Consider the following 114,789-nt stretch of genomic DNA (forward strand, 5'->3'; position numbering starts at 1 on the left):
TACCTTGTTCTCTTCCTGTTGTCTATTTGTATTTCTCCTGTTTTGCTCTTTCCTGACCCCAAACATCCGTGCTACCAATGTCGCTCTGATGATCCAGCTCACAAAGTTCCGCATTGCTGCTTGGTTGTCCCACCAACAGGTGGAATCTGGGAAGGTGCACTAAAGTCATACTTAGTACAAACAGAATAAGGTGTGTTACTCAGGCATCAGAGAATCAAATGAGGAATTAGAGCCCTGGATCATCAATTGGGGATGTGGTACCCAGAGAGTCTGATCAACTATCATCTTCATCAGATGGAGAATGGGATGTAAACCTGGTCCATCAAGCCAAATCCCTGGAGTAAGAAGGTCTAGTTGTGAGATTAGGCCTAGGAATATCTAGGGCATGAAATTAGAGAACCAATGCTTAACATTTTCAGATGACGTTCCGCTGTCTGGCATTTTAATATAGGCATTAACCCGCGAAAATGATGGACCGAGGAATGTCACGTAAACATATGAAGTGTTAGCGTGTTAATATCGATAAGCGTCGTTTCTAATCTCTAGATGATTTTGAAAGGCTAAAATTTCCAGAGGATGAGGGAATGGGAGGAAAAATTAATTTAAAATAAATTCAATTCCATGGAAAAGGAATATTTGTGCTGATTGACAAACCCAGATGAAGCTCCACAGTGCAGGACATGCTGAGGTTGACGGGAGTTGGAAAGAAGATGCGGTGACGGGGTAGTAGTGATCATGCAGTGCTCGGTATGAGTTTCACAGTCTACAGATTGCAGGAGAAAGGGAGAAACCAAGGGGTTAAGGAGTAATATAACACAATGAAAACACTCCTGGCACCCAGTGGTCCACGTAATTCATGTTGAGAAATACTGATTTTTCAGGGCGATTTCACAGTTAACAGATTTGCTACAAATAATCTAAGTGGTCTTTAGACCCTTATCTGTCCCGCTAAACCATTCCAACTGAAAGCAATTCATTAACCTTCATAACCTGTGGTGACATCAGAACAATGTGTGAACCAGCACAAGTTATATACCTCTGTGTTCAGTATTATGCTCACTAGTGGGACTGTCTTACACTGTATGAACCTGCTGTCAAGTCCCAGGTTTTATTCCTGGTCTGTGCTGAGTTAGTTGATCTCAGTCAGGGTAGCAGTAGGGACACTGCAATTAGCCTCAATAACCCTGAGACAGGGAGGGAACATCAGCCATGTTTTGTACTTCTGATGCCTCTCTAGCGACCCCTACTAGACAGTACCAGCGTGTGGATGCTGCGTGAGGACAGGATTGGCCTCTGGCCTCCTACAACCCCATAGTCAAATAGCCTGTTGACTCTCACTGGCTAAGCTCACACATGACGGATTGTCAGTTGGTTGGGGTACTAGGGCAGACAGTGTCTTTGGGGAAGGAAGAGGAGAAAAAAAGTGGCATGAAGAGGATCCGTTCTCCATGTTGTTGGTATCTCCTCCCATCACTGCTACGGTGCTGGATGGTGTTAAGCTCCCTGAGTTTCAGAAGCTAGAGCTGGACTGAGAGGTGGTCAGTAGGTTGAAGTGCTCAGGGCAAATTGTAAGTATCTTTTTCATTCCAGATATCAACGAGTGTCAGTCAAACGCATGCGGCCCTAATGCAAGATGCATCAACATAGCCGGGTCTTTCAACTGCGCCTGTGGCAATGGATTTCTCTCAAACACTGGGAAATCTATATTTAAAGTTAATGATAAAACAAAGACTCAGTGCCAAGTTAAGGACTATTCTGCTACAGGAGCTACATCCAAAACATTCACCTATCTTTCAGTAAATGCACAAAGTGGCACAGGGTGCAGAGCACACACAAAGAATTGAATAGATTGCCCAGGGAACGCTGGACCATGATTGATAATTTTTTTTAAATGCCCTATCAATCAACGGAAAAATGGGGAAAGAGCGGTGTTAGTGGGACTAATTGGAGAGCTCTTTCAAAGAGCTGGCACAGGCACGATGGGCCGAATGGCCTCCTTCTGTGCTGTAACATTCTATGATTCTGTGATCAATTGACCTATGTAGAACAGTACCAATCACACTGGGACAAAACTGAAATGGAACTTGATAGGTTGAAGCATACAGAAGGTCATTAGAAGACATGAACCCAAGGGATAAGAGAACCTGTCAGTCATTGTTAGCAGAAAAAATGGTAAATTATGAATTTTCTGGTACCTCAGAAAGACTTAAGGATTGAATTTTCTTCGCATTCAGAGTTAATGGGTGGACAATCTGGCTTCACACCCACCAGTGATGCCTCCCCCCACAATCTGCTGACTCTCACTGTCCAGCCTCACCCAGGAGGAACGGACACTTGGATGAGAAGTTGGAGAGCCCCCAATGGGAGTCATCGCCTTCAGGAGGGGAGAAACATTGGCCCAGAAAGGACCTACTGCCCATGTTGTTGGTATCTGCTCCCAGCACGTCACTTGCTCTATGGTGCTGAATAGTTTTGATGTTCTCTGAGTTTGACTTCTCCAGAAATTCAGCCATGACACAGGGAGGTAAATGTTGCAGGAACCCCACTTCAGGCAGAAGTTAGAGCCGGACTGAGAGATGATCAGTACATGAAGGCGTTCAGGGAGATTATAAGATTGTTTTTTATTCCAGATATTAACGAGTGTGAGACAGACCCTTGTGGCTCGAATGCAACATGTACCAACAAATTCGGAAGTTTCGACTGCACCTGCGATGAAGGATTTGTCTCAACCACTGGAGCACGTACCTTCTCCGATAAAACACAGACTCTGTGCCAAGGTAAAGAAAGACTTTATTCTCCTTCGTAAGTAAGCACATAAAGAAAGAATTGTATAAAGCGCATTTCGCAACCTCAGCACATCCCAAAGCGTTTTACAGCCAAAGAAGTACTTTTGAAGTGTAGTCGCTATTGTAATGTGGGAAACGCGACAGCCAATTTACGCACAGCAAGCTCCCACAAACAGCAATGTGATAATGATCAGATAATCTGTTTTTAGATGTTGATCGAGGGATAAATATTGTCAGGCCACTGAGGAGAACTCCTTTGCTCTTCTTCAAAATAGTGCCATGGCATCTTCTACCTCCACCTGAGAGAGCAGACAGGGCCTTGGTTTAACGTCTCATCTGAAAGATAGCGAGAGTCATGAAAGTTTAAGAAAGAAAATACTTTAAAATATTGGTTAAATAGCATAATACAGTTAATTTACCTGACTGACCTATTGTATTGAGAAACCCCCTATTTTCTTGTTCCAGTAGTATAGTCTGAGATACCTCCTTTATTCTTGCTACAATGGTACAGTCCTTAAGCTTGTCACATGGTATCCAGCCATTTTACAGTTCAAGCTCCACGAGGCTGGAGAAGGTAAAAGCTTTGATGGCTGGAGCAATACAGTTTTTGACCGTGTTCGTTTAAACGTGTTTTGCTTTGTAATTCTGTTTGTAAGGTGTTACAGTAAACAGTTTAAAGACAGAGTTACATTTTGGAACGTTTTATTTCGACACGCATCTACTCGTTGTTAAAAGCCTCAAAGCTCAATGGCTGCATGTTTGGAAATTACGAAGCGCCACTACATTAGTCAAAAACTTGCTCCCTAAGAAGGAAAGGACGGAATTGTCGGCGAACATATACATGAATGGTCACGGAGCCAGACGACAATATAAGAAAGCGAAGGTACAGTGACTGTTACTTGCCTTGTTCATTCTATTGAGAAGCTAAATAAGAGCTGCGGGTAAAATGGCCGAGGCCTTATGGCGCCGTGAGGAGCTTCCCCCAGCCAGAAGGATTGTTGGCCAAAAGAGGGAAGTAAAGCTCACCCCAAAGGCAATGGAAGAGAAGTTACATTGAAGAATAGGTGCAAGGAGGGCTAAATTAGCTCAGATAACTGGAAAAATGAAGATAATTGACTGTCTCATGGAAGATAATGCTAACATTAAGAAAGTTGAAGACATAATGCATTATGATTTCTCCAAGTTGCATGAAGAATTTAATGTACTCAATGACGATGTATTAGCACTTCTGTCTGCAGAAGAGGGAAACGCTGATCAGCACAACTGGTTTGATCTTAAATCATCCAGCATTAAGGACTATGTCAAGGCCACAGAACAGTGGATGTTAAAGATTCGTCAAGATGCTGATACAGCAGAGAAAGATAAAGATGACGATGAAGTCGGACCAGATGATAGCATTTCAGAGACTTCAGCCAGACTGAGCAAAAATCGAAAAGAAGGTAGCTCTGTTTCTGGACACAGGTCAGTCGCTTCTACCACATGCTCGTCGCGACACATGAGAGAGGAGGTTAAACGGGCAGCGTTGATGGCGCGCGCAACATCTTTAGTGGAGAAGCAAGCTCTTGAACGGGAAGTGGCCCAACTGCAGGCCCAACTGCAGGCCCAAGAGGCCCAACTGCAGGCCCAACTGCAGGCCCAAGAGGCCCAACTGCAGGCCCAACTGCAGGCCCAACAGGCCCAAGAGGCCCAACTGCAGGCCCAACAGGCCCAACTGCAGGCCCAACTGCAGGCCCAACAGGCCCAATTGCAGGCCCAACAAGCCCAAGTGCAGGCAAAGAAAGAACAGCTGGAGAAAAAACAGCTATTGTGGTCTCAGATGCCAAGTTGAGTGTGTATGAAGATTATGAAGGCTCACAGGATGGCATGAACAAATACTGCCAGTCAATGTTGTCACACAGAGTTGGATCCAGGGCACCTTCAAGAGTTAAAAGAGAGTCTGAAGGCCATCTCCTGGCATTACAGCGTGGAAGAGAGGCCTCTCCACTAACAGGAGCACGTGATGCTACCCCAGACGTCAGACGGTCTAGACTAGACCCTGCTGATGACCACCAGAGGCCTGAAGACACAGGGAGAAGCCTATACTGAGTGATGCAACGTCAGAACGAAATTACAGAGATGCTTGTAAAACAACAGAATCTGTTTCGACTCCCTCAAAGAGACATACCAGTGTTCCAAGGCGACCCACTCAAGTATAAGCCCTTCATCAGATCCTTCGAACAAGCCATTGACTCCAAAACAGAGAGCAGCAGTGATAAGTTGTACTACCTGGGACAGTACACCAGTGGTAAACCACAAGACCTGGTCAGAAGCTGTGAACACATGAGACCGGACCGGGGATACATAGAAGCCAGGAAGTTGCTGCAGGAGCACTATGGTAACGAGCTGAAGATAGCCACTGCATATATTGAAAAGGCTATCAAGTGGCCACAGATCAGATCGGAGGATGGGGAGGCATTGAACACATATGTTCTTTTTCTCATAGGATGTCGCAACACCATGGAGGATGTTGAATTCATGGAAGAGATGGACAATCCTATGACTATGAGAATCATCATCTCTAAGCTTCCTTACAGGATGAGAGAACAATGGAGAAGAACAGCCTTTGAGATAATGGAGAGACGGAAAGGTAGAGCCAGGTTTGCAGACTTAGTGAATTTCATAGACAAACAGGCTAAAGTTGCTATGGACCCATTGTTCGGAAACATCCAGAATGTCAGCCCGACTACTGATGGAAGTGTGAAAGCCAAGCCTGCTGAATCAAAGACTCTCAGGAAAGGTGGTTCCAGGGGAAGCAGCTTTGCAACTATCGTCACTCAGGCTGGGGAAGAAAAGTCTCAGAACTCATCTCCCAAAAAGAGCAGCACAGTGACACCTGCTAATGCCTTTCAGAAGCCATGTTTATTCTGCCAGAAGAATCATACATTGGATTTCTGCAGTGACATCAAAGCACAGCCACATAAAGACAGAATCGAATTTCTGAAGTACAATGGCCTATGTTTTGGATGTCTCTCTCAGGGGCACCTGAGTAGAAACTGTAAGCAAAGAACAACATGCAGAGAGTGCACTCGGAAACATCCCAGTCTGCTGCATATCCACAAAGAAGAACAAGTCTCTAAGAAGAGTGAAGAAAACAATGCCGACGAGAAGGTTGTTTCAAGTGCTCTGGTGTCGCTAGAACCAGAGACTTGTGGATTCACTGGGGCCGGTGACAGTGATTGTATTCTTGCCATCGTACCTGTAAAGATCAAGTCTAAGAGGAGTGAGAAGTTTGTGGAGACTTACACCTTCATGGATCCAGGTAGTTCAGCAACGTTCTGCACAGAATCCCTCATGCGACAGCTGAACGTTAGAGGCAGAAGAACAGAAATCCTATTACGCACCATGGGTCATGAGAAGTCAATGCAAAGTTATATCCTGTCAGACTTAGAAGTGTGTGGACTTGGAGAGAAGGACTTCATAGACCTGCCTAATGTTTTCACACAGAGGGAGATTCCTGTTAGAATAGGGAACTTAGCCCTGCAGAAGGATGTGGAGAGATGGCCTTACCTGGAAAAGGTGCGTCTCCCATATATTGAAGCAGAAATTGGCCTATTAATTGGAACCAATGCCTACAAAACTATGGAGCCATGGCAGGTGATAAACAGCAAGGATGACGGACCCTACGCAGTCAGGACAGCCCTTGGATGGGTAGTCAATGGACCGGTAAGGAGAGATGATGGCAACAAGTCGAAAAAGGAGCAACGACAAAATGTAACAGTTAATTGTATCTCTATCGCAAGCATTGAAGAGCTGTTGATACAGCAGTTCAACGCAGACTTTTCAGAACGCAGCTGTGAGGAAAAGACAGAGATGTCACAAGAAGACCATCAGTTCATGGATTTGACGACAAGGTCTACACAGTTCATTGATGGCCACTATCACATTGGTTTGCCACTGAGAAGACAGACCGCGAAGATGCTGAACAATCGCTGCATAGCAGAGCAGCGCGCCATCAGTCTAAAGAGAAAGCTGAACAAGAACCCCGACCTTCACGAAGACTACAAAGGCTTCATGAGAAACATCATAGCGAAAGGCTATGCTGTAAAAGTGCCCGAGGAACAGCTGAACAGAGACGATGGAAGGGTCTGGTACATTCCTCATCACGGTGTGTATCACCCAAAGAAGAAAAAGATCCGTGTAGTGTTTGACTGCGCCACCTCATTCAGAGGAACTTCACTGAATGACCAGCTGCTTCAAGGTCCTGATCTTACTAATACCCTCATTGGCATCTTGACGAGGTTTAGACAAGAGCTCGTTGCCATGATGGCAGACATAGAATCAATGTTCTACCAAGTCAGAATCCCTGATGAAGATGCTGATCTTCTGCGTTTCCTTTGGTGGCCAGATGGCGACGTTAGTCAAGCTATGGTGGAATGTAGAATGGCTGTACACTTGTTCGGAGCCACATCATCTCCCAGCTGTGCAAGCTACGCTCTCAGAAAAACTGCAGAAGATGGCAAAGGCAAAGCACCATCAGAGGCTGTAGAGACAATCTTCAGAAACTTTTATGTCGATGACTGTCTGAAGTCCGTGTCAACAGAAGACGATGCCATTGCACTGTCAAGAGACCTTAGAACTCTGTGTTCGAATGGAGGATTCCATCTGACTAAGTGGATAAGCAACAGCCGAGCAGTTCTAGCTTCTATCCCAGAAAAGGAAAGAGCCACTGAAGTCAAAGATCTGGACCTGAGCCACGATGTCCTTCCTATTGAGAGAGTTCTTGGTGTACAATGGTGCATTGAGTCAGACACGTTCAACTTCAGAATAATGGTGAACGAAAGACCATCCACAAGACGAGGGATTCTCTCCATGGTCAGTTCCATCTACGACCCTCTTGGATTCCTGGCACCACTCATTCTGCCGGTGAAGCTGATCCTACGAGAGCTGTGTAGAGACAAGAGAGGATGGGATGAAGATATCCCAGAAGGTCAAGCTCAGAGATGGCTCAGATGGTTGACAGATTTGCAACAACTTTCTAGCTTCAACGTCAGTAGATGCATCAAGCCTGTGAGTTTTGGAGTTACAAAGACGGCTCAACTACATCATTTCTCGGACGCCAGTGAGGACGGCTATGGCACGGCTACTTACCTCTTGCTGACAAATCAACAGGGCCAGAAACATTGTGCCTTCCTCATGGGGAAATCCAGGGTGGCTCCGCTGAAGCAGGTCACCATCCCGAGACTGGAGTTGACGGCAGCAGTTGTTTCAGTTAAAGTTGACCAGGTGATGCGGAAAGAGTTACAGCTCCCACTAGAAGAATCTGTCTTCTGGACGGATAGCACGACGGTGCTGAAGTATATAGAAAATGAGAAGATACGCTTCAAGACCTTCGTAGCAAACAGAATCTCATCTATTAGAGAAGCTACACAACCATCTCAGTGGAGGTATGTAAACACCTCATTAAACCCAGCAGATCAAGCCTCACGGGGATTGAAGGCTGAAAACTTCATGAGGAGTGAAACTTGGATACAAGGCCCAAGTTATCTGCTGGAAACAGAGAGATCATGGCCAGAAAGACCAGATATGCCAAGTCAGTTTGCTGAAGACGACGTCGAAGTCAAGAGATCAGTCACAGCAAATCTCATAACTACGAAAGAGAACTTTGACACAGTGAAGAAGCTTGTTAACCATTTCTCAGGATGGCACCAGTTGAGGAAAGCAGTTGCATGGTTTCTAAGGTTGAAAGAGTTGCTGCTACACCTGAGCGGTAAGAGAAAAGAGTATCGAGCCACTATCCATCAGTCTGAAAGTAACCCTGATAAGCAGAGAGTGCTTCTACAGCAATATATGCACCAGCACAAGACCACATTGGGTAAGAATTCATTGACCGTGGAGGATTTGGCCAAGGCTGAGATGGAGATAGTTTGCTTCAGTCAAAGACAAAGATATCCAGAAGAAATCAAAGCTTTACAGCGAAATACTCCAATCAAGAAAGGTAGCCATATCTACAAGCTGGACCCTACACTGCGAGATGGAGTACTGAGGGTGGGAGGGCGACTAAACAAATCTGCTATGCCAGAGGAGGCCAAGCATCCTGCTTTCCTTTCTAAGGACCTCCGGGTTGCTACTCTCATTCTTCAGCATATACACCAGAGTATTGGACACAGTGGGAGGAACCACGTGCTTGCGAAGCTAAGACAAAGATACTGGATTCCAGGAGCTAATTCTGTAATAAGAAAAATACTCTCTGAATGCATTGTTTGCAGACGGTTACACGCTAGAGCTGGGGAGCAGAAAATGGCAGACCTACCTGAAGACCGTTTGTTACCAGACAAGCCCCCATTTACAAACGTAGGGGTGGACTATTTCGGGCCTTTCGAGGTAAAGCGAGGACGGAGCCTTGTCAAGAGATATGGTGTGCTTTTCACTTGTTTGACCATCAGAGCAGTTCATATTGAGGTGGCACACATGCTTGACACTGATTCCTGTATTAACGCCCTGCGGCGCTTTGTCTGTAGAAGAGGACAGGTGTCCATTATGCGTTCTGATAATGGCACTAATTTTGTCGGAGCAGAGAGAGAACTACGGGAAGCTATTGAAGGTTGGAATCAGCTTAAAATACAGGAAGCCATGATGCAAACAGGAATTAAGTGGATCTTCAATCCACTGGCTGCATCCCACCATGGAGGTGTCTGGGAAAGACAGATACGCACTGTAAGAAAACTACTCAGTTCTGTACTGAAGCTGCAAGTGCTTGACGACGAGGGACTTCAAACCGTTCTGTGTGAGGTTGAAGCCATCATTAATGACCGACCGATAACTAAGACATCAGATGATCCCAATGACCTCGAAGCCCTGACCCCGAACCACCTGTTGTTGTTGAAAACACAGCCAGTCATGCCCCCGGGAGTCTTCAAAAAAGAAGATCTGTATGCACGTCGGAAGTGGAGGCAAGTTCAGTATATGTCAGACCTTTTCTGGACCAGATGGACAAGAGAATACTTACCTCTGCTACAGGAGCGTCAAAAATGGTCCAAAGTAAAGAGGAACTTCATTGTCAGAGACATTGCCTTAACCGTGGATGATTCAGCCCCTAGAAATTCTTGGTTGATGGGAAAATAATTAAGACCATGCCAGACTCCAGAGGCGTTGTTCATCGCGTTTGTTTGCAAACCAAGACCAGCACCCTGGAAAGATCGATCACAAAGCTCTGCCTGCTACAAGAAGCAGCGTGAAAGGTTCCTGAACGAAAAAAGTGGACATTTATATTGTAAATATGTTGACCTCATTAGTTTATGACTCTTAAGAATGTTTGAGTAATTGATATGCTTCATGTGCCTAGTCAATTAGGGGCCGGAATGTAAGAGTCATGAAAGTTTAAGAAAGAAAATACTTTAAAATACTGGTTAAATAGTATAATACAGTTAATTTACCTGACTGACTTATTGTATTGAGAAACCCCCTATTTTCTTGTTCCAGTAGTATAGTCTGAGATACCCCCTTTATTCTTGCTACAATGGTACAGTCCTTAAGCTTGTCACATGGTATCCAGCCATTTTACAGTTCAAGCTCCACGAGGCTGGAGAAGGTAAAAGCTTTGATGGCTGGAGCAATACAGTTTTTGACCGTGTTCGTTTAAACGTTTTTGCTTTGTAATTCTGTTTGTAAGGTGTTACAGTAAACAGTTTAAAGACAAAGTTACGTTTTGGAACGTTTTGTTTCGACACGCGTCTACTCGTTGTTAAAAGCCTCAAAGCTCAGTGGCTGCATGTTTGGAAATTACGAAGCGCCACTACAGGTATCTGCTCCCAGCACGTCACTTGCTCTATGGTGCTGAATAGTTTTGATGTTCTCTGAGTTTGACTTCTCCAGAAATTGAGCCATGACACAGGGAGGTAAATGTTGCAGGAACCCCACTTCAGGCAGAAGTTAGAGCCGGACTGAGAGATGATCAGTACATGAAGGCGTTCAGGGAGATTATAAGATTGTTTTTTATTCCAGATATTAACGAGTGTGAGACAGACCCTTGTGGCTCGAATGCAACATGTACCAACAAATTCGGAAGTTTCGACTGCACCTGCGATGAAGGATTTGTCTCAACCACTGGAGCACCCACCTTCACCGATAAAACACAGACTCTGTGCCGAGGTAAAGAAAGACTTTATTCTCCTTCGTAAGTAAGCACATAAAGAAAGAATTGTATAAAGCGCATTTCGCAACCTCAGCACATCCCAAAGCATTTTACAGCCAAAGAAGTACTTTTGAAGTGTAGTCGCTATTGTAATGTGGGAAACGCGACAGCCAATTTACGCACAGCAAGCTCCCACAAACAGCAATGTGATAATGATCAGATAATCTGTTTTTAGATGTTGATTGAGGGATAAATATTGTCAGGCCACTGAGGAGAACTCCTTTGCTCTTCTTCAAAATAGTGCCATGGCATCTTCTACCTCCACCTGAGAGAGCAGACGGGGCCTTGGTTTAACGTCTCATCTGAAAGCTAGCACCTCTGACAGTGCAGCACTCCCTCAGTACTGCTCCTCCGACAGTGCAGCACTCCCTCAGTAAAGCCCCTCTGACTGTGCAGTGCTCCCTCAGTACTGGCCCTCCGACAGTGCAGCGCTCACTCAATACTGCCCCTCCGACAGTGCAGCGCTCCTTCAGTACTGCCCCTCCGACAATGCAGTGCTCCCTCAGTACTGCCCCTCCGACAGTGCAGTGCTCCCTCAGTACTGCCCCTCCAACAGTGCAGTGCTCCCTCAGTACTGCCCCTCCGACACTGCAGTGCTCCCTCTGTACTGCCCCTCCAACAGTGCTGCACTCCCTCAGTATTGCCCCTCCGACAGTGCAGCGCTCCTTCAGTACTGGCCCTCCGACAGTGCAGTGCTCTCTCAGTACTGCCCCTCCGACAGTGCAGTGCTCCCTCAGTACTGCCCCTCCGACAGTGCAGCGCGCCCTCAGTACTGCCCCTCTGACGGTGCAGCATTCCCTCAGTACTGCACTGGGAGTGACAGTCTAGATTATGATCAAGTCTGTGGAATAGTGGCGAATGTGCACCTTTAACTATTCCCTCCACTCCAGCCCGAGTCAATTATACATCTGGGCTTCCAAACTTGGGTTGCAGTGAGAGAGAATGTTTTGAGCTCCATAACACAGGGGTGAAATACGAGCCGTTACAGGGCTGTTACATGCTGGTAGCAGCAACTTAAAGTGAGAGATTCAGAGCATCACCCAAGGCGCATATCACATTATCATGAGGAACAGTGGAGCCAAATCCAAGCCAATACATTAAAGACACCTCGAAACAACAATGCTTGAAGGAGGGAAGGAAAGGAAGGAGGCAGGGAAGAAACAGAAAGGAGGAGGGAAGTGAAGGAAAGAGGGAGGGAAGGATAGGAATGGGGGAGGAAATGAAAGAGGGAGGGGAGGAGGAAGGAAAGAAGGCAGGGAAGGAAAGTCATGATTTCAACTTTTGCCTGGCATTAATGGCGCAGTAGCAGCCTCGAAATGATGCCATTCATTCTCACATTCACTGCTGAAGGAAGTGGTGGAAGTGGAGACACTCAAAGTTTTCAAGGGGAGACTGGATAGGCACTTGGGGAAATAAACTTGCAGGGCTACGGGGATAGAGCGGGGGAATGGGACTGACTGGATTGCTCGACAGAGAGCTGGCACGGACTCGATGGGCCGATTGGCCTCCTTCTGTGCCTCTATGACTCTATGACATAATTGTTGGATTTTGCGCCAATGCCAGTAAACGCAGTGAAACACATTGAACACACTCAGAAATAAGCCTTTGCTTCGTATCACTGTGTGCAGGATCGAAATGCTGCAGTTTGTAAGGGTTTCCAGTTTCAAGTCACGTTTGTTTCTTACTTACAGAGATCGGTCAGTGTGAGTCCGACCCGTGCGGCTTTCATGCTACATGTACCAACACACCTGGATCTTTCTACTGTACCTGTGACAGAGGATTTGTCTCCAGTACTGGAGGGAAGAACTTCACTGATACAACAAGGATTGTTTGTCAAGGTAAAGATTTTCTGCTTCACCAAACCAACCACAAGGTTTGATTTCAATCTTCGAAATAGTGCTGTGGGATCTTCTACATCCACCTGAGGGAGCAGACATGGCCTCGGTTTAACATCTCATCTGAAAGACAGCAACTCTGACAGTGCAACACTCCCTCAGTACTGCCCCTCTGACAGTGCAGCACTCCCTCAGTACTGGCCCTCTGACAGTGCAGTGCTCCCTCAGTACTGGCCCTCCGACAGTGCAGTGCTCCCTCAGTACTGGCCCTCCAACAGTGCAGAGCTCCCTCAGTACTGCCCCTCTGACAGTGCAGCGCTCCCTCAGTACTGCCCCTCTGACAGTGCAGCGCTCCCTCAGTACTGCCCCTCTGACAGTGCAGCGCTCCCTCAGTACTGCCACTCTGACAGTGCAGCGCTCCCTCAGTACTGCCCCTCTGACAGTGCAGCCCTCCCTCAGTACTGCCCCTCTGACAGTGCAGCGCTCCCTCAGTACTGCCCCTCTGACAGTGCAGCGCTCCCTCAGTACTGCCCCTCTGACAGTGCAGCGCTCCCTCAGTACTGCCCCTCCGACAGTGCAGCACTCCCTCAGTACTGCCACTCTGACAGTGCAACGCTCCCTCAGTACTGCCCCTCTGACAGTGCAGCGCTCCCTCAGTACTGCCCCTCTGACAGTGCAGTGCTCCCTCAGTACTGCCCCTCTGACAGTGCAGCGCTCCCTCAGTACTGCCCCTCTGACAGTGCAGCGCCCCCCTCAGTACTGCCCCTCTGACAGTGCCGCACTCCCTCAGTACTGTCCCTCCGACAGTGCAGCGCTCCCTCAGTACTGCCCCTCTGACAGTGCAGCACTCCCTCAGTACTGCCCCTCTGACAGTGCAGCACTCCCTCACTACCGCCCCTCTGACAATGCAGCACTCCCTCAGCACTGCACTGGAGTGTCAGGGTAGATTTTTGTGCTCGAGTCCCTGGAGTTAGACTGAAACCCACAACCTTCTGACTGAGAGGCGAGAGTACTAACCACTGAGCCACAGCTGACACCTAGCTTTGCTCAGACATTGCACTGAGTCACCCAGGCTGGGACATGACTCAATGTTGAGATAAATCTCACAACTCCCATGTAGACGTTTGGGCAGAATTCTCATTTGCTTTTCTAACATTTTAATTACATCTTAAATGTCTTCCTGACTTCACAGATTGGAACAGGATCAACACGGGGCAATGCAGCTCGAACAATTTAACAGAGGCGGGGCAGGTATTTACCATGATGCGAAGCTCTGGTTATGGGGCGACGCTTGAGATACCGGGACTATTTCCACCAGCACCCAGCAGGCTAAGAGGAGATTTAATAACCTTCTCCAACCCTCCGCGATCTCTGCGCATCCCCGATAGCCTTTGCTCCAGCATTGCCGGCCGTGCCTTCAGCTGCCTGGGCCCTAAGCTCTGGAATTCCCTCCCTAAAGCTCTCCGCCTCTCGATCTCTCTCTCCTCCTTTAAGTCGCTCCTAAAGCCTACCTCTATGACCAAGCTTTTGGTCACTTGTCCTATTATCTTTTTACATGGCTTGGTGTCAAATGTTGTCTGATAACGCTCCTGTGAATCGCCACGGGATGTGTTACTACCTTAAAGACGCTATATAGATGCAAGCTGTTCGTGGTGTATCAGTGTGTGTTTATGTAATCCGTGCATAAGAACATAAACATAAGAACATAAGAAATAGGAGCAGGAGTAGGCCATTCGGCCCCTCGGGCCTGCTCCGCCATTCAATAGCATCATGGCTGATCCGAAACTAGACGCACGTCCACTTCCCTGCCCGCTCCCCGTAACCCCTAATTCCCTTATCAGCTAGGAAACTGTCTATCTCCGTTTTAAATTTATTTAATGTCACAGCTTCCACAGCTCTCTGAGGTAGCAAATTCCATAGATTTACTACCCTCTGAGTGAAGAAGTTTCTCCTCATCTCAGTTTTGAAAGGGCAGCCCCTTATTCTAAGATTATGCCCCCTAGTTCTAGTCTCACCCATCAGTGGAAACATCCTCCCCGCATCCACCCGATCAAGCCCCCTCACAATCTTATATGTTTCGATAAGATCGCCTCTCATTCTTCTGAATTCCAATGAGTAGAGGCCCAACCTACTCAACCTTTCCTCATAAGTCAACCCCCTCATCTCCGGAATCAACCGAGTGAACCTTCTCTGAACTGCCTCGAGAGCAAGTATATCTTTTCTTAAATATGGAAACCAAAACTGTACGCAGTACTCCAGGTGTGGCCTCACCAGTACCCTGTATAACTGAAGCAAGACTTCCCTGCTTTTATACTCCATCCCCCTTGCAATAAAAGCCAAGATTCCATTGGCCTTCCTGATCACCTGCTGTACCTGCATACTAACCTTATGTGTTTCATGCACCAGGACCCCCAGATCCCTTTGTACTGTAGCACTTTGCAGTTTCTCTCCATTTAAATAATAACTTGCTCTTCGATTTTTTCTGCCAAAGTGCATAACCTCACACTTTCCAACATTATATTCCATCTGCCAAATTTCTGCCCACTCACTTAGCCTGTCTATGTCCTTTTGCAGGTTTTTTATGTCCTCACTCACTGCTTTCCCTCCCATCTTTGTATCATCGGCAAACTTGGATATGTTGCACTCGGTCCCCTCCTCCAAATCATTAATATAGATTGTAAAGAGTTGGGGTCCCAGCACTGACCCCTGCGGAACACCACTAGTTACTGATTGCCAACCCGAGAATGAACCATTTATCCCAACTCTCTGTTTTCTGTTAGACAGACAATCTTCTACCCATGCCAGTATATTACCCCCAATCCCATGATTTTTTATCTTGTGCAGTAATCTTTTGTGTGGCACCTTGTCAAATGCCTTTTGGAAGTCCAAATACACCACATCCACTGGTTCCCCTTTATCCACGCTGTTTGTTACGTCCTCAAAGAATTCGAGCAAATTTGTCAAACATGACTTCTCCTTCATAAAACCATGCTGACTCTGTCCGATTAAATTATGCTTATCCAAATGTCCTGTCACTGCTTCCTTAATAATGGACTCCAACATTTTACCAACCACAGATGTTAGGCTAACTGGTCTATAGTTTCCAGCCTTTTGTCAACCTCCCTTTTTAAATAAGGGCGTTACATTAGCAGTTTTCCAATCTGCTGGGACCTTACCTGAATCCAGGGAGCTTTGGAAAATTACCACCAATGCATCCGCAATCCCTACCGCCACTTCTCTCAAGACCCTAGGATGTAAGCCATCAGGTCCAGGGGATTTATCTGCCTTAAGTCCCATTATCTTACCGAGTACCATCTCCTTAGTGATTTTAATCGTGTTTAGCTCCTCCCCGCCTATAGCCCCCTGTTTGTCCAGTGTTGGGATATTTTTAGTGTCCTCTACTGTAAAGACTGATACAAAATATTTGTTCAGCGTTTCTGCCATCTCCATGTTCCCCACTACTAATTTCCCGGTCTCGTCCTCTAAGGGACCAACATTCACTTTAGCCTCCCTTTTTCTTTTTATATAACTGTAGAAACTCTTGCTATCTGTTTTTATATTTTTTGCTAGTTTACTTTCATAATCTATCTTCCCTTTCTTAATTAATCTTGCAGTTATTCTTTGCTGGCTTTTAAATGCTTCCCAACCTTCTATCCTCCCAATAGATTTGGCTACTTTATATGCCCTTGTTTTCAGTCGGATACTGTCCTTTATTATTTTACTTAGCCACGGATGGCTGTCTTTTCTTTTACAACCCTTTTTCCTCAGTGGAATATATTTTTCTTGAAAGTTGTGAAATATCTCCTTGAATGTACACCACTGCTCATGTACCGTCTTACACATTAACCTATTTTCCCAGTCCACCTTAGTCAACTCTGCTCTCATACCTTCATAGTCTCCTTTATTTAAGCTTAGTATGCTGGTTTGAGATCCAACTCTCTCACCCTCCAACTGAATTTGAAATTCAACCATGTTATGGTCACTCATTCCAAGGGGATCCTTTACTAAGACATTTTTTATTAATCCTGTCTCATTACACAGGACCAGATCTAAGATTGCCTGCCCCCTGGTTGGTTCAGTAACATACTGCTCAAGGAACTCGTCCCTAATGCACTCTATGAACTCTTCCTCAAGGCTGCCCTGCCCAATTTGATTTGTCCAGTCAATATGAAAGTTAAAATCTCCCATGATTATAGCTGATCCCTGATTACAAGCCACAACTATTTCCTGATTTATAGTCCGACCAACAGGGTTGCAACTGTTAGGAGGCCTATAGACTACGCCCACTAGTGACTTTTTCCCCTTATTATTCCTTATCTCCACCCAAACTGTTTCACTATCCTGATCCTTTGACCCAATATCATTTCTCACTATTGCAGTGATTCCATCCTTTATTAACATAGCCACCCCACCTCCCTTTCCTTCCTGTCTGTCCTTCCTAATAGTCAAATAGCCCTGGATGTTTAGTTCCCAGTCATGGTCACCTTGCATCCATGTTTCTGTAATGGCCACCAGATCATACCCATGTGTAGTTATTTGTACCGTCAACTCATCTATTTTGTTACGAATGCTGCACGCATTCAGATAAAGAACTTTTAAATATGTTTTGTGACAATTTATTCCTGCTTTTACCCCCTTTACTACTTTATCTTTATATATTCTGTCCCTTCCTGACACATTCTGGTTTTTAATTCCCCCACTGCTACCTTGCTCTATTGCCTTCTCCGCTGACATTTTTATTTTTTGCTCTCTTGAAACCTTCCCCCCACTAATTAGTTTAAAGCCCTCTCCACAGCCCTAGTTATTCGATTCACCAGGATTCTAGTCCCAGCACTGGCCAAGTGAAGTCCGTCCCAATGGAACAGCTCTCTCCTGTCCCAGTACTGGTGCCAGTGTCCCAAGAAGCAAAACCCATTTCTCCCACACCAGTCTTTGAGCCACGCATTTAACTCTCTGATTTTATTTACCCTAGCCAAATTCACTCGTGGCTCAGGTAGTAATCCAGAGATTATTACCCTTGTGGTTCTGCTTTTTAATTTGGCTCCTAGCTGCTCATACTCCCTCATCAGAACCTCTTTCCTTGTCCTATCTATGTCGTTGGTACCAACATGGACCACGACAACTGGATCCTCCCCCTCCCACTCCAAGTTTCTCTCCAGCCCAGAGCAGATGTCCTTAACCCTGGCACCGGGCAGGCAACACAACCTTCGGGACTCTCGCTCTCGGCTGCAAAGAACCCTATCTATCCCCCTAATGATACTATCCCTTACCACTACAACATTTCCTTTAACTCCCCCCACTTGAATGGCCCCTCGTTCCACGGTGCTGTGGCCAGGTTGCTCATCCTCCCTGCAGTCCCCGTTCCCGTCCCCACAGGGAGTAAGAGCATCGAACCTGTTGGACAAGAGCAAGGGCTGCGGCTCCTCCAACACTACCTCCTGGATCCCCGTACCTGCCTCACTCATAGTCACACCCTCCTGTCCCTGACCACGGACTGCATCTAAATTAGTTAATCTAATTGGTGTGACTACCTCCTGGAACACAGAGTCCAGGTAATTCTCCCCCTCCCTGATATATCGCTGTGTTTGAAGCTCGGACTCCAGCTCATCAACACGGAGCCGAAGTTCCTCGAGCAGCCAGCACTTACTGCAAATGTGATCACTGTGAACATCAATGGTGTCCACCAGCTCCCACATATTGCAGCAGTAACACATCACCTGCTCTCCCATTCTATGTAATTAATTAAATGTATTATTATTATTTTTAAATACCCTCTGCCCTGATTCTAGATGATGAATATCACACCTCTATTTAATTGAACTTACCAACTTATAAAGGTTTAAAAGGGAATGAAAAGTACTCACCAACCAGCCAATCACCTACCAGCTTGGCTGTGATGTCACTTTTGAATTCTGACCTCCCCTTGGAATGTTGCCTGTGGAGCCTGTTTAGGCTGCCTCACCTCGCTGCTCCGACTCGGCTCAACACCCGCTGCTGCTCCCGGCTGCCTTGACTGGGCCTCGCCTCTATGCTCCGCCTCCGCAATGTCTGCTAATCCTTAGGCTGGCAGGAAACACAAGGCCAAAAACAAAACAGAAACAGCACCTAACACCCCACTTACCATCTATATGATCTACATATTTGTGTCATACATGTGGGATATATGTAACACTGTGTGTACGTGTGTGGTATATGCGTGATCTATATGTACATGCATAATTTATGTATCCATATACCGGCCTCTGAAGATTTCATGAGAGGGGTGTTTCCAAGTGAACTGAAGTTAACTCTCTTGCTCTGAAGATTTTGACGCCTTATTTCTCTTCTTCTCACGGTGTGATGAAATAACTCTGTGTTCTGGATTGTCTGTTGTTGTACTTGTTAATGTCTGTAATGTTTTACAGGTGTAACCACTAATGTTCCTCCCTAGCTCCGCCTTTATGGATCCTCCTGATTGGTGTGAGCCTTATTTATAAGAGCTGGGTTTTACTCATAGGGGCTGGGTCGGTGATGAATGATGGTTGCCCTGTGTTAACGTGATGCCATGATTCTTACTTAATAAAAGCCTTTAGTTTTAAGTTTTAACCTTATGGATTCAGGCAGTTATTTGGCACATCAATTTTATTAAGTAACAACTTTGGAAGATGGATCGATTTTTGAAACCAGAGCGTCTGGATATCGATCCCCATTCGGCAGATGCGTCGAAGAAATTTACGCATTGGCTTCGATGTTTTGAACACTTCATCGCATCGATTGATCCGACGGTTAACAAGTTGGGTCTTTTAACCAACTTGGTAAGTCATCAAACTTACTCTATATTTGAAGATATTACTACGTATGAAGAGGCCCTTGCAGCTCTTAAGGCCCAGTACCTTAAGTCGGTTAATGAAGTATACGCCAGGTATCTTTTGTCTACTCGCAGGCAATTACCCGAGGAATCCCTGGATGATTTCCTGCAGGATCTTAAGGCTTTGGCTAAGGATTGTAACTACAAGGCTGTCTCTGCCATATTGTATCAGGAAGAAGCCATCCGCGATTCTTTCATATCTGGCCTTCGATCTAATTATATTAGACAGAGACTCCTCGAGAATGACTCGTTAGTTTTAAAAACAGTCGTTGTTACGGCTCGATCGTTAGATGTAGCCCAGAAGAATTTAGAAGTGTATGCATCAGCCCATGCATCTCTCTCAGCCTCGTGTGTTCCGAGTATGGAGGCATCCATAACGCCAATGGAGCCTCCACTTAATCCTACTGTTGCGGCTGTACCTCATGGGTCTAAGTGTTATTTTTGTGGCCAATCTAAACACTCCAGGCAAAGATGCCCAGCCAGAGAGGCTACTTGTTTTAAATGTAAGAAACGGGGACATTTTAGTAAAGTGTGTAAGGGTAATCCTGTACCCGATGTCTTCTCTGCTGCCACCTATCGTTTTACTCTAGCCTCGGTTACGGTTGACCAGACCATACCATGTTCCTTGTCGAAATCTATGATGGACATTAAGATTAATGGTCGTCCTACTGGGTGTTTGATAGACTGTGGCAGTACTGAAAATTTTATACATCCCAACCTTGTTAACTCCTGTTCATTGAAGGTGTATCCTACTCGAAGTGAAATTGTGATGGCGTCCAAGTCCCTTACTTCGGAGGTAACTGGATATTGCAAAGTCACATTGAGCATTAAGGATACGGAGTATAAGGACTTTAAACTCCTTATATTACCTCAGTTGTGTGTGAACTTAATTTTAGGCTTGGACTTCCAGTGTCAGCATGAAAGCATTACCCTTAAGTATGGTGGGTCTCAGCCTCCGCTCACAGTCTGTGGCCTTTCTACTTTAAAAGTAAGTCCGCCTTCTTTGTTCGTGAACCTTGCTCCTAATTGTAGACCTATAGCGACTAAGAGTCAACGGTATAGTTCAGAAGATAAAACATTTATAAAAGAGGAAGTGGAAAGGCTTCAATGGGAGGGAATCATCGAACACAGTAATAGCCCGTGGCGTGCCCAGGTGGTGGTGGTTAAAACTAATGAAAAGAAAAGACTTGTGGTCGATTATAGCCAGACTATAAACTTGTATACCCAATTGGACGCCTAGCCTTTGCCTCGTATTTCTGAGATGGTGAACCAGATAGCTCAGTATCGCGTGTTCTCCACCATTGATTTAAAGTCTGCCTACCATCAACTCCCTATCAAAATAGAAGACCGACCTTATACGGCCTTCGAAGCTAATGGGCGCCTGTACCAATTTCTTAGGGTGCCCTTTGGAGTGACGATTGGGGTATCCGTCTTCCAACGAGAGATGGATCGTATGGTGGATGAATACGCGTTGGAAGCAACATTCCCGTACCTGGACAATGTTACTATCTGTGGGCGCGACCAACGGGAGCATGATCAAAATCTCGTGAAGTTCCTAGAGATGGCAAAGAGGTTAAACCTGACCTACAACGAAAACAAGTGTACCTTCAATACTACACGTTTGTGTATTCTTGGTTGCGTTGTGGAGAATGGGGTAATCGGGCCGGATCCTGAAAGATTACGCCCACTTAAGGAATTACCTTTACCTCACACTGTAAAAGCTTTAAGAAGGTGTCTGGGATTCTTTTCGTACTATGCCCAGTGGGTGGCTAGCTACTCAGATAAAGTCCGACCTCTTATTAAGTCGACGTCTTTTCCGCTATCGGCGGAAGCTCAGGAGGCTTTCTGTAATATCAAACGGGACATTGAGAAGGCAGTGGTATGTGCCGTGGATGAGAAGATCCCTTTTCAAGTGGAAAGTGATGCATCTGATTTTGCATTGGTAGCAACTCTTAACCAAGCTGGTAGACCAGTAGCTTTCTTCTCTTGTACATTGCAAGGACCAGAAGTTCGACATTCTTCAGTGGAAAAGGAGGCGCAGGCGATTATTGAAGCAGTCAGGTATTGGAGACATTATCTCGCTGGCTGACGTTTTACGCTTATTACTGACCAGCGATCTGTGGCCTTTATGTTCAATACTAAGCAGAGAGGCAAGATCAAAAATGATAAGATTTTAAGATGGCGAATAGAACTGTCAACATATGACTATGATATTCAGTACAGGCCTGGAGTATTTAATGAGCCATCGGATGCTTTGTCACGAGGAGTATGTGCTAGTCTAGGTATAGATAAGCTTCAAAGTCTCCACGATGCACTCTGCCACCCTGGGGTTACCAGAATGAACCACTTCATTAAGTCCCACAATCTACCCTACTCTATTGAGGAGGTCCGGACAATGACCAGAACCTGTCGTGTTTGTGCTGAATGCAAACCCCGCTTCTATAAGCCGTCCGAGCCAGCTCATCTTAATAAAGCAACTCGACCATTTGAGCGTTTGAGTCTCGATTTTAAAGGTCCCCTTCCATCGAGCGACCGTAATGTCTATTTTCCTAATATTATAGACAAGTACTCTCGGTTCCCTTTTGTTATCCCCTGTCCGGATGTGACCAGTGCTGTTGTAATTAAATGCCTCTGCCAACTGTTTTCTTTGTTTGGCATGCCTAACTATATCAAATCAAAATCAAATCAACTTTTATTGTCATTGTTAGTGCACAAGTGCAGTACAACGAAATGTAGGCTTGCGGCTCCTGAGAGTGTACATTTGGATTAAGACATTTAAACATTCAACATACATTTGGCTTGTAGTATATTAACATAACATAACCATAATAAAGTGCATTGGCAGATGTGCAGGCTTTAGAGTTTGTTTGTGGAGTTCAGTAGGATGACAGCCCTGGGAAAGAAGCTGTTCCTAAATCTGGTCGTACGGGTGCGAATGCATCTGTAGTGTCTCCCAGATGGCAGGAGGGCGAACAGACTGTGGCTGGGGTGGGTAGGGTCTTTGATGATGGACCGTGACCTCCGTAGACAGCGTTTCTGGTATATGTGCTCAATGGTCGGTAGCCGGGTGCCGGTAATGCGTTGGGCAGTTTTGACTACCCGCTGCAGGGCTTTCCGGTCATAGTAGCTACAGCTGCCATACCATACTGTGATACAGTTTGTCAGGATGCTCTCTATAGTGCAGCGGTAAAAGTTAGAGAGGATCAGGGGTGACAGGTTACATCCCTTCAGCCTCCTTAGGAAATATAGGCGTTGCATAGTGATAGGGGTTCTTCCTTTATGAGTGAAGAATTGCGACAGTTTTTGCTATCGAAAGGAATTGCAACGAGCAGAACTACCAGCTATAACCCTCATGGTAATGGGCAGGTCGAGAAAGAAAATGCGACAGTGTGGAAGGCTATCGTATTGTCTCTGAAGTCGCGAGGCCTGCCGACCTCTCGCTTGCAGGATGTCCTGCCAGATGTGCTGCATTCCATAAGGTCTCTTTTGTGTACAGTGACGAATGCCGCCCCTCATGAAAGGTGTTGTGTATGTACCTTTAAGAGAGAACTACTTTTACAGCTCCTGTATACTGTAGTACCGGCAGTGACCACACCTGTATATAAGCTTTGCGCATGCCTCTGTACCCCCAGTCTTGAGACTACTCTCCTCCAGTAAACACCTGTTATTTGTTAAGTTACAGCCTCCGTGTAGTTATTGGAAAACATCATACCTTAAAGATCACGGATCTTACAGTGGCGACGAGATCGATTCGAATCCACCTGCAGCTCTGCTTCGACGGCAAGGATTCAAAGATTCAATCCCTTCAAGGATTCGTTCCGGGAGGGCGGTGGAAGCAAGTCGAGGCCAGAAGCACGGGCGTCGACCACGAGCAGCCGCCCAGTCGTCCAGCAGAGAGTGAACATCGCAGGGGAGGCTGTTGAGAGCCGGGCTTGGTTCCCCAGCCACGACGATCCAGCAACAGACTGGCAACAGGTACAGCGCACACCCTTCCCGGACAGCGGCGGCTGGAGCTGACCGACGGCAGAGGAAAAGCCGAGCAGCATCAACGGGGTAAGAGAGAGGGTGAAGCGCACAGCCGGGGGGGGTTGGAAACCAAGCGGCGTCGAAGAAAAACAATCTAGAGGGTAAAACAGCAGCCGGGTTCAGGACCGAGCGGCAGAAATGGGAAAGGCGCACAGGAAAACGCGCAGAGCACAGCCAGGGCTCAAGGACTGAACAGTGTCTGCGCGGAGACGCCATTGAGCCGCAGAGAAGAAGGGAGAGCGCGGGAGACGGCATTTTTTTTTGAAGCCGCAGCGGAGAAGAAGGGCGAGCGCGGGAAGAAGGGAGAGCGCGGGAGACGCCATTTTTTTTTTACATTTGCATCACACCCAGGGATGCCGAAGAGTGGCAGTGTCTCTACGTTCGACGATGAAGTCGAAGATTGGGCGACATATGTGGAACGTATTGAGGTGTACTGCCAGGCGAATGAAGTGCCAGATGCTAGGAAAGCACTGGTTTTGTTAAATTCCATGGGTGCAAAAACTTATGGCTTACTGCGAAACTTAATAACCCCAGAGAAGCCCGTGGATAAGAATTTTGAAAGCTTAGTAGAAATTCTACGGGACCACTTAAACCCCACACCGCTGCTGATAGCAGAAAGATTTAAATTCCATAAAAGGAACCAGCATAAAGATGAAAGTAATGCTGAGTACTTAATGGAACTGCGCAAGCTATCGACACACTGCCAGTTTGGAATGGGACAAGTTTGTGTGTGGGCTTCAAAGCGAAGGAACCCAGAAACAGCTTCTATCAGAAAAAGATCTTACGCTGGACAAGGCTTTCAGCATGGCAGTATCCCACGAAGCATACGCAAGGGGCGCTGCAGAGATACAACGGAGACTGCAAGAATATGGCACTAATGAAATGTCATATGGAGCAGGGAAGTGTTATCGCTGCGGCAGAACAACACACGACCAGAAGGATTGTTGGTTCAAGCACAAGTGTGCAGACGGTGTGGAAATGCAGGACACATAGCAAGAGTCTGCAGGTCAGGGAAGAAAACCAACAGCAAGAAATCTCCACAGGAGACGGACAAAAAGGTACATAAGGTGATGGACAGTAGTTCAGACAAACAGGAAAGTGATACAGACTCCGGAAGCAAGGAGCTGGGTTGTCTGAAACTACATAAGGTAAACAAAATGGAGGATCACCAGACTATCTGGGTCACACTCAAGATAGACGGAGTACAAGTGAAAATGGAATTGGACACAGGATCAGCCCTAACAGTCATAAACCAAAGGGACTACAAGCGGCTATTTTCACATATATCCTTGAAAGCTACAGAGATTGTCTTGAAGACGTACACGGGGCAAAAAGTCTATCCCAAAGGAAAAATAAGGGTGAAAGTGATATACAAAGGCCAGGAAATACCTAAAATGGACCTATACGTATTGCCAGATGGAGGACCACCACTATTAGGACGTGAATGGATCCGGAAGATACAATTAGACTGGCATTCCATACAGGCACTGCAGGTTGAGGCCAAAAAGGATGACGACGTCACATCTGGACGACTGTCAAAAATGCTGACTGACGCACAAGAAGTGTTCCAGGAGGGACTCGGAACACTAAAAGGCATAACAGCCACAATTAAAATAGAGGAAAATGCGAGCCCAAAGTTTCTTAAGGCCAGACCAGTGCCTTATGCGATCCGGCCAGCCGTCGAAGCAGAGCTGGAAGGGTTGGAACGTTCAGGAGTACTGTCCAAAGTAGACTGGAGCGAGTGGGCTACACCCATCGTTCCTGTAATGAAGAGGTCATTGAGTAATACGCCTGGGGAACCAAAGAAGGTCCGCATCTGTGGGGATTTCAAGGTGACAGTGAACCCAGTCCTGCACACGGTACAATATCCGCTTCCACGGATTGAGGATATTTTCGTCTCGCTACCTGGAGGTAAGTGCTTCACCAAAATTGATCTAGCCCAGGCGTACTTGCAAATGGAGGTAGAAGAAGCCTCGAAACAATACCTCACGATCAACACTCACAAAGGTCTCTACCAATACAACCGGCTGGTGTTCGGGGTAGCATCAGCTCCGGCTATTTGGCAAAGGGCGATGGATCAAGTCCTGCAAGGGATTCCAGGGACCCAGTGTTATTTGGACGACATCCTGGTCACGGGCGAAAATGACAGTGATCATCTCGCCAACCTGGAGAAGGTGCTCACTAGATTAAAGGAATATGGGCTACGAGCAAATCGCCGCAAGTGCGAGTTTTTCCAGAAGCAGATCTCGTATTGTGGCCACGTTATTGATGAAGAGGGGTTACATAAGTCCCTTGAAAAGATTGAGGCAGTAGTCAAGGCTCCAGCACCGGAAAATGTGTCACAACTGAGGTCGTTCCTCGGGCTGGTGAACTACTACCATAAGTTCGTACCAAATTTGTCTACAGTATTACACCCACTGAACACCCTGCTGCAAACGAGGGTACCATGGAAGTGGAATGACGAATGTAAACAAGCTTTCCCGAAGTGCAAAGGATTGATCACATCAAAGGAGGTGTTGGCTCATTTCAACCCAGCACTACCAATTCGTTTGGCATGTGATGCATCACCCTATGGTATTGGAGCGGTGCTGTCGCACAAATTCCCGGATGGGTTGGAAAGGCAAGTAGCCTTCGCGTCTCGGTCGCTAACCTCAGCCGAGCGCAACTACGCCCAGATTGACAGGGAGGCCCTCAGCCTGGTGTGGGGAGTGGGAAAATTCAACCACTATCTGCATGGGCAGAAGTTCACCTTGCTGACTGACCACCAACCACTTGTCTCCATCTTTAATCCAAAGAAGGGCGTTTCGGTGATGACTGCACAACGGTTACAAAGATGGTCTCTTTTTCTAGGGGCGCACCAATATGAAACAGAATATAAAGGCATGAAACAACATGGAAACGCTGATGGGCTATCACGCCTGCCACTGCCTACTGTGGAGGTAGCACCAGCAGTGGACCCTATCGAGATATTTTATTCGTCAATAATTGAACGATTGCCAGTAACAAACGCGGATATAGAGAAGGAGACCCGCAACGATCCGACGCTGTCACGGGTATATGAATTGACGGTGAGGGGATGGCCAACACATGGCGACTCACTGTTGCCAGCATTCTCATCCAGAAGAGAACAGCTGTCAGTATGCCAGGGGACAGTGATGTGTGGATCCCGAGTGGTAATTCCACCCAAGTTAAGGGAGAGAGTGCTAAATGAGCTTCACGAAGGTCATCTGGGAGGGGTGAAAATGAAAAGCCTTGCCAGGGCTTATGTGTGGTGGCCGGGGATCGATCAACAAATCAAGGACCTAACCAAGAGCTGCTCAGGATGCTAGAAGGTCCAAAATGCACCACCACATGCCCCTCTACACCCATGGGAGTGGCCCTCCTCTCCATGGCAACGGGTGCATATTGACTTTGCTGGTCCATTCATGGACGCAATGTTCTTAATAGCAGTGGATGCTCACTCAAAATGGCCTGAGGTGATAAAAATGTCCTCAACCACTACAGAGAAAACGATTGCAGTCCTACGGACCATATTTGCCAGGAACGGCTTGCCAGAGTAGATTTGCTCTGATAATGGACCACAGTTTGTGTCCGAAGAGTTTCGAAAATTTATGAAAAGGAATGGGGTAAGGCATTACACATCCACCCCGTATCATCCAGCCACAAATGGATTGGCTGAGAGGTTCGTACAAACCTTTAAAAAGGCGATAAGGGCCATGTGCGATGATGAAATTCCACTACAGCATAAGGTGGACAATTTCCTGTTAACCTACAGAAATGCGACACATGCAGTTACCAACCAGACCCCGGCCATGATGTTCTTTAACCGAAGGTTGAGATCTCGTCTGGATTTGCTCAGACCAAATGTGCGAAGAAATGTTGAGGATAAGCAATTCCAGCACATCAATGAGAAGCCGACAAGGAGCTTCAATGTAGGCCAACCAGTCTTGGCCCGTGACTACCGAACTGAGAAATGGCAACCCGGAATGATATGCACACGGCAGGGGCCCTTATTGTACACCGTGGATGTTGGGGAGAACATTGTGAGACGCCATATCGACCAGATCTTAGCGTCACAGGAATGAGTCAACCCCATGCCTCGCGTACCTGGGGATGAACCCGGCATACCGGTCGCATATACCTCCGAAACAGTAGGAGTGGAAACGGATGAACTAACCGACGAAAGGGAGCCAGAATCGCCTCCGCACCAAGAACAAGAACCTCAGGAAAGGTGTTATCCAGAAAGGGTCAGGAAGCCGCCCCAAAGACTGAATCTATAAATGGACTATTTCTGTTTAATGTGCATGTTAAAGTGTTAATTGTTATTTGAATATTATGGGTACTGCTAATCTAAAAGGGGAGGAATTGTTGTGTATGTACCTTTAAGAGAGAACTGCTTTTGCAGCTCCTGTGTACTGTAGTACCGGCAGTGACCACACCGTTATATAAGCTTTTGCGCATGCCTCTGTACCCCCAGTCTTGAGACTACCCTCCTCCAGTAAACACCTGTTATTTGTTAAGTTACAGCCTCCATGTAGTTATTGGAAAACATCATACCTTAAAGATCACGGATCTTACAAAAGGATGTTTAGCTTTCCAAGAAAAGCTACTAATGGAGTATCGTTACCCACATGGTTGACGACCACAGGCCCTATGCTGTTGCGCAGACATGTGAGAGGCCACAAGACTGATCCACTGGTGGAAGAAGTACAACTCCTTCATGCTAATCCCCAGTATGCGTACATTCAATATCCGGATGGGCGAGAGGATATGGTCTCTATTAAAGATATTGCACCTGCTGGAGCTCGAAAAGAGTTCGACTCTGAAAGTAGAGTTTTCAATCGTGGTATTGGACCTTCAGAGACACAAACCCTCAGTGTGGAAAACACTGATGATTCTGGGAATTCGGATGAACCGGAGTTGGTACTTCGGGAGCAGCCTCGGCAAGAGTTACGTCATTCCCAGAGGACTATCAGACCTCCTGACAGACTGAATCTATAGCAGGGGGTGAATGTAATGAAATAACTCTGTGTTCTGGATTGTCTGTTGTTGTACTTGTTAATGTCTGTAATGTTTTACAGGTGTAACTAGTAATGTTCCTCCCTAGCTCCGCCTTTATGGATCTTCCTGATTGTTGTGAGTCTCATTTATAAGAGCTGGGTTTTACTCATAAGGGCTGGGTTGGTGATGAATGATGGTTGCCCTGTGTTAACGTGATGCCATGATTCTTACTTAATAAAAGCCTTTAGTTTTAAGTTTTAACCTTATGGATTCAGGCAGTTATTTGGCACATCACACGGTGATTAATTCAATCATTACTGTGATCAATGAATGTTTTGAGAAACAGGAAATTTTGACGCCTTATTTTTCTTCTTCTCACAGATTTGCTCAATGATCAATGAATGTTTCGAGAATCAGAGTGGACCTCTCCCTTTGCCGGTTAGTAGTGACACCTTCTCCATTGTAGCGCAAGTGATGAAATTCACTCGGCTCACGACCTCATTACAGCCTTGGTCCAAACATGGACAAAAGAGCTGAATTCCAGAAGTGAGGTGAGAGTGACTGCCCTTGACATCAAGGCAGCATTTTGACCGAGTGTGGCATCAAGGAGCCCGAGTAAAATTGAAGTCAATGGGAATTGGGGGGGAACACTCTCCACTGGCTGGAGTCATACCTAGCACAAAGGAAGATGGTTGTGATGGTTGGAGGCCAATCATCACTGCCCCAGGACATCGCTGCAGGAGTTCCTAAGGGCAGTGTCCACCTTCAGCTGCTTCATCAATGACCTTCCCTCCATCATAAGGTCAGAAGTGGGGATGTTCACTGATGACTGCACAGTGTTCAGTGCCATTCACAACTCTTCAGATAATAAAGCAGTCATGCAGCAAGACCTGTTTTTCTCCACAGGAGTAAACTTGTCTGAACCTAATGTTCTGCCCGCTCGCCACAGCCTTTAATATTCCTCCTCTTTAAATATGTATTAATCAATGTTCCCTCTTTAAGCTGCACAGCCACATGGTCACACGACAATGGGAAAGGTCCCGCCCAGGCCGCTCGCCGGCCTCTCCATAGAAACATAGAAACATAGAAGATAGGAGCAGGAGTAGGCCATTCGGCCCCTCGAGCCTGCTCCGCCATTCAATGCGATCATGGCTGATCATCCAATTTCAGTACCCGATCCTTGCTTTCTCCCCATACCCCTGGATCCCTTTAGCCTTAAGAAATATATCCAACTCCTTCTTGAATATATTTAATGAATTGGCTTCTACTGCCTTCTGTGGTAAAGAATTCCACAGGTTCACCAATCTCTGGGTGAAGAAATTCCTCCTAATTTCTGTCCTAAATGGCCTACCTCTTATCCTTAGACTGTGACCCCTGGTTCTGGGCTCCCCGACCATCAGGAACATCCTTCCTGCATCTAGTCTGTCCAGTCCTGTCAGAATTTTATAAGTTTCAATGAGATCCCCTCTCATTCTTCTAAACTCCAGCGAGTACAAGCCCAATCGTCCCAATCTCTCTTCATACGTCATTCCTGCCATCCCAGATATCAGCCTGGTGAATCTTCGCTGAACTCCTTCCATGGCAAGAACATCCTTCCTCAGATAAGGCGACCAAAACTGCACACAATACTCAAGATGTGGTCTCACCAAGGCCCTGTACAACTGCAGCAAGACATCCTTGTTCCTGTACTCGAACCCTCTCGCTATGAAGGCCAACATACCATTTGCCTTCTTAACTGCCTGCTGCACCTGCATGCTTACCTTCAGCGACTGGTGCACAAGGACACCCAGGTCTCGTTGCACTTCTCCTTCTCCCAATCTATTGCCGTTCAGATAATCTGCCTTCCTGTTTTTGCCACCAAAGTGGATAACCTCGCATTTATCCACGTTATATTGCATCTGCCATGCTTTTGCCCAATCAGCCAACCTGTCCAAGTCATCCTGGAGTATCTCGGCATCCTCCTCACAGCACACGCCCACCCAGCTTTGTGTCATCTGCAAATTTGGAGATATTACATCTAGTTCCCTTGTCTAGATCATTAATATATATTGTAAATAGCTGGGGTCCAAGGACCGATCCCTGCGGTACCCCACTAGTCACTGCCTGCCACTTGGAAAAAGACCCGTTTATTCCAACTCTTTGCTTTCTGTCTGCCAACCAGTTCTCTATCCAATTCCCTTCCTAACAGCATTGTGGGTGTACCTACACCATATGGACTGCAGCGGTTCAAGAAGGCGGCTCATCACCATCTTCTCAAGGGCAATTAGGGATGGGCACTAAATGCAGGGCTAGCCAGCCAGCGACGCCCACATCCCATCAATGAATAAAAAAATTTTTTTTAAATACCTTGCCCCCAATCCCATGTGCCTTAACTTTACACGCTAATCTCTTATGCGGGACCTTATCAAAAGCCTTCTGAAAGTCCAAATACACCACATCCACTGGTTCTCCCTTATCTATTTTACCAGTTACATCCTCAAAAAATTCCAGTACCATTGTAAACACCGGGCATGTGCTGATATTTAAAGGGACCGCACACTAAAAGAAACAGGCCACACAGAACAAAGCCCAACTTACAGGGAACATTGCTCTTCATTCCCTTTCAAAGTGCTAATGGACTCTGTTTGAGTTGGTGGCAGAGAACTCCACATTCTACAGCTTTTTTATTAACTTCATCTTCCCGAGACTGCCTGAAGTGTGTGCCCTCTCGTTGCGATCTTGCCGATCACTGGAATTCCCAAGTGTGTACCCAGGTGACCTTGGAGTGAGCTCACGTGGTGCCCAGTGATTGGCTCCAAGCCTTCTGTGACCGGTTGACACCACAGGACATTGTCTGTCCCATCAATGAAATTATCATTACTCATTGGAAGTTGATTGGTTTTGTTCTAATGTTGCCCTCCTCCCGGGACGGGGCGAATGGGAGCACCGGGAATGATGTTCGCTCCGCTGGCACTAGGCTCATGCCCAATATCACCCTATAGACCCAGGTAAGAATAGAGCCAATCAGAAACCATCTATCACTATTTACCCAATTCTAACCTTGAAGTCCACTATCAGGTCACCTACTCAAACCTCTCCACTCCATTGTAAAAAGCCCTAGGAGCATCAGTCTAGATTTTGTGCTCAAGTCTCTGACGTGGGCTTGAGCCCTCAACCTTCTGACTCAGAGGTGAGAGTGCTGCCCACTGAGCCACGACTGCTATTCATTGGGTAAACGTGTAGAGCTACCAAAGGAACTATGACAACCGTTAAAAATTATCCATGTTCACTGGGATGGAAGAGAAATGGTTTGTCCTCCACAGGAAATCATTTCAGCCACAAATGATCTTCTCGGGAATGACTCCCTCTGGGACAACATGGAAAGTGAAGAGCGGCTCCTTTCAGCTTCCACATTCCTGCAGTCCATGGAAAACGCTGCGATTGTTGTCGGCCTGGATTCTTCGGGTCACATACCAAGAACGAGACCAGCTGAAAATATCGGTGAGTTCAAAATAAGATATTTTATATGATGGATTTTCTTGAGGCAGCTGTGTGAGGAATAACCTGCACTGACCTTCGACATAACACCCAGAATGTAGAATCTGTCCTAAAATATTCAGTGATTCTATAATCCCTGAGATATAATTAGATAATTTTTGTCAAGAAAAGAGATACTCGCGATACTGAATCCAAAACGTTTCACACGCAAGGCCCTTCAGGTTTATTTAACAGAAACGTTGGCTCTCCTGGTGGCTCACTGAGTGAACCAGTGAAAAGCTGAGCCATGAAGACCAGGTTTCTTGCCCAGTCTGACCTGAGTGAGCTGTTCTCAGGTGGATTGCACCAAAGGCATTGCACGCAGGACTAATGGTGGTAAAGGAGCATTGGGGAACTACAGTGGAGCCTGTTCCTGTCCTCACCAGAGATCTAAACACAGGCACTTCCAGCAGAAACCCAGTCCGGTTTCCCCTTCCGTAGACTGCTGACACTTGTTGTCAAGGCCCGCACACGAATAATGACCACTTCAGCAAGGTACCAGAGAGTGACCAGTGTCTGTAGAACTCTAGCACAAGAAGGATAAGAGCATAAGAAATAGGAACAGGAGTAGGCCATTTGGCCCCTTGAGCCTGCTCCGCCATTCAATAAGATCAAGGCTGATCTTCTACTTCAACTCCACTTTCCTGCACTATCCCCATATCCCTTGATTCCCATAATATCCAAAAATCTATCACAGAATCACACAGAAACCCCACAGTGCAGATAGAGGCCATTTCGGCCCATCGAGCCTGCACCGACACATATCCCACCCGATCCCCGTAACCCCCACACCAACACATATCCCACCAACCCCATGTATTTAATCCCCCTAACACTAAGGGTCAATTTATCATAGCCAATCAACCTAACCCGCACATCTTTGGACTGTGGGAGGAAACCGGAGCACCCGGAGAAAACCCACGCAAACACGGGGAGAATGTGCAAACTCCACACAGACAGTCACCCGAGGTCGGATTCGAACCCGGGTCTCTGGCGCTGTGAGGCAACAGTGCTAACCACTATGCCATCGATCTCTGTCTTGAATATACTCAACAGCTGAGCCTCCACAGCCCTCTGGGGTAGAGAATTCCAAAGATTCACCAATCTCTGAGTGAGGAGGTTTCTCCTCATCTCAGTCCTAAATGGCCGAATCCTTTTTCTGAGACTGCGACCTCTGGTTCTAGACTCCCCAGCCAGGGAAAACATCCTCCCTGCATCTACCCTGTCAAGCCCTGTAAGAATTTTATATGTTTCAATGAGATCACCTCTCATTCTTCTAAACTCTACAGAATATAGGCCTAGTCTACACAATCTCTACTCATAGGACAATCCCCCCATCCCAGGAACCAGTCTGGTGAACCTTTGTTGCACTCCCTCTATGGCAAGTATATCCTTCCTTAGGTGAGGAGACCAAAACTGCACACAATACTCCAGGTGTGGTCTTACCAGGGCCCTTTATAATTGCAGTAAGACTTCTTTACTCTTATTCTCAGATCCTCTTGTAATAAAGGCCAACATAACATTTGCTTTCCTAATTGCTTGCTGTACCTGCTGTGGTAAACCATTGTTATTGCATATCGTTACCTCTGGTTGGCGCTGTGTACCAATGCATGCCTCAGCTGGCTCCGCCCACATGACCAGGTATAAAGGTGGGTGTTTCGGCTACCCACTTCCTTCTTGGAACCAGTCGTCCACGAGAGGCATGCTCTGTTCTTTAGTTAATAAAAGCCTTTTCATTACCTTCCTAATTCATCGCCTTTTATGGAGTAATTGATAAGCGTATCAATTTTATTAACTAAAAGTAAAATGGCGACACCTGAACAGCAACAACAGCAGGCGTTGCTGCGAGCCCTCAGACCAGCATGCCTGGACCTCGACCCTCAAGCAGCGGGTTCATCGACCAATTTCGAACACTGGCTGAGCTGCTTTGAATCCTTCCTAGAAGCCTCCGCCGTGACATCGGAGGAGAACAAACTAAAAGTTTTGACCGCCCAGGTGAGCCCTCAAGTATATACACTCATCCGGGACGCTACTACGTACACGGCGGCCCTCGAACTACTAAAAGGGCAATACACGCGCCCAGTGAACACGATTTACGCCAGACACCTCTTGGGATCCCGCAGGCAGCAACCGGGGGAATCGGTAGAGGCATTTTTACGGGCGTTACAGACACTCTGCAGGGACTGCGACTGTAAGGAGGTAACGGCTGCGGGGCACGCGGAGGGACTTACCTGTGATGCCTTCGTTAGGGGCCTCCAGTCCGACTACTCCCGGCAGAGACTGCTCGAAAGCAAGGAGCTCGACCCGAAGACGGCCGTAGCCCTTGCGCTCTCGTTAGATGCGGCCCACCGAAACCTCGAAGCATACTCACGTAACGGCGCCGCGCCATGGCCATCGCGACCTTGGGACATGGGACCGCCGCCCCCGGTACCAACTGCTGCAGCGATGTCCCGAAATCAACTGGGACCGCCGCCCCCGGTACCAACTGCAGCGATGCCCCGTAACCAGGCCCAAAAATGCTATTTCTGTGGCCAGTTAAAACACCCTAGAGCGCACTGCCCGGCTAAGACCGCTACCTGCTCGGGCTGCGGGAAGAAAGGCCATTACGCCAATGCCTGCAGGGGGAAACCCGCGAACGTCAGCAGCGCCGCGTGCGAACCGTGGGGGCAGCCATCTTATCCGCCATTTTGTGCACCTCCGGCCGCATGGCCGCCACCATTTTGTCCGCCGCACTCAACCGCCATTTAGTCTCCGGACTCGACCACCGTCTCGTCGGACGACCATATCGACTCACTAAGCCATACACTGGCCTCCGTTACGCTGGATCAAGCCCTCCCTCATCATCTGTCCAGGTCCATGATGGACATCACGGTAAACAGTCGCGCCACCACTTGCCTATTTGACAGCGGGAGCACAGAGAGTTTTATTCACCCCGACACGGTACGTAGCCACTCCCTCACGGTCCTGCCAACACGCCATCGGATTTCTATGGCGTCTAAGTCCCATTCAATGGACGTCGGCGGCTACTGTGTGGTGACCCTTTCGGTTAGGGGCACAGAATATAAAAATTTTAAACTTCTAGTCCTGCCCCATCTTTGCGCTGCCGTGCTGCTAGGGTTGGATTTTCAGATCCACCTTAAAAGTGTCACATTAGCATACGGTGGACCCCTCCCCCCACTCACAGTCTGCAACCAACACCTTTTAAATCGCCCGCCGCACACCACTTGCAGCCTTTCCACACTCAAAGTCCCCCCCCTCCCTTGTTCGCTAACCTCACCCACGACTGTAAACCCATCGCTACCAAGAGCAGGCGGTACAGCGCCGGGGACAGAGCTTTTATTAGCTCTGAGGTGGAGCGGCTCTTGAAGGAGGGCATTATCGGAGGGAGCACCAGCCCCTGGCGAGCCCAGGTTGTAGTCGTTAAAACCACCGATAAACGCCGCCTGGTCATTGACTACAGCCAAACCATAAACCGGTACACTCAGCTGGACGCATACCCCCTTCCTCGCATATCTGATATGGTCAATCAGATTGCGCAATACAAAGTATTCTCCACCATTAACCTTAAGTCAGCATACCACCAACTCCCCATCCGCCATGAGGACCGCCAGTATACTGCCTTCGAGGCGAACGGCCGCCTCTACCCCTTCCTTAGGGTTCCCTTTGGCGTCACCAACGGGGTTTCGGTCTTCCAAAGGGAGATGGACCAGATGGTTGACCAGAACGCGCTGCAGGCCACCTTTCCCTATCTGGATAACGTCACCATCTGTGGCCACGACCAGCAGGACCATGACGTTAATGTAGAAAAATTCCTCCGTACGGCCCAACGGCTGAACCTAACGTACAATAAGGAGAAATGTATGTTTCGCACCAAGCGCCTTGCCATTCTCAGCTGCGTAGTGGAGAACAGAGTCATCGGGCCCGACCCCGACAGAATGCGCCCCCTTATGGAGCTCCCCCTCCCCCACTGCCAAAAAGCACTGAAGAGATGCCTGGGGTTTTTCTCTTACTATGCCTAGTGGGTGCCCCACTATGCGGACAAAGCCAGACCCCTCATCAAATCCACCTCCTTCCCCCTGACACCAGAGGCGTGTGCAGCCTTCACTCTTATCAAGAGCGATATTGCGAAGGCCACAATGCACGCAGTGGATGAGTCCATCCCCTTCCAAGTGGAGAGCGATGCATCCGACTTCGCCCTAGCTGCGACCCTTAACCAGGCGGGGAGACCCGTGGCCTTTTTCTCAAGGACCCTCCAGGGCCCCGAGACTCGACACGCCTCTGTCGAAAAGGAGGCCCAGGCTATTGTGGAAGCAGTGCGTCACTGGAGGCATTACCTGGCCGGAAAACGGTTTACCCTTCTCACTGACCAGCGTTCAGTTGCTTTTATGTTTAATAATAAGCAGAGGGGCAAAATCAAGAACGACAAAATCTTGAGGTGGAGAATCGAACTCTCCACCTACAATTACGATATCTTGTACCGGCCCGGGAAGCTCAATGAGCCCCCAGATGCCCTATCACGTGGTACATGCGCCAACGCGCAGGTCGATAGACTGCAGTCCCTCCACAATGACCTCTGCCACCCGGGGGTCACCAGGTTCTTCCATTTCATCAAATCCCGTAACCTGCCCTACTCCATCGAGGAGGTCAGGACCATGACCAGGAACTGCCAAATCTGTGCCGAGTGCAAATCGCATTTTTATAGGCCAGACAGAGCAAGCCTGATCAAGGCCACTCGCCCCTTCGAGCGCCTGAGCGTCGATTTTAAAGGGCCCCTCCCCTCCTCTGACCGCAACGTGTACTTCCTCAACATAATTGATGTGTACTCCCGTTTCCCGTTTGCCATCCCTTGCCCAGACATGACCAGTACCACGGTCATCAAATGTCTGAATGACCTCTTCGCCTTGTTCGGGTTCCCTAGCTATATACATAGCGACAGGGGCTCATCTTTCATGAGCGACGAACTTCGGCAGTACCTGCTCGCGAGAGGTATTGCTACGAGTAGGACCACCAGCTACAACCCCCAGGGGAACGGCCAGGTGGAAAGAGAGAACGCGACGGTTTGGAAGGCCGTCCTCTTAGCCTTAAAATCTAAGGGCCTTCCGACCTCTCGCTGGCAGGAGGTCCTCCCTGCGGCGCTCCACTCCATCTGGTCACTGCTTTGTACTGCCACTAATGCCACCCCTCATGAGCAAATGTTCGTTTTCCCCTGGAAGTCCACATCGGGAACCTCGCTACCGACATGGCTGACTTCTCCTGGGCCCGTCCTACTGCGGAGGCACGTGAGGACCCATAAAACGGACCCCCTGGTCGAGAGGGTGAACCTCCTACACGCCAACCCCCAGTATGCCTACGTGGCATACCCAGACGGGCGGGAGGACACGGTCTCCATACGAGACCTCGCACCCTCGGGTGCCCCTGAACTACCACCGTTATCCCCCACCACCCCTCCCAACCCAACCCCTGTAGACGGCATGCCGGTGCCCCAGGACCCTTCGGTGACCACCCAGACACCAGATTCGACGTTGGATACTGAACCACCTCCGCCGCCACCACGACGATCAGGACGTCAGACAAGGCCTCCTGATAGACTTACCTACACGAACTTGTAGTACACTTCACCCCGCCGGACTCAATTTTAAACAAGGGGTGAATGTGGTAAACCACTGTTATTGCATATTGTTACCTCTGGTTGGCACTGTGTACCAATGCATGCCTCAGCTGGCTCCGCCCACATGACCAGGTATAAAGGTGGGTGTTTTGGCTACCCACTTCCTTCTTGGAACCAGTCGTCCACGAGAGGCATGCTCTGTTCTTTAGTTAATAAAAGCCTTTTCATTACCTTCCTAATTCATCGCCTTTTATGGAGTAATTGATAAGCATATCGCCTGCATGTTAACTTTCAGTGATTCGTGTACAAGGACACCCAGGTCCCACTGAACACCAACATTCCCAATCTCTCAACATTTAAAAAATGCTCTGCTTTTCTATTTTTCCTACCAAAGTGGATAACTTCACATTTCTCCACATTATATTCCATTTGCCATGTTCTTGTCCACTCACTTAGCTTGTCTATATCCCCTTGAAGCCTCTTTGCATCCTCCTCACAACTTACATTCCCACCCAGCTTTGTATCATCAGCAAACTTGGATATATTACGTTTGGTTCCCTCATCTAAATCATTGATGTCGATTGTGAATAGCTGAGGTCCAAGCACTGATCCTTGCGGTACCCCACTAGTTACAGCCTGCCAACCCAAAAATGACCCGTTTATTCCTACTCTCTGTTTTCTGTCCGTTAAACAATCCTCAATCCATGCTAGTATATTACCCCCAATCCCATGAGCCCTAATTTTGTTTAATAACCTCTTGTGTGGCACCTTATTGAATGCCTTCTGAAAATCCAAATACACCACATCCACTGGTTCCCCCTTATCTAATCTGCGAGTTACAATCTCAAAAAACTCTAACAGATTCGTCAAACACGATTTCCCTTTCATAAATCCGTGTTGACTCTGCCCAATCCTATTATTATTTTCTAAGTGCCCTGTTACCACGTCCTTAATAATAGATACTAGCATTTTCCCTGCTACTAATGCCAGGCTAACTGTTCTGTAGTACCCCATTTCTCTCTTCCTCCTTTCTTAAATAGTGGGGTTACATTTGCTACCTTCCAATCGCGGGAACATTTCTAGAATCTATGGAATTTTGGAAAATGACAACCAAGGCATCCACTATCTCTATAGCCACCTCTTTCAAAACCCCAGGATGTAGGCCATCAGGTCCAGGGATTTATTGGCTTTCGGTCCCATGAATTTCTCCAGTACTTTTTTAAAATAATACTAATTTCTTTCTGTTCCTCATTCTCCCTAGACCCTTGGTGCCTTAAAGGAATGTATATTTGTTGTAAATTATGTATTAATTCTTTAAATGTTAGCCATTGCTTCTCTACCATCATACTTTTTAATGTAGTTTCCCAATCTACATTAGCCAACTCGCCCCTCATACCTACGTAGTTTGCTTTGGTTAGATTTAAGACCCTCATTTCATATTTAACTAAATCACTTTCAAACTCAATATAAAATTCTATCATATTATGGTCACTCTTCCCTAAAGGCCCCTTTACTACAAGCTTATTAATTAACCGTTTCTCGTTGCACAATACTAGATCTAAAATAGCCTGTTCCCTAGTTGGTTCCTCAACATACTGATCTAGAAAACTATCTTGCATACATTCCATGAATTCATCCTCCACACTATTACAGCAAATTTGGTTTGCCCAGTCTATATGTAGATTAAAGTCCCCTATGATTACTGTATTACCCTCGTTACATGCGCCTCTAATTTCCTGATTTATATGCTGCCCTACATTACAACTACTGTTTCGGGGGCCTATAAACAACTCCCACCAATGTTTTCTGGATCGGGACTGAATCCAGTTCCACCTGATTCCATCCCATATTTTACAGAGAGCCGTTTTCAATAGGATTTGGGCCGAAGTGAGCTCAAGCCCCTAAAAGCTTTGACCCCATGCCAAATGGCGAAGATGGGGTCATCTGCCTAGTGGCTGAGAACTGCCATGAGTCCCACTGAGATCCTTTTGAAAGGCCCCAAATGCTCTGCAGATAATTGATCCCAGAGGAGACTGAGCAGCTCTCTTGTCCCACCAAATAACTCCTTCCCAGAGCGAAATAATCTTTTTACCCCTGTTTTTTCTGACCTCGGATGGGCTTTGGGAAGGACTTATGGAGATACCGCTGTGGTTCACTCCATCTTACCAGGGTGGATTGGAGCTCAAGTGCCCTTGCAGATGCCGGTGGCCCACACTGACTATAAAGATGGTTATCCCCAATCCCCACCATTTGGAATTGGGTCAGAATCTCAGGCTTGAGTACACTTAGGTCCCTCTCTGCCTCACTGGGGGAATGGGGCCTTTGGAAATCTGGCCCAACTGTTTTCAGGAGAGAATTGGTGAAGAAAGTATGGAAGAGCTGACAAAGGGCAATAATGAGGAAGACTCACTACGTTTGGATGGCTTGTTGAACTGAGTTTGCATTTGATGCTTTGGAGTCTTGTACTCGTCAATGTGCGAGTTGGTGATGCTGGGGATTGGAAATTCTTCAATTTCACCCAGTGTCATCATCAAACATCCCAAGATCAGTACGGCTTCAGGAGCACTGCCTTCAGTTCTGGGCTTCACATCTCAGGAAGGATGTATTGGCCTTGGAGGGGGTGCAGCGTAGATTCACCAGAATGATACCAATGCTATAAGGGTTAAATTATGGAGACAGGTTGCATGCACTAGACTTGGATTTCCCACTGGGATTGGATGGAGTTTGTCTAAGCTCTTTTTACCTCGGACACCACCAGTCAGCAGAAAGAGGAAACTTTCATTCCCTCATTGAGCCCAGGCTTCAGAAATGAGAGGCCGGTGTCTGACCCAATGAACCACCCAGTCCATTTTGCAGCTTTTCATAGAATCATAAAATCGTACAGCACAGAAGGAGGCCATTCGGCCCATCATGCCTGTGCTAGCTCTTTGCAAGCGTTATGCAATTAGTCCCACTCCTCCGCTCACTCCCCATAGCCCTGCAAATTTTTCCTTTTCAAGTATTTATCCAATTCCCTTTTGAATGTTACTATTGAATCTGCTTCTACCGCCCTTTCAGGCAGCGCATTCCAGATCACAACAACTCGCTGCGTAAAGAAAATTTCTCCTCATCTCCCTTTTGATTCTTTTGCCAATTATCTTTGTGCTAAGTCATCCTTTTAGCCCGGTGTTGTTTGCATCTGTTAAACTGACAGTTGGACCGAAACAATAAGACGGCAGAATGTGAATAAATCTCACTCCTGCATGACACATTACAGAGATTGTTTTCTTTCGCTCTTAGATCTGGAATTAAGAGTTTTTCGAGGGAAGAACAGTTCGGTCAACGATAGAGTGAGTTTACAGGCGAAGGGCAACGTGATGGATATTTATCGACGTACAGTCACCGGAGGAACCACGAATGGTAAATGTACCGGTTATCGCTTCTTTGCTTCAGTTGCTCTCAGCAAACACCTCTGTAGGTTTACACCTTCTTCTCAATGAAGTGAAGTGAAGCACAGACCCGTCAGGACGTGAAGCCCTGGGCCTGCAGTGGGAAGTGGCGTTCGAGCTCCAAGAGGCGGGGCTATAGAGGGGGGCCTGTGCCCATCATTCCCCACATGGTGAGGCGTGAGGTCCACCATGACACCGTGGCCTTTGGGAACCAGTCAGAGTCAGGCCCAGAGAGGGAGGCAGAATCGGAGAGAGAGTTACCCCAGCCTCGTCCTTGTGTCTTCCAGCAGCTGTTGCAGGTCAGAAATGGCAGAGGCCCAGGAACAAGTTGCTCATCTCTCTTCCCACGCAATGAGTTAGGGGCGGCGGGGGGAGGGGAGAATAAGTAGAATTACCATAGAAATAAAAATGCCATTTAAGGAGGAACCTACTACCCAGAGAGAAGTAGTGACAGCAGTCTTCATATCTGCTGATTGGCCTGGAGGTGCATTATGGTCAGAATTGTGTGGCCACCTCGTTAATATTAGAGTGTCAGTCATGGCTCCGTGGGTCGCACTCACTCTCGCCTCAGAGTCAGACAGTCTTAAGTTCAAGTCTCACATCATAGAAGATCCACGAGGCTGATCCCTAGTGTCAATGGGACTGGGAATGGTAGCATACTGGTTATGTTACTGGACTAGCAATCCAGAGTCCAGGACTAGTAAACCGGAGACACAAGTTCAAATCCCAAATCATAAGTTCAGAAGTGAGGATGTTCGCTGATGACTGCACAGTGTTCAGCGCCATTCGCAACTCCTCAGATAATGAAGCAGTCCATGCCCACATGCAGCAAGACCGCGACAACATTCAGGCTTGCGCTGATAAATGTCAAGTAACATTCGTGCCACACAAGTGCCAGGCAATGACTATCTCCAACAAGAGAGTGTCTAACCACTGCCCCTTAACATTCAAAGGCATTACCATCGCCAAATCCCCAAACATCAATATCCTGGGGTCACCATTGACCAGAAACTTAACTGGACTAGCCAGATGAATACTATGGCTACAAGAGCAGGTCAGAGGCTGGGTATTCTCCGGCCAGTGTCTCACCTCCTGACTCCCCAAAGTCTTTCCACCATCTACAAGGCACAAGTCAGGAGTGTGATGGAATATTCTCCACATACCTGGATGAGTGCAGCTTCAACAACAGTCAAGAAACTCGACACCATCCAGTACAAAGCAACTCCTTTGATTGGCACCCCATCTACCACCTTAAAAATTCACTCCCTTCACCACCTGCGCACCATGGCTGCAGTATGTACCATCTACAAGATGCACTGCAGTAACTCGCCAAGGCTTCTTCGACAGCACCTCCCAAACACACAACCTCTTCCACCTAGAAGGACAAGGGTAGCAGGTGCATGGGAACACCACCACCTCCAAGTTCCCCTCCAAATCACACACCATCCTGACTTGGAAATATATCGGCCATTCCTTCATCATCGCTGGGTCAAAATCCTGGAACTCCCTCCCTAACAGCACTGTGGGAGTACCTTCACCACACGGGCTGCAGCGGTTCAAGAAGGCGGCTCACCACCACCTTCTCAAAGGCAATTAGGGATGGGCAAAAAAATGCTGGCCTGGCCAGCAACGCCCACACCCCAGGATTAAAAAAAGGATTGAGTAATGAGAATAGACTGCGGAAATTGGGGCTTGAAAGGAAATGTCTGATAGAGGATCTTAAAGAGTTATGCAAGGTGTGATAAATCCATGTAGGGAGACAAGGAACTCGAAGAGGCGAGGTATGAGGATTAATACGAGTGCTTTATTGAACGACTGCGAGACAACCAGGCAGGCTTACTTCCAGGCATTGCGCCTTTGCTGACCTTAGCAGGAAGCAAACCTCTGACCTTAACAGGAAGCAAACCTCTGACCTTAGCAGCAGAATTGGCTACAGCACCACCTGGTGGATAACCTTAATCATAACATCCCAGATTACTATATCCCTCCCCCCTTAAGATTTCAGGATGAATTTCTTAACAAACAACCATTCCTGAGGGTCACATAAGGAGTCTCCATTCATCATGTTCCATACTTGACGAATCTAACAGTTCAGTATCAATCTCTCTGGTGGCTTGCGAGTCCTTTGTGAACGTATAACAGTAAAGTCCCTGCTTGTTTGTGGTGAAGCCACCAGCTGCTCCTGAGCAGTGCTTAGAGTATCTGACTCTGCAACAATGGTTTCCTCTTGACGAATAGGTTCCTGTGGAATTGTCTCTGTCCCTGGTGGTGGCACCACAGATGCACTTGGATAACTGGGAGCAAACCTGTCTTCAGTCATTGCATCTGGAACCTTCATTTCAATTTCCCCTTGTCTGGGAAGTATCTGATCAACATGTCTGCGTACTACCCTACCATCTCCCAACATTACCTTGTATGATACTGGACCTGTCATTGAGTCTATGAAGCCAGGAATCCACTTTGGTCCATAACTGAAATTCCTGGTAAGGACCGCATCTCCTTCTCCAAAACTTTGGCTCTTTGTTCTTTTGTCATGGTTCTCTTTTTGTTTGTTTTGTCTGTATTCCATTTTCCTTTTTAGGTCTGGGTGGACAAGGTCAAGAGTGGAGCATAGTCTACGACCTAATAACATCTCAGCAGGAGAGAGTCCTGTGGTGGATTGAGGTGTTATTCTGTAGCTGAACAGAACCTGTGACACTTTGGCTGCTAAACTCCCTTCTGCACTTTTTTTCATCATCTCCTTAAATGTTTGTATGGCTCTCTCCGCAAGTCCATTCGAGGATGGATGATATGGAGCCGAGGTCACCTGCACTATGCCATTTTTTCTCAAGAACTCTTTTGTCTCTGTACTCACAAAACAAGTGGCATTGTCACTCACCACGATCTCCGGTAGCCCTTGATTACTGAAGCTCCGACGCAGGCAGTCTATAGTAGTAGTGGCGGAAGCAGAATTTACAGGATAAACATCCATCCATTTGGAATGTGCATCAATGATTATGAGGAACATCTTCCCCATGAATGGACTCGCATAATCTAAGTGCAATCTTCTCCATGGTTTATCCGGCCACTCCCAGGGGTGGAGAGGAGCCGCTGCTGGTGCCTTCCGGTGTTCCTGACAAGTGCTGCATGTCTTGACTAGATTTTCTATCTCCTCATCTAGCTTTGGCCACCACAAGTAACTCCTAGCCAAGGCTTTCATACATGAGACCCCAGGATGACACTGATGTAGTTGCTCTAGGATAGACTGTCGTGCTGGCTGTGGAATAATCACTCGTGCTCCCCACAACATGCAACCATCCTGCACACTCAGCTCTGTTTTCCTGACACTGTAGGGTGTGAAGTCAGCCCCTTCCGGATGCTGTGGCCATCCACTCACCACATATTCTCGAACTCTAGACAGTACTGGATCTTTACCTGTCCATGTTCTTACTTGCTCTGCAGTCACAAGTGCCATGTCAGTGTCCTCCAACATCAAAACTCTGTCCTCTGGAGCTGCATGGATAGGTGTGTCTGGCAGTGGAAGATGGCTCAAGGCCTCTGCGTTCCCATGGTACTTGCCCGCCTTGTAGACGATGACATACTCATATGCCCTCAACATCACTGCCCACCTCTGGATCCGGGGTGACACCATCTGTGGAACTGCTTTCATTTCAATGAAAAGAGAGAGAAGAGGTTTATGATCGGTGCATATGGTGAACTTCCTGCCATATATGCACTTGTGGAACCTCTGTAACCCAAACATTACTGCTAACCCCTCTTTGTCTAACTGGGAATAGTTTTTTTCCGCTGGCGTTAGAGTTCGGGACATAAACCCTATTGGTCTTTCAGTTCCATCTTCCATGTAGTGTGAAAGAACTGCCCCCACCCCGTAAGGTGAAGTGTCACAAGAGAGAATGATGTCTTTCTCTGTATTGTAGTGAACCAGCACATCCGATGACAGCATCAGTTTCTTGGACTGTTCAAATGAAACCCCCTGCTCCTCTCCCCACTGCCACTGTGTCTCCTTGCGCAGTAGTTTGTGAAGAGGTGCTAACACAGTTGACAAGTTTGGTAAAAACCTGTTATAATAGTTCAGCAGTCCCAGGTAAGCTTTTAACTCAGCCACATTTGTAGAAGCAGGGGCGTCCTGCAGTGCTTGTACCTTCTCCTTGAGTGGATGGAGCCCGGTGGCGTCCACTCTGTGTCCCAGGAACACTGCCTCATTCCCCAGGAAAGTGCACTTACTCCTCTTGAGCCAGAACCCTGCCCTCTCCAATCTCTGTAGTACCTCTCCCAGAGTGCTCAGATGCTCCTGGTCGGTTCTTCCCATCACCAGAATGTCATCCAGATAGATGGAAACATGTGGAATCCCTTGCAGTACACCTTCGATTGTCCTCTGGAAGATAGCTGTTCTAGATGAGACACCCAAACGGTAAGCGGTTATATGTAAACAAGCCCTTGTGTGTATTTATGGTGACATACTTCTTTGATTCGTCATCCAGTGTAATCTGCAAGTAGGCATGATTCATATCCAACTTTGTGAATTTCTTTCCTCCAGCCAGGTTTGCAAAGAGATCCTCTGTTTTGGGAATCGGATACTGCTCTAGTTTGGACACCCAATTGACTGTCAATTTATAGTCTCCACAGAGTCTTACCAAATTGTCCGGTTTTAAAACAGGTACTATGGGAGCTGCCCATTCCGAACATTTCACTGGCTCCAGTATGTTCTCTCTCAATAGACGGTCAAGCTCAGCCTCTACCTTTGGCTTCATGGCAAAGTCACAGGTCGTTGTTTAAAAAACCTTGGCGGTGCCTCCTTGTCTACATAAATCTTAGCTGGGGGGCCATTAAATGTGCCAAGTTCCTCCTTGAACACATTCTCATGTTCACTCAACACTTCTTGCAATATCAACTGTTTGCCTGCATCTATTTGATGTACTGCTCCCCAGTCTAATTTAAGTTCTTTTATCCAGCCCCGACCTAACAGGTTTGGTCCGGTACCCGATACTATAACTACAGGTAGCTGTTCCACTGTGTCCCTGTGTTGCACAGTTACCTTAGCTGTACCTAATGTTGCTACTCATTCACCTGTATATGTTTTAAGATGCAGGGAGCAAGGCTTTAACTCTGGAATTTTTGCATGGTTCCACAATTTTGAGTACTCTACCTTTATTCATTATGGTTACGCCGCACCCTGTATCCACTTCAAAGTTCACCTTAGAGTCATTTACTGTCAGTTGCAATGTGATAGGAGCCACTTTTGGAATGTTCTCTAACATGCCATACATTATGAACATGTCCTCTTCTTCCTCAGCTTCCCCGCTGATGTGGTGTGCTCCATGTTTTTTCACTTCTCTCCCTTGGTTTTGCTGTTCTCCCCCTTTTGGTTTGGATTCCTCCACAGGTGATTTCGCCCTGCAAGCTCGTTTTATGTGTCCTTGTTTCCCACACTTGTAGTACTTTTCCTCCAGAAACCTGTATTCACTCACCAGGTGATCGCCCTTGCATCTATAACATGCCTTCACATGCTCACGTTGTGGTTTCTGACATATGTTCAACTTGTGCACAACAACCTGACCTGCAACTTGCGTAGCATTAGCCCTGTCTGAACCCTGTATTTCTTTTACATCTCAGTTCGCTGTCTCTATGGCTTGAGCAAGTTCCAATGCTTTTTCATAAGTAAGCCCAGTCTCAGATAATAATCTGCGCTGCATTCGGTCGTCCATTATTCCGCAAACTAGCCTATCTCTCAGCATTCCTTCAGGTTGTTCCCATAATTGCAATCTTGTGCCAATTTATGCAACACCGCTACATAGTCCATTACACACTCTTCCTCTCTCCTGTTCCTTGAATTAAACTTGAACCGCTGTACAATCTCACTAGGCTTAGGGTTGAAATGTTCTTTTAGCATGGCCACTAATTCAACAAATGATTTGTCTCCACGCTTTTCAGGACTGAGCAGATTCCTCATCAAACTGTAGGTTTGGCTTCCCACTGAACTAAGCAGAATGGCTTTCCTTTTTCCGGCATCATTTATTTCATTTGCTTCGAAAAACTAACCCAACACTACACAGTATTCCTCCCAAGTTTGTGCTTGAATATCAAAAGTGGAGACCGTTCCTACCATGGCAGCCATTCTCTCGTCCAACTGGTAGCTAACTGCAGCTCATGATTTTGTTGTTTAAACATCCTGGCAGACTTCTCTTATTCAGGGTCCTGTTTTACCTTATCGCCAAATGTGATAAATCCATGTAGGGAGACAAGGAACTCGAAGAGGCGAGGTATGAGGATTAATACGAGTGCTTTATTGAACGACTGCGAGACAACCAGGCAGGCTTGCTTCCAGGCATTGCACCTTTGCTGATCTTAGCAGGAAGCAAACCTCTGACCTTAACAGGAAGCAAACCTTTGACCTTAGCAGCAGCATTGGCTACAGCACCACCTGGTGGATAACCTTAATCATAACATCCCAGATTACTATACAAGGTATTAAATGGCACGGGTAAGATTAACCGGGCACTGCTTCAGGGCTTGCCTGGATACTAGAATAAGGGGGCGTAGGTTCGAAACTGGTGAAAGGAAAGTTGAGGACACACATCTGCAAGAACTTCTTCAGCCAGAGTAATGAACACTTGGAATGGTCTCCTGGGGGAAGTAATGGAGCGCAAAGCCTTAGCCTCATTAAAGAGACAGTCAGATGGCCTGATGGAAGGGAATGTAGGTCTTCTGTCTGCGTGGATGAGCTAAACCAAATGGCCTCCCTAATCTGGGATCTTGCTATTCCTTACTGTCTTTATTGCACTGCCACAATCGTCTGCTCTCCAATCCTCTGTTTCTATGTCTTGTGAATGTCTACAAATCCCACTGGATTTAGCAGCGACCTGTTCTCGGAAGCTGGCCGTGACCTGCTCTGGTGCTGCAGCAGGAGTTACGTGTATGTTATAGCCATCGTCCACCCTCTGGAATTCACTCCAGCATTAGTAACGTTTAACACTCCCTCCAGGGACAGATTTTGCTGTTGTAGCTTTGATCGCCTACAAGAAAATGGATTCCATCCTGAATGGAAGTGTTTTCAACCTCCGCACCACCGGTGGAAAACTGAAGCCATTTCGATTGATCTCAAACATAGTTTCAGCCGTGATAACTAACAGGGACAAGCATGGACTCGACCCGACAGTGAACTTCACTTTCCAACACACAGAGGTTTGTAACGAGTTGTGCCCGTTTGGTGTACAGTTTGTAACAGGTTGGATCACGAATCTCATCCCGGTCTCCCAATGATATTGGTGCAGTGAAACAGCAGCACCGGGTTTAAAAACTAACCAGGTATTTCTGACAATTATGGCAATTTCGTGAAACAGCGGAAAGATCACTGGGCTGAGAATGAGTCTGTTAATCTGCCAGTGTTCTTGTTATGTCACATAACAATATGTGACACATGGACTACATGGAGTGGGCTGTGAGACAAAGCAGCTCATTAATGAAGCAGGAAACATAAATAAATGGTAATTATTGATTTATTCTCATTTAGAGTTTGTGAAAATTGCCCCCCCCACTCAGTTTTATCCCCTGCTCTTTGAAGATCCTGACTCTTGCCTGGGTACAGCCTCCCATTCATCACTCAATCGTCTATCCCTCCTGTGTGAAGGTAGACAGTGTCAGCAGGTTAGTCACTGGTGGAAAGGATCGCCATTGACCCTGGACCTGCTCTCACCCATTGTCTACACACCACGCTGAGGCTGGTTGCAGTCCACCAACTTCTGCCTCGGCTGAGATGGGCGAATTCAACACAGACCTGGAGTTGAGCCTGGGGTGTTTCCTTCTGTGTGACTCAGTACCACACTGGGTGATGCCTTTTCCCACTGAGCGTTACACACACAATCCATTTGCCCGGTTACAGCTGGATGGTAACATATAATCCTTGCTCTCCACAGGAGACTATCGGTGATTGGACAACGCACTGCGTCCACTGGAATTACGCAGCTGGGAAAAGTTATTGGTCTCCCAGCGGATGCAGTGTGGGGGGTTCCAATGGAATGGAGACCCAGTGTCGATGCAATCACCTCTCCAGCCTTGCTCTGCTGATGTCTCCTATCAAACGCCAGGTATAGATGTTTATTCATCAATATTCTTCACGGTTAGTACTGAACTCATGACAACTGGTCACAACAGCCCCTGAACATAAGAACGTAAGAAATAGGAGCAGGAATCAGCCATTTGGACCTTTGAGCCTGCTCCGCCATTCAATAAGATCCTGGCTGATCTTGTAGCTCGACACCCCCTTCCCTCACTATCCCCATATTCCTTAATGCCCTTAGTTCCCAAAAATGTATTGATGTCTGTCTTGAATATAATCAAAGACTGAGCCTCCACAGCCCTCTGGGGCAGAGAATTCCAAAGATTCACCACCCTCTGAGTGAAGAAATTTCTCCTCATCTCAGTCCTAAATGGCCGACCCCTTATTCTGAGACTGTAACCCCTGGTTCTAGATTCCCCAGCCAGGGGAAACATTTTCTCAGCATAAACCCTGTCAAGCCCCTTAAGAATTTTATATGTTTCAATCAGATCACCTCTGATTTTTCTAAACTCTAGGGAGTACAGGCCCATTCTCCTCAATCTCTCCTCATAGGGCAATCCCCTCATCCCAGGAACCAGCCTGGTGAACCTTTGTTGTACTCCCTCTAAAGCAAGTATGTCTTTCCTTAGATAAGGAGACCAGAACAGTACACAGTACTCCAGGTGTGGCCTCACCAATGCCCTGTATAATTGGAGTAAGATTCTTTACTCTTATACTCTATTGTTTCACCCTTTCTTCTCTCCCACTATTTACAGGCCTGGTACTGTCCTGCACTCCAGGACTTGGTCCTTCAACCAGATTAGTCTAAATCCCACAATCCAGGAACTTTCACACAACTTTCCTGATAGGTATAACCTCCACAGAACTGAGCGGTTAAACCGATCCGAAAAGGCTGATCAGCTGAGGCTCTTTCCTCCAGAAAAGAGAAGACTGAGGGGTGACCTGATAGAGGTCTTTGAAATTATGAAGGGGTTTGACAGCGTAGATGTAGAGAAGATATTCTCACTTGTGGGGGGACCCAAACTAGGGGACATAAATATAAGATAGTCACTAAAAAATCCAACAGGGAATTCAGGAGAAACGCCTTTGCCCAGAGAGTGGTTAGATTGTGGAACTCACTACTGCATGGAGTAGTTGAGGCGAATAGCATAGATGCTTTTAAGGGGAAGTTATGAGGCTTATGCTGATAAGATTAGATAAAGAGGTGTTAGAGGAGGCTCGTGCGGAGCATAAACACTGGCAAAGACCAATTGGGCCGAATGGCCTGTTTCTGTGCTGTAATGTAATTCTATGATATGGGAACAGTATTCAAGACTTGTAGTGGATACAATTTGTAGTGAATTTAAGGGAAAGTGCTAAGCATGAAAGGAGACGTAAAGCTTCTTGGAGGCAGATTTAGTGATGGAGAAGATGTGAGAGATCCAGTTAAGGATTAGAAAGACAGCGAAGCCTAGAACGTCTACAGGTGACGCTGCACTAAAGGCGGAGTCCTCAAGGGTAAGAGGTGGACTTGTATATCGTGTAAATATGTGCCATTCACAAGCATTTGACAATATCAGTGACAATACTGACTCCTCCGTCTACAGGGCTCAAGTCAGGAATGTGATGGTTTACTTTGGAACATAGGAACAGGAGCAGGCCATTCAGCCCCTGCAGTCTGTTCCGTCACTCAGTTAGATCACGGCTGATCTGTACCTTAACTCCATTTACCCGCCTTGCTTCTGTAATCCTTAATACCCTTGCCTAACAAAAATCCATCAATCTCGGTTGTGAAATTTTCAATTGATCCCCAGCCTCAACAGCTTTTTGGGGGTGAGTGTTCCAGATTTCCACCACCCTTTGTTTGAAAAAGTGCTTCCTGACATCACCCTGAGCGGCCTGGCTCTAATTTTAAGGTTATGCCCCCTTGTTCTGGACTCCCCCCACCAGAGGAAATAGTTTCTCTCTATCTACCCTGTCAAATCCTTTAATCACCTTAAACACCTCAATTAGATCACCCCTTAATTTGCTAATCTCAAGAGAATACAAGCGTACTCTATGCAGCCTGTCCTTACAATCTAACCCTTTTAGCACGATATTATACTGGTACTGAGCACTCACTTGAATGCGTGCCGCGATATTAACACTCAAGAAAGCTCGAAACCATCCAGGACAGATTGGTTTAGTTGATCAGTGCCAGTGCTATCTGATTAAATGCTCACCCCTTCCACCATTGGCACACTGTGGCTGGCTATGTATTATCTGCAAGATGCATTGCGGCAACTCACCAAGATTACTTAGCAGCATCTCCCTGCCCGTGACATCTCTCACCAAGAAGGACAAGAGAAGCAATGCCGTGGCAAACCATCACCTCCAATGTGCCCTCCAAGTCAAACCATCCCGATTTGGACATATATAATTGATCTTCCATCGTCGCTGGGTCAATATCCTGGAATTTCCTACATAACACCATTGTGGGAGCAACATCACCACAGGTCCAAGAAGACGGGCCACCACGACCTTGTCAGGACAACTAGAGATGGTCAATAAATGCAGCCTTGCCAACATTTCCCATGTCCCAAGAACAAAATTTAAAAATGAACAAAATTGTAAACCCATTTATAAAGAACCCACTTATATGTTTCCTATGCTTAACACGTAAAGGTGTAAGGATTGGATCGATGGTAGAACTCCAACCTCTAAGGCAGTAGGTCATGGGTTCCAGCCCAACTCCAGAGACTTGAGCACATCATCTAGGCTAACACTTCAGTGCAGTACTGAGAGTGCTGCACTGTTGGAGGTGCTGTCTTTTATATGAGACATTATAGCAAAGCTCTATATGCCATCTCAGGTGAACATAAAAGATCCTATGTGTTGGATTTTATACGGAATAGTGCTAGTACTCTAGCTCCTGTGTCCCAGTTTCTTATCCTTTATTTAATTAACAAATTAGAAAGTCCAGGAGGTAGTGATATAGCTGGCAGATGTTTATTAGTTAAAGACAGTACACTGAGTAGTACATGCATGCAATGCGTCTATATACTCACATACAGGTCACCCATCGGAGTAGTTTGAGCTTACCACTCCCCAGGCGGTTTGCAGTCTTGAGTCTCACTGAGGATATGTTGCATTCCACATTCATAGCGGTGCTATACCACAGCTACTTTGGTCACAGGATTGGTGTAACCCAAGCTCCATGTTCTATTCCTTTGTTTAAGACTGACCTATATTGGTTCTGTCCAATCCCCTTATCTCCAGCCCTCTGTCTCATGTTTCCCTTATATTACTTTGCTGAGCACTTTTCAACACTTGCCCTTCAGGCCTGGGCCTGTCTGTCTACAGCAGGACATTGACCCTGACTCTATCTTAGTCCAGTGATATACGTTCCACCTAAGCTAAGCGTTCTACTTAGCTACAATGACTTTTAGCAAGTACTGCAGTTAGTTACATTTACGCCTGTTGTTTTTAATTCTGCTTTCATGTCTACTCTTGCTCAAGCAGCCTGGTCTGTATATTCAGCACAACTCAGTCTCTCTCTCTCTCCACTCACTGTAGCTCCCTCTCCTAACTACCCCACGATGCTCTTTACCTATTGCCAGGCTGATATCTGATTATATTGGACACTATCCTACCCACTCTGCCACTATTTGATGAAGAGCAGTGGAGGTGTCCTGGCCAACATTTGCCCCTCAACCAACACCACCAAAAACAGATCATCTGATCATTTATCACATTGCTGTTTGTGGGAGCTTGCTGTGCACATATTGGCTGCCGCGTTTCCTACATTACAACAGTGACTACTTCAGCAGCCTCTCGTTAGCTGTGGAGCATTTTGGGATGTCCTGAAAGGCACTATATAAAGGCAAGTTCTTTCTTTCTATAGGATGATCCCCTCGCTTTGACTGTAATTACATTCCTTGGGATTTCTGTATCGCTGGTGTGTCTTGGAATCGCCATCGTGACTTTTGCCTTCTGCCCCAGTTTTAAAAATGCCCTACATGCCACCCACATGCAGCTGTGCGTGAGTCTCTTCCTGGCGGAGCTTCTCTTCATCGTAGGGATCGACAGAACCGGAAACCGAGTAAGAGACCTTTCCACAGCCAGCAGCGCACGAGATCGTGTGTGTGTGTCTAAGCAAATTTGTCTGTGTCTGTGTAGAGACGGCAATGCCTGTCATGTGCATCTATGTGGGTGTGCCTGTGTGTGTCCATGTACACGTATGTTTGTGTGCGCGTTTGAGTGTACGTGTGTCTGGATCCATGTGCATCATCGTCTTTCTCTTGTGCAACCCTCACTTCCTTCGCCCCACCATTGACGTCCGAACTTTCAGCTGCCTAGTCCCTAAGTTCTGGAATTCCCTCTCTCTGCCTCTCTCCGCCTCTCCACCTTTCTCTCTCCTCCTTTATGACGCTCCTTAAAACCTACCTGTAGTGTATGTACCTTTAAGGGGAAGAACTACTTTTTACAGCTCCTGTATCCTGTAGTACCGGCAGTGACCACACTTGTATATAAACCCTGAGTAGTGCTCTGTACAGTCAGTTGCAGTTTGAACCTCATTCAGTAAACACCTGTTGATCGTTCCCTGCAGTCTTTGTCTGATTATTGAAGGACACAACATTAAGATACCCAGTTCTAACACTACCTCTTTGACCAAGCTTTTGGTCACCTGTCCTAATGTCTTCTTCTTCGGCTCGGTGTTAATTGTTTGTTGCCCAATAACACACCTGTGGGCTGTTTTATCTCATTCAAGGCGCTCTATAAATGAAGTTGATGTGGGCCTGTATGTGGATGTGACTCTTTCTCTATGTGTCAGGCTTTGCCTGTGGCTGTGTTTGTCTGTCTGTGGCTGTGTGTGTGTGTATGTGTGTGTGTGTGTGTGTGTCTATGTATCTGCCCATGTGTGTGTACATGTGTTGTCTGTTTGCCTGTCTGTCGTTTGCCTATGTGTCTATCTGTCCATGGGAGGGAGTGAGTGTGTGTTTTTCTATGTGTGTTGGCACAGAAAGAAAGAAAGAAAGAAAGAAAGACTTGCATTTCTGCAGCGCCTTTATGTTTTATTTAATTCATTCTTGGGATGTGGGCGTCGCTAGCAACACCAGCATTTATTGCCCATTCCTAGTTGGTCTTGAGAAGGTGGTGGTGGGCCTTCTTCTTGAACCACTGTTAGGAAGTTCCAGGATTTTCACCCAGCGATGATGAAGGAATGGCGCTATATGTCCAAATCGGGATGGTGCGTGACTTGCAGGGGAACATGGAGGCGGTGGTGTTCCCATGTACCTGCTATTCTTGTGCTACTAGGTGGTGGAGGTCGCGGGTTTGGGAGGTGCTGCCAAAGAAGCTTTGGTGAGTTGCTGCAGTGCATCCTGTAGATAGCACACACTGCAGCCACGGTGTGCCGATAGTGGAGGGAGTGGATGTTTAAGGCACTGGATGGGCTGCCAATCAAGCGGGCTGCCTTGTCCTGAATGGACATGTGTAAATGTCTCCAGATTTTTGTTCAGATTCATTGCTTCTGCATCTTTAATGAATGGATTCTTGTGTTTTGCTGGCTTGCCGTTTCCCAGCCAGCAGTCATCCCCCAGAGTCAGTGAACAGGTCCCCTCAGCTGATTGAGACCAGCTCTGTGCACCAGCAGTGAGGGGGGCTCCCGCTCTCAGTGTTTCTGTTCATGGTATTTGCAGCTTATTTTAGCCATCTGTTCAGTTGCCCTCAAATCCGAGTTTTATTGGGGTTTTGAGCTTTCGTTAAAAAGAAGTAAAATCGGAAGTAAAAAAACGCAAGGGCCTGGAATTGTCTTGTCTGTACTGCCGTAACTCCGGCGGGAATCCAGTGGAATGCATTGGGAAAAGACAAGGACACGATCGCGTTGGGTCCTCGCCCATTCTGGAATTTCCTGGTCGGCCTTTTACCTCCACCCGCCCCTTACAGTGCCAGTGACACCGAGAGGGCAGAGACAGATTGGGGGAGGTCCCTGCACTGGGAATCCCCACTTACCCGGCTCCGAAGGGACCCAGTGTAGGACTGGAGGCTGGTAAACCAAGTGGCATGAGGTGAACCTGATTCTAGATTGGCGCAAGTGGGTCCCACCAGGAGGATTCTGGCCCAGGAAACCAGCCTGGACCCACGGAGAGGAGGTTCATTTGTTTTTTTAATTGGATTGCCCAACTTGCCCCATCCAAAGGATGCACCCTCCCATTGACCCCCACGAACTTTGGCAAAGTCAGTGCTGGAGGGCACCGATGGGCAGGATCTTGGTGTTAGCTCTGAGACTGCACCACAACAACACCAACAACAACATATATTTATATAGCGCCTTTAATGTAACAAAACGTCCCAAGGCGCTTCACAGGAGCGCTATCAACAAAAAAAAACATAATTTGACCCTGAGCCATATAAGGAGATGTTAGGGCAGGTGACCAAAAGCTTGGTGGAAGAGGCAGATTTTAAGGAGCGTCTTAAAGGAGGAAAGAGAAGTAGAGAGGTTTAGGGAGGGAATTCCAGAGCTTAGGACCCAGGCAGCTGAAGGCACGGCCGCCAATGGTTGAGCGATTAAAATCGGGCATGTTCAAAAGTCCAGAATAGGTAGAGCGCAGAGATCTAGGGGAATTATAGGGCTGAAGGAGATTACAGAGATAGGGAGCGACGAGGCCATGGAGGGATTTGAAAACAAGGATGAGTGTTTTAAAATCGAGGTGTGGAGTTGTGAGGACTTGCTGTTTTTAATTAAAGTCTCTCACGGTGTTTCTTACTGTTTCAGGTTGTGTGCGGGATTATCGCAGGATTTTTACACTACTTGTTCCTGGCAGCGTTCGTTTGGATGTTTCTGGAAGGAGTCCAGCTGTACCTCATGGTCAGAAACATCAGGAATTTGAGGGTTCCCCACTCAAAGAAAATTGGCAAGTGCATGTACCCCTGTGGCTACGGGGTCCCTGCAGTAATCGTGGTCATTTCTGCTGCAGTCTATCACAATGGCTATGGGTCACACAGGCAGTAAGTAACATGTCCTGTTATCCCAGCCTTACAATGCAAATTGTGGCCTTCCTGATAAACTCAAATCACTGCTCTCCCCTGTGGACTTGTAGAGGTTTGGCCAATTAGTAGCTTATCTCTAGTCTTTCAAATAACCAGGATCGACTGCAAACCAATATGGTGGGTATATTGTGTTTAATCAGAGTTTAAGACGGAATATAACATGCTAGTTATACAGCAAAAACATACGACCGTGGCAAGCAGCTGGTACCAGTCCCGATCAGACAGACGGCTGGCGTGCTTGAACAGTTCTCTGTCTTCCGGCCTCTCTCTCTCTCTCTCTCTCTCTCTCTCTCTCTCTCTCTCGAGACTTCGAGTTGGTGGGCGTGGGATCACTCTCAAAAGAGCGTTCACCCAGCCCAACTTCTGTCTGGCTCTCCCCTACACCGTCTGTGTGGACAAGCACTCAGGGTGTTACTTTTATTCTATTTTTTGGGATGGGGCTGAGGCCAAGTTACTGACAAGACCATTTAACCTATAGAGGTTCCTCTAGAACCTCATCACCCAATGACAGCTCAAGTTCTTTGTCTTGGTTCTTGGATGAAAGCCCTCCCCAAAAGGGGGCCTCATTACCTCATTCAATTTGTCTTATTGTTTAATCTTGCTGAAGGTTCTTCCTTTGGAATTCGTGTCCTTTTTCTCTTGTCCCTATCCTCCCTAGTTTGGAATCAGACATGCCTGCACCGGGGGGAGAAATATGTATTTCATAGAATCAAACAGCACAGAAGGAAGCCATTCGGCCCATCGTGCCTGTGCCGGCTCTTTGAAAGAGCCAGTTAGTCCCACTCCCCCACTCTTTGCCCATAGCCCTGCAAAATTTTCATTTTCAAGCATTTATCCAATTCCCTTTTGAAAGTCACCATTGAATCTGCTTCCACCGCCCATTCAGGCGACGCATTCCAGACCACAACCATTTGCGTTTATACCATTCATCCTTTACCAAGTGGATTTCCGATATTTGTCAGCCTCAGTCAAGATTGGGGGGAAGGGGTCGCGGTGTCAGGCATGTATGAAGGGAAGGGAAACCCGGAGTGCAGGCACAAAACAGATTGTGGGGGCAAGTGAAGGAGGGGTGGAGCACATGGCCTCTCGTCTGAGGGATGGCTAAATGGACAGGCAGGTCCATGAGGTGCTGAGAGGAGGGTTGCCCAATCTGACACTAAGGGCCACTCTGCCCAGAGGGTACCCCGGCACCATTCGGGGCAGCAGGCAGTCAGCCGGCTCAACACTGTGTAAACTACCTGCAAGAGCTGGGAACAAACGAAGGAGAATGTTATGTTAATAAATAAATAGATGTTTTCATTATGAACAGCTAGCTTGAGCTAGTCACTTTATTCAGCCATGTGGACTTCTGTACAGCATCCATCTTGACTAGTGCCTTGTGGGTAGCGTAGTGCCTCATGGGTAGCCCCACTCTTATATACATATAGCTCCACCTAGTGTACCATTCTAGAATGACATGTTACTGATCATTACAGAGAAGACAGCACATTTAAAGGGAGCTGGTCAGGAAACAGCACCCAACATGTTCCACGTTTCATAGACGGCCCAAAGATTGCCTGCTGCAACGTGTTGCCTGCTCCCTGGCTACTGCTCGCTCATGTCGAGAGAAAGAAAAGAGAAAAGAAAAACAAGAAAGAAAGGGAAAAGAAAAAGAGAGAAGGACTGACTTGCATTTATATAGCGCCGTTTACAACCTCAGAACGCTGTAAAGCCAATTATTTACTTTTGAAATGTAGTCACTTTTATAATGTAAGAAACAACCATTTTGCGCACAGCGAGCTCCCACAAACAGCAATGTGATAATGACCAGATCATCTGTTGGTTGAGGGATAAATGTTGGGCCCAGGACTCCGGGAAGAACTCCCCCTGCTCTTCTTCGAAATGGTGGCCATGGGAATCCTTTACGTCCACTTGAGAGGGCAGACGGGGCCTCGGTTTGACGTCTCATCTGAAAAACGTCAGCCTCGTGCCCCACAGCGCAGGTTCTGCGAGTAACCAGGGGCAGCGCGTTCAAAACACAGTCCGGACCCACGGACTCTGCCCCTGGTTTTCCACCACTCTCTGCGCTTGGTGCGTTCCCGTCAAACCGTCACATGGGGGTAGAATTCCCGACCCGTGACTAATTAATGTCTGCATTTACTGAGGGGTGAATGTCTCCTAAATGTCGGTCCATTACCTGCCAACGAAAGGAACGTATTATCATCCAATCAATGCGCGGGTTCGAAGAATATTTTTGCAGGATAAATCTCCTGCGATTCGCAGGCTGTGCTCTCCTGTGCGACTCATCGTTCCGACCGATTCACTTTCTTCTCTTAACTTCCAGCTGCTGGATCGCCACGAATAACGGATTCATCTGGAGTTTCCTGGGGCCTGTGTGTCTGATAATTGGGGTAATTTTTATACCATCCATATCAAGGTTCTGGGCTTTTATTTGCGAGAGATTGCATCACATGATCATGTTTGAAACGTGCAGTAAACTCCTGCTCTGTTTATGTATCTAACTCCACCCCCATTTACATTAATTAGCAAGTTGCCTCTCATCTGTACCTCATAGCATCCTCCATAACCTCTCTCCCCACAGCCTCTCTCCCCCACAGCTTCGCTCTCCCCCCACAGTCTCTCTCTCCCCCACAGCCTCTCTCTCCCTCCACAGCCTCTCTTCCACCACAGCCTCTCTCCATCACAGCCTCTCTCCCCCACAGCCTCTCTCCCCCCACATCCTCTCTCCCCCCACAGCCTCTCTCCCCCCACAGCCTCTCTCCCCCCACAGCCTCTCTCCCCCACAGCCTCTCTCCCCCACAGCCTCTCTCCCCCACAGCCTCTCTCCCCCACAGCCTCTCTCCCCCCACAGCCTCTCTCCCCCCACAGCCTCTCTCCCCCACAGCCTCTCTCCCCCACAGCCTCTCACCCCCCCCAGCCTCTCACCCCCCCCACAGCCTCTCTCCCCCCACAGCCTCTCTCCCCCCACAGCCTCTCTCCCCCACAGCCTCTCTCCCCCACAGCCTCTCTCCCCCCACAGCCTCTCTCCCCCCACAGCCTCTCTCCCCCCACAGCCTCTCTCCCCCCACAGCCTCTCTCTCCCCCACAGCCTCTCTCCCCCACAGCCTCTCTCCCCCCACAGCCTCTCTCCCCCACAGCCTCTCTCCCCCCACAGCCTCTCTCCCCCCACAGCCTCTCTCCCCCCACAGCCTCTCTCCCCCCACAGCCTCTCTTCCCCCACAGCCTCTTTTCCCCCACAGCCTCTCTCCCCCCACAGCCTCTCTCCCCCCACAGCCTCTCTTCCCCCACAGCCTCTTTTCCCCCACAGCCTCTCTTCCCCCACAGCCTCTCTTCCCCCACAGCCTCTTTTCCCCCACAGCCTCTCCCCCCCCACAGCCTCTTTCCCCCACAGCCTCTCTCCCCCACAGCCTCTCTCCCCCACAGCCTCTCTCCCCCACAGCCTCTCTCCCCCACAGCCTCTTTCCCCCACAGCCTCTCTCCCCCACAGCCTCTCTCCCCCCACAGCCTCTCTCCCCCACAGCCTCTCTTCCCCCCCCAGCCTCTCTCTCCCCCACAGCCTCTCTCCCCCCACAGCCTCTCTCTCCCCCCACAGCCTCTCTCCCCCCACAGCCTCTCTCCCCCCACAGCCTCTCTCCCCCCACAGCCTCTCTCTTCCCCACAGCCTCTCTCCCCCCACAGCCTCTCTCCCCCCACAGCCTCTCTCCCCCCACAGCCTCTCTCCCCCACAGCCTCTCTCCCCCCACAGCCTCTCTCCCCCACAGCCTCTCTCCCCCACAGCCTCTCTCCCCCCACAGCCTCTCTCCCACCACAGCCTCTCTCCCCCCACAGCCTCTCTCCCACCACAGCCTCTCTGCCCCCACAGCCTCTCTCTCCCCCCACAGCCTCTCTCCCCCACAGCCTCTTTCTCCCCACAGCCTCTCTCCCCCCACAGCCTCTCTCCCCCACAGCCTCTCTCCCCCCACAGCCTCTCTCCCCACAGCCTCTCTCTCCCCACAGCCTCTCTCCCCCACAGCCTCTCTCCCCCCACAGCCTCTCTCTCCCCACAGCCTCTCTCTCCCCCACAGCCTCTCTCCCCCCCACAGCCTCTCTCTCCCCCACAGCCTCTCTCTCCCCCACAGCCTCTCTCTCCCCCCACAGCCTCTCTCTCCCCCCACAGCCTCTCTCTCCCCCCACAGCCTCTCTTCCCCCCCCCACAGCCTCTCTCCCCCCACAGCCTCTCTCTCCCCCCAGCCTCTCTCTGCCCCACAGCCTCTCTCCCCCCACAGCCTCTCCCCCCCACAGCCTCTCTCCCCCCACAGCCTCTCTCTCCCCCCCAGCCTCTCTCTCCCCCACAGCCTCTCTCCCCCTACAGCCTCTCTCCCCCCCACAGCCTCTCTCCCCCACAGCCTCTCTCCCCCCACAGCCTCTCTCCCATTGCCTCTCTCCCCCGCCATGTCCCCTGCCCCCCATCCATAGCCACTCTTCCCCATTGGCCACTGTCCCCTCACCTACCATGGCCACTCTCCCCCCGCCCACAGCCTCTCTCCCCAAAACCAGTCGCTTCAGAGAAGAAAGAGAAAATTTCAGAAAAAGAAATGTTGACAGCGAGGAGAGTTTGAAAGCCCACCATATCTGGGTGTGAGCATCAGTTGATGAATCACATGAACTTAAGAGTTAAAAAGGGGTTGATTCCAGATACAATCCACCAGAATCTGTTGATGTTCAGCCAACACATGTCTTCAAATCTTCCAACAGATCAACACAGTTCTGTTCTTCACAATACTCTGGATATTGAGAGAAGAAGTTTCCAAGCGCGACACTCAAGTGTCCAAACTTCAGGACACAAGGTGAGTGTCACCGCGTCTCGGACTTTACAGAAAACTTGGGAACAGATAAATATTTTGACGTTTATAGGAAGGTTTATCAAATGAAAAATTTGCCGGGCTGTGGGGAAGGAGCAGGGGAGTGGGACTAATTGGCTCTTTCAAAGAGCCGGCACAGGCACGATGGGCCGAATGGCCTCCTTCTGCTCTATATGATTCTATAAACTTTACATCTAAAAGGTCAGCATTATTTAAAGGTAAAGATTAAAAACTTGACACACATTTCAACTCTGGTCAATAAAGTCAGTGTGCAGATCAGAAATCATGAATAAATCTACACTTAAACATCACAGTCACAGTGCTGTGAATGAGTTTGCCAATCCGGTGCCATCTTATGTGGTAGGCCACATCCGCTGGGAACTGTAGAGGTTGCCACAGCTCATTTCATGGCAGCACCTTGCAGCAAGTAGTCAGAAGACTTTTCTCCAATGCCTTGGACTCAACTTGAACCCAAGTCACAAAGGTGAAAGGTCGGTGTCCCAAGGTGAAAGGCCAGAGTTCCACAGGCCAAAGACCAAGGTTTAACTCGCCATAGCTCAGTGGTAGCACTCTTGCCTCTGAGTCAGAAGATCATGGGTTTAAGCTTTTATCCGTGAGCCCATAATCTAGATCGAAACTTAAGTACAGTACTGAGAGAGTGCTGCACTGTCAGAGGTACCATCTTTCAGTAACCAGTCAAGGCATACCACAGTGCCTGAGTGGTTAGGCTCTCACTTGTTTAAAATCGTCATTGCCTGTCACTTGTGTGATGCAAGTGTTACTTGCCATTTACTAGCCCAAGCCTGGATGTTGTCCAGGTCTTGCGACATGCGGGCCTATGGTGTTGCCCAGAGGAATTCCTGCAGCGATGTCCTGGGGCTGAAATGATAGGCCTCCAACAACCACAACCATTTTTTTTGTGCTAGGTGTGACTCCAGACAGTGGAACTTTTTCTCCTGATCCCCATTGATTTCAGTTTTTCTAGGGCTCCTTGGTGCCATAATTGGTTGATTGCTGACTTGATGTCAAAGGCAGTCATGCCTACCTCACATCTGGACCAAGGCATCAATGAGGTCTGCACCGAGTGGTCCTGACAGAACCCAAACTGAGCCTCGGTGAGCAGGTTATTGGTGAATTGTTGTCACTTGATACCACTGTTGAAGACACTTTGCTGATGATTGAGAGTAGGCTGATCGGGTGATAAATGGTCGGGTTGGATTTGTCCTGCTTTTTGTGGACAGGTCACACCAGGGCAATTGTCCACATTGTTGGGTAGATGCCAATGTTGTAGCTGTACTGGAACAGCTTGGCTAGACGTGCGGCTAGTGTTGGAGCACAGGTCTTCACCACTGCACCCATCACGTTGCCCCGTAGCCTTTTCCATGTCCAGTGCACTCAGCTGTTTCTTGATGTCACGTGGAATAAATCAAATTGGCTGAAGACTGGTTTTTGTGATGCTAGTGACCTCAGGAGGAGGCCAAGATGGATCATCCACTTGGCACTTCTGGCTGAAGATGGTTGCAAATGCTTCAGCCTTGTCTTTTGCTGGGCTCCGCCATTGTTGAAGATGGAAATGTTCATGGAACCTTCTTCTCCCGTTAGTTGCTTAATTGTCCACAGCCAATCATGACTGGATGTGGCAGGACTGCAAAGCTTTGATTTGTTGGATCGTTTAGCTCTGTCTAGAGCATGTTGCTTCCACTGTGCAGCGTGCATGTAGTCCTGTGTTGTACCTTCACCAGGTTGGTGCTGGTTGGTCTCTGGCTTGATGGTAATGGTAGAGTGAGGGATAAGTTGAGCCATGAGGGTACAGATTGTGGTAGAATATAATTATGCTGCTGCTGATGGCCCAGTTTTGAGCTGCTAGATTTTGTTTTATTCATTTCAACTTAGCATGGTGGCAGTACCAGACAGCACGATGGAGGGTGTCCTCAGTGTGAAGACGGACTTGGTCTCCACAAGGACTGTGCGGTGGTCTCTCCTACAATGCTGTCATGGAGAGACACATCTGCCCACACATAAACTAGGTCAAATAGGTTATTCCCTCATGTTGGTTCTCTCACCACTTGCCGTAAGCCTAGTGCTCAGGACTCGGCCAGCTCAGTCAGTGGTGGTACTACCGAGCCAGTCTGGGTGATGGACATTGAAGTCCTCCTTGCCACCCACAGTGCTGTATCTCACCGATCTCTCTTTGTTGCAGGATGCTGACGTTTAAAGCCATTGCGCAGGTGTTTGTCCTGGGCTGTACTTGGATTTTTGGATTGTTTCAGCTTCAGGAAGAAGCCGGGGTGATGGCCTATTTTTTCACCATCGTCAACAGTTTCCAGGGCACCTTCATCTTCATCCTCCTCTGTGTGTTAAATCCCAAGGTAGGGAATATTGCCTCGTTCGGTTTTAAGCTGATAGGACAGGTACCATCTTGTGGAATCGAAGTCCTTCCTCCTGTTCCCCTCTCCTGACAGAGCTGGCAAGGACTGGGGTTCGGCTCCATGAGTGCTCTCCAGGCCCGTGTCTGAGTGGCCACTCTTTAGTCGTGAGACCAGGCAGTGAATGCAGGCATGGTATTGGAGCAACAGTGTCAAGCTCTGTCCTTCCGTCGTCAGGCACCCTCTTTTCGACGGGGAACACTGAAAAGTGCTCGGGAGCGGGAGTGCCGGCTGATTGCTTCGCCTCCCTTACTAACCCTCACTGAGGACAACTGTAGCCCCCAAATTATGCCCCGTCTGTGATCAGCAAGTTCAGCACAGACCAGGGATAGTACCTGGAACCTTCTGCGATAAACAGTCTTTCAGAAAGTGACAATTGGTATTGAATATGATGAAGAGTTTCATTCTTATTTCATACAAACATCTTCAGCCTTTCCTACACATTCAGTTATAAAGTGGGCGTCTCACAGAGGTGACCTTTAGGAAGGAGGTGAAGGCTTTGGAGAGGGTACAGAAGAGATTTACTAGAATGGTTCCAGGGATGAAGGATTACAGTTATGTGGATAGACTGGAGAAGCCAGGAATGTTCTCCTTGGAGCAGAGAAGGCTAAGAGGAGATTTGATAGAGGTGTTCAAAATCATGAAGGGTTTAGATAGAGTAAATTAAGAGAAACTGTTTCCAATGGCTGAAGGGTCGATAACCAGAGGGCACAGATTTAAGGTGATTGGCAAAAGAACCAGAGGCGACATGAGGAAAAACTTATTTACGCAACGAGTGGTTAGGATTTGGAATGTACTGCCTGATAGGGCGGTGGATACAGATTCAATAGTAACCTTCAAAAGGGAACTGGATAAATACTTGAAAGAGAAAAAATTGCAGGGATATGGAGAAGAGTGGAGGGCAATGGGACTAACTGGTACAGTAGCATCGTGGTTATGTTACTGGGCTAGTAATCCAGGGACCTGAACTAATGATCCAGAGACACGAGTTCATAAACCCACTCACAGCAGCTGGAGAACTTACAATTCAGTTGATGAAATAAAACTGGAATATAAAAGGTAGTAAAGAAAACCCATCTGGTTCACTGGTGTCTTTTAGGGAAGGAAATCTAATGTCCTTATCTGGCCTGGCCTGTATGTGACTGCAAAGCTACAGCAATGTGGTTGACTCTTAACTGTCCTCTGAAACAGCCTAGCAAGCTACTCAGTTGCAAAACAGGGCTCTCCACCGCCTTCTCAAAGGGAAATTACAGATGGACAATAAATGCTGGCCTTGCCAGCGACGCCCACAATCCGTGAATGAATAAAAAAAAACTTGATTCTCTTCGGAAAAGCCGGCACAGACTCAATGGGCTGAATGGCCTCCTTCTGTTCTGTTCTATTCTGAGAAAATTTACAATAAGCAGAGGAAGTGTAATTTATTGCAGGAAGTATCAGTCACAGGAGTTTCGACCAGCGATACATAAAGAACAAAAGACTTGTATTTATATGGCGCCTTTCACGACCTCATGCACAGCCAATGAAGTACTTTTGAAGTGTAGTCACTGTATAAATTAACTCTGTTTAAATTCCACATAATTTATACCAAGAGCACGTTAACTCCAAACAATAATAATGTGACAAGATCCCAGAAATTCTAATTGTTCAAATTCGGTTAACTATTGCCGGAGTAATGACTGTGTGTTGTATCTTGCCTTAAGGTGAGGGCCGAGTACCAGAAATGGTTTGCCAAGACGTGCAGGGCAAAGGCTTCACCGGAGAATACAGCCACCACAATGACAGCCATGTTGGTGAGTGGGTCTCGGGTCATAACATAAAATCTTAGGGGGAAAAATTTGGTTGCTTTGCGCCTCCCGTTATCACCCCTAGGGTACGGTAATGGGGTGCAAAGCAACTCCTGCCCGGGCACGGTGCCGCTAACGCCTCCTGCGAAATTCAGTGGGAGGTTAGCGGCGGTAATAGCTGGTATCGCGTCACGGCGCTGTGCTCCGGCGATGATGGCATCGCCGTGCGCAGTGCCCCGCTCGCGCCCGCTGACCTACCGCCGGACGCCATGTCCGGCAGGGTCAGGGGCGTTCTTGCGGGCGGGGCAGCAATAATTAAAGGGCAGGTGCCGGGCGGCAATTTTTTTGTGGGCCGCCTGCCAGCACCTGCCCCCTCTCACCTCCTTCTGCGGGGTGCTGGCCGCGATCGGTCACTCCTCTTGAGTGCCGGGCTCTTAACCGACACCCTGCTCCCCGGTGGTCCAGCAGGGCCCTGGTGCGTACTGCGCTAGGGCCCCCCCTTTAATCAGGGGAGGGAGGCCTGCTGTACAGTGGCGCTATGTGTCGGTGCGCATGGCGCTGTTGCACGTAGCGCCGCGATATTCAATGGGAGCGCCCCAAGAGGGAGGGGGAGCACTTCCAGTGGTGCCCCGCCTCCTGCGTGGGGCGCTACCATTGAATTTCGGCGCGGGGTTGCTAATTTTTTCGGGACGCTAAAAGTAGTGCCCCAACGAAGTTATCGCCCCAAAGGGGGCACGATCTAAATTTCCCCACTTAGAATCATACAGCACAGAAGGAGCCCATTCGGCCCATCATGCCTGTGCTGGCTCTTTGAAAGAGCAATCCAATGACTCGAGCCCCCTGCTCTTTCCCCATAGCCCTGCAAATTTTTCTTTTTCCAAGTACCCTATGACTATATGACTCTATTTATCCAATTCCCTTTTGAAAGTTACTATTGAATCTGCTTCCACCGCCCTTTCGGGCAGTGCATTCCAGATCACAACAACTCGCTGCATAAAAAAATTCTTCTCATCTCCCCACTGGATCTTTTGCCAATTACCTTCAATCTGTGTCCCCTGGTTACCGACGCTCCTGCCAGTGGAAACATCTTATCCCTATCTACTCTATCAAAACCCCTCATAATTTTGAACGCCTCTATTAAATCTCCCCTTAACCTTCCCTGCTCTAAAGGAGAACAATCCCAGCTTCTCTAGTCAAGTCAAAAACAGAATTCTTGTAAGTTAGCCGAAGCACTGCCTTCTATATTCAGACTCTGCTTTCTTCAGCTGGCCCTAGAGCTTGGCTTCCCATATCAACATTGACTTCAGTTACCCATTCGTTTGGTTACAGAGACCCAATCACTGTGGTTTCCTTTACTTCATTCTCATCACCACCATCAACTTTGAACTGCAGCCTCACTGATGAGCCCACCGGGGCCGAAAGGTGATCCTGTGATAACAAGAGACCGGGTTCTGCATCTTAACCAATGCTACACGTTCCCCGTCACTGACTGAAGTCTCTGACTGTCCCAATCCACGCTGAAAGTGAAGAATTGTACACTTTGGGCTGTGTGTGTTCAGCATATATTAGAAATTTGAGCCGCTGAGAAATGTTGCATAGAATACATACGGCCCAGAAACAGGCCACTGGGCCCGAGTGGTCCATGCCGGTGTTTATGCTCCACACGAGCCTCCTCCCAGCCCTCTTCACCTCACATCCTTCTACTCCTTTCTCCCTCATGTGTTTATCTAGTTTCCCTTTAAATGTATCTACGCTATTTGTCTCAACTACTCCCCGTGGTAGCGAGTTCCACATTCTAACCAGTCTCTGAGTACAGAAGTTACTCCTGAATTCCTTATTGAATTTATTGGTGACTATCTTATATTGATGTATTTTTAAACCAGCTGATTGAATCTGTAGAGGCAGCAAAGTATCAAACTCTTCATCACCACCTTGTTTTGTCTCTATTACAATGATCAGGGGCTTCCCGAACTTTCACTTTAATTTCTCCTTCGCTGTAGATTGGCTGGCCTGCGCACTCTCGCTACACCACCCCCCCACCCTGCTACTGTGTCAGGAATTTACATGTACTACCTCCAATCACCCTCACGGCTTTGAAATCAAGACTCATTCTTTCCCATGACGTCAACGCTGTGGATTTCCTGACCTGCCTCAGTCTTCAGGCTTTGTAAACCCCCCCAAATTGGGGCCACGATATCAGCACAGGCCCCTCCGCTTATAGCGGGGGCCGTTGGAGTTTACGTGATTTTCCCGCTACAGATGGCGGACAGTCAAACCAAAAAGGTAAGTAATCGACATATTAAACACAGAAAGTCTCACTTAGCAATGGCCTCTCCTAATCGTCAGCAGTTACATCCAGAATCTCATCACTAAGGGAATCGCACTTTAACAAACAGCTGATTGAAACTGCTTGAAGTCCCGACTTTGCCTGAAAAAGGCCGAGCTTTTTCAATGGGTAAGCTCGGGGTAAGTATTTATTGGCAGATTGGGTGACCGCTTCGCGGAACACCTCTGTTCAGTCCGTAAGGGGGACCCCGAGCTTCCGGTGGCCTGTCACTTTAATTCTCCGCTCCATTCCCACTCAGACCTCACCATCCTCGGCCTCTTGCATTGATCCACGGAAGCTCAGCGTAAGCTCGAGGAACAGCACCTCATCTTTCGATTAGGCACTTTACAGCCTTCTGGACTCAACACAGAGTTCAACAATTTCAGATCATAACCTCGGCCCCTATCATATATATATTTTTTATCCACACTCTTTGTCTTTTTTTCTTCTCTCCCACAGGGCAGCTGTCTTTCATTCTGCCAGCGCAATTCACACTTCATCTAGAGCCATCCTTTGTTTCTTAACCGGTCCCATTACCACCTCCTCTCGCCTTGAATATCTCTTAATGTCTCTTAACTTCTCCTGCCTTCTATCCTATCACAGACCTTCCCTTTTGTTCTTTCATCCTCTCCCTCATTTCCCAGCCCCTACACTTGCTTAAAAATCTGTTCCATTTCCTGCTTTTTTCCAGTTCTGATGAAGGGTCATCGACCTGAAACGTTAACTCTGTTTCTCTCTTCACAGATGCTGTCTGACCTGCTGAGTATTTCCAGCATTTTCTGTTTTTATTTCAGATTTCCAGCATCTGCAGTGTTTTCTTTTTGTATTTATTGACCTGCCTGAAATAGCTGGCCCATTTAATATGTTATAAGTGTCACCCTTGTAGTTGACGCGTATGGTGATGGTGAGTGGTTAGCGCCATTTGTCCGATATAGGTGGCTGCCTGTGATGAGCAGGGACGGTTTAAGTGGTTGGGACTGTACCCAGATTTTCCAGTCGGTGTTATTTTAATGCTGGTATTAACTCATTTATTTAAATGAATTCACGGTGATTCAGATTTCTAAGCCTACTACACTTGTGAACTTTGACCTACTGTGCTGTAGGCCTCAGCCCCTCACTCGATTTCTGAAGGTTCCAGTGCTCCCATCTTGTTTCTCTGTATTAGGTTCTCTTCAGACCAAATCCTGTTCCCCAAGTTTATTTTCTAGCCCGGAGTTATCTCAGTGAACACGATCATAAGAATTTATTTTCCATTTTGATGCAGAGCTCGGAGCAATGATGAAGCTGCTCTCCTCTCGCCGGTTGTGCGACGTAGGTAGAACAGATGGAGAAGTGAAGACCATCATCCTCTTTGCTGCAGCGATGAGAATGGACTTTACAAAGATGTTGGAACTATCCTGCCCAGAAATACAACATGGAAACAGGCCATTCGGCCCAACCAGTCCGTGTCGGTGTTTAACCTCCACACGAGCAAATAGTTCTAATCACATCCACTTAGTTCCAACCCTCCTTTCACCCCAAATTCCTTCAGCCACTTATCCAACCTCATCTTGAATGTTGCCGTAGTTTCTGCCTCAATCACTAACCCTGGAGGTGAATTCCACAGACTCACAACTCTGTGTGTGCAGAAGTTTCTCCTGGCCTCTGTTCTAACTCTTTTGCATTGAATCTTCTATCTATGGCCTCTCGTTCTTGACCCCTCAACTGCTGGAAACAGTGGGGGGAATTTTTCGGGGGGGCTCAGCCGGCGCGATCGGTGGCGGGTCAGGTGGGAACATTTATTTTATGACAGCGGGTTGGGAATCCGCTATCAACCCGTCGCCACGCGACTTTCCCAGATGTCGGGTGTGTCAGGGCTGAACAGACCCGACACACAGTGGCGGGGGAGGCAATTCAGGTCATTATGACCTTGTTAACAGCCCATTAAAAAGTATTTTGAGCTCACCTTTACATTTTACGAGGTCGTCCATGGGGTCCACACTGCTCGGGGATCATGTCAGGTAAGGAGTTCGGGAGTTGTATGACCATTAAATCATCTCATTACTTGACAGCTGCAGATGTGCTATAAAAGCTCCCATCTCACAGCTGTTCACTTTCCAAGCTCAGAAACTGTTGCTTACTGCATTTGGAAGACAGATTGAGCTTTATGCAGGTTACAAGTGTTTGGAGCAAACTCTCTATCCAGTGTCACCTCATTGAAACAACCTCTCTCACCATTGACAGATTGCTTCTGTCATCTCAAGTTCACCTGCCATCTATTACATCAGCATCGGTGCTCTTGAAACTATCTCACCTTGGTCCTCAGAATCCCACCACGATCATCCCCAACACCAGCAGCACTAGGCACACCAGCAGCACCAAGAACAACATCTACCTTCTCCACAATCAGCCTATGATGCACAGGACAGAGGGCATCAGCACCCGACCACATTGCTGCCCGGGAGGCCAGGGATGGCTTCACCATGGCCAGATTTACTTCACTTGATGCTGTACACCCTGGCTGCCACATGATGCGCCAGGTTGGCACCACCCCACACCAACACCATAAAGCATCCCTACAATGCCCAAGCCATTCCTTTCACACTCATGACCATTGCGGGGAGTGGGTGGGGTGGGGTGGTGGGGGCTACTGTTATGTCTCACCATTCACTGCAACTCACTAAGCCACTTCCAGGGGTGCACACAAATCTGGCCAAGAACACAAAGTGTTGAAAATAAAGGTTTCAATGTTTGACACCACATTAACAGAGACCTCATGAACATTGGCTAAAACACCCAAGTGCCTACCCTTGTGTGTTGTTAGTTGGTATGATTGGACGAGGATGAGGGTGAGTGTGAGGGGTGGCTAGTGAGATGGGGAAGTGATAATGTAGATAGAGAGGGATGGTGTGAGTAAGGATGTGCAGGAGTAGGGTAGGGAAGGCAGAGTGATGGGGATCTGATGAGTGGCACAGCAGGATGAGGTTGAGTGTGTCTTTGCAGTCACGTTTCGTGATCTACTGAGATCATTGAAAGGTTTGCGCCACTGCAGCCGAGCCCTCCTGACGATATCCCTGCTTGTGTCCTCCTGTGCAATGTGCAACCAGGCTGCGTTGGTATCCCGCGGAGGTCTCTTCCGCCCATTGGAAGGGAAGAGGACCTCCCTGCGTGCTGTGATTGCCTCGATAAGCGTGATCAAATGATGTCATCAGACCCACTTCCTTTAATTGGCCGGCAAACGCGTTGGGCGGGCTTAACAAGCCCAATCAACGTAAAATCATTCTACACAGCAGGCTGGAACCAGCAGCGGGGTCAGGACCCGCCACCGGTGTCGCCCGCCACGGACCCGCCGAGGTCGGGGAAATCGCGGCCAGGATCATTCTAACTAACCTGTCCCCATCCTTTCATAATTTTAAATATTTCTAACAAATGAACATAGGAAGAGGAGTCGGCCATTCAACCCCTCGAGCCTGCTCTGCCATTCAATTAGATCCTGGCTGATCTGTACCCCAACTCCATTTACCTGCCTTTGCTCCATATCCCTTGACACCCTCACCTGTCACAAATCTATCGATCTCAGTCTTGAAAATTTCAATTGGCCCCCAGCATCCACGGCCTTTTGGGGAGACAGTGCCTGATTTCCACGACCCTTTGTGTGGAAAAAATGCTTCTTGATTTCAGTCCTGAACGGCCTGGCTCTAATTTTAAGGCTGTGCCCCCTTGTTCTGGATTCCCCCACCAGAGGAAATCATTTATCTCTATCGACCCAATCACACCCCTTTATAATTTTTAAAGACCTCAACAAAAAGGATTGCAAATTCCAAAAAGCTGAAATAAAGATATAACTTTTCTAAAAAATGCTGATTTATTGACATTAAAACACAGCAGTTTGACAGAGAGAGATGCTCCCAAACTCAGTCAGTAGTGCGTCCCAAAACTCGGAATGATCAATTCTTCTGCTTCGGGAGACGGAGGGGTTAATTCTTCCTTGACATGTACTTTTAACCAGACCTCATGGGTCAGATTGTTAATCCTCCAGGATTTCCCGGGAGTCTCCAGGAATTAAAGATTAATCCTCCAGGACACGGCTGCGAGCAACAGCAAGAGAAATGTCATTGGGGTCTTAAAAAAAAAAGTGTTTCGTTTCGTTTTTTGAACACTTCCATTTATTAGTTATTAGTTATAAAAATATTGGAGATGAGAAGAAAGACTATTTGACTGATGCTCAAGAATGGTCCAATTTCTATCCAATTGTCAATGGGAAGGCGGGGAGCCATGATGTTAGCGATGTTGGACAACCAATGGCGGGAGTGTGGGGGGTGGGCTGGATCGGGGGTTGGGGGAGGGGTGGATCGGGGGGGGGTTGGGGGAGGGGTGGAGCGGGGCGGTTGGGGGAGGGGTGGATCGGGGCGGCTGGGGGAGGGGTGGATCGGAGGTTGGGGGAGGGGTGGATCGTGGCGGTTGAGGGAGGGGTGGATCGTGGCGGTTGGGGGAGGGGTGGATCGGGGGCGGTTGGGGGAGGGGTGGATCGGGGGTGGTTGGGGGAGGGGTGGATCGGGGGCGGTTGGGGGAGGGGTGGATCGGGGCAGTTGGGGGAGGGGTGGATTGGGAGGGTTGGGCGAGGGGTGGATCGGGGGTTGGGGAGGGATGGATCGGGGCGGTTGGGCGGAGGGGTGGATCGGGGGTTGGGGGAGGGCTGGATCGGGGCAGTTGGGGGAGGGGTGGATCGGGGGTTGGGGAGGGCTGGATCGGGGCGGTTGGGGGAGGGGTGGATCGGGGGTTGGGGGAGGGGTGGATCGGGGCGGTTGGGGGAGGGGTGGATCGGGAGGGTTGGGGGAGGGGTGGATCGGGGCAGTTGGGGGCGGAGCTCATGCGATGAAACCTCCAAGAATACGTCCATCCAGAGTTGCCAAACCCTAATCATGGACAGCGAGCAAGAACCACTGTGCATTCTGCAAGATTTGCAAAATTTCTGCATTTCCCCGAAGGCTGTTATTAATAAACGGGACCCTGCGTGGACATTTAAATCAAAAAGGTTACCCAAGATGGCGTCTGTGCCTCTTGGCAGAAAGCCTGTGAGATTTTAAAATGGACTCTGCAACGCAGATAGCTTGTGGATCGAAACCCAAGCTGCAGGTTTCTGTGAAGAGAGACTTTGTATTTTGAAACCAGTCAGGACTCTGAATTATGCATTAGACCGAATTGGAGACAAATCTAAATTCAGTTTAGGCCTATAGTTAAGGCCATCAAGCAGTCAACATATATAATCGGAAACAGATTAACAGAGCCATCGAGGCTGGACAGGCCCATCAAGGAACTTTCATGACAATACAAGTCGATTATCGGGCCGGTAGAGGCGATTACCGGCCATCTAAAAACAGTTAGTATGGATTGCTACCATTATTTAAAATAGCCCGCCAAGATTAAGACAAAGAACTAACCTGATATGGCGCGCAGATAAGGATTTTCGAAAAAGGTATAATTGAAGGCCCCTGGGTAGCAATCGGTGTGGTGTGTGCTGCTGCTCTTCTCTTCTCTCTCCGCTCTTCGGCCCCTCGCTCTCGTGGCTGCCGCTCTTTCCCCGTCCCGCGCTTACCCCCTGGCCTTTGCCCGTGCCTTTCCCCACTCCATCTGGAATCGCCCCGGCACCGGGTCTGGCGGACACGGACAATTCAGGCCAGGCGAGGCGGGACGCGACGAGGGGAGGCGGGAAGACCACCGGAGGGAAGGCCACCTGAGGAAGACCGGCTGAAGAAGACCAACTGAGGAGACGAACTGAGGGGAGGCTTCGAATCATCGGGCCTTCAGCCTCAGCTGACCTTCGAATATCTGCACACCAACTCAAACTGTCGGCTGGCGACGAAGAATCATCCCTGCAAGGTAAAGTACCCAAACAGAGACTTTAACTTTGGGGTACTCGAACCTGGACAACGCCCTTGCAGCGCCCGGAGACCACGTGATGACGGCAGGCTCCAGAGAGCACCAAGAGCGAACCCCGAACCCCACTGCTGTTTTGAGTCCAACAAACCTTTTGATTGGTGAGCATGAAGTTCTGACCCCTCATAGTTTAATCTAGTTATGTATAGGGGGGGGTGGGATAAGGATAAGGAGATTGTTAAGATAGTTGTTTTCCCTCGATGTGCCGTGTGTTCCCCATTCCCCGTAGAAGTATAGTTATTCTTTTGTATTTTTTGCCTGTAGAAGTGTACACTAGTAATTTTCCATAAGATTGTATCAGTTTTTCCTTTTCAATAAAATCTTGGTTTTTCTTTACATCCAACCACCTGTCTACTCGAGTCTCCTTTGTACCGCCGCCTTGTACCTAAGTCTGGTGTCTAGAACCCAGGGGCGTGGGAGCGATTCGAACCGCTCACAAAACAGCCAGAGGCATAACTGACTGGGCGCACGCGCCAAACACCACCACACGCCACCCCCTACAATTCTTCAACAGAGCAGGTAGTAACAGTTCTGAGTTTCTCGTCTATTCTTTAAGTTTTAAAGTCTATATTGAAAAGTCTTAAGTCCTTCATCCCGAACCACTTTGCTTTGTCAGAAAATCCGATACACAAGAGGCTCCTGCAGTAAGGTGCGTTTTTTTGAATCCATTTGCAATATTTGGGAGACTGCTACACATTGCATAGAATGTACAGCACAGAAACAGGCCATTCAGCCCAACTCGTCCATGCCGGTGTTTATGCTCCACACGAGCCTCCTCCCAGCCCTCCTCATCTCACCCTATCAACATATCCTTCTATTCCTATCTCCCTCATGTGCTTATCTAGCTTCCCCTTAAATGCATCTATGCTATTCCCTCAACCATTCCCTTTGGCAGCGAGTTCCACATTCTCACCACTCTCTGGGTAAAGAAGTTTCTCCTGAATTCCCTTTTGGATTTATTAGTGACTGTCTTATATTCATGGCCCCTAGTTTTTGTCTTCCCCACAAGCGGAAACATCTTCTCTGTGTCCACCCTATCAAACCCTTTCATAATCTTAAAAATCTCCATCAGGTCAGCCCTCAGCTGTATTACATATAATAAAACTGTTACATTTTTGTCTAGCTATAGATAAACAGGGGAAATGTGCTTTAGAAATGGCCCATCAAGATGGAGGTTTTTTCCTTATTGAAATGAAAGATGGAGACTGGAGCCCAGCTTTCTATAAGAACACAGTGGGGTTAGTGGCTCAGTAAGTTAGCCCTGATGCTGAAGGTTCTCGGTGATAATTGATCCATTGGTCCTGCGAGCTACAATGACTATTTGATTTTAAACTGCAACATATGCCAATCAGATGGAAAGATGTAGTTACAATTCTAGTCAGCTGTAGCTCAGTTGGCAGCACGCTTGCCTCGGAGTCAGAATATTGTGGGTTCAAATCCCCCTATTGAACGTGTAATCTAGGCTGATACTCCAGTGCAGTGCTGAGGGAGTGTTGCACTGTCAGAAGTGCCGTCTTTCAGATAAGACTTTAAACCGAGGCCCCGTCTGCTCTCTCAGGTGGATGTTAAAGATCCCATGGCACTATTTTGAGGAAGAGCAGGTGAGTTCTCCCTGGTGTCCTGGCTAATATTTATCCATCACCCAATATCACTAAAAACAGATGATCTGGTCATTTATCGCATTGCTGTTTGTGGGAGCTTGCTGTATGTGAATTGGCTGCCACGTTTCCTACATTACAACAGTGACTACACTTCAAAAGTACTTCATTGGCTGTGAAGCGCTTTGGGGCATCGTGAAAGGAGCTGTGTGAAGGCAAGTTCTTTCTTTATATCTGTAAGGCTGAGCATTGTGATGAGCTTAATGACCACGATCTCTTAAATTAACCGTGCTGATTGGCTCTTAGCTGAAAATGTGCACCAACAACAACAACAACTTGTATTTATATAGCGCCTTTAACATAGTAAAACATCCCAAGGCGCTTCACAGGAGCGATTATCAAACAGAATTTGACACCGAGCCACATAAAGAGATAGTAGGGCAGATGATGAAAAGCTTGGTCAAAGAAGTAGGTTTTAAGGAGCATCTTAAAGGAGGAGAGGGAGGTAGAGAGGCGGAGATTCTTAGGCAGGGAATTCCAGAGCTTAGGGCCCAGGCAGCTGAAGGCACGGCCACCAATCGCAAACCAGCTCCAGTCACTAGGTGGGTAAGAAAAGCTACCAATCAACAAGCAGCAAGCACCACAAAATGGAGCAAATCTTTCGAGTCCTTCGAAACAGGAAACTTCTGACTTTTAAAGCATTTGGTTCTTTAAATTGCAGGACAAGCGCTTGAAGCACATTAAAAATAAACTAAAAGCATATTTCGATTTAACCAGAGAGAATGTGCTGCCAAAGGGCAGAAACACAGGCCTCAAGTTGACAGCTAGGGTGGAAGAGCCAGCATAGGCATGATGGGCTGAATGGCCTCTTCCTGTATCGTAATTCCTATCAGACTTTCTGCAATCGGAAGAAATCATTGCCACACATGTCAAAGAGGTTTAATTTGTTCTTGTATGTTAATCGAGAGATCACCGTTCCTTCTTTACTCGAGGGAACGTGCAACTTTACTCGGTACGCTTTCTTGGAAGTTGATTGCGTGACCACTGAGCCAATCAGAGAGTTCCAGGCAGGACATCCTGGGCTTGCGGTCCCTTAACTTTCTGATCATCGATTTAAGCGGACAGAAGATAAAGGGCTGAGGCCCACCATTCCCCCGACCAGCACTGCCTGCCAGCACCATGCGCTCGATGGGGGAAACCAACCCTTCCGGTCACACACGCGCCCACGCAATAATTCCTTCACCGAATTTTTATAGAAGAGAACGAGAGGGATAGAGAGAAAAAGGGCAGGCCAGAGAGGCAGTAGGGAGACGTTTGGAGGAAGCAAGCAGACTGGCGAACCCTGGGTGTTTTCAATCACAAACTCGCGGCAAAATGTCTGCTGAGTAAATTTTCAAAGAATATTATTGACGAGTTTTACCAATTGGCCCTCCCACCCATCAAAAGGACCATTTTACAAACTTCTGACGATCACAAGCAGATGGTGAAATCTTGCGGAGATTAGGAAGATGTATACAAGATTACGATATTGTAACCAACACAAGGAACTCTGTTTTCTTAGTGTCTCCAATCATCCCTCATGATTCTGACTCGGGACCATTCTCCAGGCTCTTGGCTGCCGTGTTTCCTACATTACAACAGTGACTACACTTAAAAAGTACTTCATTGGCTGTAAAGCCCTTTGGGACATCCTGAGGTTGTGAAAGGCGCTATAGAAATGCATTTAGTATACTGTATTCGCTGCTCACGATGCGGTCTCCTCTACATTGGGGAGACCAAACGCAGATTGGGTGACCACTTAGCGGAACACCTCCGTTCAATCCGTAAGGGTGACCCCGAGCTTCCTGTCACTTTAATTCTCCGCTCCACTCCCACTCTGACCCCTCTGTCCTCGGCCTCTTACACTGTTCCACTGAAACTCAACGTAAGCTCGAGGAACAGCACCTCATCTTTCGATTAGGCATTTTACAGCCTTCTGGACTCGAGATCGAGTTCAACAATTTCAGACTATACCCTCGACCCCTATTTTGCCTTTCCTTTCTCTCACATGGCAGCTGTTGGTGATTCTGCCATCGCCATTTACACCTCATCTAGAGTCATCTTTTGGTTCTTAACTTGTCCCATTACCATCTCCTTTTGCCTCGCACCATCATCCCTTTTGTCTCTTAATCTCTCCTGCCTTCCACCCTATCACAGACCTTCCCTTTTGTTCTTTCCTCTCCTCCCCCCTTTCCCTGCCCCCGCACCTGCTTAAAAACCTGTTACATCTCTAACTTTTTCCAGTTCTGACAAAGGGTCTCCCTCCACAGATGCTGCCTGGCCTGCTGAGCATTTCCAGCATTTTCTGTTTTCATTTCAGATTTCCAGCATCCGCAGTATTTTGCTTTTATGATAGAAATGCAAGTCTTTCTTTTTTCTTTGAGAGACGGTTGCAGGCAGAGCTGACTCAACAAAGGACGCAGTTACTGTGCTGAAGGCACGAAGATGTCTGCTCCACACACACTGGGTTAAAGGGACTTTTACTGGGGAGTCAACAGAGGGAAAACTGAAACCCGACAAGCAGACGTCCCACCTCCAACACGTCTCCAATCATAAAATCCAGCCCAAAGACGTTAATGAGGTTGAAGTTACTGGTGTACACAGAATCAGTGCGGCTCATGTTACAGTCACACAGTCAGGGTCTAATAACTGATGTAAGTGGATTGCAGGTCAGACACATCATCTTCACAGTATGCAGCAAAACTCTCACACTGTGAAATAAAGTCAGACTGTTCTTGTTGTGTCTGTGTGTTGATAGAGACACTGAAGACAGGAGTTGGTTTCATAGGTGTTTACTAAACAAAGTCTGGAGGGGAACTAACAGATACAACACCATATACAGGCTTATATAGCCCGAGTGGCCATTACCGGCATTACAGTACACCTGGGGCTCTTAAAGGCACATACACTACAATTCCTCCCTTTTTAGCCAACCAGTACATAATATTTTAAGTAATTATTAATTACGTGTTTACAAGAAAAATAATCTACACATTGCTGCAGTTAATCTGTCCCGATGTCTGTCCGTTCTCTATACGTTTGAAAGTTACAGAGCGTACCGACGCGCGCATCGCCTCAAAAGAAAGCTTGCGATTCCGGACCGGTCATAGGCGTATTTACGTTTTGGCCGGACAAAAACCGCGCCCGCGGTATCCGAAAAACGTTCAGCCTTCCGCTCATTAGCATCTCATTAGCGACCGTGTGACGTCGAGGTCGAACAATCGGACGGCGGGTTCCTTCCTACAGTTGAGTGTCGAGTGACTCGACGATTGACCAATCCTACGCTTCGGTGACCTGACCGGTCGACCAATCGGTGCGTGTGTGGGCGGGCCTTATCCTTCTGAACTGAGGTGAGTGGCCGCCATCTTGATTTTTCACAATTTTTTCCCCACACTTTCAGTGTGTTAGGGATGTAAGGTAAATATTTTAATGATGTGTTAGGGAATTAAATAACAATTTAATAGGGGGGGGAGAGCCTCGGGAAATCGCGGGGAGGGGGGAGAGCCTCGGGAAATCGCGGAGGGGGGGAGAGCCTCGGGAAATCGCGGGTGGGGGGGGGAGAGCCTCGGGAAATCGCGGGGGGGGTGGGAGAGCTGATGAGCTTAAAAAAAACAAGAGTCCGCCAGTTGCGCGGCCGCCTTGATGACGGCACGCATTCGCATGGCCCCGGTTACCCCGGCAACGGGGCACGCCGGCGGTCTTGCCTGCTCCCCGCGGGCCGCCCGCACTGACCGCGCATGCGCCGCCCGCGAGAGCCCACTCCCGGCGCCGGCCGCCGCTCAGCATTCCCGCTATCGCAACGGCACCGGACCTCAGGCGCTAGGCAGGGGGAGGGGCCGGAGAGAGGGACAGAGGGGAGCGGGGGAGTGGGGGAGGGGTGGGGGTGGGCGAGGGGAGGGAGACAGGGGAGGGGAGGGAGGGAGACAGGGGAGGGGTGGGAGAGAGGGGAGGGGAGGGAGGGATAGGACAGGGAGAGGACATGACAGGGAGAGGGGGGACACACAGGGGCAGGGAGACCAAGCGCCCCTAAATTGCCCTCGCAATGCGGGGCTCCCCAGCTAGTTAATTATGTCAGTCTCTCTGGAGGCTTCCTGACTCGGTCCGGATAACGCCTCGGTGGTGTAGTAGTTTCTGGTGGTGTAGTAGGTTCTTTTGGCAAGGCTGATTCGGCTTGAATGCCAGTGTCGGGTTCATCGGGTTCCAGTATCACTGGATCGGAGGTAGATATGGGTATCTCTACTTCATCGTTAGGCGTATAGAGTTGTGGTGTAGATTGTCCCTTTTCGGATGACTCTATGATTTGGTCAGCATGGCGCCTTATTATGCTTTCTCCGATGTCCACGGTATACATCAGCGGTCCTAGTCGTGTGCAGATAGTTCCAGGCTGCCATTTCTCGGTACGGTAGTCCCGGGCCAAAACTTGTTGACCTATCTGGAAGGTTCTAGTTGGCCTTTCATTCATGCCTTGAAATTGCCGGTTCTCCACGTCCCTTCTGATGTTGGGCTTGATCAAATCCAGCCGGCATCTTAGGCTTCTATTGAAGAACATCATGGCGGGAGTTTGGTTTGTGACCATATGTGTTGCATTCCTGTATGCGAACAAGAAGTTATCCACCTTGTGCTGAAGTTTTATGTCTTCATTACCCATGGCCTTTATGGCCTTCTTGAAGGTCTGGACAAACCTTTCAGCCAATCCATTGGTGGCGGGATGGTATGGGGCGGATGTGTAGTGCTTAACCCCATTGTTTTTTAAGAACTTCCTGAATTCTTCGGACATAAATTGCGGTCCATTATCAGAACAGATCTGTTCCGGCAGCCCATTCCTGGCAAATATGGTCCTTAATACTGTGATTGTTTTTTCCGTGGTGGTGGAGGACATCTTGATTACCTCCAGCCACTTGGAGTGTGCATCAACCGCGATTAAGAACATTGAGTCCATAAATGGACCAGCAAAGTCGATGTGTACCCTTTGCCAGGGAGATGAGGGCCACTCCCATGGATGTAGAGGGGCTTGGGGTGGAGCGTTTTGGACCTTCTGGCATCCTAGGCAGCTCTTGGTCATTTCTTCGATGTCTCCATCGATACCTGGCCACCATACAAACGCCCTGGCTAGGTTCTTCATTTTCACTCCACCCAGATGCCCCTCGTGAAGCTCCTTTAGAACTTTATCCTGGAGTTTGGGTGGAATCACCACTCTGGATCCACACATCAAGGTTTCTTGGCACACTGACAGCTGTTCTCTTCTTTGCGAGAATGCTGGCAACAGTGGTTCGCCATGTGCTGGCCATCCCTTCACTGTTAAATCGGAGACTCGTGAGAGAGTCGGGTCATTTCTAGTTTCCCTTTCAATGGCAGAATTTGTTACTGGTAGACATTCGACTATGGTAGAGTGGAAAATCTCCACTGGGTCTACGGTAGGTGCTTCTTCTACCGTTGGCAACGGTAGGCGCGATAACCCGTCAGCATTCCCATGCTGTTTTGATCCTTTGTATTCTATGTTGTATTGGTGTGCCCCTAGAAACAGGGACCACCTCTGTAGCCTTTGCGCTGTCATAATGGGAACACCCTTTTTAGGGTTGAATATGGAGGTGAGGGGTTGATGGTCAGTCAACAAGGTAAATTTTTGTCCGTGTAGGTAATGGTTGAATTTCTTCACTCCCCATACCAGGCTGAGTGCTTCCCTGTCGATTTGGGCATAGTTACGCTCAGCTGAGTTCAATGAGCGTGACGCAAAAGCTATCAGCCGTTCCGAGCCATCAGGGAATTTATGCGATAATACTGCTCCTACGCCGTAAGGGGATGCATCGCACGCCAGTCTGATTGGCAGTGATGGGTTGTAATGAGCCAAAACTTCTTTGGACGTGATTAAGTCTTTGCATTTATGGAAGGCACGTTTACAGTCTTCGCTCCATTTCCAAATTACTCCTGTTTGTAGCAGTTCATTAAGAGGGTGTAGAAGAGTTGATAAGTTCGGTAAAAATTTATGATAGTAATTTATTAATCCCAGGAACGACCTTAATTGTGAAACATTTTCAGGTGCTGGGGTTTTTATGACCGCTTCAATTTTTTCAGGTGACTTATGCAACCCTTCCTTATTAATTATGTGGCCACAATATGATATTTGATTTTGGAAAAATTCGCACTTGGGGCGATTTGCTCGTAGGCCCCGTTCTCTCAGCCTAGTGAGCACCTGCTCCAAATTGGCAAGGTGCTCGTTGTCATTTTCTCCTGTTACAAGGATGTCACCCAGGTAGCATTGAGTCCCCGGAATCCCTTGGAGGACTTGCGCCATAGCTCTTTGCCAGATAGCTGGAGCAGATGCTACTCCGAAAACCAGTCAATTGTACTGGTACAGACCTTTGTGTGTATTTATCGTGAGATATTTTTTAGAGGCCTCTTCAACCTCCATCTGTAGATATGCCTGTGCCAAGTCAATTTTGGTGAAACTTTTCCCTCCAGATAGTGAGGCGAAAATATCTTCTATCCTCGGAAGAGGATACTGTACCGTGTGAAGGACTGGGTTTACAGTCACCTTGAAGTCTCCACAGATGCGAATTTTTCTCTGTTCTTCAGATTTATCATTATTCAATGCTTTCTTCATGACTGGAACGATGGGTGTTGCCCACTCGCTCCAATCTATTTTGGATAATACGCCTGCCTTTTCCAAATTCTCCAGCTCTGCCTCGACTGCTGGACAAATTGTGTATGGCACCGGTCTTGCCTTAAAAAACTTGGGAATTGCTGCATCTTCCACTTTTATTGAGGCGGCGATGCCTTTCAAGGTTCCTAGTTTCTCTTGAAACACTTCTTTGGCGTTGGCCATGATGTCTTTTAATCGTTCAGGTATGACGTCATCATCGTTTTTTTTCTTACTGGTCACCGTCAGTGCCTGAATGGAGTGCCAGTCTAAACGTATTTTCCTGATCCATTCACGTCCCAACAGCAGTGGACCACCATCCTGTAGAATGTATAAGTACAACTTTTGTATTTCCTTGCTGTTGTATACAACAGGCACCCTTATTTTTCCTTTGGGGTATACTTTCTGCCCCGTATATGTTTTCAAGATAATGGATGTGTCTTTTAAAGGTATATGCGGAAATAACCGCTCGTAATCCCGTCGATTTATGACGGTCAGAGCTGATCCTGTATCTAGCTCCATTTTAACTGGGGACCCTGCTATCATGAGGGTAACCCAAATGGTCTGGTAATCATCTTTGGCAATTACATTATGTAATTTGAGACAGCTTAGTCTCTTGTTTTCGGAGTCGCTATCGCTCTTCTGGTCTTCGGAGCTACTGTCCATCATCATTTGTACCTTTCTGTACTTTTCTTTATTGATTTTTTTTTTCCTGTCTGTGGATTTTTTTTTTGTCCAGATCGGCATACCCGTGCAATGTGTCCAATCTTTCCGCATTGCCTGCATGCTTTGTCCTTGAACCAGCAGTCCCTCTGGTCATGGGTGGATCTGCCGCAGCGATAACATCTCTCGAAACCCTGTGTCATTTCATGGGTGCCGAAGTCCTGTGTCTTTTGTTGTATCTCTGCAGCTCCTCTTGCGGCTGCTTCGTATGATACAGCCATACTGAAAGCCTTGTCCAGTGTTAAATCTTTTTCAGAAAGCAGCCTTTTCTGTGTTCCTTCACTTAAGAGACCGCAGACGAATTTGTCGCGAAGATAATCTGCTAGTCCTGCCCCGAATTGGCAGTGTTTTGATAGCTTTCTTAATTCGGTGAGGTAATCAGCGTTACTTTCATTCTTGTGTTGATTTCTCTTGAAGAATTTGAATCGTTCCGCTATCAGCAGCGGTGTTGGGTTTAAGTGCTCCTGTAGGGTATCAACAATTTCTTTAAAATTCTTGTCCTTTGGTTTGGCTGGAGTGATTAAATTTCATAACAGCCCGTATGTCTTTGCGCCCATTAGATTTAGCAGTACTGAAGCTTTTTTTTCATCTTCTATTCCATTTGCGGTGCAATATACCTCCACTCTTTCCACATATGTGGTCCAATCCTCTATCTCATTATCAAAAGCATCAATATTGCCAGACTTAGTCATCCTAGAAATAAAATGGCGCTTCCCGCGCTTTTCTTTCTTTTCTGCAGAAAAGATATGGCGCTTCCCGCGCTTCCCCGTCGCTGCTGCCGATGACAACGCTGTTTCCCGCGGTTTCCGTTCTTTTTATTTATTTATTTACAGTTGGAGACTCGTTCCCGCCGGACTCTCTCTCTAGGTCTGAACGCCGACCTGCTTGCAGCGCCGGCCGTCTCCTGAGTGCTCCCTCCCCGTCTGTTACTGCTTGCCTCCACTTTCGCTGCTTGGCCCAGCTGTAGAGCCAGCTGCTGGAGCCCCAGCCCGATGCCCAGGAAGGATTATTGCAGTGCCTGCCACCAGCTCGGCTAGCTGGTGAAACCACAGCCCTTTCTTTTTCTTGATTTTTCTTCAACTTTGGACGCCAGAGGAATCGATGTCCTTGGGGTGCTGCCGAATTGCAGGTAAGTCCGTTTCCAATTCATCGCCACTGTTGTGTCTGTGTGTTGATAGAGACACTGAAGACAGGAGTTGGTTTCATAGGTGTTTACTAAACAAAGTCTGGAGGGGAACTAACGGATACAATACCATATACAGGCTTATATAGCCCGAGTGGCCATTACCGGCATTACAGTACACCTGGGGCTCTTAAAGGCACATATACTACAATTCTGATGATGCAGGGACTTCACAAAGTTCCTGGGGAACCAACGCAGACAGTCAGTGGTGAGGATAAACACTGAACCTGTTACCTTCAGTAACTCAAAACAGAGACGGGTCCATGAGTAGATCTTTCTGTCCTCGTATTGTGCCCGAGAGGTCAGGATGGCTCTATTGATGCCATCAATTGTCCCTGCACTTTGGGAACTCCACCATTGCAGTGAAACTTAGCCTGGATGAGTGCAGCTCCAACGACACTCAAGAAGCTCAACACCATCCAGGACAAAGCAGCCCGCTTGATTGGCACCCCATCCACCGCCTTAAACATTCACTCCCTCCACCACCGGCGTACCGTGGCTGCAGTGTGTACCATCTACAAGATGCACTGCAGCAACTCGCCAAGGCTTCTTCGGCAGCACCTCCCAAACCCGCGACCTCTTCCACCTAGAAGGACAAGGGTAGCAGGCGCATGGGGAACACCATCACCTCCAAGTTCCCCTCCAAGTCACACACCATCCTGACTTGGAAATATACTGGCCGTTCCTTCATATTCGCCGGGTCAAAATCCTGGAACTCCCTCCCTAACAGCACTGTGGGAGCACCTTCACCACGCAGCGGTTCAAGAAGGCAGCTCACCACCACCTTCTCAAGGGCAATTAGGGTTGGGCAATAAATGCTGGCCTCACCAGCGATGCCCACATCCCATTTAAAAAAATGAATTTTAAAAAAATCACTTGGTTTGATGCATCCATGGACAGCAAGTGGACTGATAATGAAAATGTCTCACGGTAACCTGGAAGGAGCCAAAAGCATCAAAGTCGAGGGCAGTGATCACCTTGAGTGCTACTAGCATTGCTATCTCTATGGTGGGGGTTGGCTGTGGGCCGCCTTGAACCAGGTGACGGAGCTTGACAACAACCTCCTTACTGAACCTTCGCCTGCAGAGACAGTTCTCCTCCCTCGTTACCAGGTATCTATGTGTGACAACCATGGCTCAGGAGACAGCACCCTCGCCTCTCAGTCAGAAGGTTGTGGGTCCTTCTCCAAAGACTTGAGCACAAAAGTCCAGGCTGACACTCCAGTGCAATAAGAAGGAGTGTTGCACTGTCGGAGGAGCCGTCTTTCAGATGAGATAGATACATAGATACATAGAGCTGATGTAGAAGCAGTGGCCCAGGGCTAGAGCCAGCGTTTTTGCAAGTAGTTCTGAAGGTTATTGGTTAGAAGTGCAGGAACTCGTTGCCTTTTCTGCCTGTTCCCTTCTTGAACATTACCTGATCTGGTCTAGAACTGCTTCATTGGAAACTCAGGCCTGATGTAAATTGGCTGCCAGCGTTGAATTTCTTGCGTCCTTGGACTGCAGGCTCAGTGCTCGAATCTCAAGCAGTGGAGGCTGGCTCTGGGGAAGCGATCCTATTAAAGACACACTGCTCATTTGTATTGCCTACCTTTCAGTTGCACGCTTAAAGGGATTCCTTTCAGTCTTTCCCTCTGACTGGACAATGGGGAAAAAGAATGTGAGGAAGAGCGAAGAAGGGATATCAGGAGCGATACTGGCCATACCTGGCCTTATGCCTGCAGGTGTTCCTATAAAAAGAAGAAAATGAGATTTGCATTTATATAGTGCCTTTTGCAAACTCAAAGCCCTTTACAACCAAAGTCCCAAAGCGCTTTACAGCCACTGAAGTACTTTTTGAACTCTGGTTTATAGTTTCTAAGGTCTCTCTGGTGTAGCAGGGACTGTTGGTAAACCAGTTAACTGTAGTGTAATTAGTGGGATTGATTGATTTAATTTAAATTCAATTAATTAAAGGGTAAGTCATGGCAGGACAGCCGGGCCCCATGATCTGCTCCTCCTGCGATATGTGGGAACTCAGGGACACTTCCGGTGTCCCTGACAACTACATGTGCAGGAAGTGCATCCAGCTGCAGCTACTGACAGACCACATTGTGGCGCTGGAGCTGCGATTGGACACATACTGGAGCGTTCACGATGCTCAGGACAACGTGAATAGCACATTTACGGAGTTGGACACACCGCAGGTAGAGGTTGGACAGGAAGAAAGGGAACGGGTGACCAACAGGCAGAGTACTAGGCGCAGGCAGGTAGTGCAGGGGTCCCCTGTGGCCATCCCCCTCTCCAACAGATACACCACTTTGAGTACTGTTGGGGGGGATGACTTATCAGAGGAAGGCAGCAGCAGCCAACTTCCTGGCACCAGGGGTGGCTCTGCTGCACAGAATGGGAGGAAAAAGAGGGGTAGAGCTATAGTAATAGGGGATTCAATTGTAAGGGGAATAGATAGGTGTTTCTGCAGCCGCAAACCAGACTCCAGGGTGGTGTGTTGCCTCCCTGGTGCAAGGGTTAAGGATGTCTCCGAGCGACTCCAGAACATCTTGGAAGGGGAGGGTGAAGAGCCAGTTGTCGTGGTGCATATAGGCACCAACGATATAGGTAAAAAGCAGGATGAGGTCCTAAAAGCGGAGTAGAAACATAGAAGATAGGAGCAGGAGTAGGCCATTCGGCCCTTCAAGCCTGCTCCGCCATTCAACGAGATCATGGCTGATCATCCAAACCCTAGCACCCGGTCCCTACACCGACAGCCATCCCACCCAAGCCCTATCCCAGTAACCCCGTAACCCCACGTATTTAATCCTCCCTAACAGTAAGGGCCAATTTTTATCATGGACTATCAACCTAACCTGCACATCTTTGGACTGTGGGAGGAAACCGGAGCACCCGGAGGAAACCCATGCAAACACGGGGAGAATGTGCAAACTCCACACAGACAGTCACCCGAGGCCGGATTTGAACCCGGGTCCCTGGTGCTGTGAGGCAACAGTGCTAACCACTATGCCACCGTGCTGCCCACGAGTATAGGGAGTTAGGAGATAAATTTAAAAACAGGACCTCAAAGGTAGTAATCTCAGGATTGCTACCAGTGCCACGTGCTAGTCAGAGTAGAAATAGAAGGATACTTCAGATGAATACGTGGCTAGAGGAATGGTGCCAGGGGGAGGGATTCAAGTTCCTGGGACATTGGAACCGGTTCTGGGGGAGGTGGGACCAGTTCAAACCGGACGGTCTGCACCTGGGCAGGACTGGAACCAATGTCCTAGGGGGAGTGTTTGCCAGTGCTGTGGGGGAGGGTTTAAACTAAAATGGCAGGGGGTTGGGAACCTGAGAAGGGAGACAGAGGAAAGGGAAACAAGGATAAAAAGCAAAAGACAGGAAGGAGAAAAACAAAAGTGGCAGTCAGAGAAATCAACGGTTCAAATCAAACATGGCCACAGTAAATAATAATTCTAATAGGTCTAAGAGTGTTAAAAAAACAAGCCTGAAGGCTTTGTGTCTTAATGCAAGGAGCATTTGTAATAAGGTGGATGAATTGGCTGCGCAAATAGAAGTAAACAAATACGATTTGGTTGGGATTACGGAAACGTGGCTCAAGGAAGGCCAGGACTGGGAACTCAACATCCAGGGGTATTCGATATTCAGGAAAGATAGGCAAAAAGGAAAGGGAGGTGGGGTAGCATTACTGGTTAAAGAAGGGATTAACACAATTGTAATGAAGGATATTAGCTCTGATGAGGTGGAATCTGTATGGGTAGAATTGAGAAATACTAAGGGGAAAAAAACATTAGTGGGAGTGGTTTATAGACCTCCAAACAGTAAGGCAGAGGTTGGGGATGGCATTCAAAGAGAAATTAAAGAAGCGTGCAATAAGGGCACAGCAGTTATCATGGGTGACTTTAATCTACATATAGATTGGGCCAACCAAATGAGTAACAATACTGTGGAGGAGGAATTCCTGGAGTGTTTACGGGATGGTTTCCTGGACCAATATGTCGAGGAACCAACCAGAGATCAGGCCATCTTAGACTGGGTATTATGTAACGAGAAAGGATTAATTAGCAATCTTGTTGTAAGAGGCCCCTTGGGTCGGAGCGATCATAATATGATCGAATTCTTCATTAAGATGGAGAATGAAGTCGTTGACTCGGAGACTAGGGTCCTCAATTTAAATAAAGGAAACTATGATGGTCTGAGGAGCGAGTTGGGTAGGATTGATTGGGGAATGGCACTCAAAGGGTTGACGGTGGATAGGCAATGGCAAACATTCAAAGACCGAATGGATGAACTACCGAATTTGTTCATCCCAGTTTGGCATAAAAATAAAACAAAAAAGGTGACCCAACCGTGGCTAACAAGGGAAATTAGGGATAGCATAAGGTCCAAGGAGAGGGCATATAAATTGGCCAGAAAAAGCAATAACCCTGAGGATTGGGAGCAGTTTAGGATTCAACAAAGGAGGACAAAGGGATTAATTAAGAAAGGGAAAATAGAATATGAGAGTAAGCTTGCAGAGAACATAAAAACTGACTGTAAAAGCTTTTATAGATATGTGAAGAGAAAAAGATTGGTGAAGTCAAGCGTAGGTCCCTTGCAGTCAGAATCGGGGGAATTTATAATGGGGAACAAAGAAATGGCAGACCAACTAAATACATATTTTGGTTCTGTCTTCACAAAGGAGGACACAAATAACCTCCCAGAGATACCGGGGAACATAGGGTCTGATGAAAGGGTGGAACTGAAAGAAATCAGTATTTGTAGGGAAATGGTGTTAGGAAAATTGATGGGACTGAAGGCCGATAAATCCCCAGGGCCTGATAATTTACATCCCAGGGTACTTAAGGAAGTGGCCCTAGAAATAGTAGATGCATTGCTGGTCATCTTCCAGAACTCGATAGACTCTGGAACGGTACCCATGGATTGGCGGGTAGCTAATGTTACCCCACTATTCAAAAAAGGTGGTAGAGAAAAGGTGGGGAATTATAGACCGGTAAGCTTGACATCGGTAGTGGGGAAAATGCGAGAGTCCATTATAAAAGATGTAATAGCAGAGCACTTGGAAAGCAGTGACTGGATCGGACAAAGTCAACATGGATTTACAAAAGGTAAATCATGCTTGACTAATCTACTGGAATTTTTTGAGGATGTAACTGGTAAAATAGATAAGGGAGAACCAGTGGATGTGGTGTATTTGGACTTTCAGAAGGCTTTCGATAAGGTCCCGCATAAGAGATTAGCGTGCAAAATTAAGGCACATGGGATTGGGGGCAAGGTATTGACTTGGATAGAGAACTGGTTGGCGGACAGAAAGCAAAGAGTTGGAATAAACGGGTCGTTTTCCGAGTGGCAGGCAGTGACTAGTGGGGTACCGCAAGGATTGGTCCTAGGACCCCAGCTGTTCACAATATATATTAATGATCTGGACGAGGGAATTGGATGTAATATCTCCAAATTTGCAGACGACACAAAGCTGGGGGGGAGGGTATGCTGTGAGGAGGATGTCGTGAAACTCCAGCACGATTTGGACAGGTTGGGTGATTGGGCAGAAACATGGCAAATGCACTATAATGTGGATAAATGTGAGGTTATCCACTTTGGTGGCAAAAACAGGAAGGCAGATTATTATTTGAATGGTAATAGTTTGGGAGAAGGGGAAGTGCAAAGAGACCTGGGTGTTCTTGTACACCAGTCGCTGAAGGTAAGCATGCAGGTGCAGCAGGCGGTTAAGAAGGTAAATGGTATGTTGGCCTTCATAGCAAGAGGGTTCGAGTACAAGAACAAGGATGTCTTGCTACAGTTGTACAGGGCCTTGGTGAGACCACACCTTGAGTTTTGTGTGCAGTTTTGGTCGCCTTACCTGAGGAAGGATGTTCTTGCCATGGAAGGAGTGCAGCGAAGATTCACCAGGCTGATACCTGGGATGGCAGGAATGACGTATGAGGAGAGATTGGGTCGATTGGGCTTATACTCACTGGAGTTTAGAAGATTGAGAGGTGATCTCATCGAAACCTATAAAATTCTGTCAGGCCTGGACAGACTAGATGCAGGAAGGATGTTTCTGATGGCCGGGGAGTCCAGAACCAGGGGTCATAGTCTAAGGATAAGGGGTAAGCCATTTAGGACTGAAATGAGGAGGAATTTCTTCACCCAGAGAGTGGTGAACCTGTGGAATTCTCTGCCACAGAGGGCGGTGGAGGCCAGTTCATTAAGTATATTCAAGAAAGAGTTGGATACACTTCTTAAGGCTAAAGGGATCAAGGAATATGGGGAGAAGGCAGGGACCGGGTACTGAATTTGGATGATCAGCCATGATCTCATTGAATGGCGGAGCAGGCTCGAAGGGCCGAATGGCCTACTCCTGCTCCTATCTTCTATGTATCTATGTAGCTCCACAAACAGTAGGTTAGAAAACAGTTAGCTCTCGAAGTTCTGGGAGCCAGAAAATGGACTCCGGGTTTTGTCACGTTGTTTACTCCCTGGAAATACTAAGAAACCAAGGGGGAAAATGCAGTTGTTTGCGCCACCCATTAGCACCTTAAGAGGGCGCTAATGGGGCGCGAAGCAACTAGCGCCCGGACGCGGCGATGTTTGCGCTGCTCGTGAAATTAACTAGACATTTTACAGCGGCGCTAAACACTACCGCCACGATCTCCTGCGCCGGCAGATTGTGACGTCAGTCGAGCGTGCAACGCCCCGTTAGCGCCCCGGACCCAAAATTGAGTGGCGCCCCCTGCCTTACCGCCTGCCGCTAGCAACGACAGGTTGAGGGGAGCGTTATGCTGTCAGAAAGGGACTAGGGGAGCGCTATTTAAAGGCGACCGCTTCCTGCCTTTTTTTGTCGGTGACATTTTTGCACCACGCACTCTGAGAGAGAGAGAGAGACTTCTGGAGAGATTCAACGCTGTGTGAAGGAGTTTTGGGGACTGAGCAGCACTTTGCAGGTTTATTTTGATTTGCCCTGCCTTGCTTCGCCAGCGCTCTGAGGTAGTGCCTCGCTCCTCGGCCTTTGCGCCTTAAGACAGGTGTGAAGCGCCTGATTTAGCGCTCCAATCACCTCCAGGAGCGATAAAAGCCAAGTTTGCTGTCAGAGGTGATAATTAGCGCCAGGCGCTAAACTTTGCACATGGCCGATAATGGCGCCCCAAATGGGACGATACTGAATTTTTCCCCCCAAATACTTTACACACAATTTTTTTCAATTTATTCAACATTAAACTTTTAAATAGGAGGCAGTGGCTCCGTGAAAAGTCATCCGCAAGACAGCTTGATCCAAAGGGTCTAAGTTATACGGCACCTCGCGATCTCAGGCCGCTATCACCCGCAGCAGACTAGAGTTATACTGCTGACTGCGCCTTGCTGAGGTCAACAGCAACCTACCTCACCCAGCATCCCAACTCCGCTGGAGGGGAGGCTCCTGTTTAATGTTACAGCGTAGATGGGATCCACCTTCTAAAGTGCCAGCCTAACATCAGACTGGAGTTATACTGCAGCCAGCCCGACCTCCAGCCAAGGGAGGCTGCTCCCCTAGAGGTGGTCTCAGGTCCCGTGGCTGCAGTGCATTTGAGACCTGACCCTAAGCATCGATCTGAAAGTGCAGTGTAACTGCATCCTGAGTCTCATTTATCCACTCCACCCCCTTTGCCCCCTGTATTGCAGGGGTTGGAGAAACGTAACTCATGGGGGGGGGGGGAGTCAGTCAGGCGCACAAGTGCCACTGATGACCCCCATCGTAGGGGTTGCCAACTCTCCAGGTTGATCTGCTGGGCACGGCTGTGAGCAAAACCCGGGAGAAAAATCACGAGAAACGTGCTTGTTCCTCAATTTTGTAGGGTGTTTTTGCGCGCCCCATGTTTCTATGACTCCCTTGAGTCGGCCCGTGCCACAAAAACTCCCTGGTTTGGGTTGTTTCCCTTGGACGGCAGGTGCTTTTGCCAATAGCCCCTGCCCAGCTCGTCGATTAGCGGGTAATCCCACACACAGAGAGAGACCAAGGCCGAATAGGTCTTCTCCTATGCCCGATGCTCAGCATCCCCAGCGGGATTACTGTGTAACCCGGCCGTGACCAGATGCCACCCGGTTGGTCTTCCGAATTATAACGCGAACCACAAGCCCCACAACCCCCAAGTTCGGACCCAAGGTGTTACTATGGATAGATTATAAATGATTCAGACAAAACGAAAGGGTTCAGGTTGGTCAAAGATCGATTCCTCTTATTACACTCACAAAACGACAATCCCTACTCCTCTCACTTACGGCAGAACGAGTCGGTGACCGTGGACACTAGCTTATAACCTTAGACTAAAATACCTGTAGTGGCGCTTCGTAATTTCCAAACATGCAGCCACTGAGCTTTGAGGCTTTTAACAACGAGTAGACGCGTGTCGAAATAAAACGTTCCAAAACGTAACTTTGTCTTTAAACTGTTTACTGTAACACCTTACAAACAGAATTACAAAGCAAAACACGTTTAAATGAACACGGTCAAAAACTGTATTGCTCCAGCCCTCAAAGCTTCTGCCTCCTCCAGCCTCGTGGTGCTTGAGCTGTAAAATGGCTGGATACCATGTGACAAGCTTAAGGACTGTACCATTGTAGCAAGAATAAAGGGGGTCACTCAGCCTATACTATTGTAACAAGAAAAAAGGGGGTTTCTCAATACAATAAGTCAGTCAGGTAAATTAACTGTATTATACTATTTAACCAATATTTTAAAGTATTTTCTTTCTTAAACTTTCATGACTCTTACAATACCCATCCTGTTGGTTACGCCTAACCAACCCCTTCCCAGAATCTAAGCCTAGATAATGGAAAAACCCTTCTAACTAAACCCCTCTCCCGGTTTGGTCAGAACCCACACTTGGAAGCCTCCTCACACACACACCCGTGCTAGCCTGAGTCTTGGACACTTGCAGTTCCTCAGCAGCCAAACACATGGGCGGTCCTGGGGATTTCTAGAGGTGTATGCTGGATATAATTACCAGCCCTTGTCGTTGATTCACGCGGTCCCAGCTCCGTTCGACTCCAGAGACAAAACCGTGCCTAACAGAGGCATGCGATGAGGCCTAGAGGGTTATGTTCAGGCGGTGCGGCGAGGCGCTCACTTCGGGTGTTCCTGGAAAGTTGGCGGATGCATGGCTACGCAGAGAACCCCCGTTACAGATGGTAAAGAAAAGCAGGCAAGCAACAGCCAAAAAGCAAGCCCTGCATCCCCAAAGTACAGCATGGTTATACCCCATGCAATACACAAAACTAGCTGGGCAGTTCCTGGTTACCATGGTCGCAGAGATGCTAGTTGGTTTACCTGGTGATGTCTCTTGTCCTGGATTGGTCATCTTGAAGAAAACAATGTTAGGCCATTATTGTAGATGAGCAGTACTCAAAGTGCTAACTGTTTGTTAAGTTCTTGACTGCTCTTTCATTGAGAGAGTCCAGAGGTGTTACTTTTGGCCTCCAAACCTCATTGTCCATCCAGGCATCCCGGCTCCATGGACAAAGGGTGGTTTTCCCCAAATCTCACAAGTTCGAATATGAAAAGGCCCCTGCCTTTCATGACGTCAGCGTTGAGACTGGTCCCATGGCAACTCAAAAAGACAGACAGTTCCTGCTATCTTCACAGAAACCAACAGGCAATCCCTTTTAAATTCCAAAAATCCAAAATCCATTTTGGAATGCAGCCCATGTGTGTCTCCATTTTAAAAGGGTACATCTCCATTTTAAAAGTTCAAAAGTCCTTCACATGCACCCACTGATGTTGGCACCGGCCAAACCCTACAATTTCTTTCAACACTTTCATATAACAGAAATACTGGAAATTGAGAAAAAAAGGCTGGTTGATTATACAGGGCCATTGAGGTGGGAGGTCTTTTGAGGAATCCTCCAGGAATACGTCCAACGAGAGTTGGCAACCCTATCCCATTGGGATGGGGAACATCTACATGTGACGCTGAGTCACTGCGCTTCCCAAGAGGATTTCATTCAGAAACAGAATAGTTTATCAATGAGTTCTAAGCCACTTTTACTGATGTGGTAATAGTTGACTCACAATCCAGGTGGATTCCTACTGAAAGTCACCGGGGATTCACTTACTGACATGACTGACATTGGGACACTTCCGAGGGGGCAGATTCCGACAGGTTGCGTTTCTTCATGCTCCCGCACACTGTAGCAAACCGTTTCCGGTATTCCTCCCTCACCTTGAATCAAAGCAGAAACAAGGGATTTGAAGCTGATGAAATGTGTGGCTCAATGGTGGAAAAAGCAATCTTTCAACTGAAGGCTGCTTCTCCTGGATGGCCTCCCCACCTTTCATAAACTTCAGTTCATCCAAAACTCGGCCGCCCGTGTCCTAACTCGCACCAAGCCCTGTTCACCCATCACCCCCTGTGCTCGCTGACCTACATTGGCTTCCGGTCCAGCAACGTCTCGATTTTAAAATTCTCATCTTTGTGTTCAAATCCTTCCATGACCTCAACCCTCCCTATCTCCTGTAATCTCCTTACCCTCTGAGATCTCTGCACTCCTCCAATTCTGGCCTCTTGCACATCCCCGAATCGTTCCACCATTGCTGGCCGTTCCTTCAGCTGCCTGGGCCCTAAACTCTGGAATTCTCTCCCCAAACTTCTCCACCTCTCTTCCTTCTCTCCTCCTTTAAGACACTCCTTAAAACCTACCCCTTTGGCCAACCTTTTGGTTACCTGTCCTAATATCTCTCTATATGGCTCGGTGTCAAACTTTGTCTGATAACGCTCCTGTGAAGCGCCTTGGGACGTTTTACTATGTTAGAGGCGCTGTATAAATGCAAGTTGTTGTTGCTAAATTAAAGAGTGTATCTTTGCTACTCAATTGAGCAAATATACTGCCCCTTTTATAATGCTGGGAAGCGTCTTCCACTTCACAGAACTACAAGAGTGACAGTATAATTGGAGTCAACCCACACTCTTTTTAATTTAGCAACAACTTGCTAAGTTTAGACAAAAACGGCATCAAGGGGTATGGGGAGAGAGCGGGAATATGGTATTGAGATAGAGGATCAGCCACGATCATATTGAATGGCGGAGCAGGCTCGAAGGGCCAAATGGCCAACTCCTGCTCCTATTTTTCGATGTTTCTATTTATATAGAACCTTTAATGCAGTCAAACATCCCAAGGAACTTCACAGGAGCGTTACTGGACAAAATTTGACCCCAATCCATCTTAGGAAAGGTGGCCACATGCTTGGTCAAAGAGGTAGGTTTTAAGGAGCAACCCACCCCGGGAGTGCAGTGGCATGACGCCCCCAGGAATAGGACGCCCATCTCACATACCGCATGGCAGTATAACTCATTATCACATTGCTGTTTTTTTTATTTGTTTGTGGTGTTGAGGGGACTGAGTATGTACCTTAAATTGTATTAATGGATTATGGGCTAAAAATTGAGTAGCGCCCTTTGGGGCGCTAACTTCGCCGGGGTGCTACATTTAGCGCCCGGGAAAAATTAGCGCCCCCACGATGGAAATTGAGTGGTAGCACCCCAAGAGGGAAATGGGGCGCTACTGGAAGCGCCCATACCCCTCTTGGGGCACTGGCACTGCAGCACGTCGCGCCGCGGTATTGCAGGCCTTCCTCCCCTTCTTAAAGGGGAGGGTCCTTGCGCAGCGTAACCCAGGGCCCAGCTGGGCCCCCGGGGATCGGGAGTGCCGGCAATAGAACCCAACACTCAAGAGAAGTGCCGGGCTCACAGAGCGGGGGGCGGGTAAGGAGGCTGGGAACTGGAGCAGAGGCAGGTGCTGGCAGGCGGCCAGCGACAAAATTGGCCGCCCTGCACCTCGCCTTTAAATAGCGCCTCCCCGGCCGCAGGTAGGCCCCCCTGACCCCATCAGACATAGCGTCCAGCGGTAAGTCAGGGGGCGCTCCCGAAGATCGCGGCCGGGGTGCCAGCGCCACGGGGCGCTACCGGTTACCGCCGCCGCTAACCTCCCGCTGAATTTCGCGGGAGGCGTTGGCAGTGCCATGCCCGGGCGCTCGTTGCTTTGCGCCCCGTTAGCGCCCTCTTAAGACGCTAATGGGAGGCGCAAAGCAACTGAATTTTTCCCCCTAAATGTTTTGAAATGTAGTAAACACAAGGTATAAATGCAAAGTATAAAGAGATAAGATGAATAAGTAACCATTTATGTACGCTAATTTGACAGTATGTAGTTCTGCCATCGTGGAAAGAGCTGAGTGCACATAAACAGGATAAGCAAGGCACGTAGTAGCATAGCAGGATGTCATAACTCAAGATAAGGAGTGGACATCGTCCTTCACCGTTGTTTAAGGAAACCAGCCGCTTAACTCATGACCATTGGTGCGGTGGGCTACCAGTGTACCAAGGACATCCTGGGGCCCAAGGTTTGGCCTATGGATCCTATGCATTGGTTTGCACTCGGTCCTTCTGCACACGGCACTTTGCACACGGCACTACCCGGAATGCACCCATGTATGGGATGAGACATTACCATGTAACCTCTATAAATATGCCGCTGTGACTGTATCAGGTTGAGTTGGTGAGGACACACAGTCATACCACTACCCTGCTAGCTTGTAATGAAGGTCGATTTTGTAGTGTATGTACTTTGCAGAAGGAACTATATTCTGCAGCCCCTGTATACTGCAGTACCAGTAGTGACCACCCCTGTATATAAGCCTGTGTAGTAACTTTGTATAGTAGTTCCAGTTTTGTCTCCATTCAGTAAACACCTGTTATAACCAACTCCTGCAGTCCGTGTCTCAATTACACACGGACGTTACACTGGCGACGAACAGATCCGAACTTACCTACAGTTCTGCACCACCTCACGGGGATCCATCCCTGAAGCGAAGTTGTTCGAGGTCGAGGCCAGAAGGAAGAAATCCAAAAAGAAAAAAAAACAAACAGAAGAAACGGGCGTCAACCGTGGGCAACCGCCCTCTGGTTCATCGAATTCGAAGATTTGCAGGAGAGGCTGTCGAGAGCTGGGCTTGGTTATCCAGTCTATGGTGTTCCAGCTAATCGGGCTGGTGGCAGGTAGTACACTGATCCTTCCTGGGCTGCGGCGGGCTAGAGCTCGATCGGGTGGCTTTTCAACGGGGCCGAGCAGCGTTGTCGGGAAGAGGAGAGAGAGAGAGAGGGTGGAGCACACAGGGCGCGGCCGGTGCTACGAAGCCGGGCAGCGTACAGACCCGAGAAGAGGGAGGAAAGTGTCCCATAGGGTCTGCTCTGACAACGGGAACAGTAATTAAAATGAAAGAGATTAGAAGCGCAGAAAGCCGCGAGGAGCTGCAGTTTGCCACGGGGACCGCGGAGAGCGGCGTTGGCAGCAGCGCGGGGGGGGAAGTGCGCGAAGACCATAGGGCGTCGCCATCCAGGCATAAAAACGCCAGCAACAGTGCTAGCAGCAGCGGAAAAGACAGAAAGCGCGGGAGGCGCCATCTTAATCCAGCGGGGAAGAAGGCAAAGCGCGGGAGGCGCCATTTTGTTCAATCGGGGAAGAAGGCAAAGCGCGGGAGGCGCCATCTTAGATCTCCAAGATGCCGAAGACTGGCAATATCACTGCCTTCGATAATGCAATAGAAGACTGGACCACGTATGTGGAAAGAGTTGAAGTATATTGCAAGGCAAATGAAGTAGCCGATGAGAAAAAGGCATCGGTACTACTAAACTTAATGGGCGCAAGAACGTACGGCCTATTGCGGAACCTGATCACTCCAGTCAAACCGATGGCGAAGAGTTTTAACGAAATTGTTGATATCCTACAGGAACACCTAAATCCTACACCGCTGCTGATAGCAGAAAGATTTAAATTCCACAAGAGAAATCAGCATAAAGATGAGAGCAATGCTGATTACCTTACGGAACTACGCAAGCTATCAAAGCACTGCCAGTTCGGAGCAGGACTGGCAGATACCCTACGGGACAAATTTGTCTGTGGACTCCTGAGTGAAGGAACCCAGAAGAGGTTACTCTCAGAGAAAGAGCTGACGCTAGATAAGGCTTTCAGCGTGGCAGTATCGTACGAAGCAGCAGCAAGGGGAGCTGCGGAAATACAGCAAAAGCTACAGGAATACGACACCCATGAAATGACACGGGGATTTGAAAAATGTTATCGCTGCGGCAGAACAACCCATGACCAGAAGGACTGCTGGTCCAAGGACAAAACATGCAGGCAATGTGGAAAGATGGGACACATTGCACAAGGTTGCAGGTCCTGGAAGAAGACTAACGACAACAAAAAGGCTACTAAGGAACAGTACAGGAAAGTACAAAAGATGACGGACAGTAGTTCCGAAGACCAGAAGAGCGATAGTGAATCCGGGAACAAGAGACTAAGCCGTCTCAAACTACACAACGTAATCGCAAAAGAGGATCACCGAACCATTTGGGTCACCCTCACGATAGCAGGGTCCCAAGTCAAAATGGAATTGGATACAGGATCAGCCCTGACTGTCATGAATCGACGAGACTATGAGCGGCTATTCTCACACATACCCTTGAAAGACACATCCATTGTCTTGAAGACGTATACGGGGCAGAAAGTATACCCCAGAGGGAAAATAAGGGTGCCTGTCGAATACAACGGCAAGGAAATGCAGAAATTGTATCTGTACATACTGCAAGATGGTGGACCACCGTTATTGGGACGTGAATGGATCAGAAAGATAAGTTTAGACTGGCACTCCATTCAGGCACTGACTGTGGCTGGTAAAAAGGATGACGACGTCACACCTGGAAGATTGTCAAAAATCTTAGCTAACGCTAAAGAGGTATTTCAACAAGGATTGGGATCTCTTAAAGGCGTAACCGCCTCGATAAAAATAGAAGAGAATGCAATTCCCAAGTTTTTCAAAGCAAGACCGGTACCATATGCAATTCGCCCAGCCGTCGAGGCAGAGCTGGAGAATCTGGAGAATGCAGGCGTGTTATCTAAGATAGACTGGAGCGAGTGGGCGACACCCATCGTTCCTGTCATGAAGAAAACGTTAAACAATAAGTCTGAGTAGCCAAGGAAGGTTCGCATCTGTGGGGACTTCAAGGCGACTGTGAACCCAGTCCTTCACACAGTACAGTATCCTCTCCCGAGGATAGAAGATATTTTCGCCTCACTATCTGGAGGGAAGCGCTTTACAAAAATTGACCTAGCACAAGCATATTTGCAGATGGAGGTTGAAGAATCCTCTAGGAAATATCTCACGATAAACACTCACAAAGGTCTTTACCAGTATAATCGACTGGTATTCGGAGTAACATCAGCTCCGGCGATATGGCAAAGAGCGATGGAACAAGTCCTGCAAGAGATTCCGGGGACTCAGTGTTACTTGGACGACATCCTAGTGACAGGTGAAAATGACAGTGAACACCTTGCCAGCCTAGAGCAGGTGCTCACTAGACTAAGAGAACATGGGCTACGAGCCAATCGCCCCAAGTGCGAGTTTTTTAAGAAACAGATATCGTATTGTGGCCACGTGATTGATGAAAAGGGGTTACATAAGTCTCCTGACAAAATTAAAGCGGTAGGTAAGGCTCCAGCGCCTGAAAATGTGTCGCAACTGAGGTCATTCCTCGGATTGGTGAATTACTACCATGAGTTTTTGCCGAATTTGTCAACAATTCTGCACCCACTGAACGCCCTACTACAAACTGGAGTAGCATGGAAATGGAGCGATGGATGTAAGCGGGCCTTTCAGAAGTGTAAAGACCTGATCACTTCAAGAGAAGTATTGGCTCACTACAACCCATCACTACCGATAAGACTGGCGTGTGATGCGTCTCCCTACGGCATTGGAGCGGTATTGTCACATAAATTCCTTGATGGTTCAGAGAGGCCGATAGCTTTTGCGTCACGCTCGTTAACTTCAGCCGAGCGTAACTACGCCCAGATTGACAGAGAGGCCCTCAGCCTGGTGTGGGGGGTGAAGAAGTTCAATCACTATCTGCACGGACAGAAATTTACTCTACTAACTGATCATCAGCCTCTTGTCTCCATTTTCAACCCTCAGAAGGGCGTCCCGATAATGACAGCACAACGGCTACAGAGGTGGTCCCTTTTCCTAGGGGCACACCAATATGACATCGAGTACAAAGGAACTAAACAGCATGGGAATGCTGATGGATTGTCGCGCCTACCGTTGCCGACGGTGGAACAAGCACCTGCAGTGGATCCTGTGGAGATATTCCACTCGACCATAGTCGAATGTCTACCTGTGATGAATGCAAACATAGAAAAGGAAACACGAAATGACCCGACACTCTCCAGGGTCTATGATTTAACGGTGAAGGGATGGCCAGCACATGGCAAACCACTGTTGCCAGCATTCTCGCCGAGAAGAGAACAGCTGTCAGTGTGCTGAGGAACCTTGATGTGTGGATCCAGAGTAGTAATTCCACCCAAATTGAAGGATAGCGTGCTCAATGAGCTTCATGAGGGTCATCTGGGAGGGGTAAAAATGAAGAACTTAGCCAGAGCGTTTGTGTGGTGCCCGGGAATCGATAGAGAAATCGAAGAGATGACCAAGAGCTGTACAGGATGCCAGAAGGTCCAAAACGCCCCACCACAAGCCCCTCTACATCCATGGGAGTGGCCCTCATCTCCATGGCAAAGGGTGCACATTGATTTTGCTGGTCCATTTATGGACTCGATGTTTTTAATTGCGGTGGATGCACATTCAAAGTGGCCAGATGTAATAAAAATGTCCTCAACCACCACAGAAAAAACTATCACAGTCTTACGAACCATATTCGCCAGAAATGGGCTGCCTGAACAGATTTGCTCTGACAATGGACCACAGTTTGTGTCTGAAGAGTTCCGGAGGTTCTTAAAGAACAATGGTGTTAAGCATTACACATCCGCCCCATATCATCCAGCCACCAATGGATTGGCTGAGAGGTTCATTCAAACATTCAAGAAGGCTATCAAGGCAATGTGTAATGAAGACATACCCCTACAACACAAGGTGGATAACTTCTTGTTTGCCTACCGGAATGCGACACATGCGGTTACCAACCAAACTCCAGCCATGATGTTCTTCAATCGAAGACTAAGATGCCGCTTAGATTTGGTTAAGCCAAACATCAGAAGAGATGTGGAGAACAGGCAGTTTCAGAATATGAATGAAAGGCCAACCAGGAGTTTTAAGATAGGTCAACCAGTTTTGGCCCGGGACTACTGCACAGAGAAATGGCAGCCAGGAACGATCTGCATACGGCAAGGACCTCTAATGTATACCGTGGACGTTGGAGAGAGCATTGTAAGACGCCATGCTGACCAGATTCTAGAGTCACTGGAAAACGTCAAATCCACACCATGATCCGATACACCTGGTGATGAAACCAAAGTACCATTTGCATCTACCTCAGAATCGGTGATATTGGAAGCAGATGAACCAAACAACGACGTTGATCCCGAATCAACTTTGCCAGAAGAACCTGATACCCCAAAGAGGCATTATCCGGACAGAATCAGGAATCCTCCTCAAAGACTGAATTTATAATTGCTTAACTTCAGCTAATGTATATAGCAACTGTAATTGTAAATATGTTATTTAATTATTAATCGAATGTTATGTACTGTTTAGCTAAAAGGGGAGGAATTGTAGTGTATGTACTTTGCAGAAGGAACTATATTCTGCAGCCCCTGTATACTGCAGTACCAGTAGTGACCACCCCTGTATATAAGCCTGTGTAGTAACTTTGTATAGTAGTTCCAGTTTTGTCTCCATTCAATAAACACCTGTTATAACCAACTCCTGCAGTCCGTGCCTCAATTACACACAGACGTTACAGATTTGGTTCAACGTGACGCCTGACTCCAAGTGGTGATTTCCCACAACAATGGGATGTGGGCGTCGCCGGCAAGGCCAGCATTTATTGCCCATCCCTAGTTGCCCCTTGAGAAGGTAGTGGTGAGCCACCTTCTTGAACCGCTGCGTGGTGAAGGTGCTCCCACAGTACTGTTAGGGAGGGGGTTCCAGGATTTTGACCCAGCGACAATGGAGGAACAGCGATATACTTCCAAGTCAGGCTGGTGTGTGACTTAGAGGGGAACTTGGAGGTGGTGGCGTTCCCATGCGCCTGCTGCCTTGTCCTTCTAGGTGGAAGAGGTCGCGGGTTTGGGAGGTGCTGCTGAAGAAGCCTTAGCGAGTTGCTGCAGTGCATCCTGTAGATGGTACACACTGCAGCCACGGTACGCCGGTGGTGGAGGGAGTGAATGTTTAAGGTGGTGGATGGGGTGCCAATCAAGCGGGCTGCTTTGTCCTGGATGGTGTTGAGCTTCTTGAGTGTTGTTGGAGCCGCACTCATCCAGGCTAAGTTTCACCGCAATGGTGGAGTTCCCAAAGTGCAGGGACAATTGATGGCATCAATAGAGCCATCCTGACCTCTCGGGCACAATACAAGGACAGAAAGATCTACTCATGTAACCGTCTCTGTTTTGAGTTACTGAAGGTAACAGGTTCAGTGTTTATCCTCACCACTGACTGTCTGCATTGGTTCCCCAGGAACTTTGTGAAGTCCCTGCATCATCAGAACAGTTTGACTTTATTTCACAGTGTGAGAGTTTTGCTGCATACTGTGAAGATGATGTTATTCCTCATTCAGCGTCTGACCTGCAATCCACTTACATCAGTTATTAGACCCTGACTGTGTGACTGTAACATGAGCCGCACTGATTCTGTGTACACCAGAAACCTCAACATCATTAACGTCTTTGGGCTGGATTTTATGATTGGAGACGTGTTGGAGGGGGGACTGCTCCGTGTCGGGTTTCAGTCCTGCCTCCATCAGCTTCTGGCCAACCAGCGGGATTTCCCCCTGATTGACTGTGTTAAGCCCGCCCAGAGGGCTCCGCAGGCCAATTAGGGGGAAGTCAGTGACAGAGCACGTCAATGTATGACGTGTCATCTGTCAAGAATTTTTGAAAGAAGAAATGTCATCGTTTGACAGCTCTGTGAAGCTGTCAAACAGAGACATTCTGTGTAGTTTGATGAGTACTTGTGTTCAGGACTCATCAAACCTTTCTACTTTGCAGAAATCAGCTGGCTGTTGTATCGGAGGATGCAACAGCCAGTCTGTGATCTCTACAATGGAGATGTCGGGGACTCCGGCTCCACAGCGGCTGAAGGCTGTAGGTAGAAACAAAGGTAAGTTAACATTTTCTAATACTTACCATTCCACACTTGTATCCATCACTCACCTCTACATCGCACTTTCAGACCCCTCCGACACCCCACAGACCTCCTACTCACCTCCTACACCCCAGGAGGGATCCCCGAGGTCGGGAAGCCCGCACTTCAGCACGAAAAATGGGCAGTTAATAGGCTTTAATTCCTTCCCACATCCAAGGAGACGGGACCCAGGGTGGGATGGCTTCCGGCCTCCACAAATTCTGCCATTTTCCCGGCAGTCGCGCCTCCATACCCGCCTCCTCGGGGCTGAGAAAATCCAACCCTTTGTGTCTCTCAGTAAACTTAGTAAAAAGGTAGTTTGTGAAGTTGTTTGGTTTCTAATAAAAGTCATTTGCCTTTACTCGTTTACCTGAAATGCCGCGGTGCTTTGCGACTTTTCAGCTATTTCTCAGGTCTGAACTATAACAGCGCAAGACAGAGAATCTCCTGTTTTCTCCCCTTTACTATGAACCTGTGTTAAGAACACAACTAAAGGGGTGGGTATGGGTCAGGTGGGAAGTAAAAATGTAAAAACATCTCCAACGGTTTCAACGGAGGCGGGACAGGGGGCGGGTCGCTCATTTAAATATTATAATGAGGCTGTGTGCCTCAGATTGAATCTCTCTTCCTGTTTTAACACTGTTCAGCCGGGTTTCCTGGGCCTTGGGAAACCCGGCAGCTAAAGGGAGGCGAGGACTGTTGCATGGAACGGGTAAGCGCTTTTCCAGCACTGCTTGTGGGCCAGGAGGAGCAGGGCCGCTTGCCCCCAGCCCGGAAAGCAAACCAGCAAACCTCCCCAGCGATCGGATCCCCCCCCACCCCGCCCACAATCCGATGTCCTCCACGGGTCCCCCAGGATCATCTCCTCCCCCGACCCCCATCTCTCCCTCCTCTCCGCTCCCCGGCTATGGCCTGGTGCTGCAGGCCTACCCAGCCCGCCAGCCTCTCAATCTGGTGAGCTGCGGCTGGGAAACCGATTCCATAAATGGTAATCAGGTCCCGCCGTAAAATTCGGCAGGACCCGAGGGGAAACCCGTGCTTCCTGGTTCCCGACCACAATACTGCCCCCCTCCGCTCCCTCCCTGCCTCCCTGTTAATATTGGGGCCAAAATATCTGAAGCAAAGTAGAATGCAACAGTAGCTCTTTCCCAGCATTAGGGGGCGATCTCTGTACAGATTGCCTTCCAGTGATGCACAGACTTGGTACCACAGGGCAACGCAGTCTGGGAACGGCCCACAGAGCTGAGGGTTTCCACGTGAATGGGTGTTGGCCACTGCCTCCAGAAATATTACACTGAATTAAAGGGAGTGTTTACTTGCCAACAGATTGTTCCTCTTTGGTGACAAGTTAACTGTACGGACAGCTGATATCAGAGAATGAGTGGGTTTTGATTTTGGATGGGCACTTTTCTGTTGACTCCCCAGTAAAAGTCCCTTTAACCCAGTGTGTGTGGAGCAGACATCTTCGTGCCTTCAGCACAGTAACTGCGTCCTTTGTTGAGTCAGCTCTGCCTGCAACCGTCTCTCAAAGAAAAAAGAAAGACTTGCATTTCTATCATAAAAGCAAAATACTGCAGATGCTGGAAATCTGAAATGAAAACAGAAAATGCTGGAAATGCTCAGCAGGCCAGGCAGCATCTGTGGAGAGACACCCTTTGTCAGAACTGGAAAAAGTAACAGGTTTTTCAGCAGGTGTAGGGGCAGGGAAAGGGGGGAGGAGAGGAAAGAACAAAAGGGAAGGTCTGTGATAGGATGGAAGGCAGGAGAGATTAAGAGACAAAAGGGATGATGGTGCGAGGCAAAAGGAGATGGTAATGGGACAAGTTAAGAACCAAAAGATGACTCTAAATGAGGTGTAAATGGGAATGACAGAATGATCGACAGCTGCCATGTGAGAGAAAGGAAAGGCAAAATAGGGGTCGAGGGTATAGTCTGAAATTGTTGAACTCGATCTCGAGTCCAGAAGGCTGTAAAATGCCTAATCGAAAGATGAGGTGCTGTTCCTTGAGCTTACGTTGAGTTTCAGTGGAACAGTGTAAGAGGCCGAGGACAGAGAGGTCAGAGTGGGAGTGCAGCAGAGAATTAAAGTGACAGGAAGCTCGGGGTCACCCTTACGGATTGAACGGAGGTGTTCCGCTAAGTGGTCACCCAATCTGCGTTTGGTCTCCCCAATGTAGAGGAGACCGCATCGTGTGCAGTGAATACAGTATATTAAATGCATTTCTATAGCGCCTTTCACAATCTCAGGATGTCCCAAAGGGCTTTACAGCCAATGAAGTACTTTTTAAGTGTAGTCAATGTTGTAATGTAGGAAACACGGCAGCCAAGAGCCAGGAGAATGGTCCCGAGTCAGAATCATGAGGGATGATTGGAGACACTAAGAAAACAGAGTTCCTTGTGTTGGTTACAATATCGTAATCTTGTATACATCTTCCTAATCGCCGCAAGATTTCACCATCTGCTTGTGATCGTCAGAAGTTTGTAAAATGGTCCTTTTGAAGGGTGGGAGGGCCAATTGGTAGAACTCGTCAATAATATTCTTTGAAGATTTACTCAGCAGACATTTTGCCGCGAATATGTGATTGAAAACATCCAGTCTGCTTGCTTCCTCCAAACGTCTCCCCACTGCCTCTCTGGCCTGCCCTTTTTCTCTCTATCCCTCTCTTTCTCTTCTATAAAAATTCGGTGAAGGAATTATTGCGTGGGCGCGTGTGTGACCGGAAGGGTTGGTTTCCCCCATCGAGCACATGGTGCTGGCAGGCAGTGCTGGTCGGGGGAATGGTGGGCCTCAGCCCTTTATCTTCTGTCCGCTTAAATCGATGGTCAGAAAGTTAAGGGACCGCAAGCCCAGGATATCCTGCCTGGAGCTCCCTGATTGGCTGCTCAGTGGTCACGCAATCAACTTCCAAGAAAGCGTACCGAGTAAAGTTGCACGTTTCCTCGAGTAAAGAAGGAACGGTGATCTCTCGATTAACATACAAGAACAAATTAAACCTCTTTGACATGTGTGGCAATGATTTCTTCCGATTGCAGAAAGTCTGATAGGAATTACGACACAGGAAGAGGCCATTCAGCCCGTCATGCCTATGCTGGCTCTTCCACCCTAGCTGTCAACTTGAGGCCTGTGTTTCTGCCCTTTGGTAGCACATTCTCTCTGGTTAAATCGAAATATGCTCTTAGTTTATTTTTAATGTGCTTCAAGTGCTTGTCCTGCAATATAAAGAACCAAATGCTTTAAAAGTCAGAAGTTTCCTGTTTCGAAGGACTCGAAAGATTTGCTCCATTTTGTGGTGCTTGCTGCTTGTTGGTTGGTAGCTTTTCTTACCCACCTAGTGACTGGAACTGGTTTGCGATTGGTGGCCGTGCCTTCAGCTGCCTGGGCCCTAATCTCTGGAATTCCCTGCCTAAGAATCTCCGCCTCTCTACCTCCCTCTCCTCCTTTACGACACTCCTTAAAGCCTACCTCTTTGACCAAGCTTTTCATCATCTGCCCTAATATCTCTTTATGTGGCTCGGTGTCAAATTTTGTTTAACATCGCTCCTGTGAAGCACCTTGGGACGTTTTACTATGTTAAAGGCACTATATAAATACAAGTTGTTGTTGTTGTTGGTGCACATTTTCAGCTAAGAGCCAATCAGCACGGCTAATTTAACAGATCGCTGTCATTAAGCTCATCACAATGCTCAGCTTTGCGGATATAAAGAAAGAACTTGCCTTCACACAGCTCCTTTCACGATGCCCCAAAGCGCTTCACAGCCAATGAAGTACTTTTGAAGTGTAGTCACTGTTGTAATGTAGGAAATGTGGCAGCCAATTCACACACAGAAAGCTCCCACAAACAGCAATGCGATAAACGACCAGATCATCTGTTTTTAGTGATATTGGGTGATGGATGAATATTAGCCAGGGAGAACTCACCTGCTCTTCCTCAAAATAGTGCCGTGGGATCTTTTACATCCACCTGAGAGAGCAGACGGGGCCTCGGTTTAAAGTCTTATCTGAAAGATGGCACCTCTGACAGTGCAACACTCCCTCAGCACTGCACTGGAGTATCAGCCTAGATTACGCGTTCAAGGGGGGATTTGAACCCACGATATTCTAACTCCGAGGCAAGCGTGCTGCCAACTGAGCTACAGCTGACTAGAATTGTAACTACATCTTTCCATCTGATTGGCATATGTTGCAGTTTAAAATCAAATAGTCATTGTAGCTCGCAGGACCAATGGATCAATTATCACCGAGAACCTTCAGCATCAGGGCTAACTTACTGAGCAACTAACCCCACTGTGTTCTTATAGAAAGCTGGAATCCAGTCTCCATCTTAATGGGCCATTTCTAAAGCACATTGCCCCTGTTTATCTATAGCTAGATAAAAATGTAACAGTTTTATTATCTATCTATCTATATATATAAAGCAGTCGATCTGTCTGTCTGTCATTCTGTCTGTCTGCCTGTCTGTCTGTATTGAATAAACTCGAAAGTTATAGAGCGTACCTACACGTGTGTTACATCAAAAGAAAGCTTACGATTCCAGAACCGTCATAAGCGTATTTACGTTTTGGCCAGACAAAAATTGTGCCCGCGGTATCCAAAAAACGTTCAACATTCCGCTCATTAGCATCGAGTGACGTCGAGGTCGACCAATCGTACGGTCGAGCGACCCGACGGTCGACCAGTCGCTGCGTGGCGGGGGCGGGTTCCTGGCGCTTGCGGGCGAGCCCTCCTAGAGTCGAGTGACGGGACGATTGACCAATCCTATGCTTCGGTGACCTGACGGTCGACCAATCGGTGCGTGTGTGGGCGGGCCTTATCATTCTGAACCGAGGTGAGTCGCCGCCATCTTGATTCCAAACTTTTCGTTTCTTTTTCCCGCTTTCTGCGTGTTTCTTTTCAAATCTACATTTCCAGCAAAAAAAAAGTTGCTTTTAAAACACAAATTGGTTTTTAAAAAAGTTAATTAATTTGTAAATCTTTTCTGTAACATCTAGAATTTTCCTACCTTTAACCATTTTTCCAGGCCTGTAAGCCTGGGCCTCTGTTGCCCAGCCACGCCCGAGCTAGGCACCTCCCGTCGCGCTGAACAAGCGGCTCACGATCTCCGCCATCTTTGTGAAGGCTGGAGGGGGCGGGCCTGAGCCAAGCGTCGCCACCGCCGTCATGTTAGTAAAGGCGGGTGGGGCAGGAGTCAGCGCGCGCGACTTGAGTCCGGCCGGGCCTCACGCGGTAGGTTGCGCGGCGGCATCTCTCTCTCTGCTCTTGAAGCCGGCTCGGGCGGGGGGCGGGGCTCACGAGATCGGGCCTCCGGAGATCAGGGGGTGGGGGCGAGCCTCGGGAGATCGGGGGGGCAGGGCTCGGGAGATCAGGCCTCGGGAGATCGGCGCTAGGGAGATCGGGGCGCGGGGCTCGGGAGATCGGGCCTCGTGAGATCGAGCCTCGGGAGGGTGGGGCTCGGGACATCGGGGGGCGGGGCTCGGGGACTCCCCCCCTCTCCCCATCCTCCCCTCCCCCCTCTCCCTCCCTCCCCCCCTCCACTCCCCCTTCCCCCCTCCCCCTTTCCCCCCTCCCCCCTTCCCCCCTCTCCCCCCCTCCACTCCCCCTCCCCCCTTTCCCCCCTCCCCCCCTCCCCTCCCACCCTCCCCTCCCTCCCGCTCCCCCTCCCCCTCCCCGCCCCTCTCCTCCCCCCTCCCCCTCCACCACTCCCCTCCCCCACCCCCCTCCTTCCCCTCCCCTCCCCCTCCCTCCCCTCCCCCCTCCCCTCCCCTCCCCCTCCCCTTCCCCCAGTCACTCTCTCTCTTCCCCCCAGTCGCTCTCTCTCTTCCCCCCAGTCGCTCTCTCTCTTCCCCCCAGTCGCTCTCTCTCTCTCTTCCAACAACAACATGCCCTCAAAAGACCCTCGCACCGCTGGCACTTCAGCAAGTATCTATCTTCTATCTATCTATCTATCTATCTATCTTCTATCTATCTATCTATATATAAAAGGATCGTGGTGTCTGTCTGTCTGTCTGCTATACACTCAAAAGTTATAGAGCGTACCTACACATATGTTATATCAAAAGAAAGCTTTTGATTAGGGGAGCGTCATAGGTGTATTTACTTTTTGGTCAGACAAAAATTGTTCAGACAGTGTACAAAAAACTTTCAAAAAAGGGACAACTCCGCTCATTAGCGTTGAGTGACATGATGGTTAACCAATCGTACAGGGGATAGTATTGAGTGACGTGATGGTTGACCAATCGTACAGGGGATAGCATTGACTGACGTGATGGTTGACCAATCGGTGTGTCCCGGGGGGCGTTTCATTGCATGCGTGGGCGAGGCATCCTACAGGGGATAGTGTTGAGTGACGTGATGGTTGACCAATCCTACACTTCAGTGACGTGATGGTTGACCAATTGGTGCGTCACCGGGGGCGTTTCATTCCGTGTGTGGGCGGGCCTAATCCTGCAGCCTCCCGAAACTTCGCCGCCCTTTTTTTAATGCCGGACGCGGGCACCCCCTGCATTAAGTAACACAATTAAATTGTTTTTAATAAAAGTAAATTAATTTGTTATTATATTTTCTAAGCTCATTAATTTTCCTAACATTCACCCTATTTTTTTGCTCTTGACTCGCTGCCTCCGCCGGGCGCCGCAACCTTGGAGGGTTACCCCGCCTGCAGGCCTCGAAGCCGCGGCCTCTCCTCACCAGCCAGGCCCGAGCTAGGCTCCGCCCGTCCCGCTGGCCCCGATTACAAACAAGTGGCCTGCAATCGCCGCCATCTTCGTAAAGGCTGGCGGGGCGGTACGGAGCTCCGCGGAGCCATCGCCTCCATCTTCCTAAAGGTTGGCGGGGCGGAACGGAGTCTGGGGTCACTCGCGCCGGGCCTGACCGCTACGCCACGCACGGGGCCTCCGGCTCACCAAGGCCGGGATCCCTCCCTCTCTCTCTCCCTCCTCCCCCCTCTCCTCCCACCACCTCTCCTCCTCCCCCCTCCCCCTCCCCTGCCCTCCCCCTCCCCTCTCCCCCCTCCCCCCTCTCTCCTCACCCCCTCCTCCCCCCTCTTTCCTCCCCCCTCCTCCCCCTCTCTCCTCCCCCCTCTCTCCTCCCCCTCTTTCTCCTCCCCCCCTCCTCCCCACTCTCTCCTCCCCCCTCTCTCCTCCCCCTCTCTCTCCTCCCCCCTCCCCCCACTCTCCTCCCCCCTCCCCCCTCTTTTTCCTCCCCTCCCTCCCCCTCCCCCTCTCCTCCCTCTCTCCTCCCCCTCTCTCCTCCCCCCCTCTCCTCCCCCTCTCTCCTCCCCCTCCCCCCCTCTCTCCTCCCCCCTTCCTTCCCTCTCTCTCCTCCCCCCTCCCCCCTCTCCCCTCCCCCCTCTCTCTCCTCCCCCCTCTCTCCTCCCCCCCTCTCCTCCCCCTCCTCTCCTGCCCCCTCTCCTCCCCCCTCCCCCCCTCCTCCCCCCTCCCCCCTCTCTCTCCTCCCCCCTCTCTCCTCCCCACCTCCTCCCCCTCTCCTCCCCCCCTTTCTCCTTCCCCCCTCTCCTCCCACCCCCTCTCTCCTCCCCCCTCTCTCCTCCCCCCCTCTCTCTCCTCCCCCCCTCTCTCTCCTCTACTTTTTTCATAACAACATGCCCTCAAAAAACTCTCGGCACCACCGGGCACTGCAGCTAATATATATAATAAAGCGGTTGGTTTGTCTGTCTGTCTGTCTGTCTGTCCGCTATATACTCAAAAGTTATATGCGTACCTACACATATGTTATATCAAAAGAAAGCTGATGATCACGGGAGTGTCATAGGCATATTTACTTTTTGGTCAGACAAAAATTGTTCGGACAGTATACAAAAAACTTTCAAAAATCTGCTAAAACATTCAAAAACCCGCTCATTAGCGGTTGACCAATCCTACCGCTCATTAGCGTTGAGTGACGTGATGGTTCACCAATCCTACGGGGTGGGCGGGGCCTAATCATTCAAACTGCCGTTAGTGCGGGAGCGGGAGCTGAGCGGCGGCCATTAAACACCTGCCGGGCCTCAAGCTAAAAAAATGGTAATGGGGATTAAATGATATGAAATATAGATTTCCAGCAAAAAAAAAGTTGGTTTTAAAAGAAAAAAAATCCATTTGCAAAGGGGACTCGGGCTTTCCCCCCCTCAGCGGTGGATGAGCTGCCTGCAAGCCTCAGGCCTCGAAGCCTCGGCCTCTCCTCGCCAGCCACGCCCGAGCTAGGCACCGCCCGTCCCGCTGGGCCCGACTCCAAACCAGCGGCCCGCGATCGCCGCCATCTTGGTAAAGGCTGGTGGGTCGGGGCAGAGCCGAGCGTCGCCACCGCCGCCATGTTAGTAAAGGCGGGTGGGGCAGGAGTCAGCGCGCGTGACTTGAGTCTGGCCGGGCCTCACGCGGTAGGTTGCGCGGCAGCGTCTCTCTCTCTGCTCTTGAAGCCGGCTCGGGCGGGGGGCGGGGCTCGGGAGATCGGGCCTCCGGAGATCGTGGGGGGCCGCGAGCCTCAGGAGATCGGGGGGGCGGGTCTCCAGAGATCGGGCCTCGGGAGATCGCCGCTCGGGAGATCGGGGGGCGGGGCGCGGGGCTCGGGAGATCGGGCCTCATGAGATCGGGCCTTGGGAGGGCGGGGCTCGGGACATCGGAGGGCGGGGCTCGGGGATTCCCCCCCTCTCCCTCTCCTCCCCCCTCTCCCCTCCCCTCCCCTCCCACTTCCCCCTCCCCCTCCCCCTCCCCTCCCCTCCCCCTCCCCCCTCCCTCCCCCTCCCCCCCTCCTCCCCCTCCCCCCCTCCTCCCCCCACCCCTCCCCCTCCCCTCCCCCTCCCTCCCCTCCCCCTCCCCTCCCTCCACTCCCCCCTTCCCCCTCCCCTCCTCCCCTCCCCCCCTTCCCCCCTCGTCCCCCCCTCTCCCCCCCTTCCCCCCTCTTCCCGCCAGTCGCTCTGTCTCTTCCCCCCAGTCGCTCTCTCTCTTCCCCCCAGTCGCTCTCTCTCTTCCCCCCAGTCGCTCTCTCTCCTCCCCCCAGTCGCTCTCTCTCACTCTTCCAACAACAACATGCCCTCAAAAGACCCTCGGCACTGCCGGGCACTTTAGCTAGTCTATCTATCTATATATATATATATATATAAAGCGGTTCTTCTGCCTGTCATGCCGTCTGTCTGTCTGTCTGTCTGTATTGTATAAACTCGAAAGTTGTAGAGCGTACCTACACGTGTGTTACATCGAAAGAAAGCTTACGATTCCAGAACCGTCATAAGCATATTTACGTTTCAGCCAGACAAAAATTGCACCCGCGGTATCCAAAAAACGTTCAACATTCCGCTCATTATCCGTTCATTAGCATCGAGTGACGTCGAGGTCAACCAATCATACGGTCGAGTGACCCGACGGTCGACCAATCGCTGCGTGGCGGGGGCGGGTTCCTGGCGCGTGCGGGCGGGCCCTCCTACACTCGAGTGACGGGACGATTGACCAATCCTACGCGTTGGTGACCTGACGGTCCACCAATCGGTGCGTGTGTGGACGGGCCTTATCGTTCTGAACCGAGGTGAGTCGCCGCCATCTTGATTCCAAACTTTTCATTTCTTTATCCCGCTTTCTGCGTGTTTCTTTTCAAATCTACATTTCCAGCAAAAAAAAAGTAGCTTTTAAAAGACAAATTGTTTTTTAAAAAAGTTAATTAATTTGTAAATCTTTTGTCTAACCTCTATAATTTTCCTACCTTTCACCGTTTTTTTAGGCCTCAAAGCCTGGGTGTCTGTTGACCAGCCACGCCCGAGCTAGGCACCTCCCGTCGCGCTGAACAAGTGGCTCGCGATTGTCGCCATCTTTGTGAAGGCTGGAGGGGGCGGGCCTGAGCCAAGCATCGCCACCGCCGCCATGTTAATAAAGGCGGGTGGGGCAGCAGTCAGCGCGCGCGACTTGAGTCCGGCCGGGCCTCACGCGGTAGGTTGCGCGGCGGCGTCTCTCTCTCTGCTCTTGAAGCTGGCTCGGGCGGGGGGCGGGGCTCGGGAGATCGGGCCTCCGGAGATTGGGGGGGGGGCGAGCCTCGGGAGATCGGGGGGGGTGCGGGGCTCGGGAGATCAGGCCTCGGGAGATCGGCTCTCGGGAGATCGGGGGGCAGGGCGCGAGGCTCGGGAGATCAGGCCTCGTGAGATCGGGCCGCGGGAGGGTGGGGCTCGGGACATCGGGGGGCGGGGCTCGGGGACTTCTCCCCTCCCCCTCCCCCTCCCCTCTTCCCCTTCCCCCCCTTCCCCCCATCCCCTCCCCCTTTCCCCCTCTCCCGCACCCCCTACCCCCCTCCCCCCGCCCCCTCCCCCCTCCTCCCCTCCCCTCCCCCCTCCCCACCCCCCTGCCCTCCCCTCCCCTCCCTCCCCTCTCCCCTCCCCTACTACTCCCCCCCTCCCCTCCCCTCCTCCCCTCCCCTTCCCCCTTTCTTCCCCCTCCCCTTCCCCCCTCTTCCCTCCCCTCTCCCCTTCCCCCCTTCCCCCAGTCGCTCTCTCTCTTCCCCCAGTCGCTCTCTCTCTTCCCCCGTCGCTCTCTCTTCCCCCCAGTCGCTCTCATCTTCCCCCCAGTCGCTCTCTCTCTTCCCTCCCAGTCGCTCTCTCTTCCCCCCAGTCGCTCTCTCTCTTCCCCCAGTCGCTCTCTCTCTTCCCCAGTCGCTCTCTCTCTTCCCCCCAGTCGCTCTCTCTCTTCCCCCAGTCGCTCTCTCTCTTCCTCCCAGTCGCTCTCTCTCTTCCCCCCAGTAGCTCTCTCTCTTCCCCCCAGTCGCTCTCTCTCTTCCCCCCCGTCGCTCTCTCTCTTCCCCCAGTCGCTCTCTCTCTTCCCCCCAGTCGCTCTCTCTCTTCCCCCAGTCACGCTCTCTCTTCCCCCCAGTCGCTCTCTCTCTTCCCCCCAGTCGCTCTCTCTCTTCCCCCCAGTCGCTCTCTCTTCCCCCAGTCGCTCCTCTCTCTTCCCCCAGTCGCTCTCTCTCTTCCCCCAGTCGCTCTCTCTCTTCCCCCAGTCGCTCTCTCTCTTCCCCCCAGTCGCTCTCTCTCTTCCCCCCAGTCGCTCTCTCTCTTACCCCCAGTCGCGCTCTCTCTTCCCCCCAGTCGCTCTCTCTCTCTTCCAACAACATGCTCTCGAAAAAGCCTCGGCACCGCCGGGCACTCCAGCTAGTATCTATCTATATATATAAAGCGGCTCTTCTGTCTGTCTGTCCCGATGTCTGTCCCGATGTCTGTCTGTCTGTCTGGCTGTCTCTCCCCCCCAGTCGCTCTCTCTTCCCTCCAGTCGCGCTCTCTTCCCCCCCAGTCACTCTCTCTTCCCCCCAGTCGCTCTCTCTTCCCCCCAGTCGCTCTCTCTTCCCCCCAGTCGCTCTCTCTTCCCCCCAGTCGCTCTCTTCCCCCCAGTCGCTCTCTCTTCCCCCCAGTCGCTTTCTCTTCCCCCCAGTCGCTCTCTCTTCCCCCCAGTCGCTCTCTCTTCCCCCCCAGTCGCTCTCTGCTTCCCCCCAGTCGCTCTCTTCTTCCCCCCAGTCGCTCTCTCTTCCCCCCAGTCGCTCTCTTTCCCCCCCAGTCGCTCTCTCTTCCTCCCAGTCGCTCTCTCTTCCCCCCCAGTCGCTCTCTCTTACCCCCAGTCACTCTCTCTCTTACCCCCAGTCTCTCGCGCTCTCTCTCTTACCCCCAGTCTCTCGCGCTCATCTCTCTTACCCCCAGCCTCTCGCGCTCTCTCTCTTACCCCCAGTCTCTCGCTCTCTCTCTCTCTTCCAACAACAACATGCCCTCAAAAAAGCCTCGGCACCGCCGGGCACCCCCAGCTAGTCTATATATATAAAGCGGCTCTTCTGTCTGTCTGTCCCGATGTCTGTCCCCGATGTCTGTCTGTCTGTCTGGCTGTCCGTGTTCTATACGTTTGAAAGTTACAGAGCGTACCGAACGC

General features: G+C 48.7%; 2 protein-coding genes across 2 annotated transcripts in view; one reads left to right on the forward strand and one right to left on the reverse strand.

Moving 5' to 3' along the window:
* Positions 1-467: 467 nt before the first annotated feature.
* LOC147097619 (adhesion G protein-coupled receptor E3-like) lies at positions 468-71,498 on the forward strand. The gene is made up of 14 exons (XM_085971420.1): positions 468-489; positions 1,591-1,796; positions 29,047-29,103; positions 31,968-32,145; positions 41,069-41,188; positions 48,200-48,399; positions 49,131-49,301; positions 53,136-53,333; positions 56,010-56,242; positions 58,608-58,674; positions 61,019-61,110; positions 63,326-63,494; positions 65,252-65,341; positions 68,926-71,498. The coding sequence occupies exons 1-14, from the start codon at positions 468-470 to the stop codon at positions 68,938-68,940; spliced, it is 1,818 nt and encodes a 605-aa protein (XP_085827546.1). The 3' UTR covers positions 68,941-71,498.
* A 34,492-nt stretch (positions 71,499-105,990) lies between these two features.
* Positions 105,991-114,789, reverse strand: part of LOC147097620 (adhesion G protein-coupled receptor E3-like) — a 103,500-nt gene continuing 94,701 nt past the window's right edge. The window contains exon 17 of the mRNA XM_085971422.1: positions 105,991-106,116. Coding sequence (XP_085827548.1) covers positions 105,991-106,116 — 126 coding nt within the window. The remainder of the gene's footprint in view (positions 106,117-114,789) is intronic.

The sequence above is a fragment of the Somniosus microcephalus genome, chromosome 31, assembly GCF_052327205.1.
Source record: "Somniosus microcephalus isolate GS21.2 chromosome 31, FLI_Smic_1.0, whole genome shotgun sequence".
In the NCBI taxonomy this organism is placed as follows: domain Eukaryota; kingdom Metazoa; phylum Chordata; class Chondrichthyes; order Squaliformes; family Somniosidae; genus Somniosus; species Somniosus microcephalus.

Coding starts and splice junctions, on each gene's coding strand:
- LOC147097619 (XM_085971420.1), top strand. CDS start 468: ATGATGGACCGAGGAATGTCAC. Junction 56,243..58,607: donor GGCTATGGGTCACACAGGCA/GTAAGTAACATG, acceptor CTTAACTTCCAG/CTGCTGGATCGCCACGAATA. Junction 58,675..61,018: donor CTGTGTGTCTGATAATTGGG/GTAATTTTTATA, acceptor ATCTTCCAACAG/ATCAACACAGTTCTGTTCTT.